The 144,179-nt window shown below is 45.0% G+C and overlaps 1 long non-coding RNA gene across 1 annotated transcript; it reads right to left on the bottom strand.

Annotated features, from left to right (window-relative positions):
* Positions 1 to 21,485: 21,485 nt before the first annotated feature.
* Positions 21,486 to 105,328, bottom strand: LOC136838985 (uncharacterized). The gene is made up of 2 exons (XR_010853175.1): positions 104,801 to 105,328; positions 21,486 to 21,723 (listed from the first exon to the last, which is right to left on the bottom strand). It is a non-coding gene; the product is annotated as an uncharacterized lncRNA (long non-coding RNA).
* Between the last annotated feature and the right edge of the window lie 38,851 nt (positions 105,329 to 144,179).

Genomic DNA, 144,179 nt, shown 5'->3' on the forward strand with positions numbered 1-144,179 from the left:
ACCTTCTATGGCTTTAAAGCTATCCTTAAACTAGCTCTGAGTGTAGAAAACTTAATCACATTGGAAATAGCCCTACGATCGTGAACTAAACTGTTAAAAATATATCCCAAAATGCAAGCCATTGTTCTTCCCCACCTCTAAATTCAGGTATCTTAATTGCTGGGAGTTTAGGGGAGGAGAGGGTTAATAAGAGCCGAAGGAGGAGGCAAAGCGGGCGTTGATTTTATATCTCCCGTGTCAATCTTGCTCATAGTTTTCTGTGTAAATAGCAATAGCTTTCCTTACACATCTAGTTATTGCTCTATAACTTCTACATAAACTCTCATATTCACTATCCTGTGAAAAATAATTGTCATTCTGTGACCAACTATCTTCAAAACGTCGTAGACCCTCAATAAGACAACGTTCATACATTACAAGGGTCGATTTTGGTGTATCAGTATCACCAATGCAGTTACCTGTCTCATCAAGCAAATCTTGTAAGGAAATAATTTCCTTTCAATAACTACCTAATCTTGGAATCCATTATCTTGTAAATGGATCAATAACAAACTTATCAAATACAAAAATGTATGGCAAATTATCTAAACCTGATTGAAAATATAACTAATCTTATTCATAGGACGAATAACATTCACTGAATGATAGATAATTTGACCACGTGCTCTTCATCACTTCACAAAATACATCTGGTCCACGAAAACCTAAGTTCAAATGGCTGCAGAAATTTCAACAAGAATTTCTTCACCAAAGTAATCATAAATACGAACAATAATGTTCCATAAACAATAGATTACTTGGCAAAACACTCCAAGTAATTCAATACCTTACCCTGCTCACCAAATAACTTTGGACACGTGCCAGCTATACTATAATGACTTTAAAGCCATCCATCACCAACGTGAACTTTATATAAAATTATCTTTAACATCAAAAAATCCTTTGAATCGTTATGGCATCTGGTTCGTTCGAAGGACCAAAGCAAAGTACTACTATAACTAGCAAGAATGTGGTGAAACTTTAAAAAATTTAGAACCACATTCGGTACGATTTCATTCAACCTTAAGCCCTCCTGCACTAGCTTTGAATGAGACCAAGTTACACAGTGCTGAGGTTTACTAACTTACTTAAATATACCATGAAGTCAAACATTGCATTTTTATCAACAAAAGTGCAGTTAGAAACAATCAACTATATTTCCTGCCAATTCTTTTTGGGTGATACCACACGGGTTCACAAATACGCATTTAAAAGTTTAACACATATAATTAATATTTAAAAAGAACACAACAAGCATCAAAGTTACGTTAAGAAGCAAAGAAAACATTAACACATTACTGCAAAAATTAACAAGCGTTACGTTACTTGATGAGGAAAAACATAAATGGCCAAAAGGGGTTTCAGAATATTCTTATGAAGAAGTTACTGCAATGGCGACGACAGTTCACGAGGTGATGGGGCTGGATTCTACAAAGAACTTCTTCTTTTACTTGCCTTCCTGGAGTTAGCTGCTAAACAGACAGAGCTTCACCTTTACACCCTAAGAAGAAAACTCAGGAAAAGTATATTGCTTAACACAAATGTCACATCTACAAAAATTACAGGATTCGTAACAAAACATCAATTTAAAAACAAACATTAAATTACTTTAATCGTAACTCAACATACAAAAAAGGGTTTCGTCAGAGAAATGCAAGCTTAAATCACTGGCATGTGCCCTTACAATAAAGAAAATAACATATATTTCTCCACAGGAAGAAGTTTGACAACACTGTAATGATTCGTCATCTAATTTTATATAGATGGACAAAATTTGCAAAAAGGTGGTTTATTACTTTGAATATCAATGTACTAATTTATACCAACTCATTGCTATAGTTAATATAATAAAAACTTCTTCTGTGGAGCAAAAATAATCATATCTACGTATTTTCATAGAAACTGGGAAATACATCAAAAAGGGATTTTGACAAAGGAAAAATCTATTTCTGAGGGAGGCCCTGTGTCACCCGGTGAAATATCCATCAGCACATATTTCTAGGTAAATACTTTGCTAAATATACCAGAGAAAAAGCTATCAGGAATGCTGGGGTTACTACCCCAGATCGATTATCTATAATAAAATAGACGTCGGTATAGGTAAGGGTGAGTGATTGTTGTTACTGCCACAGGACCGCACTCTGAAGATATCCAATGACAAAACCCCGGAATGTGGGGCAGATCCAGCGCCCATACTCACCCGCCGCCAACGACGACCCCAGCGCCATCTGAACTCATTCCAGGCTAGCACCCCCAACAAGCTTTGTATGCCTATTCAGGGGGGAAACCTAGATCCTGGGTGGGTCACCGGGTGACACAGGGCCTCCCTCAGAAATAGATTTTTCCTTTGTCAAAATCCCTTTTCTGAGCTCGTCCCTGTGTCAGCCGGTGAAATCATAACAGAGAATCATGCCAAGTCTTGGTGAAAGTCTAAAAGTGATAAAGATTTAGGTGATCATGTATAAAAACACCATTATTAAAAATAATTTTAATTATCCCCAAAATATAATTAAATACTATAGGTATGCAGAACAACTGAGTTATGACTAGGGATATAATTTATACTATAATAAAGGACATGAGAATCAACTATATACAACATTAATACTATAGTGGCGAGGTACTGACACTAAATAAAACAAAACTTACAAGGTACCTCCGGCCTTAAACTAAATCACAGTGAGTATAACATATCACACACTTAAAACTAACACCGCAAGATTGTACATTATAATATTAGGAGCCAGGCTGCGAGGCATGTCTGGTCCAAGAGAAAATGGCAGAGGGCAAATAAATGAGACAGGCGGGCGGGGGGAAAGGATAGGGATTAAGGATTAATTTAAGTGGAGGGATAATGCTCCCTACAGCCACCGCAGTAATTTCAAAGCTTCCAGTGATTTCAGATAGTGGCGTTTAAACACTGATGGAGATTTCCAACCCGTGTACTTCTTCAGCTCAGCGAAATTCATATTGTGAAAATAATTAGTAGAGGTAGCCACATTTCGGATATCATGAACCTTAGGGACTGAATCCGGGTTAGCTTGCTTAATAAAGTACAGGATTTGTTGTCTTATAGCCCTAAAGAAAGTGTTCCACCTTTTCCCTGATAAAAGAGGACCAGACAAACACTGAGAAGTTCTTTGTAAGTAGGCCCTCAGGGTAGCGACTGGGCATAAGGACAGGTCTTGTGGAAGAGGACAACCTTCCAGGACCACCTATCCTGAGGGTCTTCGTTATTTGCTAAGAATATGTGATCTGGGAAAGCAGAACTGCTCCTGATGGAAGGAAATCTACGTGATTGACACCTCTAGAGAGAGCAGACAGTTCTGAAATTCTGGCCCCTGAAGCTAGACTAATTAAGAACAAGGTCTTCCTTAACAGATTTAAATAAGAACATTGATCATTATTAATTTCTGAGGCTAATTTTAGAACATCATTAAGGAACCAGGAAACCGTATGAGGACGGGTCACTGGTCGCAAACGGGCCAATTGTTCCAGTCTAAGGACATTGCATCTGTGGCGTGAGCTTGAGGGTCCAGGTTGGGAGCAACATAACAAGGGAGTTTGTGATTGCTCTCCGTGGCAAACAAGTCCACCTGAAGGCCCGGAACCTGCCGGCGGATCCATCCGAAGAAGCCTTGTCCAGGGACCATTCTGACTCAGCGAGCTGTTCTGGACAGGAGTCTGCAATAACATTCCGGACCCCTGCTAGATGGGTAGCTGACAGGTGCCAGCCGTGTTTCTCCGCTAGTGAGAAGATGGCTATCATCACTTGGTTTATCCGGCTTGATTTGGAAACCCCTCTGTTTATGCAATGTACTACTACCGCGCTGTCCAACACCAGCCTGATATGAATCTGGTTGACGGGGCGAAGTTTTTTCAGGGTTAGAAATACTGCCATCGCTTCCAAGATGTTTATATGGAACTGACGGAACATTGTGTACCTTTTCTTTTGGTGAGTATCCTCCCCAGCTGTTAATCAACGCGTCTGTGTGGATTATTAAAGCTGGAGAAATTGAAGGGGAACTGACTTTGAGAGACCCTTGACTGTGGACCACGGCCGGAGTCTTTTCCTTAGCACTTGAGGAATCAATGACACTTTGTCCCTGAGTTTGACATTGGCTCGTCTTCGCCACACTCTGTTTATGTCTTTCAGCTTTGTTTTTAGAAGCAGGTCTGTTACAGATGTGAATTGAAGGGAACCCAAGATTCTTTCTTGCATTCTGTGAGAGGCTTTCCTGTTTTGAGGAATTGCCTGGTGGCTTTGGCTATCTCCCTTCGTTTGGCTGGTGGAATAGACAGTTTGTGTGAAACTAGGTCCCACTGGATGCCTAGCCACTGAAATCGAGCCTCGGAGTTAGGCGGGAATTCGCCCTGTTTATCTGAAAGCCTAAGATTCCAGAAACTCGATCACTATGGCCGTAGCTCTCCGGCACTCTTCGGCGTTGGATGCCCAGATTATCCAATCGTCTAGGTATGCGGCTAACGATATCCCCAGGACCGCAGCTGTTGTACTACGTTTCTGCCAGCCGTGAATATTCTGGGTGCTATGTTGAGCCAAATGGCATGACCCGAAGGAGTAGGCCTGTTTCCCCAGTCTGAAACCTAGGAAGGGAGAGAAGTTCCGCGCAATCGGGACGTGATAATATGCGTCTGAAAGATCTATAGAGGTGGTGACGGCTCCACAAGGAAGTAGAGTCCGTACCTGCGCGATTGTAAGCATGCGAAATTTGTCGCATTGAATATAAAGATTGAGACGCGACAGATCCAGGATTACTCTTTGTTGACTGGAGTTTTCTTGGGAACACTGAACAGCCTGCCTTGAAATTTCAGGTGTCTCACTTTTCTTTATTGCCCTCTTTTAGAGTAATTCTGTCACAAAGTCCCGCAGAGCTTTTGGAAGACAGTTGATGAAATCTGGTCAAAGGTGGAGGTCCTTGATCCAGCTCCAGCCCAAACCTTTGGAGACTATACTGTGGGCCCATGGACTGAAGGTCCACCGGTCCCTGAACAGATAAAGTCTGCCGCCCACCTGATTGGTCTCACTGGGAGGAGCAGGCTTGCCTCCTCTACCGCGACTCCTCCTCTTCCCGGGAGGGGGTCCATGAGGCAGCCTTGCCTCTGAAGGAGGATCTCGCTCTAGTCCCCCTTGCGCTCCTATTAAGACCCTGAAATGACCCCTGGCCCTCGTATGAAGGGGTTGAATCGGAGACGTCACGAAAGGAAGGTGCGGCAAAGAGAGTGTTGAGCTGGCTGCACCAGCACGAACTGTTGGGGTTGGGCCTTTGAGGTAGAAGGCTGGCAAACTGTTGAGACAGGTACGGCCTGGACAACAGCCTGCTGGTGTTGTCTCCTGTGCTTCCTGTCGTTTGCCAGGTCTGCCTTGAGGAGCCATGACTCTGGGGTCTTCCGCTAAAGGCGGAATACCCCAGCGGGAGCGCAGACTTTGATTTGCCCTGGTTGCCTCTGCCAGGACATTGACTTCTTCTTCGGGAAGAGGGTTAGCTCCCCAGAAGGAACTTTTCATGAGCTTATTAGGCTCATGTCTGATGGTAGCATCGTTGAAGATGAATTTGCGCAATTCAATGCGTGCACCATAAAGTCCAACAAGTCCGCCTGAAATCCCGCCAATAGGGACTTCGCCAGGACTTGGAAGAGTTGCTCCTCCAAACGTCACAGCGGTTGCTTCCGCCAGGCACAGTGAGTTAAGTGATCGGCTCAGCCGACACCAGCCTCAAACTCTGCTTTGAGGAGAGCCTCTGGCAGTTTGGGAAGCTGTTCACTGAAGATATTGGATGCGCACTCCGGGTCCAGCTTACCTGAAGTAAAGGTGGCCGGGGCATCTTTCCAGAACTCATCGTCTCGGGGAAGATCAGCGAGGTGGGATCAGTCTCCCAGAGCTGAGGCAAAGGTTTGCTCTCCGAGCAAGCCTGGGCCGTCAAGAGGGCTGCCTTAGTCATGCAGGGGTTGGGACCTTATCACCCAACGAGAACATTGTAAAGTTGCCCTTGAGGGGGTCAACTTTGTGTTCTCCGCCTGCCATTCACTACAGGAGCGCATCAGAGCGGACTGCGCCTGGTCCTAGGGGAAGATTACTGTCTCCTTTGGGACCTTATCGATCTCACCCAAGCTTCCTCCGTCAGTCTGGTGAAGCCTGGGTAGGGGGCAGCAGATCAGGAGGAAAGAATTCAACTCCTCGAGTCTGGCGCCTGCCTGAACCCTCGATGGTAAGGTATCTTCATGCCGGGAGCATGAAGGGCAAAATGCCATGGATTCCCCTTGTCGAATGGAGGGAGGGCGGAGGCGTCTGGAACGGGATAGTGTACTGCCCAGACCCCTCGAACGCATGAACCCGAGAGCATGGTCTCCTGGCTCTGCAGCCTCTCCGTAGCTTACTCAGCTTAGCATCTACCTCCGAAGAAAATTTTGCAGGAGCATCCCTGCAAAAGCCTCCGGGTCAAGGCAGGCAGGCGAGGAGGGCTAGCCTAGCTGCCCTCGAACTCGCACTCTTAGCAGAGACAGTGGCCTTGCCTGTGGCTGCCGGACTATCATCCGTGGCTTCACGGAGGGAAGGGGATGCTTTGCAGGAAGACGGACTTATAGCCTTCGCCTTCCAAGTCTTCTTCAATTTGGGGACAGTGGATTGGGCACCGTCCTCAAAAGAAAGACTTATGAAAACCCTGTAAGCGGTGGAAGAAGGAGAATCAAAGGGAACCCGCCCCACTGCCTCACTTACCTCCCCACCTACCTCCCCTGGTCCTGTTCCGCATTCATCGGGTTCCAGATTGATATCTATGGCGCTACTTCCTCCGACACCTCAGCGAGGCTGGTCCTGGAGAGGCTGAGTTTCTGCCCGATCTGCTCGATAACGGGGGCAGCGACTACCGCGGGAACAGCCGCTGGGACCGGGCGCGGGGTACAGCAAGTTCTGGATGTTCTCTGGAAGAACATAGGGTTTCCCCAACGGAACATTCCTTCCGAACCCAGCCACCCAGACACGAGGGACTCAAGGCGTCACTCGGAGGGATTCGTCGGCCTGGAAGAGGGGACTTAACGACCCGCGCTTGGTGAGTCTATATAATTCATATACTAGGCCCAAACGAAAAATAGATTTGACGATACCAGGAAAACTACAGAGGCAGTAACATAACAACGCCGACTCGTCCTGGACATGCTCGTAATGAGCGAAGCAGACCTCACAACCGTCCGGGTGCCACACAATTAAGTCATCCAGTCGGACTGCACAGCCTGAATGAGACCGACAGACGACATGTCCATAGGGCTGGTGCAGTATCGCAGAGTACCCGGGCTCCTCACAACGAACAGTCTGTAAGTAAAAGAGTACATGAACCTACTAATTTAAGGAACTTCAAACTATAGTAGGTATTGGAGTATGTTAAAATAATTTATACCGGACCTGCCGGAGCATTCCGGCGGGACAATAAATTAGAGCAAAACATGACCGCACTAGATCAAGGAGCGCCGGAGATAGTTCGGAGGAGTAGGACCTTAATCTAGGATCCTGCAACTCTTAATGGTAAATATACTTAAGAATAAATACTGCCAGAGTCCGGCAGCAGGCCTTAGTTTATACCGGGTCCACCAGAGCATTCCGGTAGGGTAAAAAACTAGAGCAAAACATGATATATACTAAATTAAGGAACACCGACCAACGGAGTAGGATCTTAATCTAGGATCATGCATAAATTATAACGGCACTAAGTAACTGGTTAACAATATAGGATAACAAAACACTGTAGGTCGCCGTGTTCGGCGAACCCCTCGGGGATCCGTTACCCCGACATTTGAGTTACAGCGGGGAAGGCGGGGGTAAATCATTACCATGAGTCATTACGCAGCTGGAGCTAGGTGTGACTAAAGCCAACCCACGGAAGACCAAAAGCACGGAGGCAGGAGGGCCGGGGGCGGAGCGGAATTAGCGAGCAAGTGTTTGAATCCTGAAAGTGGTCGGAACCCAGCTCGATCCACCGGAGAGCGAACCAACGAAACACTAGCCAAGCGGATGACATTAGGGCGGGGCCCAGGAGGTGGTTGACACTCAACTGGGAACCCGACCGTCCCCCTCCGGGTGACAATCGGAGAAACCCGACGTCCTCGTGAGAGGAGATGACAAACCGCTGGCAAGGCGGGGAGGTTTGTACAGTACTTGGAAAGTGGGACGGGTTTTTTTTTAACAGGATGGGGATCCCCCACACACTGACTGTAACTCCCTGCGGGCACGAAACAAGCGTATCGACTACCTATTCAGAGAGACTCATGACACTCACTTCAGTACTAGGGAAGGATAGGGTAACAGCATTAATCTGAAGTTATCACCAAACTCTCACCCTCCTCATGAAGGCGCAGCCTAGACAATCGGGGAGGAGAGAAGGGAAGAAGGAGAGGGGTTGAAGGGAGAGAAATTCCTGTAACGTGAGTCAACCAGCAACCGACCCATAGGGTAGAAGGCAATGCTTGAAGAAGATACCCCATATTGTATGTCTTCTCTCTCTCCCTCATCAGAGGAGAGGGAGGGACAGGGGTTTCAGATACTCAGCAAACCCAAAATAAGCGGTAAGGCGGATGGAACAACAAACAGGAACTCCCTCGACCAGCCTACCCCTCCCTCCCCGCTCAAGCGACATAGTTGGGAGAGATGGGAGCTAAGCAGTGAAACCTAACCTGAATGGCCTAACCCACCGATTGGAACGAGAGAGGGTTAGGCTAGGATCCCCATTTCTAATAAAATATCATTAAAATTAACCAGTAACATATAAACCGTAGTATGAATAAATATACAAAATTAAAGAACTTGTGCTAAGCATATAGCCTAACTGAGCAAGGGGAACAGGAAGTAGGCAGCCATTGGAGCTGTACCTGATCGCTTCGCTTGGATCATAATAAAGCTAAATTATTCATGACATCCAATACACCATAGGTCAGAAGCTGACAAAGATAGCACCACCCTGGAGAGGAATCTACCGAGCGAGAGCCTGGTATACGCTATGAATTAACTATAAGAACCAAAATAAGAGGCCTACGTAAGAACAACGCTAATCAAGGTACCAGGACCTGCTCAACATAGAAAAACGTCTCCAAATGGAACTTCTTGAAGGGGGAATCATAAAACCTGAATGAAAATGTAAGCGACCGAAAAGAAACCCTTGCAAAACCAGCTGCCAGAGTGTACTTCAAGGTCATCATGGCTGAGCAAAATGCCGGGAGCGTCCGATATATGACCCTGTAAATATTAATTCTACGGGCCTATAAGAGCCTCACAAGTAGTAAAAACCCCACAAGAAGATGGTACTTAACTTAGATACGGTGAAATTACTTGATGCCATGATGAATGTAATCTAAAATTTTCCAAAAAAAGAGGCAGCACAAAAAAAGCTTTAACACACAAGCACGTGCTAGAATGGAATGAGTTCAGATGGCGCTGGGGTCGCTGGTTGGGGCAGGTGAGTATGGCGCTGGATGGCCCTCACGTTCGGGGTTTTGTTATTGGGATATCTTCAGAGTGCAGTCCTGTGGCAGTGACAACAATCACTCACCCTTACCTATACTGACGTCTATTTTATTATAGATGATCGATCTGGGGGTAGTAACCCCAGCATTCCTGATAGCTTTTTTCTCTGGTATATTTAGCAAAGTATTTACCTAGAAATATGTGCTGGATGGATATTTCACCAGCTGACACAGGGACGAGCTCAGAAATAAGTATTAAAAAAAAACTAAGAAATTTTATTCAAGGGGAATAAATGGCAATTTTTGACAAGCATGAAGACAAGTACTGCTGGTTTATTGATGAAGTGATCCGCTTATACAGCGGCGTGCGGACGTCTGCGTATAACGCAGAGACCACAGTTACAAAGATTTACAGGTGGCCTGAGGTCAAACGATTTCTCTACAAAAACAGGACAGGTACATACAGAAAACATAATGATTAACAATGTCTGGTCTGTTACAAAAGTACTCTGTTACATATACATAATGCATGTCACTTGAACAGACAATTAAGTATACAATTCACAACAATGATAATATGTGTTCGGCCGATCCCATGTCGAATGTGAAGGCACCGCAGAAGACGGGATGTTCATTACAGAGAACGTGTTGAGCGGGGACTTTACAATACTAACCCCCCAAGACGTAGGTAACGTCTGATCAAAGCAGGTATCTGCTGGGGCGACGGAGGGGCCCCAGCTTTCTCAATGTCAACTGGAGGGGGTGGTCGCCTTCCCTGGCGCCCTCTGGAGCGGTGTGTTGGGGTGCCTCCCTGTCTGGTTTTGGGGTTTTCCGGGGACGCCCACATTTTCCTGCACATGGGGCTGGCTGGGGGGTTGGCGTCTGTGTATAACGCAGAGACTACGGGTACAAAGATTTACAGGTGACCTGAGGTCAAACTATTTCTCTACAAAAACAGGACAGGTACATACAGAAAACATAATGAATAACAATGTCTGGTCTGTTACAAAAATACTGTTACATATACATAATACATGGTCACTTGAAGACAATAAAATATACAATTCACAATAATGATATGTGTTCGGCCGACCCCAGGTTGAATGTGAAGGCACCGCAGAAAATGGGATGTTCATTACAGAGAACGCGTTGAGCGGGGACTTTACAAGCTAAAGAGCCAAAGTACCGTAAAAACAAATACAGAAAAAAAATATAAGTAAAATAGAACTTTAAGATTAAAAAATAGATACAGTATAGGAAAATATGAAGGAATTAAGTGGGAATTAGAAATAAAAATAAAAATTTATATGCAACATAGAACAAAAACAAAAACTGACCCTTATGATTCTTTGAAAAAAAAAAAAAAAAATTACACAACTGATCGTTGCATGCCAGACAAGTCATTATCGACCTGAGTTTCACTACTTCATGTAAGCAGAGATAATGAATAAATCAAATATGTTGGAAAAAAAAAATATTCCAATAATAAATTTTAAAACTTTAATGAACATTACATGTTTTATTTACCACAGTATGTAGTGAATTTAATTTTCATTATTTTAGTGAAAACATGGGATAATTTAATCCCAACATTAAGTATATCCTTTTCCTACAAACTCAAGTTTCAACCTTCACGACAATATCACATCCAAAAACGCTTAGCACTTATATGGTGTACAAGTGACGATTGTATACTTATGTTTTTTCAGAGGTATTAAAAAGATTAAGTACCGTCTTTCAACTATGTTTGCTTATTGCTTTTAAAGCTTTAGTAGCCCATTGTATTATTTTCGCATGTATTGTTTTTTCCCTTTGTGCTTCAGTATATTTGCTTTTTAATCATAAGCTCGGTTTTAGTCCTCCATTTTCTCCGCACGTTTTATTCTTTACCAGCTTATCATACTTTATTTCTGGGCTCGACCTGTGTCAGCCAGTGAAATTGGTTCCATTTAGCACATTTCTAGGTACAGTATAGAAGTGTTTATATACCAGAGAAAAAGCTATCTAGGAATGCTTCAGGGTTACCACCCCTAGGATTCGCTCATCTATAATAGATGTCGATATACACTAAGGGTGAGCTATACCATACCACAGGCCTTCGTCCAACAGACTTCTCAATTCTGAAAGTCCCAAATTGGATGCGCCATTACAAACCTGTAACCAAGGATACTCACCTGCTGCGCAAACTCATGGCGTCATCATTGCAGACTGCCACGTCATTCCAAATTTAGCACTGCCAGCGTAAACACGTTAATTTTGTGTGGTGATTGTGTTCCCTTTTTGGCAGCTCATCATGTCTTCCACCGAGATTTTCTCACCATCTAAGTTGAGTACTAATTCTGGTTGGATTGTTGGTCTTTGGAGGCAACTTAATTTTGGTTTCGTAGTTTTTTTCTTAGCGTTTTGCAGCGCACTGCGTCATATGCAGTGCATGCTATATGTTTGCCTCTCCCAATTTTGATCTTCAATCTCAACCTTTTTGATATTATTTGTTATTCTCCTAGTTTTTTGTTGACTCCATAGTTTTGGAGCTTGTGTGGAGAATTTGTTTTTGTACCGTGTTGCTGGTTGGGGTTAGATCGTGTTTTGCCTATCCACTATCATGTAGGCAATGGGTCTCCATTTTCTGACAATAGAATTTGGGTCCCTTTATCGGTTTCTCTTCCCCCAGTGTAAAATTTTTCTCTCATTGGTGTAAAGTATTTATTCATGATGTTAGCTGTTTTATACAAGGCAGGATGACATATATATTTTTAGATTAAGTTTGCATTCGATTCGGCGTCTAGGCGGCCATTTTGGATACCGTGCGGTATCCACGTCTCTGATAGTTTCGGCATATTCATTGCCTGTCTTTTCATCCGAATGATAAGTATTTTATATGCGTATGTAGATATGTTTATCCTTAAGGCTCCCCTTTTTGAATGTTTTATATTGTGTCTGTTTTTTGTATTGTTATCTCTAGAAGGTAGTTTTTTAGCCTATCCACTTAGGCTAGACGTAGCTGTGCTCTTACACGATGTTAGGCTACCTTAATCTCCTGTTCAGCCATTAGGCTTTGGAGGTTAGGTTTGCCCTGTTTACAAGTTCCTGTAGCGTGAGGAATCCTCACTTTTCCTCCTGCCCAGTTTGTTCTAGTCTCGTGGGAGGCTGGCTGAGCTAGGACCTGGTCCTTCTCTCCCCCCCATACCAGTGGCATAGCCCTGGCCTCCCGGACTAGTCCAAGGAGCTTGGTTTTGGAGAGTTAGGCTACGGTCTCTTACTCCATACTCTCGTGTATGCAGCCCAGTTATCGTCCTCTTACTTGATGGTTTGAATTTGTGACGTCACCTGTGCGTTATCCCTGAATGGGGAGAGTAGCCGCTCACTTTTGTTCGGCTTCCCCGTAAGGTGGTATATTCAGCGTCCGGAGGGTGCTACCCACCCGACCGGTCGCTGTTCTGCCAGGTTTCCGTCACTTACTACCTTTTTCCATACGGACGATGTTTCGCTGGCTTGCTCCCAACGTTTTACTGGTTGGCAGCTTGTGTGTCGAACATTGTTCTGGGAATGCATGATAACATATAGGGTATGTTACAATTCATCTCCGCCGGTCTAGTCTTGTTTTTTGTTGTTCTTATCACTACAGTGGTATGAACCGCGGTTGTTAGGGAGCCATATCCTTTCCCCCTACTCCGCCATGGTGACATCGTTCCCATAAATATAAACATAACGAAATTCCGAGGCTATTCGCGGCGGAGTACCATAGTGTCCCCGTTTATTTTATTTATGATTTAAGTTAGAACATTCGTCATTGTTAGCAGTAATTTATTTTTTCTGCTGAGGATCAGTCGGAGGGGTTTTGGATTTGTTCCCTTGTATTAATTTTATGCTAATTTAAGAATTTCTCTCATCGCCGGTCTTATTCTGGCGGCGCTGTTCTAATGATACTCATATACCATCATTCTGCTTACAGATGGTACGTTGTGAGGAACCTGGGTGCTAACGCCATTCTCCAGCAATCGCTCGGTCATGAAGTGTGCCGAGATCGCATGCCTAGCTGCGCAGTTCATGTTGGGGATGGAATGTTTGGCATCCAGAAGGCTCTTAATTTGTTACGCTCTTTACGGACTGGCGTCCGATGAGTCGGTAACCTGTCGAGAGTCTGCTAACCTGTAGTCTCTTTCGGATATTAATACCTCTTATAGAAACTTACATTGAGAAGGAATTTTCAATTAATCCTGCCTTCTCTTCCAGGCTAAACCAGTAATCCGCACAGCGGCGCTGTCGTCCCTGAAGTCTTGGGTCGGCGGATTCGGGAGGAGTGTCGCATCCGGCAAACCTTACGTGCTTTCGGAGGAAATATGTAATCTCCTCTACCCTGGCGCCCGGATCTCCGCCACTTTACCGAAGGATGTAGCCGCCCCGATCATTGAAAAGATCCGGCTTGATACGCAACCCTCCCAAGACGACGCCCTGTGCAGAGAGGTGGCGGCTATTAATCTACATTTGGAACCCATGGTTGTAGAAGTTGATGTCCATCAGGTAGAAGGTAGGGTGGTAAGTGAGACAGGCGGGTTATTTGAATCCTCTTTTCTTAATTCACCTGTCTTCTTCTTCCTCTTCCTTCCAGGGATTCCCGAAGAGCTAACCTTGGGGACAGATCTCAATCTGTTATGCCCAAGGTGTAATCAGAGAAAAGAAGGGATTCTTGAAAACCCCTAAACCTCAAAGGTCTAATCCGGCCAGCTCCCTCTCAGTCATCTCCGGCTCCCAAACCAGTGGCGCCAATAAAGAAGGCTGCTCCCCTCATGGGTCGAGATCCAGAGTTTCAAATCTAAGTCTCCACCTGATTTTAATTCTGAGTCCATTGTCAATCTTTTTGATGCAAAAGATCGACTCTAAAGTGGAAGCTAGGCTTAAGGATATGGCTACAAGCCTACAGTCTTCAAGAGAATCTATCAATCATTGACACAGAAGGTGCAGGCCCAGGAAAGTTTGCTTTCCAGGTTCATCAGGTCCGAGCAACGCATCAGTCCCATGTTGTCCCGGGATGCCTCCAAACTTCCCCTTGATAAAGGAAACCCGTGGCATCTGGCCTTACATGCCCTCTGCATAATGACACTTTGACCATCGAAGGTTTAGGGCTCGCCGTCTGGAAGAACTGGGTTCTTTCCAGCAGCCGACTTGTTTTTCCCCATCCAGGTTTGCCCAGATTAACGGAAGAAGCCTGGGTTAGGGTCTGATAAGGTCCCAAAGAGACAGTTATTTTCCAAAGGATCAAGCTCAATCCCACCCTGTTGCGCCCTCTCACGAGTTGGGAGTGTGAGAACACGAAACTTACCCCTTTCAAAGGAAGTTTCACTATGTTCTCTACTGAGTGATGCCATTCCAACTCCTTGCACTACTAAAATTGCAGAGTTGACCCTTCAGGCCGGGTTGATGGCAAACATATGCCCCAGCTCCGGGAAACGGATTCTACTTCTCTTCTTTCCCAGAGATTTAGAGTGTTGGTTGGGAGCTCCGACAACCTTTACTGTGGGGAACTCGACCCGAGTGTGCCTCCGCTCTCTGTTCAGTGAGCAGCTACCTAGAATTCGGAAGCTCTGCTAAAAGCAGAATTTGAGGCCAGGTGCAGGTTAAGCAGCTCCCTGCATTCAGTCACCATAATCAGAAGTAACGGCTTTTGCCTACCAAGAACCCTGTTTCCAGTTTGTTACAAAGTCCTTTTGGCTTCCTTCCAGTCAGATCTTTATGACTTTGTGGTAGCCAGACAGAACTGTAGAAAACACATCTTTACGGAGGCCACCATCAGACATGAGCCTAATAGGCTAATAAAAGTTCTGTCTGGGGACCTAATCTCTTTCCAGAGGATGAGGTCAACAATGTTATGGCGTGAGGCTACTAGAGCCAACCAGAGTCTCCATTCTCGTTGGGGCCTTCCTAAGAGGAAGTTTTCTGAGACCTCCGGACCTCAACCTAAGGGAAAAGGTTCAGAGGTTCCAGGGCTTTAAGACACCTCAAGCCCCAGACTATGCTTCAGGCTGTTCCAGTCTCAGGCCAGCCCAGCCCTCCACATCTAAGGCGCACCCCAGCAGTAGTTTGTTTTGCAACCAACTCAGCCCATGCATCCCGCTGCACCAACTTTCGTGACGTCCCAGCTTTCAACGCTCGTTTGAGAGCTCTGGGACATTTCGAGGCTATAATAGGTCCAAAGGAAGCAGAGCTAGAGCCGCCACAGAGGTAGAGAGTAACATCCAGGTCCCTCTCACGAGGAAGAGGCTCAAGAGGAACCAGAGGTAACAGGACCTCCCAATCAATGAGACACCCCAGGTAGGTGGGAGATTGTATCTCTTCAGGGACCGTTGGACCTTCAGCCCGTGGGCCCACAGCATAGTCTCAAAGGTCTGGGTGGAGCTGGTGCAAAGGACCTCCTCCACCAGTCAGGTTCCTTCAACACCCATCCCAGGAGTTACAGGACTTTGCAACAGAACTCCTGCAGAAGAATGCACAAGGAAAGTCAGACACTTGAAATTTCAAGGCCGTCTGTTCAGTGTTCCAAAGAAGGACTCACACAAGAGGAGAGTAATTCTGGATCTGTCCTGCTCAATTCATTCATTCAATGCGACAAATTCCACATGTTACAATCTGCAGGTACGGACTCCTTCCTCGTGGGGCACGCCACCACTCTATAGATCTTACAGACGCATATTATCACGTCCCGATTGGAAACTGCTCCCCTTACCTTACTAGGAAAACAAGCCTACTCGTTCAGAGTCATGCCATTCGGGCTCAACATAGCACCCCGAATTTTTACCAAGCTGGCAGAGACAGTAGTCCAAGAGCTGCGGTCCCAAGGGATCATATTAGCGCGTATCTGACGTGATTGGATAATTTGGGCACCCAATGCCAAAGAATGTCAAAGAGCAACCCATATAGTCATCAATTTCTTGGAGTACCTCGTTCTAAATAAACAGAAAGAAATCACGCTTTAGTTCAAGCAGCTCAATTTCAGTGTGGCTAGAATTCATTGGGACCTCAGCACTCACAAACTGTCACTACCACCAGCTAAAAGGAAAGAAATAGCCAAAGCTACCAGACAGTTCCTCAGAAACAAACATGCCTCTCGTCATACCCAGGAAAGGATTCTCGGCTCCCTTCAGTTTGCTTCAGTAACAGACTTGCTGCTGAAAGCCAAACTGAAAGATATAAACAGAGTACTGTATGGCGAAAACGAGCCAACAGGAGGAGCAGAGACAAACTGTCTCTGATCCCCCAGATACTGAGGAAAAGGCTTCGACCATGGTCGACAGTCAAGAGTTTGTCGAGATCAGTGCCTCTCCAGTTTCCCCCTCCATCTCTCGTGGTCCATACAGACGCCTCCCTGAGCGGTTGGGGGGGGTATTCCCAACACAAGAAAGTCCAAGGAACGTGGTCGACAGTGTTCCGCCAGTTCCATATAAACATCTTAGAGGCAATGGCAGTGTTCCTAACGTTAAAGAAACTTCGACCAGCCAGACAAATTCACATCAGGCTGGTGCTGGACAATACAGTGATAGTACATTGTCTGAACAGAGGAGGCTCCAAGTCGGGCCATATCAACCAAGTGATGATCGCAATTTTCTCCCTAGCAAGGAAACATTGTTGGCATCTGTCAGCCACCCATCTGGCAGGTGTCCAAAATGTCATTGCAGACTTACTGTCCAGGACAACCCCACTAGAGTCGGAGTGGTCTTTGGACAAGGAGTCGTTCGGGTGGATTTGCCTTCAGGTACCGGGTCTCCAGGTAGACCTGTTTGCCACAGAGAGCAACCACAAACTTCCGTGTTACGTGGCTCCCAATCTGGATCCTCTGGCTTATTCCACAGATGCAATGTCAATCGATTGGAACAGGTGGCAAAGGATCTATCTGTTTCCCCCAATAAATTTGTTGATGAAAGTTTTACACAAGCTGAGATCATTCAGAGGCCAAGTAGCACTAGTGGCACCCAACTGGCCGAAGAGCAGTTGGTTTCCTTTACTTCTAGAGTTGAAGCTCACTCCCAGACATATTCCCAACCCACATTTGACACAAATAGTACAAACTCGGACTGTGTCAGCTTCTCAAAAAATTCTCAGTGCCCTAGCTTTATGGACTTCATGAAATTTGCAGCGCATAAAGACGCTAACATTGACCCTCTTAATATATTATTCATAGAATCTGATAAAGAGAATCTACCTCAGACAGTATGACTTCGGCAGTTAGGAAATTAGCTTTGTTTTTGAGGGAATCAAATGCTCATGAAATGATCATAACCTAGCAATCTCTTTCTTCAGATCATTATTCGAGAAAGGATTGGCCACTAGTACTGTTACTACAACAAAATCTGCTTTAAAAAGAATATTTTTACATGGTTTTTATATTAATCTTTCAGACTCGTATTTTTCATCAATTCCTAAAGCATGTGCGCGTCTTAGACCAGCAACCCGTCCACACACAGTCTTCTGGTACTTAAAATATGTACTTAAATTGGCATCAGACACTGATAATTCTTTGTGTTCATACCTGAATCTGTTAAGGAAAACTTTATTCTTAGTAAGTCTAGCCTCAGGTGCTAGAATTTCTGAACTGTCTGCTCTTTCTAGAGAACCTAATCATGTTGATTTCTCCTGTCAGGTGAAGTTCTATTATCCCCAGACCCTCAGTTTTTTTTAGCAAAGAACAAAGACCCTACAGAATAGATGGTCTCCTTGGAAGATTATTCTCTCCCACAAGATTTATCCTTGTGCCCAGTCAATGCTTTAAGGGGCTTATTTAGATAGGACGTCTAAAAGAACTTAGGTCCCTTTTTGTTAGGGAAATGGAGGCAATATTTCCCTAAAAGCCATCAGACAACAAGTTCTTTATTTCATTAAACAAGCAAATCCGGAATCAGTACCTGGGGTTCATGTTAGATGTGGCCACCTCAACTAACTTTTTTTCCGTTATATGAATTTTGATGATCTTAGAAGTATACGGGTTGGAAATCACCAAAAAGTATTTAAACGCCACTATCTTAAGTCTCTAGAGGCTCTTAAATATTCCACAGTTGCTGCGGGTAATGTTGTCCCTCCTGGTCCAGCTCAAGTTTGTTCCCTCCCCCCTCTTACCTGTGAGTTTAGTCTCTAGCCTTCCTGTCTCACCTGCTTACCCTGCGTCTAACCTTGAGTCGGCTCTGCCCCATAGCCTAGCCCATTCACATTCCGCAATTACCTTATTGTCATTTATTTTTGTTAGCCTTTAGTATCTTGGTTGGGTTAATCTTATAGATTTCTGAATTTTTATCTGTGTGCCTCTGAGTTTTGGTTTTGTGGTTAATATTTCGAATTGTCAGTATTAAAACACAGTGAAGTTTTCTCTAATGTTTTATTTAGATCCGTTGAGTATTCTTTGAAGCGTGCCACCAAGCTCTCGTATGGCTAATTCTCTGTCACTATTTCACTGGCTGACACAGGTCGAGCCCACAAAAGGGATTTTGACAAAGGAAAAATCTATTTCTGGGGGAAGACCTGTGTCACCCAGTGACCCATCCCTCTCTTTTTTTTTTTTTTCCACCCAGGTGATATACTCAGCTTGGTGGGTGCTAATTTTGGGATGACGTGGCAGTCTCATGATGACGCCTAGTTTGCGAGCGGGTGAGTATCCTTGGTTACAGGTTTGTAACGGCACATCGAATTTGGGACTTTGAGAATTGAGAAGTCTGTTGGACGAAGGCCTGTGGTAGTGGTATAGCTCACCCTTAGTGTATATCGACATCTATTATAGATGAGCGAACTGGGGGTGTAAACCCGGCATTCTATATAGCTTTTTCTCTGGTAAATGTAGTACCTATACTGAGAATGTGCTAAATGGAACCAATTTCACTGGGTGACACAGGTCTTCCCCAAGAAATAGATTTTTCCTTTGTCAAAATCCCTTTTATAGAAGGCAATAATAATGCTTTGCTTTTATTATCGTTTTGGTTGTAATTTCAGTCTGATGATGAGATTATCAATTTGTAAGCTGGCACAATAATATTCTCCTTCAGTCGGCTATATTAATCATGATCAAATTAAGTCTTGAAACATCTTTACGTGTTTTTTTTATTGTTAATTATTTTCTGGGAATTTCCAAGAGATATGAGATAAGATGTACTTTAACCTATTGTGAGTCCTCAGAGCGTGATGGCATCCATAGCTTAGGTTCATGGAAAGAGATCCAGAAAATATGTAGGAGTACAATAATCTACAGGTAAACTGTGAGAAAACCTCACTGTGGAAGTAGGAAGTTGGTTAGCAAGACAGTAGGAAATGGGAATGAAGGTCAATTAAAGGGCAGCTACGGGTCAAATTTAGTAATGCTCCTCGTGTACAACGTGAAGTGCACTGATGGCATGTAGCCAGCAAGGGAGATTTTGTAATATAGAAAGTCTGACCGGGTTTCTCCCAAAGCATTTCCTTTGTATCTTCAGATAAGGAGTGTATCATAAAAATCCAAAATATGGTAAATACACTTCGATGTAATTCCTATCACAGTGTAGTTTAGATTTCATTTGTCCAGTATAAATAAGTTAAATTCACCCTGGTACATGATATTTTTCATCTTTGATTTTTACATAATTTTAGCCTAGTGTTAATGCTCATCATAATCTGAATTTAGAAGAGTAGTTCCTTTAAATGTAACTTAAAAAGGAAGCAATCACATACACTACTACAAAAGATGCAGATTAGCAAAAACCATAAAGTTTAGGCTCAGAACCACGATTTGTCAGTGCAGTAGTTAACATGTGGAACTAAATTATTAATTGTCTCCATACTGTTACCATTTAAAGACTTTATTACTCATTTTGCATAAAGAACTCTTTGCACTACTGTTTGCACTTAAGGACCTTCAGATAAACAGCTGCCAAACCTTTGAAATCATCAATGTGCCAAAGATATTAAAGCCCTACTCAAGACACTGACATACTACAGTACACCTGCACAAGATTTCGGGATGTCACAGCATCAAGCTCAGACTTTTACATCCCAGTTCACTCACAGTGTACAGTATCCTTAGCTTGTCAATTCAGTTGCACTGCTCCCCCCAACTCCCTTGACTCCAGTTTGCACTATAACAGAAAATGAGCAGTATGAGATGATCAGCTGCCAAGGATCCCCTCCAGGCTTTAGTTGGAGACACCACTAATGTTCCGTTCGTTTAGAAAATGGCTTTAATTGTCTTTGTGGCTTTACCCATTTCAGGATTCTGACAAACATACAATTCAAAACTTCAGCATTGGCTAATTGGGGAAACTATCTGTACAGTAAAGGTACTACTTGTATACACAGTATAAGTAATCAGTTAATTTACATAATTTTCTTTTTTGCTACCCAAGATTAAGGTATCAGGAATGAAAGAAAGCCAACCCAGAACCCTATATTTCTTTGTGTAAGCTCAAACTTAAATACTGATCATCCTACAAATCACAACATCGATTTTTAAAACATTAATAAGATAGTCATTAAATTTATTCTGACCATAAAACTCTTTTATTTATTACAATAGTTTATCAAGATTACTTTGCTATTTTCACAGCTCCATTTACTAAAACAAAATGTTGTTGACAGATAAAAATTAACAATATTAAGAGAAAGAAACTTTGGAGCTCTAATTCACATTTACACAATATTTATACATCTTATTCAAGAAAATATATTCAATATGAGCTAAGTAAGACTGAATTCATTAGGTGGCAAGGAAGTACCTTTGAAAAGTAATCAGTAAGACAACCGTGTTTCAAAAAATGTTTTAAAAATTATGTCCACAGCTACAGGGAAGACTTCTTTCAATTTAACTAAATTCTATCCCTTATAATTGCGATTAAAACATAATTAAGTGCATCCCCATAAACTACCAGCAGTTTAACTTCAGACATTTAAGATCTTATTATGGATGAAGTAGTCCCCCTCAGTCTTTTTTTTGTCATTAGGCAGATCAGTAAAGGAAAAGCAAAACAATTCAATTTCAGAATTTTTTATATTTTATTGAGTTTGATTAAAATATCTTTGAAAATCATATCTGAAATATGAGAGTCATCATGATACATCATAATATATAAAAATTTTGGGGAATATCAACATGAATTTCTTACCTATTCTTTTATCTTAAAATAGAAAAGCACCATACATCTTTTTGATGAAAATACAGTACAGTATACAGCACTCATAAATATAGCCAAACCCTTAGATGGCACTGGTTTTCTGAAAAGAAAAAGAAAAAAAAATATTAGATAAAACCCATTATGTAGTATATAAAAATATTTAATAAACATTTTTTCAAATACAAACCATTACTTTATATTAGTCTTACTGTGTATTATGAACTCTACAGACACTCCACAGAAAGTCCTTCAGTCCCATCTAGCAAGCTATGCACTGAGTTCTAAAGTGCCTCTAGGGGCGGGTGAAAAAAAAAAATTATTTTTTGTGTTTAAAAATGTTTTGCCACAAACTCATAATACCTCACATTTGGCTGAATAGTTACTTAGGTTTGGACCTGTGGCCATAACTAAAGTAGCCAGGACCTATGAAGTAGAGAGGGATAGCTCTTAAAAGTTCTAAGGACTAACAATTATATTTATAAATAAACTGGTTGAACATGATGTACCACTTACAAAACCATCATGCATACATGCTAGTACCCCTAAATTGATTACTGTACTTGGTAAGTATACAGTATATAAAATCTTATTTTAATATAAAAATGTCATATTTTTATATAAGTAACTTACCGAGTAATTACATTGCTGAATGCCACAATAACAGGAGGTGGGATACATGGACACAAACTACTCAAAAACACTCAGTAATGGAGATGAATTTGAAATAGATGTAGCCAGCATCAGTAAATGCTTGTTGTAACCTTCCCTGGTGAGAGAGCTACAACAGACGGATGCTGCCTCCGGTCGGTGCTCATCATCAACCTGTAGTGGCGCTTCAGTAAAGCTGAGGGTCACCTCTACTCTAGGGGGTGCCTTGCAACCGAAGAGTGCTCCAATGGTTGCCAAGACATCATAACAAATACAAAATGCCCTTGCTCTGGACACAGTACACGAAAATCAACCAGATAAAATTGTTACCTCACCCCACATAAAAATAAACCCCACCCAATAAAACAATGACTGGTGGACACTCAGGTACACAGTAACCCCCGGGCTTACCATAACCGATCACCTGAAACAAGGCGAGGAGATAGAGAAAATAAAGGATATACATACTCCTATCCTTCCTCCCCCATACCATGCCAGCCACGGAAATTGGAACTAATGTGCTGCAGTTTTCATAAGCAGTCTCCACACCTCGTAAGTAATGAGAGGCAAAAACAGATCTACATTTCCAATAAGTAGATTGAAGTACAGTATAATGGAGGAGAAAGATTGCATTTAAATGTCAACTAAGTGGCAACTGCCCTAATTTCGTGAGCTTTAACTTTCAATAAGGGTAATGCCTCTTCCTGAATACCAACGTGGGATTCAGAGATTAATTCTCTTAGAAAGAAAGACAATGTGTTCTTGGACAAAGAATGAGATAGGTTCTTCCCTGAACACCAGAGGTTATGAGAGGAATCTCTGATATTTTTAGTTCTCTCAAGATAACACTTTAGGGCTCTTAACTGGACAGAGTACTCTCTTCTGGTCTGTCAAACCAACGATACTTGTCAGGTTCTTGATAGAGAAAGAATGAGGCCAGGGATTGGATGGGTTTCATTCTTGCCTAAGAACCCAAGCTTGAACATGCACACCGCATCCCCTTGTGAGATGCCAACTTGCTTATCCAAGGCCTGCAATTTGCTAATCCTTTTGGCTGTGGCCAAGGCAACTAAAAAGAGGGTTTTCCTTGTTAAGTCCCTCAGAGATGAAGTGTGAAAGGACTCAAAAGGAGGGCCTGAGAGCCAACAAAGTACAACATCTAAGTTCCATGGTACAGAAGTCAGTTTGTCTTGTTTCTAAGTATCAAAAGATTTAATTAAGTCACTATTATCATGACTTGAAGCAAGATCCAGGCCTCTATGCCTAAACACCGAATTAAGCATGGCTCTATAACCCTTGATAGTTGAAGTCGCTAGTTGATGGGAAGACTTTAAGTTGAGCAAGAAGTCTGCTATTTGTGCTAAAGTGGTTTCAGAAGATGAGATGCCGCGTCTTCGACACCAGTTGCGGAAGACTGACCACTTAAGCCTGGTAGACGTGGGAGGATGATTGCTGCCTACAGTTGGCAACAGCCTTTGCAGCTGCTTTTGAAAAGGCTTTTGCTCTGACAAGCTTCCTGACAGTTTGAAGCCTGTCAGAGCAAGAGTGGACAAACCTTGATGAAAGCGATGGAAATGGGGTTGCTTGAGAAGACTTTGACGCTGTAGTAGGGTCTTGGGAAGCCCACCAACAGGTTGAGGAGGTCTGGAAACCACTCCCTCTATGGCCAAAACGGGGCGACAAGGGTCATTGAACAGTAGTTGTGGGAATGAAACTTGTTGATACTTCCCTCACCATGCTGAATGGCGGGAAGGCATATATGTCCAGGTGGGACCAGTCCTGGAGCATTGCGTCCATTGCCCAAGACAGAGGGTACGGGATTGGAGAACTAAGCAGAGGAAGATGGTGATTCTTCGACATCACAAACAGGTCTATTGACGGCTTCTCTCACAGTTTCCATAGGTCTGTGCACACCTGTGAATGACTGATTTATAGATTTTAGGCATACTTGCCAATTACTGCATTCCATTTGTGGCGACTTAATTCCTCCGCAAGGATGTTCAATTTGCCCTGAATAAAGCGGGTGACAATCTGGGTGCAGTTGTTCTGAGCCCAAATGAGGAGATCTTTGGCCGCCTGGAAAGCGAGAAGGAATGCATGCCTCCCTGACTCTTGATGTAGGCCAATGCTGTCATGTTGTCCAAGTGTAAGGTGACCGTCTTGCCACACATCACCGTAGTGAAATGTTGGAGGGCCAAGTGCACTGCTTTCAGGTACCTCACGCTGATGCATGTTGGGGTCTCCTTACTGAGCCATAGTAGGGGCTAAATACATACTATGACTGTTTCTCTTGAAGGGAGGATGGAAGTACTATGTATGAGCTGGTAGGTTTGAGTGTTTATATACAAGTGGATGGAGTGACATCTGTCACTGGTGAAGACTGGATGCCACACTGAATTCATGCAATGGGCAGCTTAAATTCGAAATTTCGCGGTAGCGTTCCAATATTTTGGTGTAGGTAACTTCCCCAACTCCCCAACTTTCAGGGAAGGATAGGTACAACACTAATAACGAGCCTAATTCGTTTATGCCCTATGCCCATGAGAGGGGAGGAGGGAGGGCTTTGATCATGTAGTTACTTGATAAGTATATAAAAAATGATATTTTAATAATAAAATAAAGTTTGTTCATACTTACCTGGCAGATATATATATAGCTGTATTCTCCAAGTCCCACAGAATTTCAAAAACTCACGGCAAAATTGCATGGGGCCAGGTGGTTAGTACCCATTCCGCCGCTGGGAGGCGGGTATCAGAACCATTCCGTTTTCTATTCAAGATTTTCTAGTGCCACTGTCTCCTGAGGAGGAGGTGGGCACTATGATTATATATATCTGCCAGGTAAGTATGAACAAACTTTATTTTATTATTAAAATATCATTTTGTTCATGAGACTTACCTGTCAGATATATATATAGCTGAATCCCACCACTGGAGGTGGGAAGAGACAGAATAAGTTTAGGAAACAAAAAAATATGCCAAGCGAACTGGCGCCTTGGTTCCTTACCTGTTACATAGCTGACTTCGATACTGTCACCCAAGCCTGCTTCTGCTTTTACTAGAGTCTCCAGCAAGGTAGTGACCTATATAGCTGGTGAGGTTCTAGATGATCTGTCCACGGGGGCGTGACCACAATAGGACTAGATCATAAGACCATACTGTGAGGGCAAAGGACAACGACCAACCACCTGACCGAGCCTATCTAAGTAATAAAACTTAGTATAAGCTAAAAGACTGGGATGTCCACCTCAATGGCCAACCCAACAACCATAAAAACACAAAATCAAGATTAAAAATACTTCCCAACCCCTAAAGGATAGGAAGAGTATTGCTCTCTGCCCAACAAGCATGCGAACGTATGGTCCTAGCTTAGCAGTTTCAAATGTCGTCTTCACATCCACCAAGAAATGTGAAGCGAACACTGAATCGCTTACGCCAGAAGGTGGTACCCAGAAGATCGCTAGGGACATGTTCTGGAAAGCCACCGAGTCGCGATAAAGCTCTCACTAAAGTGAGCCTTGACTTTCAGGAGTCTCATGTCGCTGTCTTGCAGGTAGAATGAGCCTCCCTGAACGCACTTCTTAAAAAGAATGTCAGAGCATTCTTGGACATCGGAAGAGTCGGCCTTTGACAGAACACCACAAATTGTCCGATGGGCCTCTGCCTCCTTTCGTCCTATCTAAGAAGAAATTGAGAGCCCTGACAGGACACAGGACTCTCTCTTATTCTTGCCCAAGAATTTCTCCTATATCCTTGATCTCAAAACTCTTGGGCCAAGGGTGAAGGGTTCTCATTCTTAGCGAGAACATAGGCTAAAGGAGCATAAGGCCTTATGCCCTCTAAAGTCTATGTGTTTGTTGATGGCTTGAACTTCACTAACTCTCTTAGCTTGTCACCAGAGCAGTTAGGAAAAAAGCCTTCCTGTCACATTCTGAGCAATGCCGAATGAAGAGGTTCAATGTAACCACTTGAAAAAATTCTAGGACGATATCCAGGTTCAAGAAGGCATCCACGGATGAGATACCTTAGAAGTCTCAAAGGGCCTCAAAAAGAGATCGTGAAGATCCTTGTTGTCGGTTAAGTCTAAAACTCTGTGTCTGAAGACTGCCGACAGCATTTCAACGTCCTTTAATTATTAGAGACTGCCCTTTTCCTTCTCCCCAAGATGAAGAAGGGAAGTCTGCTATCTGAGGCACAGAGATCAAGGTTGAGGAAAATCCCCTTGCTTCTGCACCCCTTTCCGAAATTGGCCCACTAAGATTGGTACACCAAATTGGAGGAGGGTCTCCTGGCGCCAGCGATAGCCCTTGCCACTGCTCATGAAAACCCTCGCTCGCCAATTTTGTGATAGTCTGAACGCAGTCAGACTCAGAGCGGGAGGTTTTGTGGAACCTTCGAAATGGGGCTGTCTGGAGCAGATCCCTAAATCTAAGGAGGCGCTCTTGGAAGTCCACCAGGAAGGTCCACGGTCTCTGTGAACCACCCTGCTACTGGGCCAAAGGGGCGATCAACATCATTACGTCCCTTCCGGCGCTCTCAATTTTCCTGATGACCTCCCCAGAATCTTGAAGGAGGAAAGCGTAAAGATCCAATCCTTTCCAATCCCAGAGGGGGCATCTACCGCTACTGCTCCTGGATCTAGTACGGAGAGCAGTATAGAGAAAGCCTCTTGTCCTGGATGTCGTGAAGAGATCCCACCAGGGGACTTCCTCAAAATCTCCACAGCTCCTGACACACCTCCTCATGAAGGTCCACTCGGTCGGTGTGGAAGATGTTGCCGACTGAGAAGGTCCTCGGGACATTCTCCACTCCTGCCACGAACCTCGTGAGGATCGTGACCCCGAGCATGCGCCCAAAGCAGGATCTCCTGCCAGGATGCAAACAGGGACCGGGAGTCGAGTTCCTCCCTGTTTCTTGAGGTATACCAGGGCTGTGGTGTTGTCCGGTTACCTGTATCACTCGGCCTGAAGCTTGGCTCAAGAAAAAAAGCAGGGTCAGCAGAATCGCCCCAAACTCTTTCAGATTGATGTGCCAGGACACCTGTTCCCCTCTCCAGGTGCCTGACACTTCCTTCCCCCTAGTGTTGCTCTCATCCCTCCTGGATGGTCCGGAAAACAACACTATATCAGCTCTGAAGGTGTAGAGAAAACCTCTTCTGCCAACTTTGAGGGGTCGAGTCACCACCTCAGGAGATCCTGACTACTGGAGATCCTCAGGACTCTCTTTAGATCCTCCTTGTTTATCTAGTTTCCGCCAGGAAAAAACTGGAGGGATCTGAGATGCAGTCTTCAGGAAACCAACTTCTCCAGCGAGGAAATGGTCCCCAGCAAACTCAACATTCCCTCACCGGGCATGTTTCCTTCCCCAGGTAGGATGGGACTTTCCAAAGCATTGCACTGCCGTTCTGGGACGGAAAAGCTCAAAGCCACTGAATCCATCTGAATCCCCAGAACACTATGGACTGCGTGGGGACCAGAAGGGACTTGTCTCGTTCACAAGTCCTAGGGACTTCGCCAACTTCAAAGTCGATTTTCAGGTCCTCCAGACAATTTGACTGTGAAGAGGCTCAAAGAGCCAATCGTTCAGGTAAATGCGAGATTCGTATGCCCGCTATGAAGCCATCTCGCCACATTCTTCATGATGATCGTGAAGATTATAGGGGCTTATGCTTATCCCGAAGCAAAGAGCTCTGAATTGGAACACTCGTCCCCGATACAAACCTCAGGAACTTCCTCGACTGGGGATGTATGGGGACGTGAAAGAAGGTGTCCCCGAAGGTCCAGCGAGAAAACCAATCTCCTGGTCTAAATGCTCCTAGAACAGACTAGGACGTCTCCATCGTGAACTTCCCTTCGCCATGAAGCGGTTCAGTCCGCTGACATCAGGACTGATCTCCATCCTTCCGACTGCTTCGAACTAGAAACAGTCGGCAGAAGAACCCCTGGGAGTCCAGCTCCAGGACTAGCTCCACAGCTTTTTTCTCGAGCATTTGCACTAATAACTCAAAAGGGGCTGTTGCTTCTCTTGATAGTAAAAGGGCGACAAATCCCTGGGCGCGTGCACAGATGTGGCGTGTCGAGAAAGGGGATCTTGCATCCTCTCTCGATAATTAGGAGGGACCAGGAGTCCGCCCCTCTTGCTCTCAGGCTCCCAAAACGAAAGAAGCCTGGCTCCTACAGGTGTCTGGAGGCGCTGGGTCACTTCTTGCCCTAGGTTTGAGGGGGGCTCCTCTGGAAAGACCTCTTCCTCAGGGAAAGGATCTATACGAAGAAGCTCCTCTGCGAAAGGGGCTTCTGTTTCCTGGAGGTCTGACCCGACAAGCGACAAAGGGACTGCCGGGCGTTTGACCCAGGGCCAAGAGATCTTGGAGTGGCCTTCTCCTTCAAGCTGGCGGCGAGATCCTTGATCAAAGACAGGGGAGAGAGATGGCTGGACAACGGGCGAACAGCAATCCTGCCCTCTGCGACGGAGAAACTGATTTAGTGTAAAGTTACAGTACAAGGCCCTCTTCTTCAAGAGGCCCGTACAAAAGAGGGACGCCAGTTCCTCCTAGTCATCCCTGATGGCCTTGTCCAAGCAGATCAAGATGCTGGACAGCTCCCTCAGGCTGATAGAGAAGGAACTTCTAATCTTAACGTCTAGAGTCCCCAAATACCAGTCCAGGAAATAAAGACTTCCATGGGACGAAAAAGTCCCTTCAAATGAGATCCGTCTCCGACAAAGTCCACGACACTTTGGTTGCAGATAGGAAGGACCTTCTAGGCGCTGCTTTGACCAAGGTAGCGAAGACCCTGGGGCGATGGAAGGAACACTTGAGCCGACGTCCTCTCCGGTCTAGTACCACAACCTGCCTTGTCGCAAAGCTTGGGACGGAGGCAGTAAAAAGAAGTCTTGCCTTGGGACTTTCTTTCCTCAATCCAGGTGTTAACCTTCTTGAAGGCCTCTTCGTGGCAGAGACGAAGTCATCTTAACAAACCCGGCGCTCTCATGGTCTTGGACGAAGTTAACTGCGAAGGAGGAGAGAGAGGGAGCCGAGGGTTTGAACTTGTCGCCAAACAAGTCCTTGAGAAGACCGGCTAACACCTGGTAGACCGTGACGCGAAGTAGGCGAGGCTGCTCAAGGTCTGCAGGCTCCGACTCACAAGAGACTTCTTCTTCAATGGAAGAAAACCAGAGAGTCTCCCAAGTCCTTGGGAGAACGAAGACCTTGCGGTGCAACACGCAGAAGGAGCTTCTTTCCCGCAGTCTTTGATTGCTCTGGAAGCGTCACGTTGAACAACCAAAGAGGCGTCCTGATGAGCGTCTGGACGCAGCGTCCAGCCGATCGGCCCAGCCGGCGTCCTGCACGGCAGCAGAGGAGCGTCCTGACCGAGCAGCTACAGAAGCGGCCCAGGATAGCTGCTTGCGAGAGCGTCAGGTTGCAGCCGATCGCCACGATGGCGATCCAGCGAAGCGGTCTTGATTGCTCTGAAGAGTCAGACGAGCAACCAAAGAGAAGTCCTGATGAGCGTCCATCCGGAAAGACGCACGGCAGCGAGAGGGGCGCCCTGACGAGCAGCTACAGAAGCGCAAGGATAGCTGCTTCGCGGAGCGCCACGCTGCAGCCGATGGAAAAGCCCGAAACACTCAAAGAAGGCGTTAGTAACGCTTGAGAAAGAGGGCGTGAAGCGCCCTCTTCTGGAAGCTTCTCTAAAGCGAGAGTCCTTCCGAGAGTTCCACCCCTTGCACGAGGACGCCCCGGGAGGACGAGAAGCAAACTTCAGATACGTGCTACCCAGCACGATCCTGGCAGCCTGAGAAAACGTCAACAGATCCTGCGAAGGACGCCAGATCGGTGGGAAGACCCGTAACCCTCTTGGCGTGCTTTCGACATGTCCATTCCCTGAGTCCTGGGAGTCCGACAGAGGTCCAGGCCTAGAAGCGTTATGGGGCCGATCTGAGGAGGACGAAGCGATCCTTCAGGATACGTGCACGGGCACGATCCTTGGCAGCCTGGGAAGCGTCAACAGGTCCTGCGAAGGACGCCAGATCGGTGGGGTCCGCGAATCCTCTTGAGGCTTTCGACTTGCCCACTCCCAAAGTCCTGGGAGTCCGACAGAGGTCCTGGCCTAGAGGCATTATATCGGCGATCTGACGCCTCCCCTCCACTGCACCAGGGGGATCACAACACTTACTGCACTTTAAAGAGAAATCACTTTCGATTCCAGAGCACGGATGGTGTTTATAATTTGTAACGTTCAATTTTAGTATAAGTACTGCCAAGCAAGTACTTGACAAAAATAAATTAGGCAAAGTATCACCTTCCGCTCCAAATTGTTGTCTTAAATTTGGATCTAATTGCTTTCCTAGAAGCTTCGGGTTTACAGGAGAGGAATAAATATCCTCTTACTAGCACTCCTGGAGGAAGACCTCCAGATCCTATCACGCTCCAACTTGCGGATATAGGCAACAAACACCTTCCAGCTTGCATCCAGCAAGTCTCACACTCCCTGCAGCGATCATTTAATATTCACCACTGCAAGCATTACAGTGAGGATCTACCGTCTTCGGTAGCCTCACCTTACACTCATTCAGACAACATACTCTGAAGCTAGCAGAACTAGATCCAGACATCATTCAAAGAGCAATCAAAATCAAATCAAAAACAGTCCACAAAAAGTGTATGCCAATTCACAATCCAATCACGATGCAGCCGTGAAAAAAACCAAAAGTCAAATCGAATACTTAAGTGAAAAAACTAATGAGTTTAACGAAAATCAAAGACGGAGGTACTGGAAACAGATGTTGACAGTAACGGTGACAGAGAAAATCTGAATAGAAAATGGAATGGTTCCCTGATACCGCCTCCCAGCGCGGAATGGGTACTAACCACCTGGCCCACTCGTGTGCCGTGAGTTTTTGAAATTCTGTCGGACTTCGAGAACACAGCTATATATATCTGGCAGGTAAGTCTCATGAACAAAACTTTATTTTATTATTATAAAAATGTCATTTTTATGTACACATAAGTAACTTACTAAGTGACTACAGGCAGTCCCCGTTATCGGTATGGATCGATTACTGGCAATCTGGTTTTTACTGTGGCGCTTGTCTAGCGGCGCGATAACCAGATATGTTTGGGATCGCTGATAACCGGTTATCGGCGCTGATCGCCTCTTATCGGCAGCGCTGATCACCAGTTATCGGCGCCGCTAACCAGGGATCAGTGCTATTATTGCCAATTTTTGGTTAGCGGCAATTTTCGGTTGTCGTCATGCGTCGGGAACGGAACCCCGCCAATAACCGGGGACTGCCTGTATAGCTCAATCCTACATTGACAGGAGGTGGGATGTATGGGCATGTATATAAACTAACACTCATGAATGGAGATGAATTATTAAAATAGTAAGTAATTAACATTGAGAATGTTAGTTGTAACCTACCTGGCGAGAGATCTCGAGCAGGAAAATACTGCCTCTGATGCGGCTCATCTCGACTGTAGTGCCGTGGCAGTGAAGCCGGAGGCGCCTCTAAATTAGTGGGAGCTTTGCAGCCAAGGAGTACTCGATGGCTGCCAAAGCATCAATAAAAACACAAAGCCCTTGCCCTGGTAACAGTACCAAACCAAGACCATAAAACACAAGTAACACATACACCATAAAACAGATCAGTTACAATCACCCATTCATAGCACGACACAACGGATCTAATGATGGGTGCTCCAGGTACTGGTAACCACCAACTCACAAAACTCGACAAATATCCAAATCAAGGTGAATAGATAGATGAGTGTAAGGGTACACTCCTGCCCTTCCTCCCCAAATACCATGCTAGCTACTGATAATGGGCCAAGGGTACTGAAGTTCTCGAAAACAGTTTTGATGTCATGTAGATAAAAATTTGCATACACTGATCTGCACCTCCAGAAAGTGGATTATAAAATAGAAGATAGGAATAAATTCCGCTTGAAGGAAATCGAAGTCACTACTGCCCTAATTTCATGGGCTTTAACCTTGCAAATTGGCAAGTCTTCCTCTTGAATCTTCATGTGCGACTCTGAAATCATGTCTCTTTAGAAGAACGCTAATGCGTTCTTGGATAAAGGACGGGTTGGATCCTTAACTGAACACCAGAGGATATGGGACGCACCTCTGATATTCATAGTTCTCTGAAAATAATACTTCAGTGCTCTTACTGGACAAAGAGCTCTCTCTTGGTCCGTGGGACCTAGAATGTCCGTTAAACCTTTGATTGTGGATGAACGGGCCAGGGAAGTCATCAAACATGACATTTCATTTTCTTCGCCAAGAACCCCAAAGTAAAGGGAAGAGACTGCGTCTCCTGTAAGAATTCTACTTTCTTGCTCAGAGCCTGTAACTTTTAAGGGACCACTGAAGAGACTATTTTTGGTGGCCTTGTAAGAATTCTACTTTCTTGCTCAGAGCCTGTAACTTACTAATTCCCTTGGCTGTAGCTAGAGCGACTAGAAAAAGGATTTTGACAAAGGAAAAATCTATTTCTGGGGAGGGGCCTGTGTCACCCGGTGAAAAAGTCCATTCAGCACTTATTTCTAGGTAATTCCGTTGCTAGTTACCAGAGAAAAGCTAAATGTAAAGCTGGGGGTTACTACCCCAGAGCGAGCTCAAGAAATGGAGTCGTGTATGGTAAAGGGTGAGATTGTCACAATCATGGACCCTGCCCTAGAAAGATTCCCAATGTCAAAAGTCCCAACGAGAGTGCCGTGCGATAGCCCATGCACTACTCATGGACTGTACACAAGGCAATACTAGCCGCATTCCATGTTAGCACCCACCCCACTAGAATGATGTTTACCATGGGAGGAGAGAGAATGAAAAACAGGTGGGTCACCGGGTGACATCGGCCCCTCCCAGAAATAGATTTTCCTTTGTCAAAATCCTTTTTCTGGATCGGGGTCCCGTGTCACCCGGTGAAATAATAACAGAGAAATAAATATCATTCTTATAGTATTAAAGACAATGAACTGCTTGTAAGGGAATAACTTAGGCAGTGAAGGGGAAAGTGACCAAGAATCAGAAAGGAAATCAGTGAGGGACAACGTTCCTGCCGCCACGTAGGGGAATTTAAGAGCTGCTAAAGATTTCAAATAGAGACGTTGAAAACTAGGGAGAATTCCACCCTGAACATTTGGTAAGGTCCTCGAAATTCATGTAATGAAAATAATTAATGTAAGTGGCCACTGCTCTAATATCATGAGCATTGGAATTGACCCTGAAAAGGCTTGTATTAAGAAAATACAAAACTTGCTGCCTGATAGCAGACACAATGACAGTGACAGTAACCCCCCCCTTTTCTAATAAAGAGAGGGCCTGACAAAAATTGTGAGGTCCTGCCTAAATAAGCCTGTAAGGAATAAACTGGGCACAGAGAACAGACCTTGTGAAAGGGGAGTACTTTCCAAGGTGACCACCGAAAATGAGGACCTTCAACTTTAGCTAGAAAGTTAGGGTGAGAATTGCAACACTACCCCTGATGGGGAAACCAAAATGGTTGGTTCCACTCAGACAGGCAGACAGGACAGGAATACTAGCACTAGAAGCAAAGCTGTTTAAAAATTAGGTCTTCCCAACAAGGAAAGGTAAGAACAAGATGATTGTTGGTTACCGAAGCTAACTCCGACATTACTCAAAGACCAGGAAACCGAATGTGGACGGAGTACTGGCCTCAGACAAACACAGGCCTTAGGGTTGAAAGTTAAGGGCCTGTGAGCCTGATTTAAACAAAACACTTTCCTCGGGGCCAATGCGGCTGCATCATTACTGTAGCTAAAAACTATGTGAAGAGTGCTAGTTACTTAACTGCAGAACCATACTGCAGCAGAGTAGATCCTTGTCTGATTTTAGGAAGACAGTAATAACAGGACCAATAGTGTTTCTTCCTAAACTGTAAATTTTCACAAAACCACAAAGCCAGGGTACCAGAACTTGAGGAGGCTGACACAGGCTGAGCTATACCACTGGGCAGTTTGGGTCTGAACTGGGAGCACGAGGGTTTCAACCCCCAGAAGGAGTGGAAACCAGCTGGCTTCCCGCCCGGGAGTTACTAGACCTACTCAACCTTGAATGTTCTGAACTTGTGAAGGACTTTAACAGGTTCACCGGGGGAGCAGATAAACTAACTTCCACCTGCTCAAAACCTAACGACACTGTGTCCGTGGAGAGAGCTAGAGGGTCCAGGTTGAGGCCACACAACAAGATAGTTTTGTGGCTGAATTGGGTTGCAAACAGACCTGCTCCTAGTCCGAAATAGATCGCAAAACTACCTGAATGACGATCCGTCTAAGGACTATTCCGACACCAGGGGGGAGGCCCTGGATAGGGAAACTGTAGTGATCTTTTGGACCCCTACGAGAAGGGTGGCAGACAGATGCCACTTGTGTCTGTTTGCTATGGAGAAGATAGAACCATAACCTAATTGATTCGATTCGACTTCGAACCCACTTGATTACGCAGCGCACTACTGCTGCGTTGTTCAGAACCAGCCATAAATGAATCCTCCTGGGAGGAAGAAGTTTTCCCAAGGGCAGGAAGACTGCCACAGCCCCCCAAAGCATTGATATGGAACTGCCGGAACGTGGCCGACTAAGTTCCATGTACACCATGGAGCCAAAAATATCCACCCCACCCGCTCAGAGAGGTGACGGAGTGGAATACTGAGGCCGGAGGGGGAAGCTGAAGAGGAACTGACTTTGATAAGCTCTTGACTGTTGCACAAGGTCGGAGGCCCTTGTTCAAATAGGGGAATCAGGAAGACACGTCCCTGACTCCGCTATACCTTTATAAACTCCAGCTTGACTTCCAGAAGGAGAACCGTCACTGAAGCAAACTGAAGAGAGCCCAAGACCTATTCTGGGGCACGGCGAGGTACGCTTGTGTTGATGAAATGCGTGGTTGCCCTTGCTATCTCTTTCCACTTCCACTGGATTCACAACCACTGAAGGCTACCCTCCGGAATCAGGTGGGATCCCTTCCTGTGTACTTGAAAGCCCAGAGACTTCAGAAAGCCGATTATAATGGCCGGCAATCTCCGGCAATCCTCGACGCTGGATGCCCAAATGAGCCAGGCGACTAGATATGTGGCTAGCATAGCCTTCTAATACCGGCGCTGTTGAACTACGGTATCGTTCAAACTGGCAAAGATTCTGGGGTTGCATTGAGGAGGGCATGATCCTGAAGGGAACCCTGTTCCCAGCCTGAATCCCAAGAAGGAAGAGAACCTTCCTGCAACTAAGACGTGATAGGAAGTGTCGGAAAGGCCTACAGAGGTGGTTCTGCTCCACGGTGCAGTAGGATCCGAACCTACAAGACTGTAAGCAACCGAGACTTGTCGCATTGAATGAGGAATATAAATGGACAAGCCTGGAAATATTTTCCGCGGAAGGAACTTTTGGCAGACTGAAAAAGTCTGCCTTGCGATTACAAGTGTCTCGCTTTCTCAATGCCAGTTTCCTTAACAGACCTTTCATAAAAAACTCCAGATCCCTGGCTGGTAACTGACAGAACTGGATTGGGGGAGGGGGACAAACAGTCCAGCTCCACCCCAGGCCTTTGATAACTATACTCTGGGCCCAGGGACTGATGTTCCACTGGCCCCGAAAACGGTACAGCCTCCCGCCCACCTGAGAAATACCACTGGGAGGAGGCTTGCTTGCCTCCCCTGGAGCCTCTGCCTTCCCAAATTCTCGGAGAGGAGCAGGATGCTTCCCTGCCCCTATGATAACCGCGAGGTTCAGTGCCTCTGGCAGAATGCTTAGTGAAAATTCTTTCCTTGGGTTTTCGTATGAAGCAATGAAAACCCCGGCGAAGACATATTGGGGAGGCGGAGACATATGGGGGAGCCACTAGGGGCTGAAGTGATGGCTGAACCAGCACACATCGAGGTGGAGGCTGGGAGTGAGAGGCTGACGGATGTCCAGGGGCAGGAACCTGAAGAGCCTGCACCACTGCCTGAGCAGGGGCGCTTGAACTGCATGAACTTTTTGCCGGGACTTGGGGATAGGGTCGGGCAAGTTCAGATTGTTTCGCTGTGAGGGTAGACCCCACCCAGAACGGGAGGCTCTGATTAACATTAGTAGCCCCGGACAGAGCTGTCGCGCCCACCTGGGGAAAAGATTAATTCCCAGGTGAAACTGTTCATAAGCCTTTCGGCTCAAGGCGAACGTGGCTGCCGAAAGATGTGTTTTCAGCTGTCCATCCGGACTGTGATGAAATTAAACAGGTCCTGCAGAAAATCCTGACATGAGTTCCAGGACCTGGCAAGCCTGTCCTTACACTTGTTTCAGCTTCGAGAATCGACTCCGGAAGCTTAGGGAGCTGTACGCTGAATAAATTAGTGGCGTATTCCATGGTTAGAAGATCACTGTGAATGTATCTGTGGGATCTGCCTCCCGGAGATGTGTCAGTGGTTTACTTCCGAAATAAGCCTGTTAATAAGAGGGGCTACATTCGGAGCACAAGGGGTAGAAGCAGGTCTCTCAAAGAGAACACAGTAAAGACCCCTTTAGCTGGCGTGAGCTTGAAATTCTCAGCCTGCCACTCCGTTACAATTCTCAGGAGACGACAGTGCCCAGTCCCTAGGGAAGATGAGGGTTTCCTTAGGGATCTTGTCAGATAGATACCATGCTCTTCTGCCAGTTTGGCAAAACCCGGATGAGGGATACCAGACCGGAAGGGAAGAGATGCAATTCCGCCAACCTCCGTGTGTCCACACCCTTGATAGAAGGGCACCTTCATGCTGGGAAGCATAGAGGTTAGGCGCCAGATTCACCAGACCGAAGGGAAAAGGGGTGGAGGTGTCGAACAGAGTAGAATTCGGAACGGAGCAGGATTTTGCAGGTGATCCGCTGTTAATGAATCCTGAGATTAATCCTTTGGGATTTAAGCTCCTGGGAAGGGGAAAGCACGGACCCATGAGGCAGATAGTTGGTTAGATAGTTTTGATAGTTGTCAATGACCCTCATGTCGAGCTCCTTATAAGGAGACCCGTAAAAGAGTCTGCAACAAAGGAAGGAGGGGGTAACCGCCTTACTCTGTTTGGGCCGTGTCCCTTTCCAGAAGATTTCCAGGCCCAACTCGTGATCTGCACCGACTAGATATCCGTGACGTCCTCGAGGGGCCCGAGCGGGTCTTCTGGGTTTTAAAAAAAGGTCTTTTGACTGATTTCACCTTGGGACGGTAGACCAGGAACCGTCTAAAAGGGATGAGATCAAACGATCCCCGAAGGAAAAAGCAAAAGAAGGAAGAGAGCTAAGCGGAAAAGTTCGTCTCACTTATTCCCACACCTACTTATTGCTCCGGGACGATGTTCACAGGTTCGGAACGGACTGAAGGCCGCAACGTCTTTTAGTAAACCCTCCGAAAATAGCTAATTTATTTTAAGAAGACCGGGTCATCTCTTGGACCCCGGAGTCAAAGGGGCAGCAACTATCTTCAGCAACTGACGCAGATCTGGGCGCTGGGAAAGGAACATTACAAATGTCCACCGAAAGAACATAGAATTTCCCGCCCCTCGAAGTCGCCGCCCAAACTGCTGACCCCAGACTAGAGGGTGTGAAGCGAAGAGTTACGAGATTCTTGCGGGGCCTCCAGGAGGGGGGAAAATTAGGACCCCAAACACTGGAGGAGCAACTATTAATAAGTCACATGAGACGGAGTTTGGCGGAGGAAAACCGATAGGTGTATACGAAACCTACCGATTCATCAAGAATCTTGCCCGGAGAGAGCTCAAACACCGAAGGAGCGACTATTAATAAGCCATATGAGGCGGAGTTTGGCGGAGGTAAAACCGATAGGTTTATATGAAACCTACGGATTCAACAAGTAGCCTGCTTGGAGAGAGCATAGCGTACATCGCAACCATCCGGGTGCCAAACTATTAATTCTCCGACACAAACCGGAATGGGAACTACAGACTCCGTGACCGCTGGTTTGTTGCAGGATAGCGGAGCATTCCTGCACTTAACAAAACCAGCTGAAAGCGTATGAGATATGAGTATGCTGGAACGGATGCCGGAGCAGAGTACCGTAGCAGCGACTTAGCCTAGGCAGACCATGAAAACTCCCGGAGTAAACCGGAGAGAAAACCGGACTAACAGTTCAAAACTCATAGACACAAAAACAGAGTCAACGGAAACATCGGAAACGTCACGTTTAAATATATGTGACGGATACAAATATAGTGGGAAGGTTATGAACTGTTCGGAAGTGGGCGCACTCAGTGATAGCGGTGGGGGGGATAAACACTGACCGCTAAACACTAAAACCGCTGAAGCGGTAAGCAAGGAGAGCGCCCAACAAGATAATGAAACACCGAACAGAAAGTTAGCAAAAAGGAGGGGGAACGCCGAAAGTAAACAAAACAAAAGACAGTTAGGTGGAAAACGCTAACTGGCCTCATATGAGATCCCAACGGCAAGGTGCGGACTGGCACCACAAAGGGAAACAGTCGACGTAAAAGGAAGGGGAGGGAAGGATAGGCCAGGAGGTTTGTAACCCAAAGTAGCAACCAGGGTGGGACAGCACTCCCGGGTGCCCAGAGATCCTCATACGTTCCCTCGCTATGGAGCTGTGTTTGCCACGACAAGAGCGAGAAAAAGGGAGGAAGGGCAAAAACCTCTACGACCAGGAGAGCAAAGAAAGGTAAATGGAGTGTGAACAGGAGTGGGGAGAGCACTCCCGGTCACCTCTAGGTCCAGGTGGGGTGCCAACCGATAAGGTTAGACACTCCAACACCGAGGACAAACCAATCAATGCAGAGGGAGGATGTAGGCTCGGCACAAAATATGGATAAAATGCTCTCAAAGCCTTGGTAAGTTAACAAACCTTAAAAAACAGACCAAGGAGAGAGCAAAGGATTGGGTAAAAAGGGAAGAAGGGGTTTTCTCGATACAATAATTTATAGTTGTAAACAAACCCAAAGAAGGGGATTGAACTAGGATGGCTACAGGTAAAACCCTCGCTATTCCAGCAACCTATCAGGAACATTAGCTAAGTGAAAAGCCGAAACAGGGAGAGGGTGGACGTAGGCTATATACCCAAGCAAAACCAAACAAAGGAAGCACCAGACATAAAACTCATAATGTACAGATCGAGATGCAGACATGAAACTCATAACGTACAGATCGAGATCCCTACAACGTCTTTTCCCGAAGGAAAAAGGCTATAGCCTAACCCTAGGCTAACCTAACTGAGTAAGCGATGCAAAGGAAGGAAGCCCTAGGAGAGGGATAAAGGCTAACTAACCAGCCCAAAATAAATATATAATAAATATATAATATAACAGAAAATTACTAAAGGTACATGTAGGAGGATAGGCAGTTTCCAACACGACATGAACGTGAGGAAATGGCGACCTCCAGTTATGAAAGTATCCAAAATAATCAACAAAATTCAAAAGCATCCGAGCACAAGGTCAAACATAAAGAGAATAATCTTAAATGTACCAATGAAAAACATGTTCCCATAAGCTTAGAGAAGTGAGAGTCTAAAACAAGGCAAAGTAAAGCCATAATAATACATGTAGCCTAAACAGCAGGACTGCACTTGACCAGCAAGGGAACACAAAATTCAGAAAATTTACTAAATTGCAAAAACAAAAAAACCGTAACAATACTAAGGAAAATAAGATTCCTAGAAGCTAAGAGAAGTGAGGGACAAAAATAAGGCATAATAAAGCCATGACAATAAGCGAATAGGCTCGTAGTAAATGGGCACAGAACAAACATAAAAATAATCAAACCCACTTAAATAGGAATCACAAATTGGGAATATATCCCAAGCAAGAAAAATTACAAATAAATTACACAAAACAAACATGCAGACCCAAGACCAAGAGAGGTCAAGGATCGCCTTCGAGTAGATCAGATGGGCGTTATAAATTCCCTTTAATTATTAAACTAAAGGAAATAAGGAGCCTCAATCGCTCTAAAAAACAACAAAACACTGGTACTCAAGATTTTGAAGCAGAACCTTGTGAGATCCATAATAGCACAACAAACGCACAAAATAAGGAGCACAACGAAAAGCATTAGTGAACAAATCGCGTGCTAAAATGGAATGAGCTAGTATTGCTCTTGTGTACAGTCCGTCATAGTAGTGCATGGGCTTGTATCGCACCTCTCTTGGGACTTTTGACATTGGGGAATCTTTATAGGCAGGGTCCACGTGATTGTGACAATCTCACCTACCATACACACGACTCCATTTCTTGAGCTAAACTCTGGGGGTAGTAACCCCAGCTTTACATTTAGCTTTTCTCTGGTATCTAGCAACAGAATTACCTAGAAATAAGTGCTGAATGGACTTTTTCACCGGGTGACACGGGACCCCGATCCAGAAATAGTGTTTTTCTTGTAAGATCCCTGAGGGATGTGTCTTGAAGAGGTTCAAAAGGTGGACCTGAGAGCCATTTTAAAACTACATCTAGATTCCAGGATATGGAATCTGACCTCTCCTGCTTTGCAGTGCCTAGTGACTTGATAAGGTCACTGATGTCTTTATCAGTTGATAGATCCAGACCTCTATGTCTGAATACGGAGTTGAGCATCGCTCTGTAGCCTTTGATCGTGGATGTAGCCAACCCTCAGGAAGACCTTAAAAATAGTAAAAAATCTGCTATCTGTGCTACAGAGGTTGTAAAGTCACCACATCGGCGCCAGCGTAGTGTTTCGGCAGCGCCATTAATTAAGTCTCCGCTGAGCATGTTTTCTTTGATGACTTCCATTTTCTTCAAAACTCAATTAATCACGCCTAAAGCGTGCCAGGTCGCGCATTTTTAACCATTTTTTACTTTATGCGTATTTATACAAATATCACACATTGTATCACATGTTCTTCATTCTACAGAGCATCAGACTGTATCCATATTGTAGTTCTGTATGTTTTGTAATGTTGTACTGATTCACTGCATATTATTGTTTTATTGTTTTAGACCTCAGGTCACAGTCAATTCCATTGTCTCTCACAGGCCGACCTGATGCGGCGCTATATAAGCCTGCCTGGATCTGTAATAAAGTAGCAGTAACTTTTACCTGCTCGTTTCTTTGACGCCTTACAGTATGGTGACCCCGGAGTATCCGGAGCCGTGCTTGGACCGACCACGGCGACTAGTCTTGGCTCAGGATTTCTCAAAACGTCTTAGCGGCCTAAACATGGCGCTGTAACCAGCATTTGGCGTGCTTTGGCTCCGTCGCACCCCACCAGCGTCACTAAGCGGAACCTGCGGTATGCAGTGCGTACTTGTGTAGTACCCACTCCGTGGGGGTCGAATTTTGAGCATGGGCGCGGATATCCCCTCGCCATGCAGTTAAACGGACCCAGCGGACTCGGAGGTTTACCTGCCTCCCGTCACACCCGCATCGCCCCTGCGCCGAGCCCTCCCGCGGCTCCACACAGCGCCCGAACACGGCGGCCGGGCAACACAATCACGGGCGCCCTCACGCGTAAAACTGCCGCCGTTTATGCGTATGCAGGGGAACCCCAAGTGGCTGCGCAGGGTGGAGAGCCACTTCAGAATCCCGGACCTGACGGACCGAAATCCTACAGGCCGCCACAGTGCCCAACGCCCTTCCGGAGGACATACAGAAAACTCATCTCGCCGAGTACCAAACACACCCCACATACAGCACCACAAAAAGTTCCTCCTCGAAACACCCTGCCCATCGCCAGGCGGGCCGCCGATGCTATCGACCTTGCTATAAACCCACGCCACGGCCTCAATTCAAGGAGACGCTTGGAGCATGGTCGTGGATCTCCTGTCACTACCAGACTTGGGTGGCACAAAAGAAGCGGCAGGAGATAAGTCCGCGCGGAAATCTACCTTCGCCAACTCATCCGGAGGTACCCAACCAGATCGCTCACCCCTACACCATGCCTATCGAGGACCTTATAGAGGCGGGCGCAACATCTCACAGACTCCGTCAAGGCTTCACAGCGGCTAAAACGTTACACAGCGGTCAGCTCCGTCCAGCCTGAAGAGGGCGTAGAGCAGCCGTCAACGCCATCGCCAACAGACGTCCACCAACCACAGCAGATGAAGGTCCCGGGCTTCTGTCGCTACCACAAGTGGTTCGAAAGGACACCGAACCTGCCTGCCCGCCCTGCTCGTTCGCCCGTTCAAAAAGCGGGGTGGCGGTGCCAGCAGGACAGGCCGCCATGGCAGCCGAAGAACCCAGGGCCTCAAAAACAGTAGGTTTCGTCCAGCGACACCGTCTCGGCAGGATGATGCTGGCGACACACGGGCCTTTAAATCGGTCTTCCAGCATCCAGAGGACCGCAAATTGCCAGACACCAGACCCGCCGCTTTCTGACGGTCCGCCAACGGAAAACCCCATCTCTCCTACGGCACCAGGCCCCTGTCGATCTCCATCTCTGGCCAGAGTTACTCCTGGGACTTCATCGTCGCGAGGCGGGAACCCCACTCCTGGGGGCCGATTTTCTGCCAGCGCCCGGCCTGCTAGTCGACGTGGGCGCAGCGCCTCCCGATACCGACTCCTGCCCTCTCTCCGTTAACAGCGGGACCCAGACCCACCATCAGCAGCCGTCGCCCCACCAGTATGCACACCTGCTGTCGGGTTCCTGAGGTGTTTAAGCGAGCCGTAAGTCCCGGGGCCCCAGCCAAGCACGGCATATACCACCATAACTAAAGGGCCCCTGACATGCGAAGTTCCATGGGCTTCCCCCTCAGCGCCTTCAGGAGGCGAAAAAAGCATTTGCGGAGATGGAGCGGATGGGCATCTGCAGGAAAAGCCTCCAGTCCATGGGCCTCCCCCTCCCATGGTGCAAAACCGACCGGCTCCTGGAGACCCTGCCTGACTACAGGCGGCTCAACATTGCAACAGAGCCCGACCACTACCTCTACCCAACATGCAGGACCTCCGGCCTCCTTTCACCCAGGGCCAAAATATTCACTAAATTGGACCTTCTTAAATTTTATTTCCAGGTACCGTTCGCCAGAGGACATACAAAAGACAGCCATCATCACGCCGGGTCCTATGTGTTCGCCTTCTCCACCTTTGGGCTGAGGAACGCCGGGGCCACCTTCCAGCTGCTCGTGGACAGCATCCTGGGGACCTAAAGTTCTGCGTCTGCTGCGTCGGCGACATTCTCATATTTTCCAGGTCTCACAGCGAACACCAGAGACACATCAGGGCAGTCCTCCAGCGCCTCCAAGAGAAACGGCCTGCGTCGTCCGGCTTTGATATAGAGGGATGAATAAATTTGTTTTTATTTAGCATCTCCCAACGTTTTGTGAGAGAGAGAGAGAGAGAGAGAGAGAGAGAGAGAGAGAGAGAGAGAGTCGTTAGTAGGTGCTTGATTTGTTGGAAGAGGTTGAGGTTGTTGGTTTGTTCTGGCGCTGTCTGTCTGTGGAGATATATGTGAGGATTTTTCGGTTTTGGAGGCAGTTTTGAGTCAAGAGCTAGTTTTGGTCAGTCGTTTTTTGGTCTTAAACAGTTTGTTTGTGTGCTGATTCCAGAGTTGTTGTTTTTCCTTGTTAGTGTGCTGTTCTTGTTGCTGTATGTTCGTGAGTCGTGTGTTTTTCTGTTTTGGTTTTTGGTTTGTGTGGTTTTGTGTGCTGTGTTGAAAACCGTGGATGCCTTACTCCATCTTCCAGTAACCGAGACCAGGGTGGAGTGTTGTGTACTGTTTTTTTGTGGTTTTGAATTCCAACATAATATTTGGCGTAGTGAAATGAAGGCAGCTGCAATTGAGATTAGTGGCTAGTAGTGTGACTGGAGGAATGGAAGAGGAACTGGGGAGGTTGAGAGAGGAGTATCTTCGGCTGGCAAGAGAGAAATGAGAGGCTGAGGGGTGAGAATGAGGAGTTGAGGAGTCAGTTGGAGGAGATGGGGGAATGCTAAGGAGTGCGAAGAAGAAATGAAATTTCATGATCAAGAGTCAGAAGAGAGATGGAAGAGAGGGTGGATAAAAAGTTGGAGGAATGATGAAAGGTGTGGAAGAAATGGTGAAAAATGTATGTTCAAAAGTGTTTTTGGAGAAGGGGCTGTTGGAGGCAGGTTCTCTGGATGCATGTGAAGGGGCAAGAGAGAAAGAAAAGGAGGAAGAAGTGAATGGAAGCGTGAGTGATGAAAGTGATAGGGAATAGGAAGTAAGAAACGAGGAATGAGAGGCAGGAGTAAGGAAAAGAGAATTCAAAAGCAAGGGAAGGAACAGAGAGGGAAAGTAAGGATAAGTCAGGGAAGAAAAAGGAAGAAAGGAAAGGGAAGAAAACTGGTAAGACAGGATAAGGGAAGTGGGAAAGGCAGGAAAGAAGGGAGAGGGTGAAGGCAGTAGTGATAGTGAGGTGGATGGAGGTGAGTGGATAAAGTGGATAAAAATAGGGGAAGAAAAGAGTGTAATGGTAAGATGAATGTAAGTGCGGATCAGTGGACTCTTTGTATTCGGAAGAAGTATGAAAGGACAGAGTGAAAGTAGCGAAAGTGGAGTGAAAGTGAGAAAGAAGTGAGAAAGGCTATGTATGTGAGGAGCCCCGGTGTGAAAGGTATAATGAGTATGGAAGTAGGGATGTGGATGATTTCTTTAGGGAGTATGAAAGGTTTGTGTCAGGATAAGTATGGGGAAAGTAAGAGAGTGTGGGCAAAGAATTAGGAGAATATTTGACTGGGTTTTGTGATATGGTATAGGGTTATTATGAGTGTGGGATGAGTATGACAAGGTGAAAGCTAGACTAGTTGGAAGCGAGGCGTATGAAACGAGTGTTAAGTATAAGAGGAAGAATGAATTTGATGAGGCAAGAATGAAAGCTGGAAACCTTGTCACTGTATGCTTGTGGGCTGGACGTTGGCCCAAGGAAGAAGTTTGGGGATGATGGCATAGATGAATGTAAGGAGTTAGTAAAGGAAGTTGTTAGGGACAGTGCCAGATGGAGTTAGAGAATTTGTGAACTATGAAATAAGGAGAAGAAAGATGGAGGAATGAAAGGTTGACTTGGGAGAAATTTTGGAAATTAAAGAAGATTATGAGCTTGACAGGGTTATAAAAGAGAGCAGAAGTGTAAGTGTAGGGCTGGGGTAGATGAGAGAGTACCAGAGTTTGGAAGCTTTAGGGATGCAGTGTTGAGGGGCCCAATGAGAATGGCCGATAGTGTAATAGATAGGAGTGTAAGAGCAAGTAATGTGGAGGTGCCAGTGAGGATGAATGGTGGGTTTGTAAAGGGAACAACGGGTTGGGCGGGTTAGGGATAGTAGTGTACAAAGGGAAGGTCGATGAGTGGAAGTCGAGCGAAGTGTTTTAGATGTGGAAAGGAAGGACATACAAAGAATGAGTGTAGGTGGGCTTTAGGGCGTGTTTGGTGTGGGAACCGGGACATTTGGTAAAGGGAGTGTCACGAAAGATAGGGGGTTAAATGCTACAGGTGCGGACAGGTGGGTCATATTGCTAATGGTTGTAGGGGTACCCGAGTGAATGTAATATGTGGCAACTGTGGTAAGAATGGGCATTATGCGAGAATGTGTTCAGAACCGAGAGCGAAGTGTGTCCGAATGTGGAAATGGAAGGGCATGTATCAAGTGTATGTAGACGAAAGAGGGTGACTGTGACAGCGAATTCAAAACTGAGTGTGAAGGGGGTTCAAATGGGTGGGTCCTCCAGGATGCAAGCGGTTTCGTGTGATGCATGTAATGAGGGGGTTGTTGCATGAGGATCAGCAGTTTGTTTTGATAGAGTATGGTAGAAAACGTAAGAAAGGGAAGAACGTAAGTGAAACGGAATGGTCGTAAGTTGTGTGATAGGGGTGGAGTGCCAAAGTGGAAATGAGTGATAAAGCGTGTAATACGGATGAATGGGATGGTATGAATAGAACCTATAGCATATTTGGGTTTGATATAACTGAGTTGACTGAACGTGTGAGGAACGGTTGGAGGTGAGCTAAAAGTGTAAGAGTAAGAGAGCGTAGCAGTAATATACGAGTGATTGAAAGCATGAATGAATCGTTGCAAGAATTGGAAAGGTCAATGAGCGAATGGGATGGGTTAGTTGAAGAATTGGGGAGGTATTAGGGAAAGTTAGAGGGTATAGATGAGATTGTGGATGAAATTGAGAGTGGAATAGTGAAGAAGATAGCGTGAATCTGAGAGAGAATGGAGGAGAAGATGTGGATTTGAATGTTGCTAGAAGAGAAATGATTCTGAGAGAATGATTGCGTGCCCAGCTTAACGCGATCTAGAGGACCTGCTAGTGAGCATCCGTGGTGTTGCGTAAGGCGATTTGAATGCAGTGTGGAAGGTATTGGTTGGGAAATGCTAAAAGGGGGAGAATTATAGAGGGATGAATAAATTTGTTTTTATTTAGTATTTCCCAACGTTTTGTGAGAGAGAGAGAGAGAGAGAGAGAGAGAGAGAGAGAGAGGAGAGAGAGAGAGAGAGAGAGAGAGAGAGAGAGAGAGAGAGTAATTGTCGTTAGTGAGTGCTTCAGTTGTTGGAAGAGGATGAGGTTGTTAGTTTGTTTACGGCGCTGTCTGTCTGTGGAATATATGTGAGGATTTTTATAAGGTTTTGGGAGGCAGTTTTTGAGTCAGAGCTAGTGCCGGTCAGTCGTTTTGGTCTTAAACAGTTTGTTTGTGTGCAAGATTCAGAGTTGTTTTTTTATATCCTTGTTAGTGTGTGCTGTTCTTGTTGCTGTATGTTCATGAGTCGTGTGTTTTTTCTGTTTTGGTTTTTGGTTTGTGTGGTTTTGTGTGCTGTGTTGGCGACCGTGGGCGCCTTACTCCATCTTCCAGCAACCGAGGACCAGGGTGAGTGTTGTGTACTGTTTTTTTTTGTGGTTTTGAATTCCGCCACATTGACAAGTGTACCTTCGGCGCCCAGAAAGCAGAATTCCTGGGACGAGGTGTCTCCGACAGGCGTCCCCCTCTTACATCAAGCAGCAGCCGTAGCCAGGTTCCCGACACCCACCTCCATCAAGGCCGCCCAGGAGTTCCTTGGGATGGTAAACTTCTACAGGTGGTTCATCCCCGGGATTGCGCACACCACGGCCCCCTGACGAAGTCCTAAAGGCCAACCATTCCCTGTCTTGGGGACCCAGCCAGCAGCAGGCCTTTTCCTGAAATTCTGCGTCGCCCTCGCCAATTCAACCGCAACTTGGCACACCAGGATCCTACCCCTCCAGCTGGCGACAGGCACAGTATTAGTGTGCTGCCTCCTGGTGCTGTTCTGGAGCAAGTCATCAAACTGGCGCCCCAGCCCATCGCCTTCTTCAGCGAAGTTCAATCCCGCAGAGACCTGCTACAGCACCTTTTCGACAGGGGAAATCTGCGCGATGTACCGCAGCAGTTCCATCTAAATTCCTCCTGGAGGGCGCCCTTCACAATCTTCACAGACCATCAGCCACTGGTTCACGCCTTCACGAAGCAGGGGACGATGGTCTTCCAGACAGCAGCGCCACCTCTCAGCCATAGCCGAACTTACCTGTTCCGTCTGGTACCTCCCCGCAAGAAAAAATCCGTAGCAGACGCCTCTCCAGAGTCGAGTTGAACAGTGCAGCTTGGTGTAGATTACCAGGACCTTGCCAGAGAACAGGCCGCTGACCCAGAAACCCCAGCATACTGCACATTTTTCACGTCCCTCAAGTGGCGGACGTGACCTAACCCCGAGGCCCCAGCCTGCTCTGGGCGACATCAGCACAGGTCAGCCCTGCCCCCTTTGGTTCCAGCCTCACGCTGCCGCCAGGTATTCTCATAATTCATGGCCTCTCACACCTCCGGCAGGACCATGGCCAAACTGCTTTCAAAAAGTTCGTCTGGCACGGTGCAAAAGGACGCCACGGCCTGGGCAAAACAGTGCAGCAGTGCCAGACCAGTAAGGTGGGCCGAACACAAGAGTCGGGGATTAGGCGAGTTCACAGCCAGGAGCGCCCAACCCACATCCACGCGCCGGGCCCCTTCCCCCATCAGGGCGGATCAGATACCTCCAGGCGGTGGTAGACCGTTACGGAAAGGTGGCCGGTTAAATATCCATGCAAGAAGCCGCCGCCAGCGCGTTAGCGCCGAGCCCTGCTTCCAGTTGGAGTTAGCTGCCTATGCAAACCGGACCACATCACAACCGACAAAGCCCCGCCTTCCTCTCGAGTTGTGGTCTGCCTGGCTCAACTGCCGGGAACCACGTTTGCACACCACCACAGCGTAGTTGCAAGCGCCCAACGGCCTGGTCGAACGGTTCCAAGGTCCCAAAGTCATCCTCATGGCCCGCTGCACCGCCAGGACTGGAAACATCAGCTGCCGTGGGTCCTCCTCGGGTTGAGAACGCCCCAGAGCCGACGGCACCCCATCTGCAGCCAAACAAACCTTGGGGAACCCCTCGTACATTTTCGGGAGAGCCCGTGACGGATGAACGCCACCCTCATCACTGCAGAGGCTCCGCGGCGTGGCGGCAAGTTAGCCCCTTGCAGGCGCTCATACATCGACAAAGCAACCACCTTCATGCTGCCACAGCTGTCAAAGTTACCCACGTCTTCGTCAGAGTCGAGCCCGTCCTGTCCACCACTAACCAAGCCTACAGGGACCCTTCCGAGTGCTGAAACGAACAGCAAGGCGTTCCAGCTGGCACTCCCTGGCAAGGGCGACTGGGTTTCAATGACCGCCAAATGCAAGCCTTTCTGTCGGAGTCCCAACAGAGATGCAGCGCCCCTTCAGCCCAACCGCACTCCAGCACGCCACTCACCAAATGCCGAGGCCGCCCCAGGAAAGGACCGTCCAACCAGCAGCCCTCACAGGCGGGAGACCCTCCGTTATCTTCAAGGACCGGCACCTTCAAAGTCCCAGCAGATACAGGATTAGTCAGATCGTCCCCCTTTTGGGAGGATGTGTAAAGTCACCACATCGGCGCCAGCGTACTGAGTGTTTTCATGCGCCATTAAGTCAAACTCCGCTTCATGTTTTCTTGGTGACTTCCCATTTTCTTTTTAACTCAATTAGTCAAATATAAACATACAGGTCGTGCATTTTTAACCTTTTACTTTATGCGAATTTATACAAATCTCACATTGTGTATCACATGTTTCTTCATTCACAGGCATCAAGACTGTATCCATATTGTAGTTCTGTATGTTTTGTATTGTAATTTGTACTGTTCACTGCATATTATTGTTTATTGTTTGACCTCAGGTAACAGTCAATTCCATTGTCTCTCGCGGGCGGTGTCAGTCGGCCGCATTATAAACTGCCTGGATCTGTAATAAAGTAGCAGTAACTTTTTACCTGCTCATTTCTTTGACACCTTACAGGTCAAAACGATGATACTGGTCTTCTGCACCAGCTGCAAAAAGTTTCCATTTATTCTGGTAGAAGTTGGGGAGGAATGACATCTACATCTTTAATTGCTTCTGCAGCTGATCTCAAAAAGCCTTTTGCTTCTGACAAGCTTCCTGACAGTCTGAAGCCTGTCAGAGCAAGAGGATTCAATTAGTCCTATAAAAGAACCGATGAAAGTGTGGTTGCATCATTTTCAGATTAAATGCACTGTGGGAGTAATCTTGGAAAGTCTACTAGGAGATTGAGGAGATCTGGAAACCACTCTTTGTGGCCAGAAGGGAGCTATCAGGATCATCGACACGTCGCGAAGGATGAATTTGTTGATTAGGTCTCTCACCATATTGAACAGTGGGAAGGCGTATACATCCAGGTTCGACCAGTCCTGGGGCATTGCATCCATTGCCCACATGAGAAGGTCGGGGCTGGAGAGCAATACAAAGGAAGTCGGTGATTCCTCCGTGAAAATAGATCTGATCGACAGCTTGACAAGTTTCCACAGGTCGGTGCATACCAACAGTTAGAGTCCATTCCGTGGGTAGGACATGTTTGCAACAACTTAATTCGTCTGTTATGACATTGGGTTTGCCCTGTATTAAGCGGGTAACAACCTTGGTTTGATTTTCTTATGCCCAAATAAGGGGATCTTTGGTTGCTTGATACAGTGTGAAGGAGTGGGTCCCTTCCTGATTCTTTATGTAGGCCAGAGCTGACGCATTGTCCGAGTGGACTATGACTGTGGATTTGAGAGTCCCTGTTGAGAAATGTTGAAGGGCTAAGTGTATTGCCTTTAGCTCCTTCATGCTGATATGAAGCTCTCTCTCGGGATGTGACCATGTCCCTGACACTTGAAACAATTTTATGAGGGGCCCCCAACCCAGATCTGATGCGTCTGAGTATAATGTGAGTTGGGGTCCTGTTCACTGAAGAGGAATTCCCTTCTGCAAACTTCCTGTTACAAGCCAGCACCAAAGGTCCTCTTTGATCTTGGGAGTGATTGGGAAAGCAAACGAATCCGGAAGAAACTTCCTCTGCCAACTGGCCTTTAGAAAGAGCTGTAGCACTCGTGTGAAGTCTCCCTAAAGGAACGAACTTTTCTATGGATGAGAGAGTTCCCAGTAGACTCATCCATTTGTTGGCCGAGCATGATGGGAGAGAGAAGAATTTCTAAACTGTCCAAATGCAGTCTTTTATTCTCTTGTCGGACGGAAAAGCCCGAAAAACCAGAGGGTTGGTCTTCATTCCCAAATAAAGAATTGATTGACTCGGGACTAATTGGGATTTGTCTGGGTTTATCAGTAGGCCCAATTCTTGGGCTAACACAAGAGTCTTCTTTAGGTCCTACGTGCAACTTGATTCCGAAAGGGAGCATAGGAGCCAGTCGTCTAAACAAGAGATAAATGTTGATCCCTATGAGATGTAGCCATTTTGCCAATGGAACACAAACCGTAGATATTTCTTGGTCTCTGGGTGGACTGGAATTTGGAAATATGCGTCCTGCATGTCTATGGTTGCCATCCAATCCCCTTGACGGATGGAAGACAGAAATGAGTGGGTTGTTTCCATTTTGAATTTTGTAGTCTGGATCTAGAGATTCAGGGTGCTGACGTCCAGGACAGGTCTCTAACCCCCCGATGATTTTGGGACGACGAATAGGCGGTTGTAGAACCCTGGAGTGTTAACATCTCCAACTATTTCTATGACTCTCTTGGTGAGAAGAGCAGATACTTCCGGTGATAGGGCTGAATACCTCTCTGAGTCTAAAGAGTAGGCCGCCAAGTTGATAGGAGAGGACACTAAGGGAGGTTTCTCCCTGAATGGAATATCCTACTCTGATCACCTCTAACACCCAAGGTTTTACATCTCTGTCCTTCCACTTGGTCCAAAATTGTAGAAGCCTGGCCGCCCACTGGTACACGGAGGATAGTATCCTCACTTGCGAGAGGAAGGTTTGCTTGCTGACTTCCTGATTGGTTGAACAGACCTAGAATACACTCGGGAACAGGCTGGAATCTACCTCTACCGCCTCGAAAAGCTTGTTGTAGAGGGGAAACCGTTCTAGGTGCAAACGATGCGGAAGATGAGGAATGTTCAGACTCCTTCGGACGTTTGGTGGACTGGCCAGCAAGTCTCACGTGGAATTCTTTTGTAGTTCCGCTGCGATATGTTCTACTGTAGTGCTGGGAAAGAGGCCATGTTGATTTAAAGGTGCAAAAAGAAGTGCAGATCTCTGGGAGGGAGTGACTCCTTTGGAAGTGAGGAAACACCATTGCTCTTGCTTCTTAAGTACTCCCACTGCGAACAAGGATGCCAGCTCCTGGGATCCATCCATGATTGCTTTATCCGAGCATGAGAGCACTCCCAGCCAGTCTGTGGCGAAGTTATCTTGGAGCGAGGCGCAATATGACATTTTTATGATAAAATGATGTTTCATTATACTTACCAAAACACTGTAAAAGCTTTTATCTCTTTAAAATCGACACGTCCAAGATATAAATTTTCAAACTTTGTTTGGAACGCTGATACAATTGGCGGGAGACCCAACCCCACCGGATGCCGGTGGGGGTAGCGTGGCAGGAGACATACCCATAAACCCAGGTCAGTTTCATTCTCGGTATACACAATTAGTGAAAACCTGAGATAATGTCTCCCCCTGCGGGGAGGAGGAGGCCTTTATGTTACAGTGTTTTGGTAAGTATAATGAAACATCATTTTATCATAAAAATGTCAATTTCATTATAATGACTTACCAAAACACTGTAAATGCTGATTCCACATTTAAGGTGGAAGGGCAGGGGATGAGTACCAGTTATTGAAAGGTTACACACACAAAAAAAAAAAGGAACAAACTCTAACCATGGGTATCTTGAAGGATCCATACCAACAAAAGGGCAGGAGTCACCTTACCTGGTAGATGGGCTTTTAGGAGGTACTGCTGCTGGTTGAAGCTCCATTGCCTGCAGAGGCCTTGGGGCGTCACTGCTAGCCACTCTTCTCATAACAACCCAAGCAGTCAGGAAGTACACCTGACTGAGACAAGGTGACTTCCTTTGCTCTTGCCCTGAGCAATTGGAAAGCAACCAGACTGAAAAACGGGTCTCACCGCCTAACCTAAAACAGTTAAATACATCCCCTTCCCTATACCCTCAGCAGCTCAACTAGAATGGAGGGTACTCCAGGTGAACTGAGCACCTCTGGCTTCCCATTAACTCAGCAACCATAAAACCACAGGGGGAAGGAAAGATAAAAACCTACCCCTAGTGTGTTCCCCTAAAACCAAGCCTGCTACAATCACGGGACCTAACGCAAACAGGTCCTGATAATGCAACTTCAACCTCCTAAAGTAGTGAGATCGCAAACACTTTGACTTCGACCTCCAGAAGGTGCTCTGTGTGATCTGCGAAAGTGACTTATTATGACGGAAAGCCACTGAAGTTGCTATTGAGTGCACTTCGTGAATGTGAGACTTGACTAGGCATGCGTCCTCTTCGTTGATGTGCCTGTGTGCCTCTAAGATGAGTTCCTTGACGAAGAAAGCCAGGGCATTCTTGGATAAAGGTTTGTTGGATCTTTCACTGAACACCACAGGTTAGAGAACGTCCTCTGATGCTGGCCGTTCTGGCTAAGTAAGTTTTGATAGCTCTAACGGGGCACAAAGAAGCCTCCAATTCTTGAGGGCCAGCCACTTCGAGAGGTTCTGAATGGTAAGGAGACCGAGGCCACGGGTTAGAAGGAGACTGATTCTTGGCCAGAAAATTCAAGGTGAACGAGCAAACAACATTACCTTGTGAAAAACCCACTTCCTTGTCAATGGCTTGTATTTCACTAACCCTCTTTGCCGTTGCTAAAGTAACCAGAAAAAGGGATTTCTTAGTGAGGTCTCTAAGAGAAAGATCTTCTAAAGGTTCAGTACCTTGGAGACATTAACCACCTCAAAACTACATCTAAATTCCAGGCAAGGGCAGGTTTGGGGCCTTAGCTGTGTCTAAGGACTTGAGGAGGTCTGACAAGTCTCGGTTATTTGATAAGTCAACCTCCTATGGTGAAGACAGAGGACAGCATAGCTCTGTAGCCCTTGATGGGTGATGGCATCAATTTTCTTGAATCCCTCAAGTAAATGAAAAAATCGGCAATTGAGTTATAAACGCCGAAGAAGAGGAGATACTATTTTTCCTACACCAGTTCTGAAGACTGTCCACTTGGATTGGTATAATTTGCTTGAGGAGTCCCTTCTGCACCTCCAGCAATAGCCTCTGCAGCCTTGCTTGAAAAACCTCGCGCTCTGATGAGCTTCCCTGACAGTCTGAAGCCTGTCAGGCGAGAGTGGACAATCCTGGTGGAACTTCATTAGGTGGGGTTGTCTGAGAAGCGACTTCTTTTGAGGGAGAAGCCTCGGGAAGTCTATCAGGAGATCTAGCAGGTCCGGGAACCACTCCTTCCTTGGCCAGAACAGGCCAACGAGGATCAGCTCGACCTTCTGATGGAATTTCACTTTGTTTATCACTTGCCTGATGAGCCCGAAAAGGAGGAAGGCATAGGGCAAACAGGTTCGTCAGTCTAGGAGCATGGCGTCCACCAAGTGAGTCAGTGGGTCTGGAACTGGTGAGCAGAACACTGGGAGACGATGGTTCTTGGAGGTAGCGAAGAGATCTATTATGGGAGTGCCCCACAGATTCCACAGATCTAGGCACACTTGCGGGTGCAGGGTCCACTCCGTGAGGAGAGTCTGGTTCCGATGGGCTGAGTTGGTCCGCCAGGACGTTCAGCTTTCCCTGCACAAACCGAGGGAACAGGGCCACCCTGTTGCTGTCCGCCCACAGAAGAAGGTCCTCTCGGCTTTGAACAGGGCGAAGGAATGGGTACCTCCTGTTTCCGGATGTAGGCTAGAGCCGTCGAGTTGTCGGTGTGAACAGCGACTGCTTGGCCTGAGACGGGTCGAAAAGTCCTGGAGAGCGAGGTGAATGGCCAACAGTTCCTTGACATTGATGTGGAGCTTCTTCTGTTGTCCGACCAAACTCCTGACGTCCTGAGGTTGGCTAGATGTGCTCCCCACCCAACATTGGGCGCGTCTGAGAACATCTGCAGGGATGGTTGTCTTGGGAGAGATCCAGACCCTCCAAAGCCTTTCTGGCGATCTCCACCAGAAAAGATGCCCCTTGACGCCGGGGAATGTTGAAGACCGTGGAGTCCGTTTGGGTCCTTCTGTCCCAAGAGCCCTGAGGAAAACTGTAAGGGTCTCATGTGCAGACGGCCTAACCTTACAAATTGCTCCACTGACGACAGAGTTCCCAGGAGAGCCATCCACTGACGGGCAGAGCAACTGTCCAGGAGGAGAAACTTCACCGTCTGAAGGCAGGAGGAGACCCTTTTGGGAGACAGAAAAGCCCGAGCTAGGCTGTCCAGAGTCATCCCCAAATAAAGAATCCTCTGTGAAGGAACTAAGCTCGACTTTTTCGTGTTTATCAGAATCCCTAAGTCCCGAGCTAACCTTAGGGTTCTGTGAAGGTCCTCCATGCAGCGGTCCTTGATGATGAACGGAGTAGCCAGTCGTCTAGGTACAAGGAGATCCGAACTCCCTCCAGGTGGAGCCAATGACCTATCGGGGCGAGAATCTGGTGAACACCTGCGGGGCTGTCGACAGGCTCAAGCAGAGGGCCCGAACTGGTAAACTCTGTCCTTGAAAACAAAGCGAAGATACCTCTGGAGTCCTGATGTACTGGAATGTGGAAGTAGGCATCTTCCATGTCGAGGTCACCATCCAATCCCCCGAGTTAAGTGCCTGAAGAACTGAGCGGATCGTTTCCATGGAGAACTTGGTTTCACTAAGTACAGATTGAGAGCACTTATGTCGAGAACTGGCCTCCAACCCTGATGACTTGGGGACTACAAACAGTTAGTTGTAGAAACCTGGGGTTGACACGTCCTGCACTACTGATGACCGCTTTCCCTAAGAGAGACCAGACTTCTGTCTCTAGGGCCGAAAACTTGACTGAGCCTCTGAGTATGCTGTCAAGGAAATGGGAGAATTGGAGAGAGGAGGAGGTTGTGCGAACGGAAGGCGGTAGCCTAGCTGGAGCACTTGCACCACCCACTGATCTGCACCTCTGTCTCTCCATTCCTCCCAAAAGAGGCTGAGTCTGGCCCCCCACCGGCGCATGGAGGACAGGATCCTACTTACTGGTATGACGACCTTGTGGCTTTGAGGAGAACTTTGTGACCCTGGAGTTGGAGCGGGACCTTGGTAAGGTTTGGACCTGGAGTTACGAACGGATGCCTGTTAAGAGGAGATACCATCTTGGTCAAAGGAGCGGAGCAGGCCTCGGTCTGGTGGAAGACATAGACAGGATGTGTGACGACGCCCTCTTATCCATGGCTGACAGGACGTCTTTCACTACTGCTTCTGGGAAGAGCCCCTCCTTGTCAAAGGGTGCGAACATCAACGCCGTCTTCTCTGTGAAGAAGTCACAGCCTTAGACAAGAACGAGCACCAAGTTTCCCTCTTCTTCAGAGTGGCCATGGCAAGAGGGAGGAAATTTCATGCCGCATCATGGATAGCAATATCGGTGCAGGAAAGGAACCCCGTGATTTTCTCCAAGACGTCTTCTGCGACATTAGCCTGCTCCACCTGTTTAAAAAAATAGCTCCCATTGACCAATCGATAAAGCTGACAATCTCTAGGAGCTTGAAAAGGTTCCTGGAAAAATGTTCTACATCTAGGCAGAAAAGAAGGTCTTGGCTGCCTCAATGAAATGCGTCTTGAGGGGTCCACAAGGAGCCAAGTCCCCTTTGTGCTGAAATTGCAGATCCCAGTGAAGGAGAAGCTCCTGTGCTGTAATAATTTTGCCTCCTTTTAGACAGCTTTGAAGGAGGGCATGCAAACAACGACTTACCCGAGGACCTCTTAGCTTCCAACCACGCCTCTACCTCTTTTAATGCTTTCTTGGAGGCGGTGAAGAGTACCAACTTGGGAAGTGAAGTGGCAGGACCTTGTTTCCCTAGACGCAACGTGGAAGTTGGAGAAGAGGGGGCTGTCGGCTGAAAATGTTGAGGAGGAACGACTTCTTTATCCTCAGGAATACCAAGGACTTTGCGGACTACCTTTTCTAGCTTCCCTTCCAACAGAACAGACTCCTGGGAGGGCGAGGATGTAGCCAAAGGAGCAGACACTTCGTGTGTAGGAGGAGGAGTAAGAGGCCCGGGCACTTGCGGCGGAACTTCCTGGAGAAGGCTAGGCCTCTTGACTGCACTAGGTGACCTGGGAGGAAGAGTTTGAAATGTATTTTCTTGATCGGATCCCCACGCTGAGCAACCAGGTATAGGGCTGGCTGTCCTTTTCTTGAAGAGTTTAGTAACCCTAGGGCAGGAATTATCCAAGATTGCCTCTTTAAGGGCCGAGAGGTCTGATCCCACTTGCAATGACGAGGAGGGGGGGATCTGAAGAGCTGGAATATGAAGAGACTGAAGATGAACTGCTGCTACTCTCACCTGAAGAGCTTAACCTTAGGTAGTGCCCTTCGACTGCGACTGCCTTGATGAAGTCTGGGGACACCATCCTGCGATGTCGGCGATGGCGAAAGATCGACGCGTCGATGGATCACTTTCACGTCTCCCTGACTCTTTAGACGCCTTGCAAGGCGAGTCAAGCTTACTACTTCCCACCACCAGGACTAAGGCTTTCCTGTGCCTTAGAGGACGAGACTGCTCGTGGGCAATAATTTCTGACCTTTCGGCCAGTGCCGGACTGTCTTCTAGCCTCAGAAGGCGGGCCGGACAGTTGCCTTTGCTCAAAAGATTCAGAAAAACGAGCAGACTCGCCTGAAACACGATCGTGAACAACCACATTGTTATCACCAACACCAACACTACGTCATCACCCGCGCTAACGCCGGACTACGGTGCGAAAGCACTAAACTTAAGACCGACTCCATGAAAACCGTTCATTTGCGCTTCCATTTGATTTCTGAAAGAACGAATTCTGATTTATCAGCCTCGAGGCTGGGCTTGGCTTTAGGGAAAACATACTGGGAAGCTGGTGAAGAAGAGGGGGAATATGAGGGGAAAGAGCAGCGGTAGAGGAGGGGGTAGGGGAGGAGGAAGGAACAGCCGGTAGAGGAGGTGACGCCGATGCCACCACCGAAGAAGACGATAGCCCCTAGCTTCCTTACGCTTAAAGGCTTTCCCTATCCCTATCCCTAACCAGCTTTATCTGATAGGAACTGTATGTTTGCAAAACTCCTGACTCCATTCCATACATTCACTGCATGTGTTCTCCTGGGAACACTCTTGACCCCTACATGCTGTACACAAAGAATGGCGATCGTATTTAAGTTTAACTAGTTTGGCGGAGCACAAATTCCCTCTGCGCAAACTCTGGATCCCAGAGAAGCTTGAATCCGACATAGCTACGAATTCCAGAGCTAGGCTAGCTAGATTAATAAACAGGCAATTGAGTACTTCACCAGGAGAGACGCCACAACTAAGCGCAAGCAGACACAAGGAACCCAAACAGTTTGAGGCAGACGGACGCTTTGCGAGATGCGTTCCCAATACGCCGAGAATGAAAACTGACCTGGGTTTATGGGTATATCTCCTGCCACGCTACCCCCAACCGGCATCCGGTGGGGTTGGCCTCCCGCCAATTGTATCAGCGTTCCAAACAAAGTTTGAAAATTTATATCTCGGACGTGTCGATTTTAAAGAGATAAAAGCTTTTACAGTGTTTTGGTAAGTCATTATAATGAAACTTCTATTTTCCTCGCTAAGGCGCTGACAGTCCAGTCAAGAAAACTTAAGATCTCGAAGACCTTAAAAATATCCTTAGTCAAATGTTCGAGTTCTGAAGTGGTACATAAGATCTTGGATGAGAAGGCAGATCTCCGTGATGAGCCAATTAAACTGGAGAAATTCCCTTCGGAGGAGGCAGTAACTCCTAATGACGGCACTTCCCCAGTCACATAGGATAAGTATCGCTTCTTGGATAAGCAAGGAGGAGGAGTGGAAAATACTGGTTTCCCTGTATTCCTCTCTTCTGTCAACCAGCTCTCAATGCTTGGCAAAGCTTTCTTTGACGACGACGATAGCATCATCTTAGGCACCCTAGAAGCTTCCGTAGGCTGTCTCATCATAAAAGAGGAACCCGGCGAAGAGGGAATCACTGGGGAAAAGAAGTCCAGGAAGCAAAACAAGAAGTATTTCAAAAGAGAAGCATAGGCTGCAGCAGGCTGATCCTGTTCTACATCCTCTTCTTCAGACGAAATGGGTGAGAGAGCCAAATCCTTGGGCTCTTGAGAAACTGTTGGCTTATGTACAAGATCCATAATACTGTCTAAGCGTTGTTTAACTGGTTCCAAAGCTGGATCCTGAACCGGATGAATGGTGGAGTGTGGCACCGGATGCCTGGGTGAGCTTGGCACCAGCTTTGAAGGGGAGTGATCGCACACCGACGACCTTGCGCGAATTACGTGTTGATCTAGTTCCACAGGTGCAATGAATCCATTAGATTCCACTGTGTGCTTGGATCCCCTGGATCCCACAGATCCCACTTGATGAATGGATCCCTCAGATCCCACTGGATGAATGGATCCCTCGGATCCCACTGGATGACTGGATCCTTCGGATCCTGATGGATGACTGGATTTCTCAGATCCCACTAGGCTAAATCAATCTTGTCACCAGAACGGTTCAGTTCTTCTTCACCCACAAAAGATCTTTGGTGGCCTCGTAAAGGGAGAATGAGTGGGTCCCTCCTTGATTCCTTATGTAGGCCAAAGCTGAGGTGTCGTCCGACATCACTGCTACCATTTTGTTGAAGGTCACTTCTGCAAATGATTGGAGGGCCAAGTGTATCGCCTTCAACTCTCTCACACTGATGTGTAGGTCTTTCTCTTCTAGAGACCAAATCCTCAACACTTCCATGTCTCCCAGAACACCTCCCTAACCCAGATCTGAAGCGTCTGAATACAAAGAAAGGTTGGGGCTCAGGGAAAGGAGTGACTTCTCTTCCAAGAGTAGTCTTTCTGAAAGTCACCATCTTAAGTCTTCTTTGATTTCCAGTGTCATTGGGAAGACAAATGAGTCCGGGTGGGTCTTCCTGTTCCAGTTGGCCTTCAGGAAGAACTGCAGTACCCTCACATGAAGCCTCCCAGGGCTTACTAACTTCTCAACGGATGCGAGGGTTCCCAAAAGGATCATCCTACTGTTGGCCGAGCAGGACTTAAGATTTTGATTTTGGGACTGCTTTATCAGCAGCATTTTTAATGAAATCAACAAGAAACTTTTAAGTTTCATCATGGTCGTTTAAATACTCAAATGGTGGGATGTTCCTAGTGTGAAATTCAAATCGCTCCCAATCTGCTTTATAAATGTTATACTGAGGGACATGCTTGGCAGGATAATGAAATTAATAATGGGAAATGATTACAAGTCATCAATGTATTTCAATCCAATCTGTCTACTATGCTTGTCGTACATAAAGTTAGTCTACTGAAGAAAACGTTCCATGAGGGAAAAAAAAAAAAAAAAAAAAAAAAAAAAAAGGTGCTGATTTCGTTATCATTTATAGAACACATGTCGTCTGAATCTATGAATTCTTCTATTGTGCTTCCTGCTCTATTTGAGGTTGTATAATTACAGTCCCACGTTGGGTTGTGAGCATTAAAATCGCCTACTACTAATGTAGGTTCTTTGGCATTACCTGTATTAGGTAATTCTTTACATTTATCAACGTCGTAATTTTTATTGGGCTGGTTGTATAAATTATAAATTACATAATTATAATATTTTATTCAAATTCTAATACTCGATATTTGCAAGTCACTAAAGTTTACAGGTACTTTGTCGTAACATACTTTATCTACATATATAGCAGTACCTAAATTTCCTTCCTCCTCTTGATGTAGATGCTAAGGTATATTTACCTATTGTTCATGTTGTTTTGTTGACATGTTGTAAACATAATATCATCGGTTTGTATTCTTTTACAGTAGTAATCTTTGTATTTCTCCTAGGTGTAATCTGGTCTGTAGACCATTTACATTCCATTGTATAATATAGCTACTGAAAATATCATGTTATAGCAGTCAAGTTTTACTTTCCTTTTTGTATTATCAACTTGGATTTTTTCTAATAATTTCTCATGACATTCATTTGTTTTTCTTTATAATATACTAAGAGCTCGATGCACATGCAACCTTTTTCATGGGTACTCAAATCCGTGCTTTCTTTTTTTCTATATTTCATAAAATTTTTATAATGTTTGTTAAACCATTTTTTATGTTTTTGTTATTAATGTAGAATTCAATGAAACAACCATTACATCTAAATGTATTATCATGTATATTTCCTTTTTCATTTGTTCTTGTACCAATTACTGGAGATGGAATAATCTCTTCTTCCTTGACATAATTGTTATCTATGGTATGGTTCTCTTTCGCTTCTTCAGTGTTTTGGGTATCTGCCTCCATAGGTTTAACTATTATTTTAGGAGATAGAGGTACTGTATATTCTTAGCATGTTTTTATTTTCCTTCTTTTTTCATATCCTTTACCTTCGGTTTAACCGGCATTTCTCTAATAATAGTTGGTTTATTCATTTTGGGTGGTGTTCTCTCCAAAGGCCTTTTTTTATCTTTAATTTCCAGTCCATCACGACCTTCCCGTTACTACTGTAGTGGCATCCCCCTGTGTTCCTATTTGCATCAGTATCTCACATGAACTGGATAAAATATTATCCATCTCATTTGTGCCTGTTTCTTTTTTCTTTACCATTTTAGTTTTTATTTCTAAAGCATTAATTTCTTCTTGAGATTTACTTTTCTGTGTTCCGTTATTTCTATCTGTATGCATTTTTGTTTCATTATTAGCTCTTGTTATTGAAGAATATGTACTGTACATTTCTTAGACAGACAGATCTTGAATTCCTCTCACTTTCAATTCTGATTTAGCTTCTTTTATTGACATTCCAGTTCTTTCTTGTAATATTTTTAGCTCTACTGTATATACCTGTATAGTACATACATTCTTTGGACCTTGCATGATGGTCTTGCCCACAGTTTATACACTTTGGCTTACTGCTTCCATTGTGTAGCATGTTCTTCAGATCCACAATACGTGCACACACTTTCATTTTGACTATTTTTTCGTGTGTCCATATTTACTATAATTTTGACACTGTAGCAGCTTTGGGACGTATGGTCTTACTTCTCTGGTTTGGCCTAAAAATGACATTTTTATAATATGACATTTTTATTCTAAAATAATGTTTAACACATACTTACCTGTTAGTTACATGTAGCTTTAGTCTTTGACATCACGGCAAAATTTCAAAACGCATGGGCAGCGCCAGTCCAATATCGGGTGATCGCCTTACCTGCCCTCTGTCGGGTACTAGGAACTATTCAACATGCTTCAAGAATAATTTGCCTACCTGTCCCCGTGGGGAGGAGGGTGGGTTTTTGATATGTAACTAACAGGTAAGTATGTTTAAACATTATTTTAGAATAAAATGTCATTTTAACACATACAACTTACCTGTTAGTTACATATAGCTGATTGACACCTTTAGGAGGTGGGGCAATGACAGCTAAAAAGAGTTGTTGGAAACATTAAGGTTATTAATGTAGAAAATTTCTTAGTTCCTCACCTGCTAAGGTAGCTGATTCCACAGTTACTGCCTCAGTAACCTGCTATCCTCAGAGCAACAAGGGGTATAATGACCTGGTCGCAGATTGCTTGCTGGGTATCAGTCACCTAGGACATGGCCGTGACAATACCACAAGTATGCCCTGCTCAGGGCAGCACAAACATCATGAATTACAAAAGGGGTCACCCAACACCAAAGAAAAAGTATAACCATAAAAACCAAAACCAACTGTGGGTAAAACTAACCAACACTTACCCTCACAGACAACCATAAAAAAACCTTCACACTCCAAAAACAAGTAAGTAAAGGTAGGTTAATCCTCCTTCACCCCTTTACCCATTACCGTGCAGATACAACAAAGGGCCCTAACGTGCTGCACTCACAAACACTGTCTGCACTTAGAGAGATAATGCAAAGCAAATACAGACTTACACCTCCAGTAGGTTGCTTGCACAATATCTTGAAGGAGAGGTTCCTTTATAAGCGAGAGAAGTAGAGATAGCCCTCACTTCGTGAGCCTTCACTTTACACATTTTCAAATCATTCTCTGAAATATTGGAGTGAGCTTCAGAAATCAGATCTCTAATAAAAAAGGACATGGCATTCTTGGACATTGGTCTAAGAGGGTTCCTGGACTGAACACCATAAGGAATCTGAAGGACCCCTAATATCTTTAGTCCTTCGCAAATAATATTTCAAGGCTCTGACTGGGCAGAGGAACCTCTCCTGCTCCTTACCTACCAATTCCGACAGACTCGAATCTCAAAAGAGCGAGGCCACGGGTGCGAAGGGTCTCGTTCTTGGCCATAAAAACAGTTTGAAAGAACAAATTGCTTTTGAAGCAGAGAATCCTACTCTCTTATCCAAGGCGTGGATCTCACTGATTCTCTTAGCTGTAGCAACAAAACTAAAAAGAGGGTTTTCCTCGTAAGATCTCTTAAGAAGCAGAATCCATAGGTTCAAATTTCTCAGACATAAGCCACTTCAGGACTACATCAAGATTCCACGAAACAACTTTAGCATCTGACCTCTTAGAGGTACCGAAGGATTTAATAAGGTCCGTTATATCTTGGTTATTAGAGATATCCAAACCTCTGTGACGAAAAACAGTAGCCAGCATGCTACGATAACCTTTAAGTGTGGATACAGAAAGGTTCTTATTCCCGAGGAACAAAAGAAAATCCGCAATCTGCGTCACCGAGGTTCTGGAAGAGGAAATGTCATGATCTTTGCACCATGAACGAAACATATTCCACTTGGACTCATAGACCTTGATCGAAGATGGTCTTCTGGCTCTAGCGATGGATTGAGCCGCTTTCTTGAAAATCCTTTGCTTCTGAGAAGACGCTCGATAGTCTGAACGCATTAGCCGCAGACTTGACAGGTTTTCGTGAAATCTCCTGAAGTGGGGCTGTCTGAGTAAATCTACTCTGTTTGGAAGGCTCCTCGAAGTCGATCAAGAGATCCATGAGAACTGGGAACCAATCCCTGGAAGGCCAGAAGGGGCTATCAACGTCATCCTGGTGTTGGAGTGGTGCTGAAATTTCCTCAACACCGCACCTAACATCTTGAACGCGGGGAAGGCGTAAAGGTCCAGACCCGACCAATTCAGTAGCATTGCGTCCGTCTGGAAGGCTGCTTGGTCCGGGACAGGAGAGCAGAAGATTGGGAGCCTGTTCGACTTGTTCGCCGCGAACAGGTCTACCAGAGGTTGACCCCAAAGTCTCCACAGCGACTTGCACTTTCTTCGTGCAAAATCCACTCTGTGGACAGAACCTGGTGCTTCCTGCTCAAGGAGTCCGCTCACGTTGAGGGCTCCTGAATGAATCTCGTTAGGAGCAGAATCTTGTGCTTTTCTGCCCACAAAAGGAGGTCTCTTGCTACCTCGCTGAGGGAGTAAGAATGAGTGCCCCCTGTTTCTTTATATAAGACAACGCTGTGGTGCTGTCTGAATGAACCAGAACTGTTTGTCCCTGTACGAAAGGTAGGAAGTGTAATGAGACTCAGGTGGATTGCTTTTCAACTCCTTCTTGTTGATGTGCCATTCTTTTTCTGTCGATTCCACAACCTGAAATTTCTTTTACCCCAACGCCGCTCCCCCATCCTACTTCTGACGAGTCTGCAACAGTTCGTGGTCTGGTTCACGGAAAAGAGAGAGACCTTTCTCTAATTTTCTTGATCTAACCACCACCTTAGATCCTCCTTGATACGGTCCGAGATTGGAAAGGAGAAGGAGTCTGGAAAGCGTTTTCCTGTTCCATTGCTCCTGAGGTAGAATTGAAGGGGCTCATGTGAAGTCTCCCAGGGAGACAAACTTTTCTATTGACGCCAGAGTTCCCAGGAGGCTCATCCAAGCCTTTGCGGAACAGGTATCCATATCAGAAAGTTCTGGACTTTTGCGAGACAGTCCGAGATTCTTTGATCTGTGACGGAAAAGCCAGAAAAGGAACTGTTTCCAGTCTCACTCCTAAATAGATCCTGATTGTGAGGGAGATAGGTGAGACTTCTTCCAATTGATTAGAAGTCCTAGCTTCTGTCAAGTCGAGAGTTACTTTCAAATCCTCCAAGCACTGAGACTGAGACTGGGAAACGAAGGAGCCAATCGTCTAGATAGAGAGAGATCTTTTATTCTCTGAGATGAAGAGCTTTGGCAACAGTGGACATAACTCTTGTGAATACTTGAGGGCTGTGGACAGACCGAAGCACAGAGTCCTGAACTGATAAGTCTTCTCCTGGAAAACGAAGCAAGAAACTTCCTGGACGCGGATGGATCGGAATGTGAAAGTAAGCGTCCTGCAGATCTATTGAGACCATCCAATCCCCGGACGAAGAGAATTGAGGACGGATTATGTCGTCTCCATCGAGAAACTGGTTTTCCACGAAAGGTTGAGAGAACTCACGCCCAGGACTGGTCTCCAGCCGCCTGAGGCCTTTGGAACAAGAAAAAGGCGGTTGTAAAAGCCTGGAGAGTTGACTTCTTCCACGATCTCTACTCCTTTTTAAAAGCATGGAGTCTACTTCCCGCACTCAGAACCGAGCATTTCTCTGTTGCTGGAATATGCTGTCCAAGCTAAAGGGTTCTGTTGCAAGAGGGGGCCTCTTGAGGAAGGGATAGAATATCCTTCCTTTAGCACGGACGTGGTCCACTGGTCCGCTCCGATCTCCTCCCAAGTTTGCCAGAACTGCTGAAGTCTGGCTCCTACTAGTGCATGGAGGACATGCAGATCACTTTTTAATTGAGGGTTTGATAGCCCTGAGACAAATCTTGCTTTGCCCCGAAACTAGATCCTGTACGGGTGAGGGGCCTGCCACGAAAGGGCCTATTTTGATTAACTAGAGGACGAGTTTGCGCTGGCAGAGAAGGTTGAGGAGCTTTGGTTTCATTTAGAGGATTAGCGCCAAAAGGTCCTGTGTGGACTTCTGAGTAAGGGATTTGACACTTGGCCACAAGTTCTTGAGGGAAAAGGTACTTCTTATCCAGAGGTGCGAAAAGAAGAGCCGATCTTTGAGTCCTAGAAACTCCACGAGCGACAAAAGAGCACCAAAGTTGTCGCTTCTAAGAACTCCTAACGTGAAGATGGAGGCTAACTCAGACGCACCGTCACGAATCCCTTTATCTAAGCAGGACATAACAGAAGAGAAATCATCGAAATGCGCTTCGAAAGACCAAAGACTTTACCTTCCTACCCAAAGCGCCAATAGTCCAGTCCATAAAACTGATGACTTCCAAAACTCGGAAAAACGTTCTTCAAAAGGTGGTCCAACTCTGAAGGAGAGAAGAAAAATCCGAGCGAGTTCATCGCAGAACGACGGTAGAATCAACGAGACTGGAGAAGTCTCCTGAGAGGAGGCAGAAGCTCCCAGAGAAAACTTCCCCAGTGTCGTAGCAAGCCTTCGTCTTAGTAGAAAGCTTGGAAGGAGGGGAAGCAGAAAGTGGTTTTCCCTGATCACGCTTGTCTTCCAACCAGGAGTTCATTTTCTTTAATGCCTTCTTAGCTGAAATAGAAAGCACTAACTTCATAAAGGAAGAGGTAGGAGGTTTCGAGTCTCTTGCGTGCTATTGAGAGAGGAAGCGGGAGATACGCAGGTGCAAAAATCCTCAGGAAAATTATCAATAAAGAAGCCAAAGAAGCTTCTTGTAATCCGAAAGGAGGAGTCTGGTTGCCTACAGGAAACTCTTCCACAACTTCTTCCTCAGACGAAATAGGAGAAAACCTTCCGCTTGCACACACACATCTTGTGAAGGAAGAGTAGGAGCCTGAATAAGAGCTTGAGGAGGAGCCTGAGCCTGAGTAGGCGCCACAAGAGGAGCCTGAACTGGCGCCACAAGAGGAGCCTGCGCCACAAGAGGAGCCTGAACTGGCGCCACAAAGGGAGCCTGGGATGGCGCCTCACCTGGCGCTACCTGGAGGCGCTTGAGCCTGAGAGAGCGCTAAATCTTGAGGGGAGCGCCTGAGCCTGACTAGGCGTCTGAGCCTGATCCTGAGCCTGAACCAAAGGAGGATCAAGAGACACAGATCGAGGAGGAGCTTGTACTGGGGCCTCCGAGCTCGAGACTAAGGAGGAGGCATCAAATACACTTCAGAAGGCTTTGCTGGAGAAGAACCAGGCCTTCCGAGGCCCGCCAAGAATGCTTCCAATTTTCTTGTGCATCGCTCGAAGAAAGTCATGAGTGACGAGGATCCAACTGGGGAACGATGATCAGTAGAGCCAGGATCGTGATGAGGAAGAGGCGCAGAAGCCACAATAGGCTTACGAAACCAAAGGAGAAACACCTGGAACGCTGGGCAATACCGAATGGGAAGTCTTATACCTCTTGCGACATGAGCCTTGCGCCTGGGAGAAGATTCTTCTGACGACGAAAATCTCTCCGGACTCTCCCAAAAAACTACAGGAAGGCTGTGATAAGCGAAATGGCTTCTTCTTCTGAACCGCTGAAGGCGAAAGATTCCTGGACCTCTTCAATGGTCTAGACTCGTCGGAAATCTCCAGCCTCTGAAAGCATCCACTGGAGCTTGAAGAAAGACACTTCCTTGAGTCGCCTTTCCAACGGCGCTCTGAAACAGCCTGGGAAACAACAGGACTGTTAGAGGGACTGCTCAGTGAGCAGACCCCACTCGCCTCCTTGGACTTTCAGCATGTCTTCTCCCAGGAGCAGGGGAGCTTGACAGAGGGCTTAGGTCTAGGAGAACAGTAGGCCGAGCAACCACCTCCTCCACCACTAACACTTTGCACTGCACTTAAATTATTCACAATATTTTGGAAAGAATCCATACGCTCATGAAGGGATTTCACGTTAACGCCAATATCCTCCATGGCGCCCTAACATCAGGTTAAATCTGGCGTCCATCTGGACTTGATACTCAGACACGTAACGGGTTCAGGGATATCAGAGTCAGGAATAGGAATATTAGTAGCCACGATATTAATAGAAGTTTCCTGCATAGCTAAAAGATTCCGGTTTCTGAGAGAGAGAAGAAGAACTTCTAGCTAAAGCTTTCCTGGCTCTATCTTTCTCAAGCTTCTTTACATACTTAGATAGAGCCTTCCAATCTTTTCAGTCATACTGACACATTCATCACACTTCCTCTCATATGAACATTCCCTGACCTCTACAAGCCACACAAATTGAATGAGGATCAAGACTAGCCTTGACCAACCTCGTCTTACAGCCTTTGCTGCATACCCTAAAGGTATAAGACCCAGAATCTGACATAATTATCAGAAAACCTGACTAAATAGGTGACAAATAACTGCAAAGCCAAAACCAACAAGAGAGTACTTCACCAAGTGAAAACAGCTCGATGTGGCAGATACAATGAAATTTCGCTCGAGTACCGACAACAATGTCGCCGCGTGACGGGCAAAATTATTCTGAAGCATGTTGAATAGTTCCTAGTACCCGACAGAGAGGGCAGGTAAGGGCGATCACCCGATATTCGGACTGGCGCTGCCGCTTTGAAATTTTGCCGTGACGTCAAAGACTAAAGCTATATGTAACTAACAGGTAAGTTGTATGTGTTAAAAAAAGTTTTATATATACTTACCAAATAATTACATAGCTATAGTTTCTACTTTACGCGGCAGCTCAAAATTCAAAATTCGCGGTAGCACTCTTTTGTTTTAGGTGTAGGTATACTGCCGCGCCCACTATCGGGGAAGAATAGGTACAACTTAGCTAAGGAGCTCAATTCGTTTATGCTCTATGTCCATGAGAGGGGAGGAGGGCAGGCTCCGATCATGTAATTATTTGGTAAGTATATATAAAACTTTATTTTATTATAAAAATGTCATTTTTATATAAGTAACTTACCAAATAATTACATAGCTGAATCCCACATTGAGTGGAGGTGGGATGAATGGACATATACTAACCAAAAAACTACTTGATATGGGGGATAATTTGGGATAGCAAAATTAGCTAGCATCTTGGAATGCTTGTTGTAACCTTACCTGGTGAGGGAGCAACAGCAGACGGGTACTGCCTCTGGTCGTGGCTCCTCTCGACCTGTAGTGGTGTGGCGGTGGAGCCAAGAATCACCTCTACTGAGTGGATGCTTTTACAACGAGAGGTCAATCGCAGGGTTGCCAAAGCTAATAAATCCAATGGGTCACATAATGAAATGTGGATTGCCCTTTGCCCTGGGTGCAGTACAAACAGAATAACAAAGACCAGATAAAATTAACCTACACCACACGACATTTTAGCCAAAAACCATAAAACCAATTGATGACACTCAAGATTCAGTGTCCACCAAACTTCCTAAGAAGTACCACTGCCCTTATTCAAGGAGAGTGGATAGAGGAAAAGGGAAGGCGTTCTTCCCATCATTCATCCCCAATACCATGCCAGCTACGAGAAAGAACGGACCTAAAGTACTGCATTTTTCAGACACTGTCTCAACGTCCGTAAATAAAACATGGCAAACACTGACTTGCACCTCCAAAATGTTGTTTGTAAAATCGAAGAGAGAAAGGTTACGTTTAAAAGCCAAAAGACGCTGCCACAGCTCATATTTCATGAGGCTTTACTTTGCACAAGGGTAGTAATTGTCTGAACTCCTGAATGTGCTTCCAAATCACCCGGATCTTAAAAAAGAATGATAGTGCATTCTTGGACAAAGGACGGCTGGGGTTTTTAACGGAACACCAAAGATTAGGGGCCGAACCTCTAAGGTTTTTGGTTCTCTCGAGGTATACTCTAGAGCTCTTACTGGGCAGAGGACATTCTCTTGATTGTCTGGGCCTAGTACTTGAGAGGCTCTTGATAGAAAAGGAGCGAGGCCAAGGGTTAGCCGGATCCTCATTTTTGGCCAAAAAAATCTAAAATTAAGCGAGTATACTGCATTACCTTGTGAGAAGCCTATCCTTTATCAATGGCATGAAGCTCGCTGGCTCTCTTTGGCTGTAGCGAGTGCCACCAAAAATGTCTTCTTCATAAGATTCGAAGACGCAGCTGACTCATTGGTTCAAAATGTGGTCCTGAAAGCCAGTTGAAGACCACATCCAAGTTCCAAGCGACTCCTGAGGTTTAGCTTGCTTACTAGTGTTGAAATGCTTGATTAGGTCATCATGTCTTGGTTGAAGACAGGTCTAATCCTCTATGTTTCTGAATACTGAACTCAACATCACTGTAACCCTTGATGGTAGATGTTGAGAGTCCTTTGATGTTCTGAGATATAGAAGAAAATCTGCGATTTGGGTTACAGACGTTTGAAAAAGAGAAATTTTTCGCTCTTGGCACCACTTCCTAAAAACTGCCCACTTGGATTGGTAAACTGCAGAGGAAGATTGTCGCCTGCACTTCTAGTAATAGCCTCTGCAGCCTTTCTTGAAAATCCTTTCCTCTGACAAGTTCCTGACAGTCTGAAGCCTGTCAGAGCGAGAGTGGATAATCTCTTGATGGTGTCAGAGGAAGTGCGGCTGTCTGAGAAGATTTCTCCTCTGAGGAAGCAGCCTTGGAAAGTCTGTCAAAAGGTTCAAAAGATCGGGGAACCACTCTTTGTGTGGCCAAAAGGGAGCGACTAATGTCATTGACATGTTGTCATGTGAACTGAACTTCCTCAACACTTCCCTCACCATGCTGAATGGGGGGAAGGCGTAAAGGTCGAGGTTCGACCAGTCCTGTAACATGGCATCTGTTGCCCATGCTTGTGGGTCCGGAGCTGGGGAGCAATACAAAGGAAGATGATTGTTCCTTGACATCGTGAACAGGTCTATCAACAGCTTTCCCACAGCTTCCCACAGGTCGGTGCATGCCTGTGGATTGGAGTGTCCATTCCGTTGGTAGGACCTGTTTTCCCGACTTACTCGTCCATGGGGCGTTCATCTTTCCGCGTGAATAAGCGAGTCACTACTTGCATGCTGCTCTTTGCCCAAAGAAGAAAATCCTGTCGCTTTCGAGCGCGTAAAAGAATGGGTCCCCCCTGATTCTTGATATACACTAGGGCGGTCATGCTGTCCGAATGAACCGCTACTGTCTTGTGGCAGGTTAGTGTTGCAGTGCCAGGTGAATTGCTTTTAGTTCCTTCACGTTGATGTGGAGGTTTCTTTTGGAAGGGGACCATGTTTCTGACACTTCCATGTTGTTGAGAAGGGCTCCCCAACCTAGATCTGAAGCGTCGGAGAATAACATTAGGTCGGGGTTCGTTGGAGCCAGAGACTTTCCTGCCGAGAATCTGTCTTCTGCTAGCCACCATCTGAGGTCTTCTTTTATCTGGGGAGTGATGCTGAAACTGAATGGAGTCCGGGAACAACTTCCTTCCACTGGCTTTGAGGTAAAATTGTAGAGTTCTTGTATGAAGCCTGCCTAATGGAACGAACTTCTCGATGGAAGAGAGAGTTCCTAGAAGACTCAGGGGTTGCGAGTTATGAAGTCCTGGACTTTCTTGTGGCAAGAAATTATCCTTTGTTGGGATGGAAAAGCCTGAAAACTCTGAGAGTCTATCACTATCCCAAATACAGAATAGACTGAGTTGGGACTAACTGAGACTTCTTGAAGTTTATCAAAAGTCCTAATTCTAGGGCAAGACGAAGAGTTATCTGTAGGTCCTCCGTGCACTGAGAATTCAAGGGGTAGCGTAGGAGCCAATTGTCCAGGTACAGACAAATGTTTATTCCCAAAAGATGTAGCCATTTCGTAAGGGGAAAAATTCGGTAAAAACTTGGGGCTGTGATAGTCGAAAGCAGAGTGCCCAAACTGGAAGACTTGTCCTGGAACACGAATCTTAGATACTTCATGGAGTCCGGATGAATTGGAATATGGAAGTACGCATCTTGCATGTCGATTGTAACCATCCAGTCTCCCCGATGGATGGCCCACAAAACCGACTGATTCGTCTCCATTTGAATTTCGTTGTTTGAACGAAGCGGTTCAGGGCACTGACGTCCAGGACAGGTCTCCATCCTCCTGATGACTTGGGGACCACGAAGAGGCGATTGTAAAATCCCCTTGAGTTTACATTTTCGACTATCTCCATGGCTCTCTTTTCCAGGAGAGCTGATACTTCCCGAGATAGGGCTGAAAACCTCTCTGAGTCTACTGAGTAGGCAGCTTAGTTGATGGGAGAGGTTGCTAAGGGAGGTTTTTCCCTGAAGGGGATTGTATATCCTTCTCGTAATACCTTCAGCACCCACGGTTCCACATTTTTCTTCTCCCATACTGGCCAGAAATGGGAAAGTTTTGCTCCCACTGGGACACGGAGGACCGGAGTTTCATTTTCTGGGTTGGATTTGTTTAAGGGTTTTTCTAGATGGTCCGGAGGTTGGAGGTTGGCAGTTTTCTAGGTTGGGACTGGATGTGGCCTCTACCTTCTGGAGGATGTTGCTGCAGGGTGGCGACATCCTAGGAGTTGCAGTTGAAGTGGCTCTGCAGGAAACTTACGTTCTTTGGTGGATTGAGTGATGAGGTCGAGTTGATTTCTTTTGTAACTCCACTGAAATCTGATCTAGAGTGTCTTGTGAACAGATTATCCTTGTCTAGGGGTGCAAACAGAAGTGAAGAACATTCTGATGGGGAGACCCCTTTTGCCGTAAACGAGCACCACAAATCTCGCTTCTTGAGGACTCCCGTTGAAGATGGTAGCTAGTTCTACTGCTCCATCTCTTACAGCTCTATCCAGCGCACCCAGTACTCCCAGCCAGTCTGAGTAGAGTTTTCTTGCAGGGACACACAGTCTTCTATTTTCTTAGCTAGAACTCCTACCGTCCAATCTAGAAAACTAAAAATCTCAAAGACTTTGAGAAGATGGTCCAACTCCGAGGTTGTGAAAAGAATTCTGGCCGAAGTGAAAGCTGAACGACGAGAAGCATCTATGATACTGGAGGTCTCCCTGAGACGAGGCAGAAACTCCCAAGGACGGAGCTTCTCCAGTTGCATAAGACAGGTACTTCTGCCTTATTAAGTGAGAAGGAGGTGCACAAAAGAATGCCTTCCCGACTTTCCTCTTCTCTGCTAGCCAGGCATCCATGCGGCCGAAAGCTTTCTTCGATGACGAAGACGACACCATACACGGAAGTCTGGCAGTACCTGGTCGTTGATGCATGCTCAGGTAGGCTGAACCTGGAGATAATGGAACGACTGGGGAGAAGGACGACGGGTAGCAGACCAGGAAAAATCTGAGTAGAGACGGTAATGAGAGTGGGTTGTTCTTTTTCTGCAGGCTCCTCGGCGGACAAAAACGGGCGATCCTGGGGAGTTCCACGGGTGTCCTGTACCGCTGGAGTAGGTTTTTCAAGAAGGCTCAAAACTTTGTCAAGCCGGAGTTGAAGCGCGCAAAGAAGGGTCTTGAGAGGCCGACGGAAATTCTTGTAGCGGGTCACAAAACATTAGAAGTGGGGTGGAAGGGAGAGGCACCCCATCGACTGTGCACGGACAATAGGAACCCACTTTCGTTGTTGAAGCAGACGCTGATTCCTTGAAAGCAACCATTGTCCGCGGATCGTTTGGTAGCGCCAAGGATGGGCGCTCTGTGATCTGATGATCCCGTTCCGGCGATCAAACGCGGTTCTTCTGATTTGGAAACTGTGTGCTGCCCGAACAGGTAAGGCTTAGCCGCTCGCCCGCAGGTGATGGGCACTGGAGAAGATGGGCGCTCTGAAGACGAAAGCTCGGATGCCGAATGAACTGTGAGTTGTCGCTTATGTACATTACTGACATACACTGGGCGCTTTCTTGCATGTGAAACGCAGCGAGAATCTCTTGTTGGCGAATCCCAGAAACTACAAGAAGGGAGAGGGCTACATTCTCTCTCTACCGCTCGCTTACGAGATGGGCGGGAATCTGAATCCATTGAAGCGCCTGGCCTTTTCAGTGGCCAGATACATGTGCAAAACGGTCACTGCATTTCTTTGATGTGGGAGAGTCTGAATCACTTGAAGAAAGGGTATGGGTATCCAATCTAATACCTTTCCAACGGTATTCTTCCGCAGCTGCCTGGGATCGGCGGACAACAGGCTCGGATGAGGCGATGACTGCTCGTGGGCAAACCCCACCGACCTCCCTTGAACTGCCAGTTTGCTTCCTCCCATGTTTGCGAGGGGAGTTCAGCAGGGACCTTGGTCTAGGAGCATCGGTGGGACGAACAGCCGGGGCTCCACTGACACATCACTCGACACAACACTATTAAATTTGTCCATTAGGACCTTCACAGAGTTCCCAATTTGGGAAACAGTATTCACAAGTAAATTAAATTTTTGTCTACCCGTTAGCCTAAGCTGGCAATGGCACTGGGTTCACCAGAATGAGAGTTAGTACAGGAGTGACAGGAAAGCTGGAGGACTGGAAATGGGAGAAAAAGCTGTCACAGGCGTCATTAACCGGCAGAAACGAATTGAGCTCCTTAGCTAAATTGTACCTATTCTTCCCCGATAGTGGGCGGGGCAATATACCTACACCTAAAGAAAGATGCTACCAAGGACTTTCGAATTTTGAGCTGCCGTGTAAGTAGAAACTATAGCTATGTAATTATTTAGTAAGTTACTTATATAAAATTTTTTATTTTCTGAGGTAGATCTTGACCTTCAAATTTTATTTTTGCAATTTTTAATATATCGGTTGTTCACAATCCTGTACTTTTGGGTATCTCTTTTTAAGTGAGTCTAATAGAATATTCTTTTCAACTGACTCATAATTATTCTCAGGAAGTACAACGTACCCTGAATATTGTATATTTTTTATTTTTATATTTATGTTGTATATTTTCTATTGATAAATAATCTTCAGGCTGAATTTTTGTTCTGGCTTCTATAAGCCATGTCTTTTCTTTTATGTCTAAATGACATTTCAGTCGTAGAATGTCTGCTCAATAAATAATTTTCCAATTTGAGTGCTGATATTTTTTGGCCAGTTTCTAAGGTTAGAAATCTTGACCAACTTCCACTCCCAACCAAGGGGGAGTCGAAGTGAATCAAGGTTGGGTCAAGACGGTATTTAATTTTTTCTGGTTTGTTCTGTACTGGAGCATGGGGTTCCAGTGTAATTAAACTAGAATGTTTCTGGGATTTCTCTAAGCAATGGCTGTCAGAGGAGGAGGTTCCAGCAGTTGTTAACTGTGCCGAGACAGTACCATCAAAGGACCCAGGGGTACTTGAATCTTTATTTCTATTTGTCATAAAGATTTGAGGGGAAATAAAATTAAACCTGAAAACTTTAAAAAGATATCATTAGCCTTTCGTAGAGTTTATTCTTCCACGAGTGGCACATGTGAGAGCCGACTCCCAAATGTCCGTGTCCCTACCATACCCTATACGGGATGGCACAACATAATTAGAGTGGCCCAAGTGTAAGCCAGATCCACTTGCTAGGACCGAAGGTATTATGAGAATACTGTCATCCCCACCCTAATCATATTATGGGCAAACCATCTAGAATGCCAGAGAGTCCTATCCCCAGAACCAGACCCCCCTGGAACCCATGGAACCAGCTCCTTCAGAAAAGTTCCTCCTTTGAGATACCAATCTCTCTTCTATCTCTAAAAAGTTCCTGAACAATTCATCTCTAAGGTCTGTTGATGGTCCTACCACAGTTCCCACTATTTAGCTTTTGGATATAAACCAAATCCCAGCCATGATATCTTTTCCTATTTATCAGGTCCAACAAAGTTTACAAAAAGTGGAAAATTCCACAAAATTAGTCAAAATGATATTTTAATGATAAATAAAGTTTATTCATACTTACCTGGCAGATATATATACAGCCTGTATTTCTAAACTGACAGAATTTCAAAACTCGCGGCACACGCAGTGTGGCCAGGTGGTTAGTACTCATTCCCTTCGCTGGGTGGCGGAATCGGGAACCATTCCCATTTTCTATTCAGATTTTCTAGTGCCACTGTCTCCTGAGGGGAGTGTGGTGGGCACTATAAGGAGGAGCTATGAGTAGGGTATGAACAAACTTTATTTTATCATTAAAATATAATTTTTGTTCATGAAACTTACCTGTCAGATATATACATTAGCTGAATCCCACCATTGGAGGTGGGTAGAGACAGAATAGGATTTAGGAAACAAATAAAATGTAGGCGATTGACGCCTTGGTTCCCTTACCTGTTAGCATAGCTGACTTCCAGATTACCGTCACCCAAGCCTGCTTCTGTTTTTACTAGATTCTCCAGCAAGGTAGGGACCTATAAAGCTGGTGAGATCTAGATGACCTGTCCACGGGGCGTGACCACAATGGGACTAGACCATATGACCATACTGAGAGGGAAAAGGAGCAACAACCAACCACCTGACCGAGCCTATCTAAGCCATTGAACCTAACATAGGCTAAAGATTGGGACGTCCACATCGGTGGCCACCCAACAACCAAGAATACAAAAACAAGATTAAAAAATACCACCTAACCCCTAAAGGATAGGATGAGTATTGCCCTCTTCTCCCAACATTGTGTCATGCGGAAACGTATGGTCCCAGCTGAAGAACAGTCTTCAAAGTTGACTTCACATCTCGTAAGTAATGCCAAGCGAACACTGAATTACTCCGCCAGAAGGTGGTACCCAGAAGATCGTTAAGAGACATGTTCTTCTGGAAAGCCACCGGTCACGATATTCACTTCGCGAGCTTTGACTCTTAAGAAGCCTCATGTCACCGTCTTGGCAGGAAGAATGAGCCTCTCTGATAGTACTTTCTTAAAAAGAATGACAGAGCATTCTTGGACATTGGCAAGTCAGGTCTTCTAACCGAACACCACAGATTGTCCGACCAGGCCTCGGCTTTCTTTCGTCCTGGCTAAGTAAATTTGAGAGCCCTGACAGGGCACAAGACTCTCTCTGATTCTTGTTCAAGAATCTCCGCAAACCTTTGATTTCAAAAGTCTTGGGCCCACGGGTTTGAAGGATTTTCATTTTTGGCAAGAAATAAAGGACTTAGGGGAGCAAACGGCATTAGGACCCCTAAAGCCAATGTGCTTGCTAATAGCCTGAACTTCACTAACCCTCTCGCCGTCAGCCAGAGAAGTTAGGAAAACCGGGCCTTTCTAGTCATGTTCTTGAGAGAAGCAGAAGACATAGGTTCAAAAAGGACTTGACATAAGAAATTTCAGACCACATCTGGGTTCCAAGGAGGAGTCATGGACCTAGGAACCTTAACAGTTTCAAAGGATCTCAAGAGATCGTGAAGATCCTTGTTGTCTGCCAAGTCTAGCCCCTGTGTCGGAAGACTGCCGACAGCATACTTATAGCCTTTAATAGTGAGACTGCCAGTTTTTTCTTTCTCCTGAGATGCAGAAGGAAGTCTGCTATTTGAGGCACAGAGGTCGTGGTCGAGGAAATCCCGCTGCTCTTGCACCATCTCCTAAAATTGGCCCACTTCGATTGATAGACTGAATTAGAAGAGGGTCTTCTGGCACTGGCGATAGCCTTTGCCACTGCTCTCGAAAACCCCCTCGCTCTTGCCAACTTCGAGATAGTCTGAATGCAGTTAGACTCAGAGCGGGGAGGTTTTTGTGGAATCTTTGGAAATGGGGCTGCCTGAGAAGATCTACTCAGGGGGAAGTCCTGGGTCCACAAGGAAGGTCATGACCTCTGTGAACCAATCCGGCTGCTGGCCAAAAGGGGGCTATTAAAGTCATCCTTGTTCCTTCCGACCTTCAGAATTTTCTGATCACTTCTCCCAGGATCTTGAAGGAGGAAAAGCGTAAAGATCTAGGCCCTTCCAGTCCCAGAGGAGGGCATCTGCTTAAGGCTCCTGGATCTAAGACAGGAGAGCAGTAAAGAGGAAGCCTTTTGTTCTGGACGTCGCAAAGAGGTCCACTAGGGGACGCCCCCATAACTTCCACAGATCCAGACACCTCCTGCGTGAAGGGTCCATTCCGGCTGCAGTTGATGCTGCCGACTGAGAAGGTCCGCGGATATTCTCCACGCCTGCGATGAACCTTGTGAGAATTGATCCCCAAGCATGAGTCCAAAGCAGGATCTCCTTTGCCAGGTTGAACAGGGAACGGGAGCGAGTATCCCCCTGCTTCCTGAGGTGCTAAGGCTGTGGTGTTGTCGGAATTCACCTGAACAACCCGCCTGACACTCGATCCTCAAGAATTGAAGGGCTACATGGATAGCTCCTAATTTTGAGATTGATGTGCCAGGATACCTGTTCCCTCTCCAGGTGCCTGACACTTCTTCCTCCTAGTGTTGCTCCTCATCCCTCCCTGGACGTGGAAAACAACACTCAGTCGGGGCTCTGAAGACGAGAAAACGCCTCCTGCCAGTAACAAGGGTCGAGCCACCACCTCAGGTGAGTCTTGACAGACGGAGAGATCTTCATGGTCTCTTCCAGGTCTCCTGTTCATCCAGTTCTCCGCAAGGAAAAACTGGAGCGGCCTGAGATGAAGTCTTCCCAGGAAACAAACTTCTCCAGCGAGGAAATGGTCCCCCAGCAAACTCATCCATTCCTCACAGAGCATGTTTCCTTCCCAGGAGAGACAAACTTTTCCAAGCAATGTTGTTGACGTTCTTGGGATGGATATCGCCCCGGAAAGCCACTGAATCCATCTGAATCCCCAGATAGACGATGGACTGAGTCGATCAGATGGGACTTCTCTTTGTTGACTAGAAGTCCCAGGGACTTCATCAACTCCAATGTGAATTTAGGTCCCAGACACTGAGCTTGGGAAGAAGCTCGAATGAGCCAATCGTCTAGGTAAAGCTAAAACGTGGATCCCCGCCAAGTGAAGCCACCACCCACATTTCTCATGATCACTGTGAATATCATGGGAGCTGTGCTGAGACCAAAGCAAAGAGCTCAGAATTGAAGACTCTTCCCCATTACAAACCTCAGGTACTGTCTTGACTGAGGATGTATGGGAACATGGAAGTATGTGTCTTGTAAGTCCAGAGACCATCCAATCTCCCTGGTCTTAGAGCTCCGAGAACAGACTGGGACGTTTCCATCTTGAACTTCTTTGACAATGAAGCGGTTCAGTCTGCTTTCACGCCCAGTGGTCTTCCAACCTCCGACTGTTTCTGGACTAAGAACAGTCGGTTGTAGAACCCCGGAGAGGCTAGCCCTGAACTGGCTCTCCACAGCTCTTTTTACGAGCATCTGCTCCCAAAGATCTAAAAGGATCTGTTGTTTTTCCCAATGGTAGGAGGGCGACAGATCCTGGGTGACGATGTGGGGTGGCGAATCGAGAAGGATCTTGTGCCTTTCTCTAGAACTTCGACGGGCCAGAGTCCGCCCCTTTCGCTCTCCCAGGCTCCGCAGAAAGTAGCCTGGCTCCACAGGTGTCTGGAGGTGTTGAAGATCACTTGCTGCCCCTGGGCCGATGGGCTGCTCCTCTGGAAAAACCTCTCCTCATGAGTCGAGCTGAGGAAGAAGCTCCTCCACGAAAAGGGCTGTTGTTTCTTCTTGGAGGACAGAACTGACGACCATAGAAGGGACTGAAGGACGTCTAGACGAATGGACAGAAGATCTTGCGTGGCCTTCTCCTTAAGACTAGAAGGAGGTCCTTGATTAAAGGCTGGGGAAGAGATGGCTCGACAAAGGGGCAAACAATAATTCAGCCATTTGTGACGAAGAAAACTGACTTGGAGGGTGAAATTGCAGTACAAGGCCCTTTTCTTCAAAAAGACCTGTACAAAAATGGGAAGCCAGTTCCTCTGAGCCATCCCTGATGGGTTTTTCCATGCAATTCAAAACACTGGATAGCTCCCCCAGGCTGATCGAGTCGGGTTTCTAATCTTGAGTCCAGCACCCAAGCACCAGTCTAAGAAGTTGAAAAACTTCCAGATCGGAAGAGTCCCTTCAGATGATGGTTGGTCTCGGACATCGTCCCACGCAAACCAGTAGTCGACAGTAGGGACCTCCTGGAAGCGTCGACAAGGCTGGCGAAATCTCCTGGAGACGAAGAAGGAACTCGAGAACCGACGTCCTCACCTGTCTCACATACCACATGCCCGCCTTACCAAAGCTTAGAAAGGAGGAAGGGCAAAAGAAGTCTTGCCTTATGTCTTCCGTTCTCCATCCAGGCGCACCTTCTTGAAGGCCTCTTCGTAGCCAGTGAAGAAGTCATCTTCACAAACCCGGCTGCTCTCCTCGCTTTGGAAGAGGCAAGCTGCGAAGGAGGAGAGAGGAGCCAAGGGTTTAAACTTATCACTGAATAAGTCCTTAAGAAGACCGGTTAACACCTGGTAGTGGAAGACGAGGAAGCAGAAGGTTGATCAAATCCACTTGAGGCTCAGAATCGCCAGAGACTTCTCCTTCATGAATGGGCGAACCACAAGAATCACAAAAGCTTTCGGGAACAAAGGCCTTGAGGTCTGATACGGAAGAGGATCTACTTTTCCCTGCAGGATCAGAATGCTCTGGAGCGTCGACGGCGACAAAGAGGCGCCCTGGCGGCCCCCTGAAGAGCATCCGATCGGGAGCCCAACCTAGCGTCATGCTGAGCGCCCTGCACGGCAGCGAGAGAAGCCCTGACGAAAGCAGCTAATGAAGAGTCCTGGATAGCTGCTTGCAGGCGTCGGTGATGATGACGGAGAATCACGAAAGGAACTCGTGAGCTGTGAGGACGACAGGGCGAAGAAGCAGGACGGTGTCGAAGAAAAAGGAGCAGGAGAAGGGGACTTTAGACTTTAACGGGAAGCCTCAAGTCCTTGCGGACGACGCGGTTCTGATTCCTTCTCGGCAAGAAGAGAGGCCAACTGACGCTGCATATCTCGTGAAGATACTCTTGGAAGGAGAGGTCTCATATCAGGAGGAGAGGAGAGAATCCCACGGGAAGAAGAGGGGCGAGGGACGCCTTCTTCTTCCTTACAGGAGCAAGAACAGCTCTCCTTGAGCGACTGGGGCGCGCCAAACGCCCTCCTCTGACGACGTTCTGGTCCTCTTCTGTGGCGGAAAGCTACAAAATCCCGCAAAGACGGAGAAAACTGGCATGAAGCGTCTTCTCAAAGCTCTTCAGCGGCCGAGAGTCCTTACAGAATTCCACCCCTTACGAGGAGGGCCTCGGAGGGCAGCAGTCCTTAAGGATACGAGCGAAGCACGATCCTTGGCAGCCTGGGAAGTGGCAACAGGACCTGCCGCCGAAGGGACGCCAGATCGGTGGGAAGCCCCCGTAACCCTCTTACGGCTTTCGGACATGCCTTCTCCTGAGTCCTGGGAGTCTGACAGAGGTCCAGGCCTAGAAGCATTATGGGGTCGATCTGACGCCCACACCCACGACACTAGGGGAACACTACACTGCACAGCACTTTTGAGCTAAGACACTTTGTTTTCTAGAGCACGGATGGTGTTCATGATCTCCCGTCAGGGCCAAACCCCCGCAGACACAACCTCAGGCCCAAGGCAAACCACAGGGACAGGTACAACAATGTCTACATTGGGGTTATCAGGTGAAGAAATAGAACCCTGACTCTACATTACACTCCTGAGGAAGACCTCCTGATCCTGTCACGCCTAACTTACGAACATAGAATCATACAATTTCCAGCTCGCATCAGACAAAGGCTCACACTCTTTGCAGCGATCATTGATCAAACATACATGCCCCCTACACCATGTAAACTGAGTGAGGGTCACTGGCCTTCGGTAGCCTCACCTTGCACTCACTCACACAACATACTGAAAGCTAGCAGAACTAGTAACAGACATCATTCAAGAGCAGTCAAAAGCAAATCATAAACAGTCCACAAAAGCGTGCCAACTACAAGCCAAAGTCAAAAACCAAAGTCAAGAGAATACTCAAGTGGAAAACTATGCAAGTTAACGAAATCCAGAGGCGGAGGTACTGTAAACAGATGTTAACAGTGCGGCAAGACAGAGAAAATCTGAATAGAAATGGAATGGTTTGATTCCCCACCCAGCGGCGGGAATGAGTACTAACTTACTCCACTGCGTGTGCCATGAAGTTTTGAAATTCTGTCGGATTTCGGAGAAATACAGCTGTATATATATCTGACAGGTAAGTTTCATGAACAAAATAATTACTGTATACTGTATAATAATATATGAGACTCTTGGACTCAAACCCAGGAAAAAATTCCTGGGGTTCAAGAGCCCCCTCACCACATCAAGGGGGACTTTCGAACAAGGTGGTTAGGCAGTTAACTACTGTACAGTAGGTGGGAGTCCCGCTTACCCATATGTAAACATTCCAATTTGCCTTTCGGCCCAGGTATCAGATTGAGGGGTGGCATGAGGGAGGACTAAGGACCTCAGGTTTGTATAGTTAGGAAAATCACAATTTTAAAAAGTAAATTGTATTTTTCCCAACTATACAAATCTGAGGTCCTTTACATTAGGAATTACTGTACTTACTGCGAAGCTGGACACGGCCGTTAAACTCTTGAACATGGTGGTTAGGCAATAACTAGCATCATGTAGGCGGGGAATACCAGCCTGCCCGAATATGAACATTCCAGTTTGCCTTTCGGCCCAGGTTCAGATTGAGGGGTGGCATGAGGCGGGCATAAAATGATATTTTTATGATAAAATAAAGTTTGTTCATACCTGGCAGATATATATATAGCTGTATTCTCCGAAAGGGACCGACAGAAATTCAAAAACTTACAGCACATGCAGTTGGGCCAGGTGGTTAGTACCCATTCCCGCCGCTGGGAGGCGGGTATCAGGAACCATTCCCATTTTCTATTCAGATTTTCTAGAATCTAGAACTACTGTCTCCTGGAGGGAGGAGGGTGGGTACTATGATTATATATATCTGCCAGGTAAGTATGAACAAACTTTATTTTATCATAAAAATATCATTTTGTTCATGACACTTACCTGACAGATATATATATAGCTGAATCCCACCATTGGAGGTGGAAGAGACAGAATAGGATTTAGGAAACAAACATATGTAGGTGATTGACGCCTTGGTTCCCTACCTGTTAGCATTGCTGACTTCGTGATTACTGTCACCCAAGTCTGCTTCTGCTTTACTAGAGACTCAGCGAGGTAGGGACCTATAAAGCTGGTGAAATCTAGATGATCTGTCAACGGGGGCGAGACCACAATGTGACTAGACCATATGACCTTACTGTGAGGGTAAGCGACAAACTAACAACCACCTGACCAAGCCTAGTTACGTCTAAAAATAAATAACATAAACTAAGGACTGGGACGACCACCACTGGTGGAGACCCAACAACCATAAAAAACAACACATCTAAATATTTAAAAACACACAAAAACAAAACCAAAGGAGAGGATGAGAGTCGCTTTCTGCCCCCAAGATCGTATTTATGGAAACGTAAGGCCCCAGCGCACAGCAATTCTCATAGGATGTCTTTACTTGTAAGATAATGAGAAGCAAAGACAAGAATTGCTTCACCAAAAAGTGGCACCCAGAATGTCATTGAGAGACTGGTTTTTCTGGAAAGCCACTGAGGTAGCAATGGCTCTCACTTCGTGAGCCTTGACCTTCAAAGATCTCAACTCGCCTAGCACACTGGAATGGGCGTCTATGATGGTGCTTCTAAAAAGAACGCCAGGGCATTCTTCGAGAGAGGTATATCAGGCCTCTTAACGGAGCACCAAAGATTGTTAGAAGGACCTCTACAATCCTGGGTCCTGTAAATAAATTTTAGAGCCCTGACAGGGCACAGGGTTCTCTCCGGTTCTTGTCCAGTGATGTCCGTCAAGCCCTTAATTTCACAGGACCTGGGCCAAGGGGAAGACGGGTTTTCATTCTTAGCAAGAAACATAGGCTCAGAGAACAGACAGCATCAGGGCCTCTAAAACCTATAATCTTGCTGAACGCTTGAAGTTCACTAACTCTCTTGCCACGCCAGAGCAGTTAGAAAATAGCTTTCTTGGTTACATCCCTGAAGGAAGCAGAATGCAAAGGTTCAAATCTTCTTGGACATCAGGAATTTTAGAACGACATCTAAATTCCACGAAGGTAACTTAGGGCGGCTACCTTAGACGTCTCAAAAGACCTAAGAAGATCATGAAGGTCTTTGTTGTCCGATAAGTCAAGGCCGCTATGCCTGAAAGACCACTGACAGCATACTTCTGTAGCCTTGATGGTAGGGACTGCCAGGGTTAAATCCTTTCTCAAATAAAAGGAAGTCTGCTATCTGGGACACAGAGGTTGTGGTAGAGGAAATTCTTAAGTTTGCACCACTTCCTGAAAATGACCCACTTTGACTGGTACACTGCGCTGGAGGAGGCTCTCCTGGCGTTGGCGATCGCCTTAGCCACTGGTTTGAAAAACCTCGCTCTGAGCAACTGATAGTCTGAATGCAGTCAGACTCAGAGCGGGAAGGTTTTGTGGTACCTCTCGAAGTGGGGTTGTTTGAGAAGATCTGTTCTCATAGGAAGCGTTCTTGGAAAATCCACCAAGAGAGACATGACCTCTGGGAACCACACACTGCTGAAGGCCAAAAGGGGGCGATTAATGTCATTCTCCCTTCTGAGGCTACAAACTTCCTGATGACTTCCAGAATCTTGAATGGGGAAAGGCATACAGGTCTAGACCCTTCCAGTCCCAGAGAAAGGCATCTACTGCTAGGGCCCCGGGTTGAGTACAGGAGAGCAGTAAAGAGGCAGCCTTGTGGTCCTTGAAGTTGCAAAGATGTCCACCAGGGGGCGTCCCCAAAAGCTTCCAAAGCTCCTGACACACTTCCGCTCAGAGTCCACTCTGTTGGAAGAAGCTGATTCTGAGAAGGTCCATTTCTCGACCCCTGCTACGTTGGCAGAACCTGACGCAGAATGTGCCCACAGCAGGATCTCTTGGCAATCATGAACAGGGACCGAGAATGAGTACCTCCTGTTTTCTTGAGGTACGCCAGGCCGTGGTGTTGTCTGAGTTGACTTGAATTACCCCAGCCTGCAACTGATCTTGAAGAACTGAAGAGCTAAGAAAATCGCTTTCCAGTTCTTTTAGCCAGGATCCTGTTCCCTTCCAGGTGCCTGACCCTTCTTCCCAGTGTTGCTCCCCATCCTGACATGGACGCTACCAACACTAGGTCGGGTTCTGAAGAGTAGAGACCCTTCTGCCAATTTTACGGGATCGAGCCACCACCGGTGGTCCTGACAGAGAGAGAGATCCTGAGAGACTCCTCAGATCCTTGAATCTTCCAGTTGTCCCGAAAAACTGGAGGGTCAGATGAACTCCCCCAGGAAACAAAAACTTCTAATGATGAAATGGTCCAGGAGACTCATCCATTCCCCTCACCGAAAGCATGTTTTTCCCAGGAAGGCCGAAACTTTTACTTTGAGCTGCTGACGTGCCATGGAAACTGAATCCATCTGAATCCCAGATAAAGAATGGACAGGGGATGATGTGATTTCCTGAAACTCCTCTCCCCCAAAGTTGAATGTAAGTCCTCCATCACCGACATGAGGCTCGTTGAGCCGGAAAGAACAACCCGCAAGACAGCCACCGGCAGTGTCATCAGATCAGAATACCTATAGGAGCTGTACTCAGTCCGAAACAGAGAGCTCTTAAACTGGTACACTCTTCCCCAGGAATACTTTCTCGACCTAGGCATGAATGACATGAAAATGGTCCTGACCAGAGAGACCATCCAATCGCCTGGTCCTGATAACAGACTGAGGCTCTCCATTTTGAACTTTTCTTTTGAAGACAAAATTGTTTAGTCTTCCGCTTGTCCGCAAGAAAAACTGAGGGGTTGAGATGCAAACCTCCCCAGGGAAACAAACTTCTAATGATGAAATGTCCCCAGCAGACTCATCCATTCCTCACCGAGCATGTTTCTTTCCCCAGAAGGCCGAAACTTTACTAAGCAGTGCTGCTGACGCCCCTGGGATGGAAAGGCTTGAAAACCCGCTGAATCCATCTGAATCCCTGTGATAAAGAATGGACTGGGAGGGGATCAGATGCGATTTCTCTAAATTCACAAGAAGTCCCAGGGACTGCCAGTCTCCAAAGTTGAATGCAAGTCCTCCAGACACCTATCTTCCGATGAGGCTCGAATGAGCCAGTCGTCCAGATAGAGCGAGATCCTTATGCCAGCAAGATGAAGCCACCGGGCAACGTTCCTCATCAGGGGACTGTGAATACCATAGGAGCTGTACTCAGTCCGAAACAGAGAGCTCTGAATTGGTACACTCTTCCCTTCAGGACAAATCTCAAATACTTTCGACTTAGATGAATGGGGGACATGAAATAAGCGCCCTGAGGTCCAGAGACCATCCAATCGCCTGGTCGCAGCGCACTGATAACAGACTGAGGCGCCCATTTTGAACTTTTCTTTGAAGACAAACAGCGAAGTCTGCTGACGTCCAGGGACTGGTCTCCACCTCTGACTGTTTTGGAACCAGGAAGAGATGATTGTAGAAAACCTTGAGACTCCAAATCCAGGACTCGCTTCTATGGCTCTCTTCTCATCATTTCTTCCAGCAGATCTAAAAGGATCTGTTAAGCCCGACAGTGCAGGGCGACAGATTCTGGGAGTTGGAGGACAGGGGCGGGTTTTCGTGAGGAACGTGGATCCTGTAACCTTTCTTGATTACAACTGGGAAGGAGGAGAGAGAGGAGCTGAGGGTTTAAACGTGTCCGAAAAGCTCTTTAAGCCGGTTAAGACTTGATAATCTGGAGGTGTAGAAAGCGAGTCTCGGCGTCAGGGAAGATCCGGCTCGCCTCTGGAACCTCTCCCAAAGGGTCTAGCCGGAGAAACAGAGGGTAGTCTCACCCAACACTTTAGGGGAACGAGGACCTTGAGGTCGACTGTGAAGAGATCCTGAGTAGCCTTACTTGAACGGAGGCTGGAGGGAGAGATCCCTGACTCAGCTGGCTATCACTTCCGAAACCCCTGCAAGAGGCTAAAGTAACTCGCCCCTGGACAGGAGAAACTATCGGAGACGAAAGGGTTGACTAGCAATAGTATACATTTTGAAGTTGTGGAAACAAAAATAGCGAAGTGTGGTTGAGCTTACTCTTAGGCTGTTCAAGATATGAAGGAATTACTGTGAAGGTGCAAATTTGTTGATCAAAAAGGTCTTTACTAGTAAGGTCCCAATCTTCTTGTGCTGTTTCGGTTATATACATTGAAAATTGCAGTTAGTTTGTTTCTCAGAAAAGAGTGATTGTATATGTATATATTCTTGTATATATAACCTCTGTATGTGGTCCCCTCAGCTCACGAGGTAGGGGTTGAGGGTGAGACTTTGAGTCTGGAAGGTCTCACTCCCACTCCAGAACCTCCGTTCTGAGTAAACTACCGTTCTGGAGAGGGAGGCTTCAGCCTTCCGGACTCGCCACTGGTAGTGAGACAGATGCCTAGGGCTTGAAGATGAAGTCCAGCGACTACTTGATCAAAAGCCCCTGAAGCCAAGGAGAGCATAGTACGAGCTAACAGGTCAATTAAACTTCTAATTCATTCTGACATAATTTCTTGCATAGATATACCTGATATAGCAGTCTTTGATGAAGCTTGACTCCTTATTGGGTGGAAATTAGTAGACTGTTTCATTTGCATTTGGAGGGTCGCTCTGAAAAACCTCCTAAAGTTGTCTCATCTTTTGTAAAGTCATGATCTCTGAGAAGTGTCTATCTCTAGCCATATGTGGTCTTTCCTGTCTATGTTTCTTCCATACAGACTTTGTTTTGTGTATATGCAGAAAAAAGTTCAATTGTCTGACTGGACATATTTTTTTGGTCTGTTAGGAAGCTTCCTAAAGCTGATCTCTATTGGCGTATAGTTGTTCTTTTTGGTTTTTTGCCTGAAGGAAGGGTGGTTCCGTAAGACAATGTGTTCTGGGGTGAGATGCTCTGAAATGCAGAGATTATGAAATTGATTTGCTCTTAGAGGGCAAGCTAAGGCTACTAAAATAAGGTTTTCTGTGTCAGTAGAGGATAGAGAGTCATCCCTTTGTAGTGTTTGAGGAAGGAGATTGCTTTTGTCTGGTCCCAGCCAGGAACTGTGAGTGTTGCTAGGCCTTCTATTAACCCCTATCATTGCTTTGACATATTTGTCTTCTGCAAAGCAATCCTGGGAAATATCCCCTGACAAGATAGGACCCAAAGCTGCTCTGTAGCTCTTCAGGTGTTGTAAGACAGTCCTTGTCTATAAGGTGATTGAAAAATAGAATAATAGCAACAGGGAAATTTATTGTCCCTTCCATACTTTTTTGTGAATGAAGCTTTTAAAAATATTATATAGGTTTTCATACTTGTACATGGAGCTGTCCCTCCAAGCTGATAGTACTCTTGAGCAAACCTCAGGAGGAAAAAGACATTTGGGAGCTGGTCCTTTAAATTTTGAAGGGATCAAGTTGATTGAGCTGGCTGAGGAGATACAATCCCAGAACTATCTGGCAGTCTTCGATCTTCACAGTATATCGTTTGTGCTGGAGACTGACCTCACTAATGGGATCCATGGTCTGTCCCCTGCGATGATGGTACATGTATGCTATTATTGCATTCCTTTATGATTTTAAAGGCTACTTTGTGTAGTAAGAATCCTGGAGGAAAGGCGTAGAGAGGTGTTGATCCCTTCCAGCTAATCGCAAGTGCATTATTGCTGATGGCTTTGATTGGGAAGAGATGAACAAAACTTTTGTACTCTAGTTGAAGCCATTTGAAAATAGACCGCTTCCGGTGGAAATTGTCTTAAACATACAAGGTGAATAAACTGTCACTGAGGTAAGTTTGTGTGAATGATCCTATATCCTGAAAGTGAGTCCGTGAATGAAATACCTCCTGATCCATATGGAATTTATCTGTATGTTGTAAACCTCATAATGCTCAGCATTTTCCTTTAAGAGTCTTGAGTTAACTGTTTCTGATAATACCTCTGCCTCACAACTATTAGTAACTCTTGAATCAATATGTATTAAAATCTACTTTTATTGTATAACTCAGATCAAGTGTTCATAGTAATGTGCCAAGCTAATAACTCTTTTTACATTAGTATGAAGGGAGGATTCTTCATGTCCAAGTTCCATTTATTATATATTTTACCTGCTATTACTAATGCCCTCCCAACCCTGGTTGGTGCTCATCTGTGAAAAGTTCACATCTATTTCTGCTTTGAATGTTAATTAACTTCTGCACAGTTGTTCTGTTCCTAGGCTTTAGGTATTTTTTAAGGAGTGTGGAATGATTTTGCATCCTGAATTAAAAATAACGGTATCTGTGAGATATTTAAGATGGAACCTTCCCAGCTTGTATAGGGGAAGTGAACTTAATGCTCCAATTAACATCTGATATGAATGAAGGTCAGATTTACCAGAGTTGGAGAAAAGCTTTGGCCAATTTGATACACTTTAATGTTTTTCTGAATGGGTTTCTATGGTTTTCTTAACCAGATTGTAATGCACCTCTGCAAAATTCAACTTTGAGTTGGTTCAATTGTGGATTTAAAAGAGATATTCCATCCTAAGTCTGATAAGATCCTAATGACTACCTGAATGTGATTTACATGTGAGATAAATCTTTTGCAATATAAGAATGTCATCAAGATAGTTGAATATTAGGAGTTATGTGTAGTTCTAATGTACTTGGATCACCGTACACATTATCTTGAAAAATATATAGTTATTGTCTCTTGTCCGATGGGTACTACAGTCCATTTGAACTTCCTTACCTAGTTTAAATAATAGAAATTTCTGCTATTTATATGTAATTTGAATGTGCCAATACATCTTTTAGCTCAGTTTGCAGGCCCAAGAGTTTAGATGATAGGGAAATATTGTATTAGCTTTGAGCATGGTAAAGAAGGTTTTCTTTATCATGGTGTTAAGCACCCTTTCATGTCAAAGATTAGTCGACTGTTCCGTCTGGTTTTAATTTATAGAATATGTGATTGAAGTAGCAAAAGGAAGTTCTGGGGGATCTGCTCTATGACCTAGTTTTAACAGTCTATCACATTCTGTTTCCAAAATTTGCCGCTTGTTAGCTGAATAAAATCTATTTTTACCTACCCTTTTTAATGATCTCTGGCTTTAGTTTATTATTAAATGGAATTCTCACCCTTCACTGATAATTTTACAAGCAAAGTATTTAGTAAGCTTTCTCCAACTATTAATATTCATTTGTAGTGACTTACCTATCCTGTTTTCTGGGGGGGTCTGGGAGGAGTTATACATTGAGTTTGAGGCCCAGGCGGCAAGGTCTCTTGTCTTCCATCCTTTAAAGCATTTGGCCCAATCGTCATGGGTGGTCTGGGTGCTGAGCAGCTCGTTATTATTCGCGCCGAGCAAAGCCTGTTTAACAACTGGTGCGGAGTGAAACTCATTATCAACTGGTGCGGAGAAATTATGGTCTGTGCTGAGCAAACTCATGGTCTGGAGCTGAGTAAAACATCTTGGTCTGGTGCCGAGTTAAGCGATGCACTGGTGCATTAAAACTGCGCTGAGCATGGCTCAATTTCTGGATGGAGAAAAATTTATTTGTCTTTCTTTTCTTGGCTCCCGAATTATCTGCTTGTCCATTTTGGAATCTCCCCTGAACTCACCTCGCCTATTACCCTCTTCTATGGCGAGACTTTGAACTAAAGCTGTTATTTTGGGACCTCCCCTCCTTTGGGGAAATTGTACTGTCTTCCCTGAAATCTGCCACCAAAGTTGAATCTTCCTACCCTGGAGTTTGCTGCCCTCCTTCAGAGGGGGACCCTTACGAAAAGCAGCAGCAGCAATGGCAGTTTTTTGCCTTAAAGATATTCAAATTTCTAATGTCTGCTTTGATTATGAGATCTCTCATCTCTTCCTGAGGTATCTGGGAAGTACTCTGCTTCGTAAAATTTTATCAAATTTTTACTAAGTCTATGTTCTTCTCAGAGACCAATAATAATCTTGGACAGGAACTCAATGTCATTTACTTTAGAGGGATATACTATGTGTGCCAGTGCTGCATGCCCTTGAAATAAGGGGAAATACCCATCTTAATATTTTCTGTCATAGAAAATTCTCCTCTTGTGGCTATCATCAAATATCTTACCTTCAGGCCAGAAATTCAACTTGAGTATTGATCAATTTGAAAAAGTTGAGAACTCCTATTTTTGACTAATAACAAAAATTTATCCAGATTATCACTATGGCCTTCACCGAAAGTTAAAGCTAATAATGAGTTGTTCAAAAGAATTTTCCTTCTCTGTGAAAAGATGGTTCAGCTTGAAATTGGTGTGGAAAGATAGGAAGGAATGGGTTTATGGAAGGTAAGAATGTTGAAACTTCTGCAATCATTTTCATCTTCTTAGTTATAAAAGGAAAAGAGGCGAAATTTGCACTTTCAGGTGCAACTCTGTGTAATCGTCTCTGAGCGCGCTTAGGTGGGGGCCCTCATTCTTCTTAGCAGGTGAACCATTTCTGCCGAGATGAATGTGTGTAATTGTATCAGTGATTTATTTTCCATAATTTAATTCCAATTTTTGTTCAACAGGTCTAATGAATATGGACAGCAAAGGACCTAGAAGGCTGAAGTCACAATGGGGTTCACGACCAAATAGCCCTGAAGTTAATTCAGGACCTATTTAAGTGAATATGTTAGGTTTAGTTCTGTTATTATTGACATAATCTAGACCTGCTCATGTAGTCCTTTGCAGATCGCCCCCAGTGCCCAGGCTAATGTCGATAGGTTGAAAGTGGAATTAGAACCCAAACGCCCAACTTACCTGTGGTCTAGCTTCTACTAGTTACCATTAAGCTGGGGCTTTATGTCAGGCAAGCCCTTAGTTTGCTACCTAGTAATAAGTTTCTTTTATCCCCGCTACATTTAACTGGTTTCCTATAATTTAAAAAGCTGTAATCATGCATTGCTTAAGCTACTTTCTTGCCATGCTCGGAAATGGCTGCTCGAACTCAAAATAACAACTTACGACATGTACGCCATTTGCATTGATGACATCACGAGTCCCATTCCGCTGCTTTCCATATGACGCTTTCGTTGTAAACAAATTAAAACCTTACCCTTTCTGAATAATTTGTATGAGAGTTTGATTCTGTTGGAGTAACATATTAACAATGTCAGAATTAGAAGGTATATCACTCGCCGTCGATAGTGGACGTTTTTTTGTTGTTGCCTACATCCTCCTCCTCGAATCTTTCACATGGCTTCTATTAAACTCCTCCACGGAAGCAAGAGTTGCTTCCATAATTGGAGTGGAATGGAGAACCGCAAACCAGTTGTAAGCAGCGGAGGATAAGAGGAGAACCTTTCTGCCGGGAAGTCAACTTCAGAAATGTGTCTACTATTGCCGAGTCAACCCGCTGCTCCGGCGCAGTTCGCCCAGGGGCGGGTTTGGGGCCCAGGTCGCCTCTGGGGGGGTTCTGGGGGTGAAGGATACAATGGCGAGTCCGGAAGGTTGAAGCTTCCTTCAGAACTTTTTTCCAGACGAAAGAGAATGCTCCGTAACGCCTTGAAGAGCAACATAAGGGACGTCCTGGGAGCGGTCCTGTGAGCGTCCTGAAGAGCGTCCATCCGGGCGTCCCGCTCTAGTAAATCCAGAAGAGCGTCCTGCACAGAAGCGTCCTGAAGAGCGGCAACTGCGCCCCGGGAAGCAGTCGCGGCCACACGTTGACCAGCGCTGCCACGACGGGAACTTGTGAGCTGGGAAGAGGGCGACTGCCATGACGACACAGGAGACGAGAAGTCCAAGAAAAAGGAGCAGAGATGGAGACTTCTGGACTTCTTTGACGGGCAAAGTCAAGTCCTTGCGGACGACGAGGAGCTGAGTCCCTTCAGCAATAAGAGAGGACAACTGCCGCTTGCATCTCCAAATAAAATCTTCTAGATCGAGAAGAATCAAGTCTGGGAGAGACAATCCCATGGAAGACGAGGGGCGAGGGACGCCTCTTCCCTACAGGAGCACAGCGTTTTCCTAGAGCGACTGGGGTGCTCAGAAACGTCTCATCAGATTTGAAGTCCTAGTCCTCTTCTGCGGTGGAAAAGCCAAGGATAACGCACCAGACGAAGAAGATCGACGAGAAGCGTCCTTGAACGAAGCTCCTCTTCAGAGGACGAGAGTCCCATGAGAGTTCCACCTCACGAGGGGGACGCCCGGAGGACAAAGCGGTCCTGAGAATGCGCCGAAGCACGATCCTGGCAGCCTGGGGGTGACAACAGGACCTGCCGGCGATCGTCAGACCGGTGGGAAGCGCCAGAACCCTTCTTGCGGCTGGACATGCCTTCTCTCCTGAGTCCTGGAGTCTGACAGCGGTCCAGGCCTCAGAAGCATTATGGGGCCGATCTGATCGCCCTCCAACACTGGGGGGAGCACTACACTTCACAAATACCTTTGAAGAGATGTCACTTTGCTGAGCTACGGATGGAATTCATGGATTCCCGCCAGCCAACCTCCAAGAGACACAACATCAGGGCCCGAAGGCAAAACCACAGGGACAGGTGAAGACAACTACATTAGGATTATCAGGAGAGGAAATAACCTACTCTGCATACTCCTGAGGAGGACCTCCTGACCCTGTCACGCCCCACCCTGAGGAACATACCTAACTGCACACTTCCAGCTGCATCAGATAAAGGTTCACACCTTACATCGATCATCTATTAGACAAACATGCCCCTACACCTCAGCAGTCCGGAGTGAGGGTTCACCAGCTTTCAGCCTCACCTTAATCACCATGCAACATACACGAAACTAGCAGAACTAGATCCGGGAATTAAAGAGCAGTCATAAGCAAAATCAAACAGTCCAGAAAAGGAAAGAATCCACAGTCCAAGATCCACACCAAAAAGTCAAGAGAATACTCAAGTGGAAAACTATGCTAACGAAACTAGAGGCGGAGGTACTGTAAACAGATGTTACTGTACCATGACAGAGAAAATTGAATAGAAAATGGGAATGTTCTGATTCCGCCTCCCAGCGGCGTGGAATGAGTACTTCAACCACCCGTCACACCTCCAGAAAGTCATGAGTTTTGAAATTCTGTTTTCGGAGAAATACAGCTATATATATATCTGGCATGGTAAGTGTCATGGGAACAAAATGAGAAGTAGAGTATAATATGTAAGAATAAAACCAACTCTTGAAAGTAAATTGGCTTTTTCCTAACTATACAAACCCAAGGTCCTTTACATTAGAATTACTTCAGGCTTAGAGGGCTGGAAACAGAGGTTAAACTCTTGAGCAAGGTGTGGTAGGCAGCAGCACCATCATTGTAGGCGGGGAATACCCACTGCCCGGATGTGCAAACATTCCAGTTTGCCTTTCGGTCCAGGTTCAGATTGAGGGTGTATGAGGTGGGATAGGTATGTAATGTAAAGGACCTTAGTTTACATAGTTAGGAAAATACAATTCACTTCTTCAAAAATTGTGATTTGTTCCGACACGATATAAAAATTGTCTGTCCTTTACATTAGGGGAAGATTCAATGAAGTTGAGGGACAACTGAGTGAGTCTCCTGAACTGACTGGAGTTTCAGCACACCTGGGCATTCTCCTGGTCGAAAGAGCGAGAGGAGTAATCGCGTTCTGACATATTGATCGATGTAGGAACTGCAAGATCAAATGTCAGATACTGGGACCCTTCCACGTGAGTGAGGAAACCTCCTACGAAATAGGCTGAAGGATCTAGAGTTTCGAGACAGTATGGGAAAGCTGAGATAGGGTCCCTTTATTGCCAGTCTCCTTCCTCCCCTTGCTAGAGGAAGGAGCAGAATTGCTTCTATGATTCTATAAGAAAACAGAACGGGTGCTCGATGTGTGTCTACCGCACTAGTGCCAGTTCCAGCATGATTGGTTATCTATTCTCATCCCTAAGGAGGAGGTTGAGGACGGGGAAGGAGGATAAAGAGAGGCCAGTCACCTCGAACTCTTCACTTCCAGAACCAACACCTTAGGCGAGGGATGCTACTCATCCTTGAAGGAGCCAGGTAAGACAACACAACTTGTGATAGCCACCACAGAGCCAAGGAAAAAGGGTTCCAAGGGCCTGTGGGCAAGACCGAAGGAAGAAGACACTCAGAGTGGTCTAAGAGACCACATCTTGCTTCCAGACCAACAGAAACTTCCGGAATGCGAGGATGGACTGTTACCATCGACTTCGTGAGCTTTCGTGGAAGGTACAGGTATCGGCTATCGCCAGCTGCCAAGCACCTTCCTTTGATTAGCTTCATTAAAGTCAGGAGGAAGATGTGTCTAGACACTTTTCCTGGGAGAGACAGTACTAGCGAAAACGTGACGACATCCAGGTTAGGAATGTTGAGCCTGGAGTACCACAGCCCCAATAGACAAAGTAACGAAATGATCTGGATCTATCGACACAAAGTCCAAGGAGAAAGGAACAAGAAGGACTCCGAACCCTACAGTAGATGCCAACGGATTCAGAGTCCACTCACGCATATCCAGAAGGAGTTTGGTATGATCCTCATCCCTGTTCTTCCATCTTCACACCAAGGCCAGGGTAAGATGAGAGATGGTCCTAAGAGGGCATATCTCTATCCGACGACGGCTCGAAGGGGGCTGCAGAGCACCTAGACAGGAACCTCAAAACGAGTCACATGCCACCCAGGAAACAGTTCCCTGGGACAGCGATTTCCACTGAAGAAGCTTCTGGTCCGTAGCCAATCCTCGACTGAGGAGACGAAGGTTATCAGATAGAAGACTAGGTCGCAAAGGGCCTACATTCTTCACAAATGAAAGGGAGAGAAACAACTTTGGCGGAGAAGACGAGAAGTCCAGACTGATGAGCGACTCTGACCAGAAGAAGTTCCACAACGACACCACCAGCGAAGACGGATCCAGTCCCTGACAGTTAGAGAGGACTTCATGGACATCCAGCTATATCCTATGCCGCCAGCAAGAAAGCCTGTGCTTGCAAGAAAGCTGAAACTCCCAGTCCTGAACACAGGGATGTACCTGCCTCAAGAACTGCTTCCTTGTAGCTGCCACAGAGTTGGGCCAATGGTGAATTCTTCTCGATGCCTCGGCAATCAGGTCGAATGAAGGAGAAGTTCAAGCATTTGTCTGTAACTTGGGTGAGCAATGTTTGTGAACCCTAGCGAAAATGGACAAAAACGGAGGAAAAACAACGACATCGAAGTTTTCCTCCAAAGACAGCATGCCTCACCGAAGAAAGTGAGCAGGAGGCAAACAGAAGGACGGTGTCTGGCCAGTCCAACTATCAAAAAAGAGGAGCACAATGGCCAGGCACTAAACCATCAGGCTTGTCACTGGTCACATCCCACCAGGAATGCATCTGGTTAATTGAGCTGTCGAGTGCAATAGAACAACACTCGAAATACCTGCAAATGTCAGATGAAAACAGGAGGAAAAAGATTGCCTCTTGTTTGCTGTCGACAAATGCCACTATCAGGGGTTTTGTTGTTCAACGAAACCAGTGAGTGTCAAACTCATCCTAAATTGGATGGCCAAAGGCTTGCCCTGAGCCCAGGACAATGAGAAGGTACCACTCTTCTCGGTCACAACTTCAAGACAAGGTCTTACCAGTGTGCGCTATTCCTCAATCTGTGAATTTGTAAGTAGACACAAGAGGAGGGGAATATGCAAGCATATTCAAGGTTCCTTCAATCAAGATAGCCTAACTTTTCTCATACATCGAAGAGTGGAAAGAACGGAGAAAAGGAAGCAGACTTCATTTCTTCACCATGGGGAAGCTTCTGCAAGATGACAGGGTACTGAGCCAATTAGCTCTAGCCGGGCTGGCATTTTAAATCAGGAGCACGTGGAGAGGTAGGATGGAAGTTTGATGGAAAGAATTGCTGAGACCTATGGGAAATTGATACTCTCCTGAAGGAATCCATTCCCAGGTCTCGGCAATGTCGCTGCAGTTCCAGAGACTGGATAAGCATTATTTCATCCAGGCATCAGCAGTTGCAATTTCTTCAGCTTGGACTTCTTAGCTAAGGAGTTGAGGAGGGCTGGCTTGAACTCAAGGTCGAGCTGAGATGACTAAGACCCAAAGTTTTTTGGCCATTGTCCAAAGGACAAGCCGGTGCCTCTGGTGGGAACCTGGATTACCGGGTATCTGGCAAATCTCTGAGAGAAAGGTGAACCAAGTAAAGGCCTGTTCCTTATGGGGTCAGCAACTCGGGACTCACGTAAACTGTAGATCCGAATTGGGACAAAGTCCTCTTCTTAGCACCAGAACTGCCTAAAAACTGCAGTCGGCAAGACCCTCCGAGGTAAGAAGAATTCGACTCTGCAGAGGCAGGGTGGAAGCTTGCGTCTGACCTGAATTAACTCCTTCAAAGAAAAAGAATTCATCAGGTCAAGAACGCCTAGGGAGCCAGAACCACGGCGGTCCCCGACACTCTCAATCCCTCGGGAACTGGTAAGGGTTGGGAGATGAAGGTTATTCATTGGGGCCGCGTCCTGTCCCGGGATCCTGTCCCATCAGGCCAAGTTTCAAAACATCGGGGCGGATCGTAACTTGAAGAGAAGACCGCTGTTTCTGAACGTATTGAAACCCTGTACCTCTCCCCTCTGGAGGAGACCTGACAGATCCCATGAAACCCTCCTAGCTACCTAGTTATACTACGAGAGAATTGGGGGACCGATACTCAAAGCACGCCCAGGCAGCCGAACCTGAAAAAAAATTTCGCTGAGCCTCTGTCCATTCATGCCTCTCGGAACAACTGAGAGGAGAAGAGAACAGGTAAGGAGAAAAGAGCATCCTACCTGTCCTGCCAGTAAGATAAGTGAGAGGCGGACCAAGGAGCGAAAACTAACTCAAGGAGATTAATGGCCACACAGGAAGAGCACTTGCTGTCAAAGCGCTTCCGGAAAGAGCAAAAGTTCACTCTAATATAGCCGAGAACCCCACTGGGAAAACCGGGGACGCAGCCGGCTGACACGCAACGCGATCCAGCTGGTCGGCGTGCGCATTGGGAGGCAGGCGGCGAGCCGAGCTGGAGCCAGTCTGGCAACCGTTGAGCCGAGCAAGTCTGCAAGCTGAACCGGGGGCCGAGCCGATCGTAGAACACACGCACCTGGGCAGGGCTGGACTCGCTCTGCTGTGAACAATCGCCAGTTTCCTGAACTTAAACTCCCGAGGCCAAGGCCCTCGAGAAGAAGGTTCAAAGTAATTGTGTTCGTTATTCCTGCATGCTTGAACCCTAAAGTTCAAGACACATGAATAATGAAGCCCGGCCAGCAACCAAGCAGCTGGCGGGCAGTCGGACACCCATGCCTCGCATCCAGACACTCGGCCCTCGCACCCCGGAACCTGGTGTCCCAGCAACCAGACACCTGGGTGTCTCGGCACTTTCTTGTCCCCCAGCCTCACAGAGAGCGCTCAGGGATTCATAGAATCTGAGCTACCCATGAGACCCCGGAAATCGGAGCGCGCTTGTTTCCTAATAGATCGAAAGAGGCAGAGCCAGTCTTGGACGCAGACTTCAAGACTGGCAATATCGACGTGGGCTCGAGAGGCTGTGCATCGCGGCCTCAAACACAAGATCCCACAGCAGAATGCGTGATCGTCCCGGGCTTGAGGGCGGGAAGCCAGAGAAAACTTTGCTCCCGGAAGAGAGTCAGTCCCTCAGAAGTCCGGCAGGACTCAAGGGAATCTCTTCCCTGCTTCTTCGATGTTTGGAACCAACAGGATCAAGACACCAGGCTGGGAACCTTAACCAAGCACTGGCAACACTGGGAGCGCTATAAACTGGCAGGAAGAGCCAGAAACCTGGGTACTTTCGGCCCTTTCTTCACGTGACTACCCTAACCGCCAGAAAATCTCCAGACCAAATCGATACTTGATTCCATAGAATCTTGAGCACTGAGTGGCTCGCGAACGCGCCCTCGAAGCAGCCCCGCATTAGAGGCGAAACTCTAGGACTCGGGAACGATCGCAACTGAGGCTCAGCGCCACGCAGGCTTCAAAACACAAAACCTACGCTATGAGAACGTTTCAACCCGAAGGTCGAAGAGCCAACGAGACCCACCGCCTCCTCGGGAAGGAGGCAGTCTCAGACGCCCAAGGGCATCAAGGGGAAGAAGCAGCATTTCTCTCCTCGGTCGACGGAGGTCCGCCCGATTCTCGGGACTTCTGACCTCCGGGAGAGGAATGGAAGAGGCAGCAGAAGAAAAATCGAAGATAAGATGAAGATGGCGTTACTTCATAGGGCAGCTTCTTTCACCTCCACCCGGACATCTTCTACAGGATGGTGGACACGAAACATCGCACTTCCAGGTGTCCGCAGGAACACCAACGGATTTGAGCCAGGAAACCACCACCAGGAGAAGCAGCAGGCATGATCAGACAGCCGATGCTGAGCCATGGCAGTGTTCGAAGGCAGAGCCACTGCAAACGGCCAGGAACATCACTCAACAGGGTGACTTTTCATCTTCACGCTGACATCTTTACAGGATGGCGGACATCGAACCCTGGGGCAGCTGGCAGGAACACAAAAACGGCCCCAGGCATGACCGGGCCAGCCAGAAGCGGCAGGAATGACATCAGGACAGCGATGCAGGAGCTGTTGGCACAGGTTCAGAGGGCAGGAGCTATTGCAACGCCAGAACGCCACTCATTAAGGCGGTACTTCTTCCCTTTCACGCCAACATCTTCAGAGCGGACATCAGAACTTCCCCGGCAGCTGGCAGGAAACAACGGAAGCGCCCCTGGCATGATCACGGTGGGAGTAAAGAAGTGGCATTGATCAGGACATCCGGCTGCAGGAGTTTACGCACAGTTCGGAAGGCAGGAGCCACTGCAACGGACAGAATGTCATTTGAAAGTCACGCAGTGACAGGAACACCAGGGCGAAGGTGGAGGAGACCAGGAAGAGCGCCCAGACTGTCGCCGAGTTGACAAGAGCATAACAGGGAACAGCAGGAGCAGAGGACCAAAGATACGCAGAGGCATTGCAACAGCATACATGAAACCAGCAATGACAGCGAATTGATCCACATCAGCGGAACAGAGTTCCAGAGGATCCACGTGGAAATATGTCATCTAATCAGGTATTGGGTCGATCCCGCAACACTGAATGAATGTCGACTGCTTTCACGCGAAGACATCTTGAAAAATCCAGCCAACTACTGCTGTGTCTGCGATGCTCACCGGTCAACCTGAAAGAAAATGCAAGATGATTAGTAGAGGGAGGAGGCTACAAGAACGAGATCGGGAGGAGGTATCGATAGTTCGCCACACGCTTCCCACTCCGGCTTTCACCCATTTTCAGTGAGCGAAGAGGCGGCGAGAGATCTACTGTGCAGGGGAGAACGAAGAACCCACAGGAAGAGAAAAAAAGGAGGGGGAGGGCCACCAAGGCACCGTGGAAGAACTTATTGATCACGCCCGCAACCTCCCACCCGGCCCACAATTCCTAAGCGCAGGCGCGGCAAGCAACACTCGGCATAAGTGCTGGGAAGAAATTAGAGATGGCCCTTATACACGGAGGCAGAAGCCTGGAAGAAGGGAAACTAACTTCCACGTCCGATGGATGCAAGGGGAGAGAAGATATTATGAACCCAAACTATATCTCCGAATGTACAGGGCGCCTTCAGTATTTACGTAAAGGGCTGCTGAGAGAAGCATTACCGCTTGCTACACTACTCCAATTACGCCTGGCCATCAAAAACCAAGACACAGGCAGGCAGAGAACAATGGTTTATGGAAGGTTATCACAAATCGTGGGTTTGTATTAATAAATATCAAACACACATATATGTAAAAAAAAAAAAAATCAGAAAGATCCTAAAGGATAATAAAAAGCTTAACGACAGTCAGGCAGATAGAAACGAAACACGTCAGCAACGCATGACGGCCTAAAGTAAACTGGAATGTTTACATCCGGGCAGGCGGTATCCCCGCCTACCTGGAAAATAATTACTGCCTAACCACCTTGCTCAAGAGTTTAACCGTTTAATTGAAGCCGTTTCCAGCCCTCGCCTGAAAGTAGATTTCTAATGTAAAGGACCCAGGTTTGTATATTGTGTCGAACAACTGGGCGTGAGAGTACTCTGCAGACCAGGTGGGATATTCAATATTCCACTGAATTTGAGCACTGGGCAGCTCGCGAACAGCGACAAGCAGCCCCATCTTAGAGCGAACCTTCTAGACTGGGAACAGGTCACAAACAGAGGTCTGCACACGCCTCGCGGCTCGAAACAAAAATCCCAGGGGAATGCGGGTGGTTTCCTAACCTGAAGGTTGAAGAGCTATGAGAGACCCACTACCTCAACAGAAGGAGGAGTCTCTAGGTCTCTAAGGCGCATCAAGGGGAAATAAGCAGCCTTCCTCCTCCTTTGTGGAGTCTGTCTGGTTTCCCGGGACCCCGTGTGGAGCCTCGGGGGAGGAAGGGAAGAGCAACAGAAGATGAAATCAAATTTAAGTTGAAGAGAAACCGGGCTACTTCCACATGGCGACACTTTCACCAGAACTCGGCATCTTCTGCAGGATGTTGGACACTAAACATCGAACCTCCAGGCGACTGAGGCATGAACACAACTAGGCGGCCCAGGGACTCGACCACCAGAAGAAGCAGAAGGTACGATCAGGATAGTCAATGCAGGAGTTACGGAAGAGGTTCCAGAAAGCGGGAGCTACACTGCAACGGCCCAGGAACATTGCTCAGGGCAACACCTTCACCTTCACTCCCACATCTTTTACAGGATGGCAGATGTCATAACCTCCAGGCCAGCTAAGCAGGAACGCAACGGAAGCAGTCCAGGACACCACCACCAGGAGAAGCAGCAGGCATGACCCGGACAGCTGATGCACGAGCTACGAAAGCGGTTCGGAAGGTGGGAGCTACAGCAACGGTCAGGAACATTACGAACATCACCAGCAGTGACAGGAAATAATCGAGGACGGATGCAGCAGGAGGAGACCAGGAAGAGCTGCTTCGAAGACTGTTGTCGAGTTAACAGAAGCATAAGACAGAAGCAGCAGAACAGATGGACCACAAGTTCGCCAGAAGCAGTCAGTGCCACGCATACATAAAGGCCACAAATGACAGCGATCAATCCCACATCGGCGCGGGAACAAAACAGAAACGACCCTGATGTGGAACCATGCCATTCAACCAGGTACTGGGTCAATCCAGAAGCAATACTCAATGAATGTCGGGATTCCTTTATGCAGGATATCCCCGATATCCAGCCAACTACCACAGCCTCGCGATGCTCATTGTCAACCTGAAAAAAACAAAGCAAAGATGATTAGTGGAGGGAGATTCCTCTCACTACAAGGGGAACTGCCCTATGCAGTGACAGGAGGCCCCTTAAAAGTGGTCGCCTGGCTGCCAGCGGCTCCCCCCCCTCACGGTCTTAGATGGCGAAGGAGAGGGATCTCTACCGAAGGCGATAAAGGAAGTAGGGAAGTCCACCATGGGGCGCCATGGAAGCAGAACTTACCAATGATGGCCGCAACCTCCCCCCAACAACTCTCTATAGGACAGGCAGCAAAAACAATTGGACAGGCAGCAAAAACAACACTCAGCACAAGTAGGAAGGAAGTAGTCATGCCTCTGTACACAGAGGGTGGGATCCCACGAAAGGAAGCGAGCTCTTACGTCTCACTCAATGTACAGGAACAAAGATATTACATCCCAACTAATGTCTCTGAACGCACTGGGGAACGCCTTCAGTATCTAAATAAAGGGCTACTAGGAGAGAAGCATTACCACTCAGTTACACCCCTCTAAATACACCCTTGGCTGTCAAACCCGAGACACAGACGCAGGGGAACAATGGCTTATGCAAGGTTATCACAGATCGCAGGTTTGTATTCGTATTAATAAATATCAAACACATAATATATACACAAAAATACAGGAATATCCCACCAGGATAATAGGTAGGGAGCTCAACGATATTCCACTTTAAAGAGATCCGGCTCTGTCTGCAATGCATGACGGCCCAAACACAAACTGAATGTCATACACCTTGCTCATATGAGTTAAAACGCGTTTCAGCCTACAATGAAAGTAATTCCTAATGTCAGGACCAACGGTTTTGTATCGTCCGAACAACCAGGTTGCCTTTATTTATTACTATTATAAATACATGAGGCTGTATGTACAATACTAACTTCATGAGGGCATTTTCTAACACTTCGTATGATGTTTCTCAAAAGTAAGATGTCAAAGTTACCTAGACTAGTTAAAGTTTCTGACTCATTTAGTGGAAACATCCACACCACTAACTATGCTATTCACTAATCAGTTCCATGTCATGACTGGCGACATAGGAAGTTTGATTTATCATAAGTGGAGACTACTATACACAGCATGTGTTGCATCATCAGCACACTGGAACAATCTTATTTCCAGAGCCAACAAACCATATACTTGCATGCACTAAAAATAAGAACACTACCTGTGGAACTCCGGCCTACAGGTCTAGTTGGTCAGAGATTCCATCAACAGCACTCGCTGCTGCTTCCCATAAATCCTAGATGTAAGTTTATGTACAAGTGCTTGTGATTTACCAAATTATAAAAAAGCTTTAGATCCATTTTGAGATTATGCACTCAAACACTTATCATGGCTCTCTTGACAAATGGTGTGTGAAGTCTAGAGGAGCACTCTAAGATACCTAACTGCTCCCTATGCAAACCTACTATCGAGTCAATATTCCTTTGACCTATATACCTGTAGAGTGAATTAAAATAAGATTTTGCAATCTTTAAAGTAAGACAGAATATAAATTGGCCTGTAATTCTGTAGTCTAATATACGCTCTTTCTTGGAACAGGTGCTGTATATTTGATTAAGCTTGCACCGTCATCTGGAAAAAGTTACTTATGTCAGATTAAAAATCTATAGAATCCTATAAGCAAACACACTAGAAACATTTTTAAAAGTAAAAGGAAGAAACCATCTGGATCAACTGCTCCATCAGCTATCTAGAATTTTCTTAACATCCCTAGAGTGAAAAGCAAATTTTTGTAAGGTTAGGCAAAGGATGACAATGTTAGCAGAGGATGGGGACAACCTCTGCTGATTGCTTGTTTCAAAAGCTTGTTGAGGTAGTTGTCACAGCTTTTCCTGAAGCCAGTAACAGTGGCTATACTGCATGTACATACCGTCTGTTAGTGGTGGTAGAGCAAAGGGACATGCCTGGAAGATAGATGATATCAATTTGGTCTACCCAAAGGCTGAGTAATTCCCTCAGGTTTCTACTTTTAAGGAATTATTATCATTTCTCAACTACATGATAAAATTCGCTTAATAGCAGAGCTTGACTCCAATAAAATTTTTGTCATTTTATGAGAACAGCTTCATCTTTAGGCCTACTTATTAATTTATTCTGTTTGTCACAGTAGCTTGTATACATGTAACTTATTCATCAATCTGTCCTGATCGTTACCTTTCTACAGAGCGTTCCTTACTAAAAATAGCCATCGCCAATTCGTTCAACTTCTAGATAACAGTCTCACATTAGCATCTGAAATGTTAAGTGCCTGGATACTTAATAGCTTCTAATGTGACCCTAGCTCACACTGTGGAGTGCAACACAAATATGGTGGGTTGTACTCATATAGAACAAATGACGCTTTCTTCCACAGGCTTACTTCTTTACACAAAATGGCCCAAAAAAACTACTGCAAGTTAATACATGTTACTTTAACAAGTAGCCTACTACTGATTAAAATAATGTCTTGTAAGCTCCGGGCCTCAGCCATCTAACCTAACATTGGCCAGGCTGACCTTGCCTTTTTTCAGATGTCCTACTATTAGTAAGTCATCTGAAAGTCATGAATAAATGCTTTTTCTGAACATAACCAATAGGCATTCAACTTTACGGCTATAAAGTGGGCCATTTTTTGAAAACTGTAAGCAGTCTGGCCCAGGTTCTAAGTGACAACCGGACATGTTTATGGGCTAATTATGATCAGCCTAGGCTAGTCATTCACTTAAACAAAATTCAAAACAGGTTATTTTTCAGAAGACTCCAGCCACCTCCCACATTACAACTTATATTTTTCTTGGATAAAACTCAAAACGAAAACTTTCTTCTCAATACATGACCTTCGCAAATGCTTAATAACAGAAAAAATAATTAAATCAAATTACGACTTAGAAGGTAACACAGTATGGCCACCCCCTCCATAGCTAATAATATTTACAAAAATTATGTTCAGTAAACACCCCTAGGATTTAGTCACGTTAGTATTTTCTGGTTCTTTTAGTGCCTGTCATTTCCTAGCCATTTTGAATGAAAAACCCAAAATGGTTTTCATGCAAAATACTTCTTTAACTGGAACCTTCCCAAATGGCTATTGGCTGGAGTTTTCCGAAAAATTACCTCAAAACATTTAAAGGATTACTTATGGTAGAATACCTTTTCATATTTGTCTGGGAATAACATTCTCTTCATTAATTGTGATCCTTTCTCCAACCTGGACATTCCTTAGTAAGAGGTCCCGCTTTTATGTTTAGATACCTAATTTTGCAACCCACTGGCTTGGGCCAAAGGTAAAACCAACAGCCAGCAAGGCAATTAATTGGTAAATGCAAACAACCTTGAACTAAATGGTTATGTCGCCGTCGGTTGGCGCTGTGCGGGAAAGCTGCCATAATGCGAAAATGTGCAAGACTTAAGTTGAATCGTTTTGGGAGACGGTTGCTAAACCGTGGGCCGGACAGTCGGCTTAAATAGTAATGATTGTCCCAATGGGAGTGGTCTAGCAATCTTGTGTCATACAAGTACTGAAGTGTTAGACATTGTGAATCCTTCTGCTACCGATAAGTTCCAAATTCATACCTGAGCCTGTTACCCAACTGGTTCTCTATGCCTAAATCGAATGATGGCTTTTTTTCAAACTAGCTAAATCCATTAGACACTCATTAACGGTTGCCGATATCACACACCAAGCCTCTATGTTTACATTTAGCCCTTGTAGGTAAGAGGGTTGCTGGATGTTTTGGCTAAAAGTAGCACAAACACTCTTAAAAAGTCTAGAATTTCAGGTAAAAGTAGCCAATTTATCATATTACTATATATATATATATGTATATATATATATATATATATATATACATACATTTTTTACAGGAAGAAGTTTACTTTATTTGCAAAGGAAAAAGTGTCCTAATTTTCCAAGAAAAAGTTATTGATTTTGAAAGGATGAAATGTAGGCTACTTTAGTTTCAAAATCAATAACTTTTTCTTGAAAAATTAGGACACTTCTTTTTCGCAACTAAAGTAAACTCTTCTGTAAAAAATTAAAGCACATATTATTCTCTTCCAAATTTAACTAGAGTACCAAGTCATTCAGTAGGTTTTCCGCATTATCATCATTTTCTCATTTATAGATTGAAGAGTCATATTTCAGCATGGATCTTTTGGGTTTAAATGTTGAAATACATTTGCCATTCAATTCCAGGCTGGTCTTTACTCTTCAGACTCAGACAGTCGGGAACCAAAACATTACTTCACTTGCGTGTTGCAATAGATATCTGTGAGGCAAAAACATTCCAACATACTTGTAACTTGCATGGGTGGGAATTATACATGTTGCCAAATCTATTGCAGTAGATCATGAGTGTGATATTATTATTATTATTATTATTAAGCAAAAATGAATGGAAGTAGCCCAAATCGAATAAAAAGCCCGTCGATAAAAGTAGCCCAAAAAGTCAAGTAGCAGAATGTGAAATCTCCGTCGCCCAAAGGTGTAAGTAGCCCAATTTGTGATTTGTAGCCCAATCTGGCAACCCTGAGGTGGGCCCAGCGGTGCCTCTCGCTTGTATGGTGGTATCTTGACGTTCACCAATCTGTTCCGAGTGCAGCTGTTTTCCATTTCAAGGTTGCCGTTTTCTTCCTAAGGTAAACAAAGGTCAGTGAGTGAAAGTCTAAATGTTATTATGTATATTCGGAGTGATGAAAAATGACAAATACATGGTTTTAAGTATTTTTTTTTATTTATTTCTTGTAGACTAATCTTAGTAGCTTAGTGCGAATGAGAATCATTAATAATTGTATTGGTTTCTTTGCGGTTCAGTAATGTTATCATATATTCATAGGAAATAATAAAAAAGGTAAAATTATGCTTTCAGTTTCATCATCGTCAGAAGAATTTGCATTCCCTTTTATTCTGGAATCACTACAGCAGAATATTATTATTCATGAATCAATGCAAGACTGATATTGATTCTATTTAAATTTATGCATGCATGAAAATGTAAATAACTATTTCTTATGCAGGTTGTATTGGTATATAAGCACACAATGTGGTACGAAATTTTAATTAAAGAAATTTGCTCTACTAAATGTAAATGTAGGCTACTACTTATCCATTTGACACCTGTTGTAATTTAGTACATTCACATAACAGTGCGTTGGTGCCCAGCGCTGTCCTCATGACGTTCCTGATTATTCTAGTGGTCAGCCATTCACAGCGCTGAAAATGGCCAGTGCACTGCAGTCTCCAAACCTCGGAAAGTGAAACCAAGCGCATGACCTGAGGAAATATGTCTTTCAAAAGTTATATAACTTTATTTAAACCTCAGTTTACAAAGAATAGTAGTGTTTTGATTTGTACTAAACATGTCAATAATGGTTGAAGGATTATAATGATATATGAATTGTTTACCAATAAACTTAATGGTAAGATATTTGCAGTGAAATAAGGTAAGAAATTTTTTAAAGATAAAATGTGTTCTTTGTTCATACATAGTGACTTCCAGTGTATTATCATTTATCGTCTTGTCTCATAAAATTTAAGGTTTGAATGTCATAGCATCGCAGTGCATTCATCATTTATCGTCTTGTGTCTCATAAAATTTCGTAGTTTAAATGTCATGGATGGGCAATGCTACCTAAAAGTATAGAAAGACTATCAAATCGATATGAAAATAACAAGCAAGCGATTAAGAATATTAAAATGTGCCGGGATGCCGCAGACTATAGCTACCCGGGCAACAACCAGCTCTTACACATTCCTTAGGCCTACTTCTAGAGAATCTCTTGCTTTCGCTTGTTGTTATTTGGGGGGCCATACTTGAATGACGCTTGTATGTCAGATCTTGCATTCTAGTTCAATAAACGAGCCTAGAATTATGTAATGACTCAATCTATGAAGCCAGTCGAATAAAGAGTAACTACTCTACGCGGGTGCGACCAGCCACTGACAGTAGGTCTATGGTACCACCCTATCAGGGGCCGCGATACGGGAAAACAATTAAAATGAGACTACATACATGCGTAGATACATAGAAAGTATGGGTATGTGTATGTAGCTTTGTGGGGCGAGAGGCTCACAATATTAGTAGTGTAGCTGATTGCAGACTGACCATAGACAAGTCATTACACCGTTACAGGCTCGTTTATTGAACTAGAATCTAGATCTGACCTTACAAGCGTTATTCAAGTAGGCTAAATAACAACAATAAAGCAAAAATTCCTCTAAGTAGAGTATAAGAAATGTCGCTGTAAAGAGCTGGCTGGTTACCGGTGACTGTCAGTCTGCGTGCATCGGCACATTTTAATATTCTTAATCAACCTTATTATTTCCACATATTGATTGATAAGCCCTACTATACTTTTTAGGTAGCATTGCCCTCCATGACTTGTTGCTTCCACATTTATGAGACACAAGGCGATCGTAGTGAGTGCACTGCGATGCCACGCAGGAGATGAAAGAATAGCCTACATTTTATCTTTACAAATTTCTTGTTTATTTCACTACCAAATATCTTACCATTAAGTTTATTGAAGTATATAATTCATATAGCCTGTAAAGTCCCTGCTGGGCAAGTTTTCTTTGGTGACGGCCCATTTTCTTTGTATCTGCAATTCGTCACACCTGACGGGCCAGGTCACGTAAATTCAATCATTTAAGCTGTGTATGTAATTATTTATCTGTCCTTAATTTATGTACCGTGTATTTCTTATTTCGCAGGCATCAAGATTGTTTTCAACTTAAATTCTGTCTATTTTCACATTGTAAATTGTACTCGTTCGCTGTATTTTATTGTTAATTGTATAGAGGGATGAATGAATTTTTACTTAGCATTTCCCAACTTTCTGTGAGAGAGAGAGAGAGAGAGAGAGAGAGAGAGAGAGAGAGAGAGAGAGAGAGAGTTTTAGGTTGCCGTTTGAGATGGTTTGTAAAGTAACGTAAGTTTTTAGAGAGAGAGAGAGAGAGAGAGAGAGAGAGAGAGAGAGAGAGAGAGAGAGAGAGAGAGTGTAACTGTCGTTAGTGAGTGTTTCGGTTGTTGGAAGAGGGATAAGGGTCGTTAGTTGGAGTTTGTTTACGGAGCTGTCTGTCTGTGAAAATGTGAAGGAGATTTCGGTTTTGGGGGAGCCTTTAGTCAGAGCTAGTGCCGGTCAATGGTTTCGTGTTGGACAGTTTTTTGTATGGTTTTCCGAGAGTTGTTAGTTTTTCTTGTTGGTGTGCTATTTTATTGTGTGTATATGGTTCTATTTCCTTTTTTTATATATTTCCTTGTTGTGTTTATAGTTGTTTGCGATTGTGGTTATAACGACGGCCTCATCTACCTCCCAGCAGCCGAGCCTCGTCTTGAGTCTGAAGTGCAAGTTTTGTTTGTGTGGTTTTGTGTGCTGTGTTGGCGACCGTGGACACCTTAATCCATCTCCCAGCAACCGAGGATCAGGGTGAGTGTTGTGTGTGGTTATATGTTCTATGTATCTGTGTTGTTTTTGTGGTTTTGAATTCCGCCACATTATATTGGCGCCCAACGTGGGGCAACTGGTGTTGCAGTTGCAATTAAGATTGGTGGTGTGGCGGTATTCACACCCACAAACAACACAACACGCAACACTCACCTGATCTTCGGTTGCTGGAGATGGATAAGGTCCACGGTCGTAATCAGCACACACCAAAAACAAAAACTTAAACCGACCCTCCACCAACAACGAACAAACAAAAAAAAGAAGAGACACATGAACCATTAATGTGGTCCCAAAAAAACAGACGAACTCCCGTTCACTTTCAAGGTTGGACCTCAACTGCCCAAGACCTCCCCAAAAAACGAAAAACTCCCGACAGACAGAGAGACAGCCGTAAAACCAACTCCAACAACCGAACCACTCACAACGACAATTACACACTCTCTCTCTCTCTCTCTCTCTCTCTCTCTCTCTCTCTCTCTCTCTCTCTCTCTCTCTCTCTCTCACAAAACGTTGGGAAATGCTAAATAAAAACAAATTTCTTCATCCCTCTATAGTGGCGGGTAGTGTGACTGGAGGAAAGGATGGAAGAGGAACTGGTGAGGTTGAGAGAGGAGTTGCGGCTGTCAAGAGAGGAGAATGCATGGTTAAAGAGTGAGAATGAGAAATTGAGGCTTCAGTTGGAAGAGATGGGATCATTGGTAAAAGGAGCGAAAGAGGAAATGAAAGGGGAGATGAAAGAGTCAGAAGAGAGAATGGAAGAGAGGGTGGATAAAAAGTTGGAGGGAATGATGAAAGGTGTGGAAGAAATGGTGAAAGGTATGTTCAAGGGTGTTTTTGGAGAAGGGGCTGTTGGAGGCAGGTCCTCTGGAACGTGTGAAGGGGCAAGAGAGAAAGAAAAGGAGTTAGAAGTGAACGGAAGCGTGAGTGATGAAAGTGATGTGGGAATAGGAAGTAAGAAACGAGAGAATGAGGGGCAGGGTAAGGAAAAGGGGAATGAAAAGCAAGGGAAGGAACAGAGGGAAAGTAATGATAAGTCAGGGGAAGAAAAAGGGAAGAAGGGGAAAGGAAAGGAAACTGGTAAGAAGGGTAAGGAAGTGGGAAAGGCAGGAAAGAAGGGAGAGGGTATAGATAGTAGCGATAGTGAGGTGGATGGAGGTGAATGGATGAAAGTGGATAAAAAGAAGGGGAAGAGTGTAATGAGTAAGATGAATGTAAGTGCGGAAGTGGACTCTTTGTATTCGGAAGAGGGTATGAAAGGACAGAGTGAAAGTAGCGAAAGTGAGAGTGAAAGTGAGAAAGGCTATGTATGTGAGGGAGGTACCCCGGTGTGAAAGGTATTGTCGGGATTTTCTTCGACTTTTATTATTTTTGTTCTGATTGGTGCCCTGATGTTACGGGCCGATGACAAGGCCTTGAGGAGGCGCACTCTCTAAAACTATCTGGGTGGGATTCAATAAAATTTGGTCAACAAATTAGTTTTATTACAAAAAATAAACATTTAAACCCATTACCAATACTGAACATGAATGAAAGAGCATCACGGGCCGCTAAGCTGTAAGGTGTCAAAGAAACGAGCAGGTAAAAGTTACTGCTACTTGTAAAGTCACCACATCGGCGCCAGGGTAGTGTTTCGGTGGCGCCATTAATTAAGTCTCCGCTGAGCATGTTTTCTTTGGTGACTTCCCATTTTCTTCAAGCTCAATTAGTCACGCCTAAAACGTGCCAGGTCACGCATTTTTAATCATTTTTACTTTATGCGTATTTATACAAATGTCACACATTGTGTATCACATGTTTCTTCATTCACAGGCATCAAGACTGTATCCATATTGTAGTTCTGTATGTTTTGTATTGTAATCTGTACTCGTTCACTGCATATTATTGTTTATTGTTTCAACCTCAGGTCACAGTCAATTCCATTGTCTCGCGGGCGGCGTCAGTGGGCCGCTGTATAAACTGCCTGGATCTGTAATAAAGTAGCAGTAACTTTTACCTGCTCGTTTCTTTGACACCTTACAGTGGTGACCCCCGGAGTATCCCGGAGCCATTAGCGGACTGACACGACGGCCGGGCAACACAATCGCGGGGGGCCCTCACCGTAAAGCTGCCGCCCGTTTACGAGGGGAACCCATCGATGTGGCTGCGCAGGGTGGAGAGCCACTTCAGAATCGCGGACCCGCGGGCGAAATCCTACTGGGTCGACACAGTGCTCAACGCCCTTCGGACGTGTACAGAAAACTCATCTCGCGAGTACCGAAACACTACCCATGCGCCTGTGGTGACTTTACAAATGGGGGGGAGTATTTGTAAAGTCACCATATCGGCGCCAGGGCCTGTTCGACTCGTCTCTCATTAATTAAGTCTCCGCTGAGCATGTTTTCTTTGGTGATTTCCCATTTTCTTCAAGCTCAATTAGTCACGCCTAAAACATTGCCAGGTCACGCATTTTTAATCATTTTTACTTTATGCGTATTTATACAAATGTCACACATTGTGTATCACATGTTTCTTCATTCACAGGCATCAAGACTGTATCCATATTGTAGTTCTGTGTGTTTTGTATTGTAATTTGTACTGAAACTGCATATTATTGTTTATTGTTTTCGACCTCAGGTCACAGTCAATTCCATTGTCTCTCGCGGTTCGGCGTCAGTCGGCAATATATAAACTGCCTGGATCTGTAATAAAGTAGCAGTAACTTTTACCTGCTCGTTTCTTTGACACCTGCATACTTTATTACAGATCCAGGCAGTTTATCTGCGACGACTGCCGGGCCGTGAGAGACAAGTGAATTGACAGTCAACCTGAGGTCGAAAATAACAATACATATGCAGTGAACGAAAGTAAAATTACTATACAAAACATACAGAACTACAATTTGGATACAGTCTTGATGCCTGTGAATGAAGAAACATGTGATACACAATGTGTGACATAGCTGATGTTTCCAGTCCTTGGCGGTGCAGCGGGCCATGAGGGATGACTTTAGGGACCTGTGGAACCGTTCGACCAGGCCGTTGGCCGCTGGGTTATACGCTGTGGTGGTGTGGTGCGTGGTTCCCCTGTGGTTGAGCCAGGGCAGACCACAACTCGGAGAGGAAAGGCAAGCCCTGTCGGTTGTGATGTGGTCCGGGCGCTGGCGGCTAACCCAACTGAGAGCAGGGCTATCCTGGCGCTGGCAGTGGCTTCTTGTGTAAAAAGTCACCTCCGGCGCCAGCGTAGTGTTTCAAGCGGCGCCATTAATTAATCTCCGCTGAGCATGTTTTTCTTTGGTGACTTCCCATTTTCTTCAAACTCAATTAGTCACGCCTAAAACATGCCAGGTCACGCATTTTTAATAATTTTTACTTTATGCGTATTTATACAAATGTCACACATTGTGTATCACATGTTTCTTCATTCACAGGCATCAAGACTGTATCCATATTGTAGTTCTGTATGTTTTGTATTGTAACTTGTACTCGTTCACTGCATATTATTGTTTATTGTTTCGACCTCAGGTCACAGTCAATTCCATTGTCTCGCGGGCGGCGTCAGTCGGGTCGCTATATAAACTGCCTGGATCTGTAATAAAGTAGCAGTAACTTTTACCTGCTCGTTTCTTTGACACCTTACAGTGGTGACCCCCCGGAGTATCCTGGAGCCATTAGCGGACTGACATGGCGACTTAGTCTTGGCTCCAGGATTTCTCCAAAACGCTCTTAGCGGCTCATGGACAGCATCCTGGGGACCTAAAGTTCTGCGTCTGCTACGTCGACGACATTCTCATATTTCCAGGTCTCACAGCGAACACCAGAGACAGGGGGGAGTATTTGTAAAGTCACCACATCGGCGCCAGCGTAGTGTTTCGGCGGCACCATTAATTAAGTCTCCGCTGAGCATGTTTTCTTTGGTGACTTCCCATTTTCTTCAAACTCAATTAGTCACGCCTAAAACGTGCCAGGTCACGCATTTTTAATCATTTTACTTTATGCGTATTTATACAAATGTCACACATTTGTGTATCACATGTTTCTTCATTCACAGGCATCAAGACTGTATCCATATTGTAGTTCTGTATGTTTTGTATTGTAACTTGTACTGCGTTCACTGCATATTATTGTTTATTGTTTCGACCTCAGGTCACAGTCAATTCCATTGTGTCTCGCGGGTCGGCGTCAGTCGGCCGCTATATATAAACTGCCTGGATCTGTAATAAAGTAGCAGTAACTTTTACCTGCTCGTTTCTTTGACACCTTACACTTACATGGGTGTGGCTTCGGGCCACCTCGTCGAACGGTCTACCACCGTCAGGAGGTATCTGGATCCGCCTGATGGGGAAGGCCCCGACGTCGTCGATGTGGATATGGCCGGCGGCGCCCTGGCTGTGGGAACTTCGCCTACCCCCGACTGCGTGTGACGACCCACCTTACTGGTCTGGCACTGCAGGCACTGTTTTGCCCAGGCCGTGGCGTCCTTTTGCACCCGTGCCAGACGAACTTTTTTGAAAGCAGTTTGGCGTGGTCCTGCGGAGGTGTGAGAGGCCGTGAATTATGTCGAATACCTGGCGGCGGCGTGAGGCTGGAACCAAAGGGGGGGGCTGACCTGTGCTGATGTCGCAGAGCAGGCTGGGGCCGGGGGCGTGAGGTCACGTCCGCCACTTGAGGATGTGATGGCGGTGCGGTATGCTGGGGTTTCTGGGTCAGCGGCCTGTTCTCTGGCAAGGTCCTGGTAATCTACACCAAGCTGCACTGCGTTCAACTCGACTCTGGAGAGGGGCGTCTGCTCACGGGATTTTTCTTGCCGGGAGGTACCTGATGGAACAGGTAAATTCGGCTATGGCTGAGAGGTGTCGCTGCTGTCTGGAAGACCATGCGTCCCCATGCTTCGTGAAGGCGTGAACCAGTGGCTGATGGTCTGTGAAGATTGTGAAGGGCGCCCCCTCCAGGAGGAACTTGAAGTGCCGAACTGCGCGGTACATCGCGCCCAGAGTTCCTGTCGAAGGTGCTGTAGCAGGTCTCTGCGGGATTGAACTTCTTGCTGAAGAAGGCGATGGGCTGAGGCGCCGTTGATGATTTGCTCCAGAACAGCACGCGAGAGGCACGACGTTACTGGCGTCTGTGCGTCCCAGCTGGAGAGACCTTAGGATCCTGGTGTGCCAAAGAGGCGGTTACTTGTAGCGGCGACCTGCGATCAGGAAAGGCCTGCTGCTGGCTAGGTCCCAAGACAGGGACTTCAGTTGGCCTTTAGGACTTCCGTCAGAGACAGTGGTGTGCTTGTGATCCCGGGGATGAGCCGCCTGTAAGTTTACCATCCCAAAGGAACTCCTGGACGGCCTTGATGGAGGGTGGGTGTGGGAACAGCTCGGCTGCTGCTAGATGTAAGAGGGCGGCGGACGCCTGTAACCGGAAACACCTCGTGACAGGAATTCTCTCTGCTTTCTGGACGCCGAGAAGGTACTTGTCAAAGCGGACAGACTGAGGCCGTTCTCTTGGAAGGCGCTGGAGGACTGCCCTGATGTGTCTCTGGTGTTGGCTGTGAGACCTGGAAAATATGAGATGTCGTCGATGGCCAGCAGGCGCAGAACTTTAGGTCCCCAGGATGCTGTCACATGAGCCACTGGAAGGTGGCCCGGCGTTCTCAGCCGAAGGTGGAGAAGGCAAACACATAGGACCCGAGGCGTGATGGCTGTCTTTGGTATGTCTCTGGTGCAACAGGTACCTGGAAATAAGATTTAAGAAGGTCGATTTAGTGAATATTTTGGCCTGTGAAAGGAGCCGTGAGTCCTGCATGTTGGGTAGAGGTAGTGGCCGGACTCTGTTGCAATGTTGAGCACGCCTGTAGTCGCATGAGGTCTTGAGGGCCGTCCGGTTTCTGCACCATGTGGAGGGAGGCCCATGGACTGGAGGCTTTCCTGCCCAGATGCCCATCCGCTCCATCTCATGAATGCTTTTCGCCTCCTGAAGAGGCTGAGGAAGCCTGGGAACTTCGCATGTGTCATGGGGCCCTTTAGTCGTTATATGGTGGTATATGCCATGCTTGGCTGGGGCCCCAGGGGACTTGGCGAAGCTCGGGAACTATCTACCTCAGGGAACTCCGAACGGTAGGGTGTGCATACTGGTGGGGCGAGCCAGCTGATGGTGGGTCTGAGGTCCCTGTTAATGGGAGAGACCGGCAGGAGTCGGTATCGGAGGCGGCTGCCGTCTCACGTCGACTGCGAGGCGAGTGCGCCAGAAAAATCGGCCCCGGGTGGGTTCCTCGTCGCGGCGATGAAGTCAGGAGTAACTCTGGCCAAGGATGGAGAGTCGACAGGGGCCTGGTGCGTAGGAAGGATGGGTGTTCCGTTGGCGGCCGTCAGACAGCGGCGGAGTCTGGTGTCTGGTTGCGGTCCTCTTTGGATGCTGGGAAGACCGATTTAAAGGCCCTTGTGTCGACCAGCATCATCCTGCGGAGCGGTGTCCGCGGGCGTAAAACCTCTGTTTTTGAGGCCCTGGGTTCTTAGCCATGGCGACTTGTCCTGCTGGCCGCCACCCCGTTTTGAGCAGGCGAACGAGGCAGGCGGCAGGCAGTTTGAGCGTCCTTCCCAACCACTTGTGGTAGCGGCAAGCCGGGGACCTCCATCTGCTGTGGTTCGGTGGGCGCCTGTTGGCGATGGCGTTGGCGGGCTGCTCCGTCCTCTTCAGGCTGGACTGGCTGACCGGCTGGCCGATTTTAGCCACTGTGAAGCCTTGACGGAGTCTGTGAGATGTTGCGCCATCTCATGAGGTCCTCGATAGGCATGGTGTAGGGGTGAAGCGATCTGGTTGCGTACCTCGGAGGTTGGCGAAAGTAATTTCCACGTCTGAAAGCTTATCTCCTGCGCTTCTTTGTGCCACCCAAGTCTGGTAGTGACAGGAGATCTCGACCCAATGCCCCAAAGCGTCTCTTGGGTTGAGGTGTGGCGTGGGTTTATGCAGGTCGATATGCAGGCGGCCTGCTCGGCGATGGGCAGGGAGCAAGCTTCGGAGGAACTTTTGTGGTGCTGTATGTGGTGTGTGTTTACGGTGCTACGCGAGATGAGTTTTCTGCTGCACGTCTCCGGAAGGGCGTTGAGCACTAATATTAGGCCTGTAGAGATTTAAATCCCGTCAGGTCCGCGATTCTGAAGTGTCTCCGCCCTGCGTAACCATCAGATGGGTTCCCCTGCGTAAACGGCGGCAGTTTATGGTGAGGGAGCCAGCGATGTGTTGCCCGGCCGTCGTGTGTTGAGCGCTGGTGTGGGTTGCGGCCTCGATGCAGAAGCGAGGGCGGGTGTGATGGGAGAGTGGTAAACCTCCGAGTCCAGCGTAGATCGCGTTTAACTGCATGAAGGAGGATATCCGCGTCCATGCTAACGCTCCTTTGACCCCTTACTGGGTGGGGTACTCGCGTCATGCCACTTTTAGTGCGCGCGTGTGGTTCGTTAGTGGCGCTGGTGGGAATGCGCCGGCAGTCAGCATGCTCAAGCGCTGGTTACAGCGCGTGTTTAGGCACGCTAAGAGCGTTTTGGAGAAATCATGGAGCCAAGACTAAGTCACCGTGTCGGTCCGTTAATGGCTCGGGATACTCCGGGGTCACCACTGTAGGTGTCAAAGAAACGAGCAGGTAAAAGTTACTGCTGCTGTGGCATTACAGATCGAGGCGGTTATATAGCGGCCGACTGATGCCGACCACCGAGGGCAATGGAATTGACTTGTGACCTGAAGGTCGAAACAATAAACAATAATATGCAGTGAGCAGTATAAATTACAATACAAAAACATACAGAACCCACAATATGGATACATCTTGATGCCTGTGAATGAAGAAACATGTGATACACAGTGTGTGACTTTTGTATAAATACGCATAAAGTAAAAATGATTAAAAATGCGTGACCTGGCACGTTTGAGCGTGACTAATTGAGTTTGAAGAAAATGGGAAGTCACCAAAAGAAAACATGCTCATGGAACTTAATTAATGGCGCGCCGAAACACTAAACTAGCCGCCAATGTGGTGACTTTACACTCTTTTGTTTTACTTTGAACCAACGTTGTTTGTCCTTTGCTGTCTTTAGTTATTTGTCCCATTTTTGCTTGTCATTTGTTGTTTTTGTCTTTCTTGTTTTGTCTCTTTGATGATTGTCCTTTGTTTGTCATTGGTTGTTTTGTTCTTTGTTGTTTGTCTCTTTGATGTTTGTTCTTTGTTATCATTTGTTGTTTTTCACTTTTGTTGTTTTGTCGAAAAAACACAACAAATCAAAACCTTTTTGTAGGTCTAAACTACAATTTTGACATTCTTTATTGTCTATCTCTACGTTGTTGTTTTGTTCTTTATTATCATGTCTCTTTGATGTTTCTTCTTTACATGGATAAAGATAACTCACGTTCCTATGCATTGTCCTTTATGTTGTTTTTCCAAGAATCGGGGAACATTTCTTTTTCATCACTGTTTACCTCTTGTTATTTTTTCATTGTTGTTTGTCCAGGAATGAGTTTGTCTTGTTTATCTCAAAAGATGTTTGACTTTTCGCTGTTTACTCATTTTATTTGTTTGTCATTCAGTAGGAATCATCGCTTATTTATCTTGTTGTTCAATGAATTGTTTATTGTCCCTAGGAAGAATGTTTGTTAAGTTATCATCTAGGATCAATAAGTTTGTCTCTTGAATGTTCATTTTGTTGGCCAATCTACAAATTCTTGGGCTTTTGTTGTTTCTTATTTCCAAATCTCTACACAGACAATTTAGCTCAAGCACTATATTTTTATTCATATTCACATGAAAATTCATAGTTGTCTTCATTACTATTGTTGCTTGTCCTTCCCCCTTTGGCATTTAAATTACTTTTAACTTTGTCCCTTTGGTGTTTATCATTGTTGTTTGCACAATGTATTGTTGTTTGTCTTGTTTGTTCCTCAGTTGTTGTCCCCAATTTTGTTTAATCCCTTGTTAAGTCTTTTGTTATTTGTCCTTTTGCCATGTAATTTGTTGTTTGTCCCATTGTGTTAATTTGTATGGAATCCTGTTATGTTCATTATAGAAAGTGATGAATAAATTTGTTTTTATTTGTTATTTCCCAACGTTTTGTTGTGTGTCCCTTTACTTGTTTTTCTTGGAGCATTGTCTTTGTCGTTTTCCATTATTTGCTTCGGTTGTTTTTCAAGAGGGATAGTCCTCGTTGGATTTGTTCAATGTTGTTGTCTGTTGTTTAAATCGTTATTTTTTCGGTTTTGGAGGCAGTTTTGAGTCATTTGCTGTTTGGTCCAGTCATTTTTTGGTCTTATCCTTTGTTTATCTGCTGATTCAGAGTTGTTATTTTTTTTGTTAGTGTGCTGTTCTTGTTGCTGTATGTTCGTGAGTCGTGTTGTTTTTCCTGTTTTGGTTTGTTTTGTGTGGTTTTTGTGTGTTGGAGTTGTTGACCCATTACTCCATCTTCCAGCAACCGAGGACCAGGGTGAGTGTTGTTGTTTGTTTCTTTGTGGTTTTGAATCTCTCATAATGTTTGGCAACCCAACATTTGTAGTTTGCTGGTTGGAACAGCTGCATTTGAGATTGGTGGCTGCAGTGTGACTGGAGAAGGAATGGAAGAGGAACTGGGGAGGTTGAGAGTTGGCTGGCAAGAGAGGAGAATGAGACCCCTGAGCGGTGAGAATGAGACCTGAGGAGTCAGTTGGAGGAGATGGGGAATGCTAAAAGAAGTGCCAAAGAAGAAATGAAAGGGCAGATGAAAGAGTCAGAAGAGAATGGAAGAGACTTGGATAAAAAGTTGGAGGAATGATGAAATGTGTGGAAGAAAATGGGAGCGTGGTATGTTCAAGGTGTTTTTGGAGAAGGGGCTGTTGGAGGCAGGTCCTCTGGAACGTGTTAGGGGCAAGAGAGAAAGAAAAGGAGGAAGAAGTGAATGGAAGCATGAGTGATGAAAGTGATGTGAATAGATTCTCCAAGAAACGAGAGAATGAGGCAGGTAAGGAAAAGGGGAATGAAAAGCAAAGGAAGGAAACAGAGGGGAAGTAAGACCATAAGTCAGGGGAAGAAAAAGGAAGAAGGGAAAGGAAAACTGGTAAGAAGGATAAGAAGTGGGAAAGGGCAGGAAAAGAAGGAGAGGTGAAGATACTAGTGATAGTGAGGTGGATGGAGGTGAAAGGATAAAAGTGGATAAAAAGAGGGGGAAGAAGAGTGTAATGAGCAAGATGAATGTAAGTGTGAAGTGGACTTTGTATTTGGAAGAGGGTATGAAAGACAGGAGTGAAAGTAGCGAAAGTGAGGGAAAGTGAGAAAGAAGTGAGAAAGGCATGTATGTGAGGGAGGCAAAGTGTGAAAGGTATAATGAGGTATGGAAGTAGGGATGTGCATGATTTCTTTTAGGGAGTATGAAAGGTTTTGTCAGGATAAGTATGGGGAAAGTAAGAGAGTGTGTTTGCCAGAATTAGGAGAATATTTAAGCTGGTTTGCGTTCGATATGTATGGGAGTTATTATGGAGTGTGGGGGCATTTTGACAGTATGACAATGAAAGCTAGACTAGTTGAGCAAGCGGGGCGTATGAAAGCGAGTGTTAAGTAACTAAGAGGAAGAATGCGTTTTGATGAGGCAAGAATGAAAGCTGGGAACCTTGTCATTGTATGCTTGTAGGCTGGAGATTGCGTTGGCAAGGAAGAAGTTTGGGGAAAATGGGATAGATGAATGTAAAGGTTAGCAAATATCAGGGATCACAGTGCCAGATGGAGTTAGAGAATTTGTGAACTTGAATGGAAGGAGAAGAAAAGATGGACGAATGAAAGGTTGACTTGGGGAGAAATTTCTTTTAAATTGTAGAAGATTATGGAGTTTGACAGGGTTATAAAAAGAGCAAAAATTAAGTGTGTGGTAAGGCTGGGGTAGATGAGAGAGTACCAGAGTTTGGAAAGCTTTAGGTTTGATGCAGTGTTAACAAGGGGCCCAATGAAATGGCCGATAGTGTAATTTCATAAGTGTAAGAGCAATAAAAGGAGGTGCATAAGGATGAATGATTTGGGTTTGTAAAAAAACAACGGGTTGAGCTTGGTTAGGGATAGTAACAACAAAAAAGGTCGGTGAGTGATCCGAAATAAGTGTTTAGATGTGGAAAGGTTCATACAAAGAATGAGTGTAGGTGGGCTATTAGGAGCGTGTTTCAGTGTGCTTAAATCGGGACATTTGTGAGGAGTTTATAAATGAAAGATAGGGGGCAAATGCTACAGGTTATCAAAACTCTGGGTCCACCTTTATGCCTAATTGTTGTAGGTTCCTGAGTGAATGTAATATGTGGAACTGTGGTAAGAATAAAAATTATTAGGAGAATGTGTTTAGAACCGAGAATAATATTTGTCATAATGGAATGGAAGGGCATGTATCAAGTGTATGTGGACGATAATCAATGACTGTGACAGCGAATTCAGGGAAAACTGAGTGTGAAGGGGTTCAAATGGGTGGATCCTCCAGGATGCATCATGTGCGTGTGTGTCATATTCTAATATGAGGGGTTGTTGCGAGGAAGCTAAATTTGTTGAAAGAGTACAAATGATTCAACGTAAGAAAGTTGAAGAACGTAAGTTGATTGCCTTAGTCGATGTGTGTAGTATGAATGTCAAAGTTAAAATACCCATTTTAGGGAATCAGGTGGCGTTTGAATTGGATGGTCAGGGAAGAACGTAAGCAAAATCTATTGGTTTGGTATAACAGGGTTGGAAGAGTAGTGAACGGTTGGATAAATTATGTAAGATGAATATGAAAGTGATTTTTTTGATTTTCTTAGTTCATGAACAATCGAAAATGTGATATAAAATTGGGATGGGTTTTTGAAGAAAATGGGGATGAGAGGTCATTCACAAAGAACGAGTTCTAATTGCCGACTACGATGAAAAGGGGATGTTGTTGAGAGGGAATTTAAGAAGGATAGCGTGAATTGAGCAAAGAATTGTGGAAGAAGATATGGATTTTGAATTGCTAGAAGAGTATAATCATCATGAGATATTGGTGAATGATGTGCGTGGCACCAAGGAACGCCTGGGATAGCCAGCAGTGTTCCGTGGGTATGTGGTTGAGGCCTTTGAATCCCCTAAATTAGGCAGGGAAATGCTAATTAGTATTTAGATTTACAGAGGATGAATGAAATTTGTTTTTAAGTTAGCATATTTGTTTTGCTAGGAGAGAGGAGGAAGTGGAGAGAGAGAGATGATAGACAGACAGTGTGAGTGTAATTATTCCGTTCAGTGAGGCTAGTAGGAAGAGGGCCTTCCGAGGCTACCTGTTTTGTTTACGGCATGCAGCTGTCTGTGATAATTTGCAATTTTCGTTTTGGAGGCAGAAGTTAAAGCTAGTGGGTCAGTCGTTTTTTTGGTCTTAAATTTTTGTTTGTGTCTAGATCCAGAGTTGGTTTTTCCTTGTTATACAGGCTGTTTGTTGCTGCATGTTCGTGAGTCGTGTGTTTTCTGTTTTGGAAAAGTTTGAGATGAAGAATAAGGTCACTCTCCAGTATTGACTCTGGACGCCTGTTTATCTGTCCAGCAAACTGAGGACCAGGGTGAGTGTTTAGTACTGTTTTTTTGTGGTTTATGAATTCCGTTATTCCACTTGCTTTAAAAACTATTAACCATATGGAAAATCAAACTAAGTTTAACAAAGAATTGTGAGGTGTACTATATATAAAAGGGCATACTATATTACACAACTTTAACTGTTTCCTGGTCTTAATTCACTATATAAAACTAAAAAGGAACAAAACATATATATTATCACTTGCCTTATGCACACAATTAATCCTATTCACTGGTGGTCATATAAATAAATATTTTAAAAATTTTAAATATAAAAATTTAGTTAAACTTAAAATTTATAATTATAATATATATATTGAACAATTTAATAGTACCTGGAAAAACAAAATTTAATTATATTATATTGAATATAATTACTGAACAAAATTAAATCACAAAACTTTAATTTATCAATATATATAAATTAGCAAAATTTAAATATATATAATTATAAGATTTGAAAAGAAAATCTTAATAAAATGAAAATTAAATCAAGTATATATATAATATATAAATTAAAAATATTTAAATTGCTATATAAATAAATGTTAAATCACCAACAAAAATCAATAGATTGCTAAACACAAGAACAATATAAAACATATATCTAAAGATTTATCAATAAAAATTTCACTTTGGTAAAATTATATATATATATATATTATTATATACCATATAATAATAAGTAAAATTCACTTTACCTTGCATATATCATAAAACCTATATATAAAATATATATATATGATATCTATATGGATTCACAAAACAACTTTTTACTGGCACCATTGCATATTAAATTTCCATATAAATTCAGATCTATATATAAAGCTATATTTAATACTAGTGTTTATATATCAAATATATTATCTTAATATTATATATTTATAGAAATGCATAGAGAGAGAGATCTAGAGAGAGAGAGAGAGAGAGAGAGAGAGAGAGAGAGAGATAGAGAGAGAACTAAACTGATCGGTCTTGAAACCGAATGAATCGATTTTTGATATATAAAAATTTGATAAGTCATATGATATCATTAAGGCATATTATTATAATTTGGGTAGATACAAAATATATGGTAGAAAAAGGAGAGTGTGAATGCTAAAATTTTAAAACGATAGAGGAAAACAATGAGTGCAGTTTATATAGTTCTATGCAACATATATATATAATGTTGTTGCAGATATATACGTCCAGTCATGTATGTGTACATGAATATACAGATATTAGGAGTTTATGGGACTTTTCTCATATGAGAAAAAGCTTTTACAGAACATATATATATATATCAATCAGATGGCAATTGTTATTCCTGACCTGGAGTCATTGCATGAAAGGTTACAAATGTCAACAAAACCCAACATGAACGTGCTTGCTTATCTGAACTGATGACAAAATGCCGAAGGTCGAACAAACCCTTCAAGGGAAGAGATGAGAAGACAGTTATCACTAAGTCTTTGAGATCTGGTACTAAAGCATACGAAATAATTTAAATTACAGTAAACATGATCTGAGAAGAAATAAATATCAAAATTATAAGAGACATACTAATGAAATCATGAAAATGCTTGTTAAATGTCTACTATATAGGAGATATATGTAGCTGTCTGGTTAAAATATCATTTTTTTTTGTCGTCATGTTGAATAAATGGGTAAAGCATCAATGTGCCAAGATGAATGCGTTTTTGAACTTGTGGGGAAGGCCAAAGGCAATGTCTTTATTGCTTGAGAGGCAGTGCATCATTAGTGTTTAAGCTGATATAGTATAGTAACGAATGGAAATAAATCATAGGGAATATATAGTTTGGTAGATACTCTATATACATTTTGTATGTTCTGTTTTAGTACATTTTAAAAACTATTATTTGAAATTATGCTCAGACTAAAAAATATGGGTTGAAAATCAACGACTGAAGGGTACCATTGTTTGCTGAGAATCCTCGTGTTAGTTCATGTTGAGGATGCAAATGACGTCAATTCATTCAGTTAGGGGATTGAAAGAATACATAATTGATGGGTCATGGATAGAATGATATAGTACAACATGAAATTACAGGTTAAAAAGCTGAAATTCACATCGAATAGCATGCTACCAATGTTGGGAAATGAGTCCTAAAATTTTAGCAACGGGCAGCAGAGAAAATAATGGCCCAGGTTAAAGGAGGATAGTTCCAAAACTAGTTTCTATAGACAGGATGTTAATATTAACAAAAGTACATGATTTGTTGAGTAAGAGAAAAGTAAGTATTTCTCTTGCAAAATCAGCTGAAAATCGAAGTCAGGTTAAGTCATGTGTTAGAAGGGGAGAGTTGGCTGATGAAATGGCAGGGAATTATGGAAGTGACTGTTGATGCAAGAAAAAAGATTTCTTGTTTGATGGAAAGGGATAGTTTATTTTTGAATCAGGAAGAAATGTGATGGGGGTTATGTGTCCAGTGTCGTTTGGGACGAGGTTGGGGTATGAAAGAACGGCTGTATCATATGGTTTGATGCAAAGGGGAAAAAGAAATTAGAAACTGGGAATGTATGGAATAACTGGGTTCAACTGAGACACAAGAAAATTTTTGGGAAAATGAAAAAACAGTGTTTTAGGAGGGTGGGTAAAAGGAATAAAAAGTGACCTTGGTAGTAACACATGAAAGACTTTATTGAAGAAAAAGGATTGATTGTGTGGATAATGTTTGAAGAAAGTGTAATAGAAAAGTTGAGAAGGTTGGGTGAGCATCTATTTTTGAGCAAGGAAAGAAGGCTGCGAAGCGAAACAAACAAAAGAAGGAGATCTGGGTTAGATGGGTCAGACTAGAAGATAGAAGTTTTATGCTTTGCTTTACAATAACATGAGTCAAGGGTGAAAGTTGAGAGGGAGTTTGAGGAATGTTCTGGGTCTCAAGAACATGAGACAAGAGGTGCAATTCATCCTTGCTTTCTGCTGATGCTATGGAAAAATTAGTTAGGTGTGTTAGTAACGTTGTTCCAGAGATACTTGATTTGATAACAAGTGATAATGAACAGTTGTCTCTAAACGGAGTTGCTGGGACCTCTTTCTATAAGGCCAGTTTTCTAAGGGAAGATTCCAAAACATGTAAGAATGGTTTGAAAAACTAGTGAGACTGTAAATGAATCTGATCTGAAATGATAGGATTACTGGGGCATAAAGGTTTGAAAGTAAACCAAGGTGGGCTAAAGAAAGTGTTATTGAAAGAGTAAAAAAGACAGATAAATGTAATTAAGCAACTGTGGAAAAACTGTAGGGCCGGATGAGTGTGAATGAGGTTAAATTGGTCCCAGGCTTAGTGAAACAGTGACAGATATAGAATGTATCAGAAGTGTAGCACTGGGACCTATGAGTGACTCCAGTTGAAGAGGAAGGTGTACTGGAATAAGTGTGAAGAAAGTTATAAAGAAGGAAAACGGATGCTGCACTGAAACAATGATGCATGAGAGTGAGGTTAGATGGAGGATCAGCAATTTGTTTTGGAGAGTATGGTAAAACGTAAGAAAGGGTTGCAGAACGTAAGTTAAACCAATGACTACGTAAGTTGTGTGATAGGTGCACTGACGGCCAAAGTGAAATGAAGAGTGATAAAGCTGAATACGGATGAATGGGATGGTATGGATAGAACGTATAGCATATGCGGGTTTGATATAACTAAGTTGACTGAACGTGTAGTATTGGAGGTGAGCGAAACATTGATTTAGTAAGAGAGTCGCAGCAGTGATAGACGAGTGATTGAAAGCATGAATGAATCGTTGCAAGAAATGGAAAGGTCAATTGAGCGAATGGGATGGGTTAGTTAAGAATTGGGGAAGTATACGGGAACGAATTCCAGGGTATAGATAGGATTAGTAAAACAAATTGAGAGTGGTAATAGTGAAGAAGATAGCAAAAATCTGAGAGAGAATGGAGGGAGAAGATGTTTGAATGTTGCCTAGAAGAGAGAGGATTCTGAGAGAATGATTGCGTGCCCCGCAGACGCGATCTAGAGAACCTGCTAGTGAGCATCCCTGGGTGTTACATATTCCAATTTAAACAGTGTGAAATATACTGTGGGAAATGCTAAAAGGGGGAGAAATATATAGGATGAATAAATTTGTTTTATTTAGCATTATCCAACGTTTTTTGTGAGAGAGAGAGTATATAGGTAATTGTCGCATATGAGTGCTTCTATTGTTGGAAGAGGATGAGGTATTAGTTTGTTTACGGCGCTGTATATATATCTGTGGAATGTGTGTGTGTGAGGATTTTTGGTTTGAACGGAGCATGAGTCTTGAGTCAGAAATTTGCTATTCACGTTTGGTTTTGAAAGTTTTTTGTGTATCTGGTCTGCAGTTGTTGTTTCCTGTTAGTGTGCTGTTCTTGGCGCTGTGTTTACGTGTTTTTTTGTTTTGACTTGACATTTGTGGTGGTTTGCAGTGATGTGTTGGCGAACCATTGATTCCTTTAACCATGTTTCAGCAACTGAGAGAGAGGGAGAGAGAGAGAGAGAGAGAGAGTGTTTTGAAATTCCGAGAGAAAGGTAAATGGATACACAGTCTTTCCAGGCATTTCTGGCCACAAATCCATGAAAATATTATTTCTAGAGAAGTAAAGATATAGTTTTTTAAATCGCTAAGTGCTTAGACGTCCCCAGCCATTGTAATTTAGTTCCTGTAACGTTATAATGTTGCTTGTGTATAGACTGAGCTAAAATGGAAAACAACAGTTTGAGTTCTTTTATATAGAACAAAAGCCATAGGAACTGTGCTGACCAGTCGTGATTTCCAGGTGACACCGAATGATATAAGCTAATAAAATAGGCAAATCTTAAAACATTTTGAACACTTAGCATGCTTCATATAGCAGTACACATGTGAGGGATATATATATATATATAACATTTATATATATGATATACCAATCACTATGTATATATTCATAGAATAAATGCAGGAGTTAAATCCTTAGGCCACCCATAGTTGTAGGTCAAAAAGAATGAAACACAACCTCCCCCTGACTCAGGCAAGATGACCCAAAGGTTAAGGTTAGGTATTTGACCGTGGTTAAAACATGGGGCTTCTTTAATAAATAAGTAAGCCAAATTCCTGTATCTTTCTCTAATAATGTTTCATTCTTTTTGGACAGGCTAAACCTCGGCCACTCTTGAGAGTCTATTTTTTTTATTTAAAATATATCCTTGTCATACTGTAGAATAAATACTGAAATTTATGGTTTGTAGCCCAATAATGGCACGTTTGCCAACACAGGACTCCACAACTGCAGACTCCAGTGACGCTTGCGAAATCTGTTAGATAGGCATTACGTCGAAACCATTCCCACTTTCTCAAACCAAATTCCCCCATCTTTAAAATCCTAAGAGAAGAGCAAAACAGCATAGGTGAAAACCCAGCACTTCATAGCAGGGTCATTCAGTGCTTTGACTGAATGAACATGATTTTGAAAACAAAAAATCATTAAGACCGATTTATACGAGCAATGCAATTATTTACCACATTCAGTCAGGTTTCATGTGTGCAATATAAAAATGACTTGATTTAGAACAAAGGTTATAATTCTTCATTCATATTTGTACAAAAACTCGAAATAATAAAAAGTATGTCATTTTAAATATACAAAATCATCTCTGCAAACTCCCTTATTACATGGTGTATCTTTTTAAAGCTTTTACTAGTGAATCATCAAGAACCAAAATCATTCAAAGCACCTTGCAGGTGATCGTCGGCTTCTGATAACGATGTTAAACTCAAATCGCTTATTTATGGGGTCCAATTCCATGTCAGACCAGGGCCACAATGGACACCACACAGTAGGTTTTTTTCTTCCAATAAAATCTGGATACAAGAGTTAACAACTGTGAGGCTACCCTTAATTTCAATGCCTCTGGATTATGTTGTTAAATGAAGGTCAATCATCACCTATTGAATCTTTTTATTTTCACCGTCTTAGGCTTCCGCATGAGAGACCCACCTCCTTGCCATACTTTCTTACGTACATTCCTGAAATGGTGGGTTACATGTCATTAGGCACTCTTCCTAGTCTGACGGTGCATTTCCAGCAATGCAACATGAGCTGGTTACACCAACCCAGTACTTAATTTCCAAAAAGAGGCGAGGCAAAATACATTCTGATGTTAAAAGACGACCTCAAAGATATGGCTGTCATTAGTAGATTTAGAAGTTCAAAATTTTTAAGAGAGAAAGATGTTTGATCATGATTCACAAAATTGCATTGAACCTATTTACTCATCAAAAGATCCTTCAAACCTTTCATCCATAGTGGTTCTATTTTTCTTCAGTTATTGATTTTAACCTCAACACCTGCTAAATTTGATTTGAGGGGTTCAGGTTAACGGCTAGGCTCATTAAATTTATCTAAGACTACATAACTGGAGAATTCATTTTAGTTTCATATGAAGAGGAATACAACTTCACATTATTTGCAGCCAAAAATCAAAATTTGACCTGAAGACTCCTCAGGCATCAATATCAGGCTTTTACATCTGCACCAAACCTTCATAGTTCAAACCACTCTTTGTAATATTAGAAGCAGGAAATCTGAGTTGGTGTCATCTGTCACTTCTTGTACAGGAGTTCAATTTGTAGAAGCTGGAAGAGTTAGAGGAGTCATTTATTTCTGGTGATGAAATTCATTTATCGCTACAATTAGCATTTGACTGGCTCTGAATGCCTCCTGCCATGCTGTTAAGCAATGGTCAAATATGCAAAATCAGTAATCCTTGAGGCCACTCCCTCCTCTTGATTTATATGAACTAGAAAACAGGTTTTGACGGAGGAAACTTTTAGTAGCTGTTGTCAGTCCAACAAAGAAGTTACACCTCGTGTCCCCTCAGGGTTTAATAAGACTGACCGGCCTTCGCAAAGAACTCATCCATTATTTCTGGTTGGAGAAAGTTCATCCACTGGTTCAGCCTGGATTAATACTATTTGACTCAGGAGAGATTGAAATCTTTGGCAGCAGTACACGATTGGTCAATGCCTGGGAACGGATTTGGGGTCTTTTCTGAAACTTGACTTTCCTTCAACCTATGCTTACCTTAATGATAATACAGTGGTCTGCTCTTTTCAAAATAAACCTGTACAAATTTTATTTATCTGTGTTTACTATTCCTATTGCATTGTATCATCTTTCCATACTTAAAAATCTTCCTAGTCCACACTTTTGAACCTAGTACTGCCAACAGTCAAAATATTAAATTTAATGCAGATTCTGAGGGGATCCTATGTCCCTATTACTCAGTTTGCTAAAGTTCATCTGTGAACTGGGAGCTAACATCATGGGCAACACACCAGTCCTAATTGGGGTCCATTTCACCAAGCTTTTCCTATCCGATTTACATGGCAAATTCACTGATCATTGGCAGCGCCTGAAGAAGTTAAAGGAGTACCTGGTTCCCCAGATTCACTTTTCACACACAGTGCTACTGCACTGGGTCTTCTCTAATAGTTTTTAACCACTGTCATCCCTAGAATGGCATTGTGAAGCTGAGGAGACAACACACGAAATGCCAAACATAAATCCATCAACCATCGTGGAGGGATTTCTATCTTGACACTCCCTCCTAACCAAGTAAGGTTAGAAAACACATAGTCAACCACTCTAACAACACTAAAAATTAAATAAACAAAAACAAGTGTTCATACAAAAACACGAGGCCTTCTCACTAAACCAGTTTTCCATATTATAATAGCTCTGAGTGGAGGATGGCGTAATAACATAACATTTTCTTATTTTTCGTTACTGTTCTGACATGCTGTACAAAACCAAAACACATGGCACTCTTCTATCAGCTTCTGGTCTATACATTCAAAACTAGAATGTTCCTAAAGTTAAGGAGAATGTTTAACAGTCTAAGGTAAAGTGCAAAAAAGAAAATGGGTTTTTTTACTTAACATAACCACTCACAGCACACATTTTACAGCGAGACCTAAGCTGTGCTGGGTTGTCAATTTTCTTAGAACGTCGCCAAATTGCAGGGTAGCAATGTCCTGAAATATGCAAACTGTCCCGTGGATGGGAGGAAAATGTGCTCATTCCTGTAGCATTATCTGATACTGGGAGGGTGGAGACAAAATGGCAACGTTTTAATAAACTCGTTTCCCAGTCATCACAAAATAATGAGATTGCGTCTTCAAGAGATATTAATTATTTCAAGAGTGAAGAGACAACTGATGCCAACCAGGGAACATATTGGTTCTGTAAAATTGTTTTTTTTAAGAGGATTTTCCGTTAAACTGGGGAAAAGTCGCTTCTACGTGGCTTTGATTGCTACATTACTAAGCAGGATAACCATCACACTCAACGAGTTCTGAATTCCTACTGACGGAGGGACCAGGTGCCATTCAGTGTTGGGAGAGGCCACTCTGTCCCAGAATTCTATAAGCTCAGCCTCAGTCAGTTTTCCTTTCATTAATGAGGTATTTTCCATCCGGGGAAAGGATGCACAGTGAGGTGTCTCGCCAAGGGCTCTCAGTATCATTCTCAGGGGCAGATATTGGTGCCCGTACTACATTCTGATTGAGTTTTGTCCATCCTGGTCTCAGGTGTTACCAGTCGGAGCTCTGGGAGTAAGCAGGTTGTCTTCAACGGAGGATCCAGACAACCGATTCAACTCCTTTTTAGCCGCAAGATTTTTTATCCTGTTTCTGTGACCTAGGATTTTTGGTGAGAATCCTATCTCTGCTTGGGCAGACTGCAGCCTCTCAATCCTGTAGTTTAAAGGATGAGAAATTTTACGTATCATGCCCGTTTCCATATTCAGGACACCTGAATTCCTATCAGGAATCATGGATAGCATCTCGGTGTTGCTGTTTAATAGCAAGTGAGTCGTCAAAGCAGTCTTTTGTGGTTATCCTCGATACTGTTCATGATTTCCTCCCGGAATCTGAAAGTACTGCAAGCAGAATTTTCCTATTAAGGGAGTCTGCATGAACTGATTGAGCCAAGGCAGTTGTACCATCACAGCCTGGCAGTACAGAAGCCCAGGATATATCACTACCTCTCAACACGTGCTTGCAGCATGGGAAAGGCAAGATTCTCACCGAGTATCTCTCTTCATGCAAAGCAGAAGACTGTTCCCCAGATCTTCCACGTTCAGAAGGGAAATTTCAGTGGCTCTATCCACTTTGTGTCAGGTATCAGACCTCTCCCAAGGAGAGAGACTTCTATCTCCACCGGGGAGCAGAGTGGGCGTTCTAGAATCCACTGCTTTTGGGGTATTGGCCCAAAATGTAGATTCTCTTGAAGGAGAGGGGTGAAATATGGTTCTCCTTCTTCCGTACCCTGTCGAAATCTACAACTGACAGAGAGAGCTTAAAAGTAGGAATCTTCATCATTTCAACTTGCTGCCAAGAACAGGTGGCATGTTTGCCAGACGTCCGGCCTGCAACCGAATTCTTTTGATTCTTCCTGGGGGGCTGGTTCATGGCTGGTGGTGGCGAGACGTTTCCACAGGCACCAGCAGACTGAGCAATGCGCTGTGGCACAGGTAATGTGCAAGTCCTGTGTAATAGTAGCCAAGTAGTGATAAAGACTACCTAGTGTTAGCTATAGCTACTTATATCACCATATAGGCTGCGAACACTTCAAATTAACCCAGCCTACATGACCACAAGTACATGTTCATGGTTGGTAGGCCACATCCATGAAATAATAGTAATGTATTAAGATATTAACTCACAATTACTACAATAACATTGCCTTAAAGGATTTATTCATTAAAGCTTCTCAACTCAATTAAGACTAAACTAAAGATATCCTGATTAACCGGTCTATTCCCAAGCACAAGGTGAAGGCAGTGATAGCCTAAGCTGTAGGTTACGTTAGTTGGTACATAAATGAAATCATTATTGGAATTATCGTACCAAAAATGGGAAAAATCAGTATCTTAAGGATTTTCAAAAGTTTGGCAAAGCTCACCATCATGAGTAAATACTTTTGTATTCCCTTAGGAAATATATATATATACATCACGACAAATGCCCAACACTTGTGACAGGAGTAATGCCTGTTGGAAGTAGATCCGCAGGAATTGCTTTCAAACTGGGAAGAATCCTGCTATGAAGGGTAACTGGGGAACTATCAGTATCACAGAATCCTTTAGTTTGATTATAAAATCCTAAGGCTCGTAAGTCAAGCACAATTGGGAATCACGATCACGGCCGTGTTTCGGAAACAAAAAAAGTTAGGCCCCCGTAGGGGGGTAGCACCATCACTGTACCTCAGGGGGTGCACTGTAGGCATTACTGAAGGTTGTTTGCAGCGTCCCTTCACCCCCTAGCTGCAACCTCTTTCTTTCATTTACTGTACCTCCGTTCATATTCTCTTCTTCCACCTGACTTTCCACCCTCTCCTAACAATTGTTTCGTCGTGCGTCAGCTGCGAGGTTTCCCTCCAGTTACACCTTTCAAACCTCTTACTGTCTGTTTCCCTTTCAGCGCTAAATGACTTCTTAGGTCCCAGTGCTTGGCCATTGGCCTTAAATTCAGTGTTCCATCAAGAATGGGGCTGGCGTAGTCACCCTTGCGGTATATCTGTGATGGTTTCGAATGCGGCGCTGAAGAGTCACAAAGCCGCCAGACCTCCCCAGGAAGCGAAAGAGAAGGTTGGGAGGTGGAGATCAGCACAGGTCATGAGGAAGAGGAGGACAGTGTAGTAAATCGACGCAGGAAGAGGGAAGCAGGAAGACTTATAGGAAGGGAAGTGAATGGGAGAAGCTTTCCCAATGATCAGTCGACCCCACTGCAGAGATCGAAAGCACAGGGAATGCATTCGACAAGGTATAGAGGGATGAATAAATTTGTTTGTATTTAGCATTTCCCAACGTTCTGTGTGTGTGTGTGAGAGAGAGAGAGAGGAGAGCGAATCGTTAGTAATTGTGCTTCAGTTGTTGGAAGAGGGATGAGTCGTTGGATTTGTTTAGTGTACACTTTATCTGTCTGTCTGTGGAATATGTGAAGGATTTTCGGTTTTGATTGAGTCTTGATTCAGAGCTTAGTGCCGGTCAGTCGTTTAATCTTGGACAGTTTTTGTGTGCTTTGAAAGTTGTTGGTTTTCTGTTAGTGTGCTGTTCTAATAATTGTGTATATGGTTGCAGCAGTCTTGAATTCTAAAAAATTCGTTTGCTCACTTGTTGGTGGAGGTTTTACTTTTTAGCCCAAAAGTTTTATTTTGTGGTTTTTGTGTGCTGTGATTACCACCGTGGACCTTTATCCATCTCCAGCAACCGAAGATCAAATATTCGGTGATTGAAAAAGTGTTGTTGTTTTTGTTGGGGTTTGAATTCGCCACATAATATTTTGTAATAGACAGACCATCGACTGCTAGTATATATGGTTAAAAAGGAGAGTGAATGCTAGAATTGCTAGAACGATAGAGGATTTGAATGAGCTTTAGTTTTAAGGTAGAATATGTACAAGGTAGACAGAATGTTTATTTGCAGATGCTATGTGCATATGTGGACTGAACGAGAAGATAGGGTTAGGAGCGACTGGGACCCCGGACCGAGTACCTGTAGGATTTGTGGTAAAACAACAGTATGTAGGGAGAATCGAGTGTGGGAATGTCTGTTTGGGGGTTGAGTAATTTGGAAACAAATGGGTTGATTGATTAGATGCCTGCAAGCATGAATGAGTTCACGTGAAAAGGTGATGAATGAAATGCCGGAAGGAGGAGTACACGAGGAAGGAAGGGAATTTAGATGAGGAGGAAAAGTTAGTAAAGTGTTGTTGGTAGTGGCTGAAATGTTTAAAATTACAGTACATTTGTTCTTTGGATGGAATAGGCGATGGAGTATAAAGGAGGGTGAATGAAAGTGGTACGAATGTAATTTTAAATGTTCAATGTGGAAAAGGATAATTGTAGCTGGCTGGTTAAGAAAGGTGATTGTGAGGAAAATGAGGGGAATAAGGGCAGTTGAGGATATCGTTGAAGATGAATGCGATGAGGATGGTTGTGGGGAAGCTAAGCAGGTGAATGTAGCCATGAGAGCGTGTATGCATGAAGCGAAGGTAGTTTAGTAACAGTGTAGTGGTAAATCAGAGTGAATATTGTAGTTTGGTAGATACGGAACACAAGTGTCGTTAGTGAGTAGTACAGTAGTGAGTGAATTGGAAAGGTGCGATTGGGATGTAAAAAGAAAATCAACAGTGAGGATACATGGTTTTGGGACAAGGGAGTGTGTTAGTATGGGAGGAGGTACAATTAAAAACTCAGTTAGAAGATGAAATAATACATAATTTTGTAGTCATGGATGAGAATGATATGCCAACATGTTTTTATTAGGGAATTGATTTTATGAGAATGCATGATATAAGTGTGGATGTCGGGAGGGGAATTTTAGGGAAAGGAAATAAATAGCAAAGGTTAAAGGAGGATGTGTCTAAAACTAGTTTTGTAGGTATGGTAGATATTGCAAGGAGAAAAATTTGTTGAGTGAAGAGGAATTAAGCAGATGCAAAATCAGTGCATGAAAATAAGTATGTTAAGAGAGTGTGTGTAGAGGGTGTAAAGAGTAAAGTTGGCCATATGAATTAGAAGTGTATAAGCGAAGTGCTAAGAGATTTGTTGTATGTAAAGGTATAGTTTATTTTTGCATCAGGAAGGAATGTGGGATGGGAAGTGTATGTGCCAGTGTTTTGGAAGATGCAGCCGTGGGTATGTGTTTATTAGTACATGATAGGTTTGGGCATCTGGGGAAAATAAATTATAAATGTATGAGAGAGATTGTATGTGCCTGGATTGAATAAAATTTGTGCGGATGGCAGGCGATTACGTGCGGACTGTCAGAAGGGTAAGTATCAAAGTTTGCATGCGAATCCACCTGTGTTCGATTGCAGATGAAAAGAAGTTACTTGAGATGGTTGTGATTGATTGTGTGTCGTTGCCTGTGACTGCTAGAGGACATGTCAGAATGGTTTGTAATGGTAGATCATTTGAGTAAGTTTGCGTATGCAATGGCGATTCAGAACAAAAGTGAGACTGTGGCGAGAATGGTGGGTCAAGTGATGTTGCCAATGGTGTGTGCAAGCCGGCGCGAATGTTGAGTGACAATGGGCCTGAATTTGTTGGATGGGAGTTTTACAAATGTTGCGTGATTGGGAGCTATAGAGCATGTGTACTCTCGCGTATATGCCCAGTGCTTGAATGGATTAGCGGAATGAGGTGAGAACGTTGACGGAGATATTACGTATGATGAGTGAATGTGATAATGATTGGGATGTAAATGTTGGGCGGCGTTGTGGGTATACAACGCCACCGTATAAGGAATGTGATATGTCTCGATGTAAATATGTATTAAATTTTGAAAGATAGTGAGACCGAGATTGGGTTTATCTGAGAATGATGGGAGGTATGGAAGAAGGCGCATGAGAGGTTTGAAAGTTACAAGGTGGGCGAGAAATGTTGAAGGAAGTAATCGAAGGGCGGTTGAATGTAAATAAAGTGCGTGAAAAATTTGAGGTCGTATGAAGTGTTGGAAGTTGGTCCCAAATGGGCTTGGATTATGTTGTAAAGGGAAGTATGTGTAGATGGTAGTGTGAGAGAAATACGAGCGCATCATAACCAGTTGTGTAGATGGAAGGATGTACCCAGAATATTTGAGAGAAATGGGGTGTATAAATGGATTTGAAATCGAATGTGGGTGAACCAAGTATGCATGAGGAGCTTGTGTATGGAGGATCAGCAATTTGTTTTGATAAGTATGGTGACGTAAGAAAGGGGAAGAACGTACATGAACGGAATGATCGTAAGTTGTGTGATAGGGTGTGTGGTGCAAAGTGGAAATGAGTGATAAAGCGTGTCTCTGGATGAATGGATCGAGTATGGATAGAGCGTATGGCATATGCGGGTTTGATATAACTGAGTTGACTGTGAGCGATGTAGGGGTTAGTGAATGGTTGGAGGTGAGTGAAAGTGTAAGAGTAAGAGGCATGTAGTAATGGAAGAGTGATTGAAAGCATGAATGAATCGTTGCAAGAATTGGAAAGGTGTATGGAGTGAATGGGATGGAGTTAGTTGAAGAGAAGTATTTGGGAATGAGTTGGAGGTATAGATGAGACTGTGGATGAAATGAGAGTGGTAATAGTGAAGAAGATAGCATGAATCTGAGAGAATGGAGGAGAAAATGTAAATCTGAATGTTGCTAGAAGCGAGTGATTCTGAGAGAATGATTGCGTGCCTCACGAACGCGATCTGAAGGACCTGCCAGTGAGCATCATGTGGGTGTTGCGTAAGGCAATTTTAGATGCAGTGTGAAAAGTGTTGGTTGGAAAATGCTAAAGGGGAGAATTATAGAGGGATGAATGAATTTTTATTTAGCATTTCCCAACGTTCTGTGTGAGGGAGAGAGAGAGAGAGAGAGAGATTTGAGATGGAGTAAAGTAACGTAAGTTTTGAGAGAGAGAGAGTAGTGTAATTGTCGTTAGTGAGTGCTTCAGTTTGTTGGAAGAGGGATAAGGGTTGTTAGTTGGAGTTTGTTTATGGCGCTGTCTGTCTGTGAAAATGTGAAGATTTCGGTTTTGGGGAGTCTTTAGTCAGAGCTGGTGCAGTCAGTAGTTTCGTGTTGGACAGTTTTTGTATGGTTTTCCAAAGAGTTGTTAGTTTTCTTGTTGGTGTGCTATTTTATTGTATATGTGGTTCTCTTTCTTTTTTTATATATTTCCTTGTTGTGTTTATGGTTGTTTACGATTGTGGTTATTACGACGGCCTCATCTACCTCAGCAGCCGAGCCTCGTCTTGGGTCTGCTTAGTGCAAGTTTTGTTTGTGTGGTTTTGTGTGCTGTGTTGGCGACCGTGGACAGCGCCGTAATTCATCCCAGCAACCGAGGATCAGGGTGAGTGTTGTGTGTGGTTATATGTTCTATGTATCTGTGTTTTGTGTTGTTTTTGTGGTTTTGAATTCTGCCACAAATTGTTATCAACCTCAGGTCACCTATGCCCTCATTGTGTTTCGCGGCGCGACGCCAGTCTGCCACAATATAAACCGCCTGGATCATGAATAAATCAGCAGTTCACTTTTACCTGCTTGTTTCTTTTGCACCTCTTAAATGCTGACCCGTAGTGACTCCAGAAGCCATTATTGGACCCACACGGTGACTCAGTCATTCAGAGCTGCCAATCGCCCTTAGCGGACTAAGAAACATGCGCTGAACCAGTGTTTGGAGTGCTGACTCTCGTCAGCAAATCACCAGCGTCATTAGCGGACTCAAAAATGCGCGCTCCCAAACGCGGCGTTTGGCGAGCACCCTACTCCATTTTAGAGAGGACAAGAGAGAAGTATGGATGCGGACAAAGAAAACTCGTTCAGTTAACCATTGACCTGCCGTGGACTCGGAGGTCTACCTCCCTCCCATATTTTCACCGCGCCCGTCCTAATTGTATAATTAGCCTCTCATGCTCCTCCACCCCTACCCGCGCCCTGCACTCTCCCAGCCTTAGTGCAGTTTGTTTAGGGTCGCCCTGTCCATCAAACTGCCGCCGTGTGACAGAGGATCCGTCAGCATGGCTCTACAGGGTCGAGCCAGTACAGGATTACGGATCTTAGCGATGGTGCTGCAGGCAGATACAGTACTCAACGCCCTGCCAGAGGAGATCTACAGGATGCTCGTCCTGTGGGTGTCTGAATGATTGCCCCCTTACCTACCACCTCCCTGAAAACCCTCCTCGAGACATGCTCCCTGCCGGTTGCCGGGCGTTGGCTGCCCATGCCTCGACCTCGCCATCAACCAGCGGCAGGATCCGAAGCATCATGGGTCATGGGGCATGATCCAAGACCTCCTCACCCTCCCAGACACCGACGGCAGAAAAAGAAGTGCGAAATAAGCCTGTCGCGGGAGCTCCTCCTCCATCAGCTCCTCTGGGAGGTCCGCACACAAATCCCTGGGCCCTACGCGATGCCCCTCGAAACCCTGATTCGCACAGCACAGCACTTGACGGACTCTGTAAAGGTAACGAAGTGGGTACCAGTGCCCACACTCCCAGTCAGCACCATCCAGTAGGAGGAGGGCGCAGAGCAAGAGGTCAACGCCGTCACCAGGAGGTGCCCAGCGCCTCCCAACAGGTGGAGTTCCCCGGGTCTTTGCCACTACCACAGGCGGTTTGGCAAGGATGCCCAGAACTGCCTGCCACCCTGTTCATTTGCCCGTTCAAAAAACGGGGGGAGGCAGTGGCCAGCAGGACAAGCCGCCATGGCAGCAGAAGAACCCAGGGGCCCAGAACCAGTAGGCTTCTACGTCTGCGACACTGTCTCCGGCAGGATGATGCTGGTCGACACGGGGGCCATTAGATCAATCTTCCCAGCATCTAGAGAGGACTGCAAGCGAGAACCGGACTAGGCTGCCTCCCTGACGGGCGCCAACGAGTCCCCCATCCTCTCCTACGGAACAAAGCCCCTGTCGATCTCCATCCTTGGCCAGAGGTACTCCTGGGACTTCGTAAATCGTGGACGTTAGGACCCGGCTCCTGGAGTGCGGATTTCTCGGCTCACTTCGGGCTGGCAGTTGACGCCGGTAAGCGCAAGCCTCGACACAGACTCCTGCCAGTCCTCTCCCGTTGGCAACTTGGGACCCAAGGCGCCCACCATCTGCTCCGCGCCCCACCAGTACTATCACAAGCTGCTGACGGAGTTCCCTGATGTGTTCAGGCCCAAGCTCCGCCAAAGCCGGGCCCCAGCCAAACATGGCATATATCACCACATAAAAACAAAGGGCCCCCTGCATGTATAAGTTCTGGAGGCTTCCCCCTTGGCGCCTCCAGGAGGCCAAGGGCGCGTCGCCGAAATGGAGCGGATGGGAATCTGCAAGAAGGCCTCCAGCCCGTGGGGCCTCCCCCTCCCATGGTGCAGAAACCGGACGGCTCCTGAAGACCCTGCGGCGACTACAGGCAGCTCAACCTCGCAACGGAACCTGACCATTATTGCGATAACATGCAGGACCTCAACGGCCCTCTTTCCACTGGGCCAAAATATTAATGAAGTTGGATCTCTTGAAATCCTATTTTCAGGTACCGGTCGCACCAGAGGACATACCAAAGACTGCCATCATCACGCCTTTTGGGTCCTACATGTTCACCTTCTCTACATTTGGCCTGAGGAACGCTGGGGCGACTTTCCAGCTGCTCATGGACAGCATCCTGGGGGACCTAAGGTTCTGCATCTGCTACGTAGATAATATCCTTATATTTTCCAGGTCCCACAAGGAGCACCAGAAACACATCCGGGCAGCCCTGCAGTGCCTGCAAAAGAACGGCCTTGTCGTACTCTTCGACAAATGCACCTTCGATGTACAGAAAGCCGACTTCCTGGGCCATGAGGTATCCCCAGATGGCGTCCGTCGACTCACATCCAAAGTCGCAGCCGTCACCGGGTTCCCTATCCCCACCTCCGTCAAGGCCATCCAAGAATTTCTCGGGATGGTGAACTACTACAGGAGGTTCATCCCTGGGATCACACACACCACGGCCCCCCTGACGGAGACCCTGAAAGGCCGACCAAAATCGTTGTTTGGGGACCCAGCCAGCAGCAGGCCTTCTCCTGATGAAGGCGCCCGGGAATGGCAACCGCCTTGGCCCACCAGGGCTCCCAGCCCCCTCCAGCTGACAACGGACGCCAGCAGCGTCGCCTGTGGTGCTGTCCTGGAGCAGGTCATCAACAGCGCCCCCAGCCCATCGCCTTCTTCAGCAAGAAGTTCCAACCCCCAGAGGCCCGCTACAGCACCTTCGAAGGGAACTCTGCGCAGTGTTCCGTGCAGTCCGGCACTTCAAGTTCCTCCTGGAGGGCACGCCCTTCACAATCTATATGGTTCAGTATAATTTTGCTTTCATAATCTTATAGCTTAAGAATCCTTTATATTAATTCATGCATTCAGATATTCCTGGTAGTGCGCGGATTCATGATAATCACCTTTATCATGACTTTTGTTGGAAACTAAGTATTTTTCTTTGTGTGCCTCATATCCAGAATCATTTACATCCGCCGAGAACTGTCATGCCTAATTAGGAATAAATATTTCGAAAGTATTATTTTGAAATGATATTGATTTGTTATCTCTCATGGTTTTATTACGAATGTAACCTTGTCATCCAATAGGCAGATATTTTGCGCGTTTTGTTATTCAAAACGTTCAAATGTCTGGAAACTGTTTCATTACCATACAAAGGTTTCCTTCAATACACTTCAGCTGATTCCAGTAATGAATGATAGAAATATGTATTAACATGCAACATGAGCCTATTTTATGACCAAACTTAGCTAAGCATGCAAGTAGCAATTTTTTTTTTCTTTTTTCAGGTTGGTCCGCTGGTATAGTGGTTAGTGTCGTGGCATGCCACTCTCAGATGTCGCGGTTTCGCGTCTCCCGCAGGGCAATGAAAAACCACTGGCTCTGCATCATGGTCAGTTACTGCTGCAGTGTGGGGTCTGTGATGGGAGGCTGAAACCAACATTCTTTGGAAGCTCGAATTTCAAGTCAGTGGCCCCTTTGGTGTGCTTGTTCCATGTGAATAGGTTTCATCCACCGAAATAATAATAATAATAATAAATATATTACTCTTTTATACTGAATATTATAGTAATTGCGTTTCAAGCACGTATTTCTCAGCTGCATCGCGCAATAAAATTCAGATTTTAATTTCCATTTCTCGTAAACAGGTTTGTGGCTGAGCGCCTCGGTCGGTTCTGTGTTCAGTTTCCACTCAGAGATTCAAAGTTGTACCGTAACTGGCACAAAGGTTGTTTGTCTTAACTTGTAAGGTTTCCGGTGCAATGTCACTGTGGTATAGAACTCGTCTGAATGATATGTTGTAAAATATCTTATTTGTGTAAAATAATGTAGTATAGTTCCACGCAGCGCTTAGACGAATAGCGGGTGACTTCTACAAAATAACTGTAGGAATAAGCACGTATTCGATGAGAAATCCTGTTTCCATGGAGCATGTATAAATAATTCATAACAGATACAATACAGAAATTTCTGTAAACAAAAAAATAGTTTTTATTAATTTTCAAAAAGAAAATAGTCACTAGGTTCGAGTAAGGCAGATAACATACAATATGCTAACGACCGAAATAGACTATAAAAGACTTCAGCATTTTCAGGGCATGACGATGGCAGAAAAACAAACGATTTCTCCAGAGAAGACGAACCAACATGACAATAATGGCTTGAAAAGTTGTTCCGCCAGGGAACACACCAAACAAGGTTATACTTCCACAATGGTGGGTGACTCCAGTGCTCTCTGTAAACAAATGCACACACACACACATACACACACACACACACACACACACACACATATATATATATATATATATATATATATATTTATATATATTATATATATTAAATTTATCACTTACACAATTGTTCTGTGCATTAATGCAGTTATTAACAGGGCCTCAATAAACTGGATGGTATCTAGCGGAGATATTTATTTAAGAAATGTTACAAGCTTTCTAGGACTGTTAGTCTAGAAAGCGTGACTGTGAATGGAATTGTTTCCACGATACTTGATCAATGGCTCAGTGCCATTCAGGTCCTGTTAATATATATAGATAGATAGACATATCGATATATATATATATATATATATATATATATATATATATATATATGTATATGATATATATAGAGATATATATGTATATACATTATATAATTAAATATATGTATAATACTAAAACTCTGTCTTGTTTGTGTGTTTGAATGTACATTGGAAATCCCGGAAGCTTCTGGGAATTCCGGAGGCTTCTGGGGCTTCCATATATAATACCCCCTCCCCTTCCCTCATATTGTTCCTCCCCCTCCCCTCCCCTCTCCTTCCCTCCCCTCCCCTCCCCTTCCTCCTCCTCCCCCCCCCCCTTCCCTCCTCTCCCCATATAAAATGTTTTGCCAAATTTATTGTATATTTTAATGAAGAACAAGAATCGTTTCGTGTGATTCCATGCAGCCCACAGAGCTGCTTCAGTGGCCATCTATCTGTCCCCTCATGGAACCTATGGTAGTGAGGAGAAATATGTACCTTTTTATGGTGAATTTTATTTGCTTATGAGCTACTTTATGCTTCTTCGCCATTACAAATATCCTGATATATATATACCTCGGGTGAGGTTCAGATTTAAATAGAAATAAATAATGATTCAGCCGACACAGGCATCTTCGAACCGCATCAGGGCATTTAAATCGCGCCTGGGGTTCACTGTAACGGGGCTCTTGATGGGCGGGAGTTTAAATGCCGTCTTTCTGTACTGAAGCACTAATATCCCTCCTCGACTCGTCTAAACGTATCCAAGATTGAATCCCGAATCCAAACAGCGAAAGAGGCCAATCTCTGGAATGTCTCATGCCTTCATTTCCACGCAGACGCCCTCAGGTAAACAGCTCTCAGTGGGATTAATGAAGAGAGAGAGAGAGAAGAGAGAGAGAAGAGAGAGAGAGAGAGAGAGAGAGAGAGAGAGAGAGAGAGAGAGTAATTTGCCCTTCATATTTGTACTGAAGAGAGCTATGTTTTATAAGATGATTCTTTCACTTCAGTTCCTTTAAAGTGGAAGAGAGAGAGAGAGAGAGAAGGAATTCTCTGTTATTCATGTGCTCTTGGGGTTGTGTTGTCGAAGATTACATCACTTGAGAGAGAGAGAGAGAGAGAGAGAGAGAGAGAGAGAGAGAGAGATCGTATAATCATCATACTTAAAGAATTCGGTTAGTGGTTGACAGGGCATCAGGTCAACTCCCTCTTCTCCCTCCTTACCACTCCCGCCGCCCCCAAACCCCAACACCCCCCTCCCTCCAGTTGATTATGATGAGGAGTGAATATCTAATTTCATTGTGGCGCCTCAGACATCACATTGATCAGGAATGAGGGACTCAATATCATTGCAGGTCCTATTGGATGGCGCCTTTGGGTGGTGGGCCTCTGATTCTTCCTCTTTATCTTTCCAGCTTCTGTTTTCCCTCTGCAGTTGATGAATTCTCTCAGTCAATGAAAGAAAGAAGAAGTGACATTGCGTCATTGAGTGACGAAGATGCTTTCATTATGGCCAAGACACCGTCATTCATTATTTCCAGATTTCATGGGCAGATTTACTACGATTTACTACGTGTTATTACTCATATTTACTACGATTTACTACTGCTGCTACTACTACTACTACTGCTCAGATTTACTACTATTGACTACTAGTATTCAGGCGTTGATATTTTATGGGTATGACAAGTCTTGGTCGTCTTATCTAAGCTGAGAAGATTTTTTAAATGAAACGATAATTGCAGTTCAGTTAAAATGCTTTTTTTTTTTGTTCTATCTATAAATGACAGGTTTTCTGGCGTGGGCTATTAAAACTGACAGCTAGATTCAGTAGTTGTTGCCAAAGAAGTATATTTGCTGTGTAGTCTCCATGCAGGCTTCGGCCTATGGAATATCCAAGAGCTTTTAGGAAATATGTCAGATAATTGAATAATAAATAGTACTTCTGACTTTGCTTCCAGAAATCCATAATTAACATTGCATTGACTTACTTCTACCAATTCTTTAGTTTTATTATCTAACGAATTTTGTATTGTCCAGCAAGACAGCTGAATTCTTAGAACCCACTCGGTCACTTTGTATATATTGTGACCTGAAACGAGCCCCAGTGCATGAAGTGACAATTCTTCCGTTAGCTTATTTGCCCTTCATTCAACCTTCTTTGACCCAGATTGACCCTGGAACGACCTTTGTTGTCTTCTCTAATTTAACCTTCTGGTCGTGAGTGGATTTTAGTCCCATGCCTCCTTCGTGATACTGTTATAAAGACTTTCTCTGGGAATAGATTAATGGTCTAAGTGTCCAGGTGTGGTTATTTCACTGGCTGGTTATTCACTGTTTTCCTACTTGTTTTGACATTGAAGCTCATTTATGGGTTGGGAAAGAGAGAGAGAGAAAGAGAGAGAGAGAGAGAGAGAGAGAGAGAAGCATTGCAGTTGCTCCTAGTTTCCTTTTATTAGTTTTAAGGACGTGTTGCTGAGATTAAGGGGGTGGGGACGGCTAACTGCTCTGGACCTTCCTCGTTAATGATCCTTCACAAGATACATAACAAGGGCTTATTGGAGAGGACTCTCTCTCTCTCTCTCTCTCTCTCTCTCTCTCTCTCTCTCTCTCTCTCTCTCTCGTTTTTCAGCAATTACATGGTTTAAACTGCTGTGTTCATTGCAATAAGAATTTGACTATAAGCTTTAACACATAATCTTGCATCAGTATAGGTACAGTGATACAGTTTTAGGTGGCAGTTACTAAGACCTCCGTAATTTCACTTCGTTTAACCTGTAGATCTCTGAAATCACTTTGTTCATTTAAATATATTTTCTCTAAAAACTCTCCCTCTCTCTCTCTCTCTCTCTCTCTCTCTCTCTCTCTCTCTCTCTCTCTCTCTCTCTCTCAGAAATGAGAGCGGGCTTATAAACATCGTGATGTATTTCATCGAAAATTTGCTCGTATGTTGAAATTGAATTTTCCTTGGATGGACAGAGTGCTACGGCATTTGATGTTAGTCATTAAAGATCTGTGTAACTTCAT

The sequence above is a fragment of the Macrobrachium rosenbergii genome, chromosome 1 (assembly GCF_040412425.1).
Source record: "Macrobrachium rosenbergii isolate ZJJX-2024 chromosome 1, ASM4041242v1, whole genome shotgun sequence".
Lineage (NCBI taxonomy): Eukaryota > Metazoa > Arthropoda > Malacostraca > Decapoda > Palaemonidae > Macrobrachium > Macrobrachium rosenbergii.